This window comes from Bubalus kerabau, chromosome 3 (genome assembly GCF_029407905.1).
Source record: "Bubalus kerabau isolate K-KA32 ecotype Philippines breed swamp buffalo chromosome 3, PCC_UOA_SB_1v2, whole genome shotgun sequence".
Taxonomy (NCBI): domain Eukaryota; kingdom Metazoa; phylum Chordata; class Mammalia; order Artiodactyla; family Bovidae; genus Bubalus; species Bubalus kerabau.
Genome location: NC_073626.1, coordinates 124,558,123 through 124,702,301, shown reverse-complemented (window position 1 = coordinate 124,702,301; position 144,179 = coordinate 124,558,123). Strand labels below are relative to the sequence as shown.

Sequence of the window (144,179 nt, the reverse complement as noted above, 5' to 3'; positions counted from 1 at the left end):
AAGAAAGCAAGCCAGTCAGTGAGGGCTCATGAAGAAAGATATGCAAATAGAGGTGACTCTGTTTTAATAGGGTGAATCTGGTTGATCAGGGTGTCTGAACTTCAGCAAACCATTCTGTGTCTCTCTGGGTAGTCTGGTCTGCAAAGGAAGAGCATGTGGGCTACATGATAGTAAGAGGGTTTGTGGAGGGTTGAAGATGCATCCCAAAGAGTGTTGGTGAGTGGCAGGATTTCCTGTGGTCTATACATGGCACCCCACTCCAGTACTCTCGCCTGGAAAATCCCATGGATGGAGGAGCCTGGTGGGCTGCAGTCCATGGGGTCGCTAAGAGTCGGACATGACTGAGCGACTTCACTTTCACTTTTCCCTTTCATGCATTGGAGAAGGAAATGGCAACCCACTCCAATGTTCTTGCCTGGAGAATCTCAGGGACTGGGGAGCCTGGTGGGCTGCCGTCTGTGGGTTCGCACAGAGTCGGACACGACTGAAGCGCCTTAGCAGCATACAAGGATCTGCTTTCAGCCAGATTCTGCTTTATTTAATAGGAGGACAGGTAAGCACAGCAGTTGAAAGCAGTATTTGACTTGAATGGGCTATCCACACTTAAATTTTGGCTCAGTCACTTACCAGATGGGTGATCAAAAAAACTTACTTTATTTTTCTTGGCCTCAGTTTCCCCATTTGTAAAATGGAAGATAATTCTACCCCTACTTACAAAATTAAATACATATACACATACATATAGGCTTTCCTGGTGGATCAGTGGTAAAAAATCTGGTTGCTAATGTGGGAGACACAGGTTCTACACCTGGGTTGAGAAGATCCCCTGGAGGAGGAAATGGAAACCCAGTCCAGTATTCTTGCCTGGAGAATCCCATGGATAAAAGAGCCTGGCAGGCTACAATCCATGAGGTCACAAAAAAAGAGTTGGACATGATTTAGTGACTAAATAACAACACACACACATATGTTTGTCTACATATACATGAAAGTGTGAAAGTGTTTGTCACTAAGTTGTGTCTGACTTTTTGTGACCCCATGGATTGTAGCTGACCAGGCCCCTTTGTCCATGGACATACGCACACGCATACATATCTGTATTATGTATGTGCATGTATATATATATCATATATGCTCAGCACAAGTGTGGAATATCACTGAACAATGATCTTTGAGTAATGGGTGTTTATCCATGTGCATTATCATCTCTTCTTCCAGAAGGAGGAGCAGGAGCTCATGCTCTTGAAGGGCAGGTCTTGATGGCCCCCAGGGCATGAATGCAAGAGAACATCGAGGATTTTATGAAAGGAAAAAATTTAAAGTTGGAGTAAGTCTAAAAGAAAATAGTAAATCCTGAACAGATTTGCTAAATGAGAATGGATTGCGGCACTCTGGCCAGGGGGAAATTTAGGAGTTAGTGCGGCAATTACAGCCCTCCCAGAGTTATAGGGCACACTAGAGAGTCTTTAACCAATGCCCTGTAGCTGGAAGAGTAATTCACCAAGCTGGGCTGTACGTCTAAAGAGAAGCCTTGCTGGAGACCAAGCGGTTTTTTCCTTCCAAATTAAAAAGCAATTTACATTCTTAAATCACAAGCTGCTGAGTTCTCCCCCACACCACTATGCAAATCTTTTTCTATAGGCAGATAGATTGAGACAGCAGTAAAAAAAAAAAAAAAAAAAAAAGTAAAGCTCCATACATTTAAACCTCTCCTGCTCTTTACTTAGGACAAAGTAGAGCAAATGTCCCTATCCTTGCCCACATCACTTGAACAGCCCAGCTGTGTCTCCCCTGTTCCCTCAGTCCAGTCACTTGCTGAACATTTGCTCCTGCTGCTGTGTTCTGCACAGTCATGTCCGACTCTTTTGTGACCCTATGGACTGTAGCCTGCCAGGTTCCTCTGTCCATGGGATTCTCCGGGCAAGAATACTGGAGTGGGTAGCCATTCCCGTCTCCAGGGGATCTTCCTGACCCAGGTATCAAACCTGAGTCTCCTGCATTGCGGGTGGATTCTTTACCACTGAGCCATCAGAGAAGCCTGAACATCTGATAGGTGTGAGACAAAGTCTGGGCCTCCATCTGAACTGCCAGCTCAACATGGGAAGCAGAGAGCTAATCCAGTCCTAGGTGTCCAGCTGGATCCCCAGGAAGAGTTGTGTGTCGTGCTCAGTCGCTTCAGTCATGTCCAACTCTTTGCAATCCCATGTGGACGGCATCCCCCCAGGCTCCTCTGTCCATGGGACTCTCCAGGCAGGAATACTGATGTTGGTTGCCATGCCCTTCTCCAGAGGATCTTCCTGACCCATGGATTAAACCCATGTTTCCTGTGTCTCCTGCATTGTTAGGCAGATTCTTTACACTGGGAAGCCAAGAAAGAGCTAGATATAAAGCTAAAGAGCTAAAATAAAATGGAAGGAATTAATAGCTGTTGAGTATCTATTATGCAGCATGAGCTCTTTAGTGGCGATCCTCATAGAAGAAAGCCTGGTCAATATCATTATTCTCAGTTTACCACGGAGGAAGAACAATGAGCATCAGTGAGGTGAGAATTTTTCCAGGGTCCACTGAGAGAAACCCAACTCAAAGGAGATTCAGGGGCTTCCCTGGTGGCTCAGTGGTAAAGAATCCGCCTCCTTATGCAGGAGACAGAGGTTAGATCCCTGATCTGGGAAGATTCCACATGCTGTGGGGCTACTAAGCCCATGTGCCACAAGTACTGAGCCTGTGGTCGAGCCCAGGAACCACAACTGCTGGGCCTAGGTGCCGCAACCAGTGAAGCCCAGGTGCCCCAGAGCCACGCTCCACAACAAGAGAAGCCATCACAATGGGAAGGCTGAGCATGGCAACAAAGAGTAGACCCTGCTCACTACAGCTAGAGAAAAGCCAGTGTGGCAATGGAGACCCATCACAGCCAAAAATAAATAAACAAATAAAATTATTTTTTAAAAAAGCAGATTCAGCAGGAATGGGGGTTCAGGGGAAAGATGCTGGGGTGATAAGGAGGCACCCATCACAAGCCTTACTTTGGCACTCTGGGCTATATTATCAACAAAACACACTACCTGTTGAATAGGACATTTCATCCCCTTCCCCTCATTCACTTAAAGCCTATAATAGCTCATCACAAGGTAGCAGAGAGAGGGCTTATAAAGCCAAAGCATTTCATTACCCTCACTGTCCAAGGCAGGGACGTGATGGAACAAGCTGGGGAGGAGCAGATATGGCAGCTGTTTTTTCCAGAGCAGGGTGTGAGCCCCTGGAGGGTGGGACACAGTGTCTTCTCTTTTAGCTCTATACCCCAGGTGCCAGCTCCAGAAATGCAAGATCAGTGATGTGGCTGGTGGTCTTGATGGCTGACCCCTGAACAGGCAGCCAACCTGCTCAGCCACTCCAGCCCTGCAGCCTGGAGACAGACATCCCTGTCCCAGCCATGGGTGTCCTCCTTCCCCCTCTGTCCTCCAGTCACCCAGGCCCTTGTCGAGCTGCAGGAATCCACTGGGTCCTGGGTGAGAAGGTTGAAGAGCCCCAGGCTGTGGCTTCTCTCTTGGGTGGAACATTCCTCTATAGTACCCAGCTTCCTACTGCTTCTGAGCCTTTGGATTCGTAACCTAGTCTCCCAAGTTCTCCCCACTGATGGTGGATTCTCACAAATACCCAGTACCTGACGCCCCACTCGGGCCAGTCGCCTCCCACAGAAGGATGCAGTCTCTCAAGCAGCCTGGAGAATGCTGTCCAGCTCCAGTTGCATTGGGATCTTGCCTATTCTTTCCACAGCCTGATGAGCAGTCCATATATCCGTCATCAGCCAGGTGTTGCCTGTCCACCTGGGCTCCATCCATCCTTTGTCAGGGGCTACAGAGTCTCCAGAGAAGGAGAGGATGGAGGTTGGCCCTCGAGGGATCTCTGGGAGACAAAGTGTAGGCACAACCACACCCTAGGAGAACTGCATAGAGCAGTTTGGGTTGCAGGTGGGCTGGACATCCAGGAAGCTGGGAGCTGGAGCAGCTGGTCAGGAGGAACCTCGTGGGTGGCTGGGTGAGAGTTGGTGGGAGAGGATATTCCATGGGGAGGTGAGAAGGTGTAGGAGCTTGGAGGAGGGGAATCTGTAGGGGTGGAGTAGGTGGGTGGCATGTCACCCTCCACCTACGTCTTATGCTCAGATCACGTGTATGGCCCCTGGGACTACAGGCACTGCTTCCCACTCCAAAGCGTTTGCCCCTCCTGTCCAAATCCTTCTTTCCTCCTGGAATTCCTTCAGAACCCTGCTAAGGAGGCCTTCTCCCCAAAGCCCACAGACCAGGAGTGTGAATCACTTGGACTATACCTCCTCCTCCATTTGCAGCCTGGACTTCACATGGCCTCTCTCTCCCTCAGCTGGGCCCTCCCCCAGGACAGAGCACATCTTACCTTACTTGTCCTTGACTCCCAGTGCCCAACACGAGGCTCAGCATGCAGCAGGTTTGCCAGAAACACAGACTGGGTTAATCTGAGCTGCTGGCCAAGCCCAGCCCGAAGGCCTCTTTCCTCTAGGAGTGTGCCCATTCTGTTCAGATGCTGGTCCTCTCCCCTCGCTGCCCTGCATCTCCACTCCTCCCCTTCAGCTCTGCGAGTTACCCCCGGTGATACTTGGGCCACTTACTGTAAGTCTCGGGCCTCAGGCTCCTTCATGTCAGTCAGTTATAAAGGGATCTCCGCATGGAGAGGTTATGACACTTACAAGACCCTGAGCCTGGCACCTTGGGGGCCGTTTAAAAACAGTCATTCTCTCCCCCCATGCCTGGCTCCCCTCACTGTCTGGCTCCTCCCCCACCCATCTCATTTGTGGCCCAGGTGAACCTTTGGGGCTCACCCAGTCTCTGGAAGTTTTCCTAACAAGAGGTTTGCATGTTTGGTTAATAGGAGAAAACACAATCCCGGCAGAGGAAAGACCGGATGCAAAGGTAGGATGAAGGCCCAGGGAGCTGGACCCCAGTGAGAAAGACACCAGTTTAGCAAGCCCTTCACCTTGTTCCTATTCTTCGGTGCATCTGTCATGGTTGAAGGAGGAGGGTTTGCCCAGTTGCAGAAGCCCCAACCCCAATGAAACAAATGTGACTGTGGCCACACAGGCACTGGGGACCAGTTCTGCTTTGGCCACCTGGTGGGCTGTGTGACCTCTGGCAAGTTAATCTACCTCTCTTAGCCTTAGACCAGGTAGAAAATAAAAATGGAGCTAGAACCATCTTCGAAGAGGGTGACCTGAAGATGAATGCAATAATGCTAAAGCCGTGATTAGCATGGTGCTGGGGACGTGGGAAGCATGAAATAAATTGTATAAATTAGTGAATATGTGCATTTTTACAGCTTGACCAAGCCTAAAGAACAGGATTAATTTTAGGGTGTATGAGGCCCGAGGAAAGTATTTGATTAAAAATATGTTATAAAATCCATGTGGAGTGTAATGATTTATTGATGAAGATTTAGAATAATGGGTAGAGAAGAGAAACTTAATTGTTTATTTATTGTCCAATCAGAGCTCATGAAGACTCTTCAATGTCCCCAGGCTCTGTCTCTCCCTGTTCAGGCCCAGAACCATCTCTTTGTATTCTTCATTGTCATGTGCACATTCCTGGCTAATTTCTTATTTCCCACTGCAAGGAAAAAGTGGTAACACTATTTCAATTCTCAGTGCCATGGCTTTCTGGAACCAGTTCATAAACTTTTTCCGTCTGCAGGTCCCTAACGCTGTATAATTCATGCTGGTTTGCACTGTCACTCCCGAAGCTCCATGTGCCACTGTGCTGCTCATGACTACTGACTTCACTGACTTTAAGTTAACTTTGTGCTTTATTTACTGATGACGACATGGGCAAGTCCTGCCCAAAGATGGCAAGAAAATGGGAGCAATAATTCATTTTCCGGTCATGTTAAATTTGCCTCTTGGAATTTTGTAGCATAAACATAAAACAATATATATCTTTCACCCACGTCCTCTCTGGAATCATTAGGCTGTGATCCCTGTGTCCCCAGAATGTGATCGTTCTCACTGCAGCCCAAGCGCCAGCCTTTCACTCACCACCCCCAGCATGGAGGACAGGCAAGGGGGCGTGGCCGGAGCCCGCAGACTGGTGCATGCGCATACGAGTGTTGTTCCCTCTCCAGCACAGCTTAAGATGCGCCGGGGGACTGTGATGTCACCGCACCTGTTGGTCATAAGAGAATGCATCAGTTGGAAAGATCCTTTGGCATTTCTCCAAAGCCTTCAGAGGAGATAGGTGTGACCACCCGTGTGCTCAGTGCGCGTGCTCAGTTTCTCCTCTGTCCGTGGGATTTTCCAGGCAGGAATACTGGAGCGGGTTGCCATTTCCTCCTCCAGGGGAATCTTCCCAGCCCAGGGGTCGAACCTGGAAACCCGTGTCTCTTGTGTCGCCCTGCATAGAGGGTAGATTACTTAACACTGCACCATCTGGGAAGCCTCCTGGCCATCTGTAGAGGCTGCCTGACTTGGATCCTGGGGAAGAACTGTGGGTACCATCCTGTGTGCCAGTGGTGGGAGACACAAGGGATGAAGGAGGCCTGCCACCACTCCCACAGCCCTCAGGTGCCATGGACTGAGGAAGCGCTGTGGTGGAAACACACCCAGGAAGACAGCCCGTGGACCCACAGTGGCGGCTCAAGCCCGAAGCTCCACTGTGGACTGTAATAGCTCAGAGCCCCAAATTCACCCTCTGTCTGGCATGAATACGAGTTACCCCAAAGCAGCATGTCAACTCCACTTTAAGGGTGAAGGTCCAGGCCAGCCAGTGAAAGAAATACGCAATCACCCAGAAATTTGATCTACTCAGCTGTGATGCACTCCTGGAACCACACCCTGCTCATGGGGCCTTAGTAAGTCCTTGGGGGCTTCAGTTGTCTTGTAGATGCCCTGTATTGGGTAGAGGGAAAAACAGGGTTAGGGTCCTCACCAGTCTAAATCTGGTGTAGGGCTGCCCTGCTCAGACACTCTTCCAGCTCTGCAGATCTCAGGTACTAGAAAGGATCTAAGAAAATTTCAAGAAGGGTGTGGCTAGAACCTGGGAACACATGAGATCTGGGGATCTAGTCTGGACCTCGGGTACCCTGCTTGGGCTCCTAGCCAAGATTGGTCCCAAGTACCCAAGGGGGCCCAGAGAATTTCAAGGAAGGTAGCCTCTTTTAGGTACAGGGCCAGGGCAGGGGTCGGCTTGCCTAGGCCTAAGGGAGGTACTTCCAAAGAAAACACTGAATGAGATTTTAAGTCTAAGGTTCATGAAAGACTGAACTGCATAAGAATTTCTCTGCCCTGTCCAGCATTCAACCTAGTTGCTTCAGTGGGGCAGATAGACTTGGCCTGGGAAGTGATGGTTCAGGTCCCCTAGGGAGGCCACTGTTTGAAGAGAGTAACTCACTGGGCCAGTGCCTCTCCTCTGGCCCTGCCTTTCTGTGCCAGGGCAGAGGTGCTCAACCAGGATGGTCACTGAAGTTATCTGGTGATGTCCCAGTTCCATGCCAGACCAGTTACATTGAATCCCTGGGGGCTTCTGTGCCCAGAGAATGGATGAAGAGGGAAGGGTGTACAGCACTGGGTTTGGGGTCAGTAGAAAGAGAAAGTGTTGGTTTCTTAGTCGTGTCCAACTCTTTGCGACCCAATGGACCATAGCCCCACCAGGCTTCTCTGTCCATGGAATTCTCCAGGCATAAAAACTGGAATGGGTTGCCATTCCCTTCTCCAGAGGATCTTCCAGACCCAGGGATGGAACCCAGGTCTCCTGCACTGCAAGCAGATTCTTTACCATCTAAATCACTAGGGAAGCCCCTTGAAGATCAGCAAGCCTGAGTTTAAATCTTAGTTCCTCTACCTATAAGCTGTTTGACCTTGAACAAGTTAATTAACCTCTCTGAGATTCAGTTTCCACCTTTGTAGATGGAATAGGACTCTGCCTCTCAGAACTGTCACAAATGCAGTAATTGAGTCCTTGGACTTGGAGGTCAGGCACGTTCTCTGTTCTTTATTAGCTGTGTGACCTTGGGTGATTATCTAACCTCCTTTGAACCTTCATTTCTCCAGTTTTTAAGTGGGCATTATAATGTTACCTCCTAGAGCTGTGGAGATGGAGTAGGATAAAGTGTGTTAAATACCTAACATAGTACTTGGTTTGTTATTAGGAATTTTTAAAAAGGATGAGTCTCCTGCCTGCAGACCTGACTGTAAGAAGTGGATGACCCAGATCCCTCCGTGGTTTTCGGTTGTTTCCACTTTTGCTTTCCTGTCTGCCGCTCCCGCCCCTGGGCCTGACAGCACGCACCTCATCAATCCTTCTCCACCCTAACCGCTCCAGTCATATTAATCTTCCTTGTTCTTTCTTATCTCCCAGCCTTTGCTCCTGTCAGGTGCAACAGAGTGAGATCCCCTCTTCTCTCTGCCAAACTAGGCTGAGCACCTCATTCATGCCTGTGTCAAATTAAAATCTTCTCCATGGCAAAAAAAAATACCATGAGCAAAGTAAAAGGACAAACCACGGGAATCTATTTACATATTTATATCCACACAACATGAAGCGCTCTTCCAAATTAGTGAAAAAGAATGATCACTCAATTAAAAACTAGGGAACGGACACATAAGACAGCTTCTAAAAAGGGAAACAAATGGTCAATAAACATATGAAAAGCATCTCAGACTCATTCACGATTAACAAAAATGCACATCAGAACAATGAGATGCCATTTTCACAATTTTGTTGGCAAAATAATGATGACCACGTACGATCAGACAAGAGGATGGGGAGAAAGCCAGTTGGGTACTGTTAATGGGGATGTGAGCTGGTGCAGCCTCTTGGGACAATGGTTTGACAGATTTACCAGTATTTTTAAAGCTTATCCCCTTTGAGAGGGCAGTGCCACTGCTAGGAGCTCTTTTACAGTTGTAATTACATGTGCACCTCTGTTCATTCAACAAATCTGCCGTTAACCCCTACTGTAGATGCTGTTCCTGGCAATGAGGGGAGGGCAAAACACAGCTACATCCGGATTAGTTTCTTATGGCTGCCAGAACAGATTTCCATAAGCCGAGTGACTTACAACAACATGGATTTATCACCTCACAGATCTGGAGGTCAGATGTCCTACCATCAAGGTTTCAGCAGGGCTGAGCTCTGATGGAGGCTCTAGGGGATGATCCTTTTCCCTGATTTCCCAGATTCTAGAGGCTTCCTGCATTCCTTGGCTCATGGCCCCTCATCCTCTCTCTGACTCTGACCTTCCTGCCCTCCTCTTAGGAGGACACTGTGAGACATTTAGGGCCCACAGGAATAATCCAGGATGACCATCCCAACCCCAGATCTTTATTTTGATATTTTTATGTATTTACTTTTGGCTGGGCTGGGTCTTTGATGCTGTACAGCTTTATGTCTAATTATGGTGGGCAGAGGCTACTCTCTGGTTGTGGTGCGTGGGCTTCTCATTGCAGTGGCTTCTCCTGTTGTGGAGCACAGGCTCTAGGTGAGTGGGCTTCAGTAGTTATGGCTCATGGACTCAGACTCAGACTCGGAGCACAGACTCAGTATCTGTGGCACACGGGCTGAGTTGCTCCAAGGCATGTGGGATCTTCCCAGACCAGGGATCAAACCTGTGTTCCCTGCATTGGCAGGCAGATTCTTATCCACTGTGCTAGCAGGAAAGTGTCATAGCTTTAATCAAAGCTTTGACAAAGCTTTAATCAACTTCAAAGTCCCTTTGGCTACAGAAAGGAACATGGCCAAAAGTCCTGAGGATTAGGATGCGGCCATCTTCCCGGGTGGTGCTAGTGGTAAAGAATCTGCCTGCCAATGCAAGAGACATAAGGGATGTGGGTTCCATCCCTGGGTCAGAAAGATCCCCTAGAGGAAGGAATGGCAACCCACTCCTGGAGAATTCCATGGACATAGGAGACTGGTGGGCTACAGTCCATAGGACTGTAAAGAGTTGGATATGACTGAAGTATGTTCTGCCTGCAACACAGCCTTGTGGGGTTAATATTCTAGTGATATTCATACACAAAGATATTCATAACAGTATTACTTGTAACAGCAATAACTTAGCAAAGAAAAGCCTAACAATCAATAGTAGTGAACTAGTTAAACTCGTTATGATACACCCATTTAGTGGACTCCCAGGCTGCTTAGGATCTGAACAGTAGAGCTATATGTAGTCCCAGGGCTCCATCTCCTAGACACTTTGCCGGGTGAAGAAGTGACTCCAGAGCAGGATGAAGAGTAAGCTGGATAGAAAGAAAAGCACTTGTACTTCTACAGGTATAGACTATATATGAAACGATACACAGGAAATTACTAACAAAGACTTAGATGGGGAACTAGAGTTTGAGTCAGAGGCAAACTTACTCTTCATAATATATTCAGTCATAATTCTTTTCTTTTTTTTTAACCATTTGTGAAAATAACTTTTCAATTAAAAAGAAATCTAGCTAAAGAAAAGATAAAAATGATACCTTCAGTGTCTTACCTATCACCTCCATCACTTTTCCAAAGCTCTACCTCATCATCTTCCTCCATGACCTCCCCTCCCAGGTGCCCCAAAGGAAGAAGGAGTTGTCTACAAACTTGAAGCAGCAGATACCCCATCGTTGGACGACTGGCTAGAGGGCCAAGGGTGCTCAGAAACTCCAGGCTAAGGCAGCGACAGAGTGTGGAGGTGGGATCTGAAGGAGAAGGGAAGTAAAGGCAGGAAAGAGAACCCAGCTAGTCTTTATTCATTCATTCAACACAGAGATGTGGGAAAGCCCTCTGTGTAGGGTCTGAGTCAGGGCCTGGGAATGGGAGCTTGGAGACATCCCAGGGGGATGAGTTTGAGCCCCATCTCATAAGGTCCCCCATCTCATTTCAGACTCAAAAACATGTGTCAGTTGCCCGCCTTCTGCCAGGTACTGGGCTGGAATTCTGCCCCATGGAATAATGAAGTCAGACTTGAACATTAGAGACCCCTTTGGGCTGCATGGGGCCCAGAGATTGGATGGGCCAAAGATTAAGGCAGGAGATAAACTGGAGGCTGGTTCAGGGGAGAGGGGGCAAAGATCCAGATTGAGACAGTGGCTGCTGGGTTAAGAGGGAGAGGATCTGAAGGTGACTTGTGATAGAAATGAAAGGACTGGGAGAACTGGAGCACTTGCGCCAGGAACTATTGGCTCTCTGAGAGACTGCTTAGATGACAGCATCTTCAAGCGAGAGAAGCGATCTGTTGAGAAGGTCCTAGGTTGGGTCTGTGCAATGGAGGCACCCATGGGGCACTCAGAGGGTGGTGAGGCTGCAGCAGTGGAAAGCCAAGGTGGCCCAGGCAGCAGGGGTGACACCCAGGAGGGACAGAGCAGCAGCCCTGCTGGAGGGGAGAGGCTGTGTGCACATGTGCAGTGCTCTGGCTTAGGTTACATTGATAGAAACAGCAAGGTCTTCTAAGGTGTGTTCAGTCAAGCTCTACTGGAGAATGAGAAAACATGCACTCCATGTGAAGCACTTCACGTACTTTTTTTTCTCTCCTTTTTCTTCTTCCTCTGATTTAGAGGGTGCTTTGAGAGGAAGCAGGTGGAGTTGCGGGATAATCACCCCCAGCCACCCCTTGGCATAATCCCCACTAGGGAACATGTGGACAATGAAGAGAGAGTGAATGCCCATCTTTGAGTGACAGGCAAAGGGAAAGAAGCCAGGGAGGAAGGCTGAGGGAGAGTCAGGGAGACAAGTGGAGTGAGACTCCAAAAAAGATTGAGAAAATCAGGGGGAGAGAATGTTTCAAAAAGCTCTATGTGCTTTTTGAATTAAAAAAGTGTTTTTTTGAAAGGAAGTAATGATTAACACAAATATCTCCAATATCTATGTATCTATCTATCCATCCATCTACCTAGGCAGTAAATACTTAAGACGTGCTTGCCAAGAACAAGACATCATATTAGAATTTGTAGGTAACGCTATTAAGACACAGTATATGCTAGTCAGTTAAAAACTGAAACTAGCTATAAAATATTTAAATAACATTTTAACCCTGGAGCCACAATGGAAAATACTGACAAATTTGACTGCACAAAAATTAAAAGCTTTAATACAAGCGAAAAAATCTTCAGGACAAACTATAAAGGTATTTGTAATGCATATGACAGACAAAAGACTAATTTCCTTCATTTACATTGTAAGAATCATTCTGCGACAGACCCCACATGAGCAGATGTGAACAGGAAGTTCTCAAGAATGAAAGCTGATATGAAAGTAGTTTCAACATAACGCATAATTAAAGAAATGTAATTCAAAACTTCATTAACCACATCTCAGGCTGGCAAATATGAAAATGCTCATTACTATCCAGTGCCATGCAGAGTATGGGGAAACAGACAGCCTCTTACTACTGGTACCAGTTAACTGCTGCAGAGCTTTTATGGTAGGTAGTTGTGGACCAGGTCAACATTTGAAACACATATCTCATTTGACCTGGAAATCCCATCCCTAGGAATGAGTTTTACAGGTGTCTTGCATAGACACCCAGGTGGACCAGGAAGGGTGCTCCTGGTGGCAGAGACTGCGCACAACCTAACATCCATCAGCTGGTGAGTGGAGAGATGAGTTATGCTGTGCCTGGCTGTGGAATATCATGTAGCCATCAGGAAGCCATCGGCTCAGCAGAGAACAGTGTATCATCTCTCTATGACATGACACTGATAAAAATTATATACACTATATATGGTTTATATTTACATTTTGTTTTGGAAGAAGATTCGTGATGCTAATAACCATTTCTCTCTTGAGACACTATGTGAATGATTGTTCCATCAAGCAAGATAACAGATGCAGATGCAGGTCTTTGGGTGAGAATCATGTCTGTTGACTCTTGAGTTTAAAATACACTTGGGAGGAGGACTGAGCACGCTTCAATATAGAAAGGAAGGCTGCTAGTATCTAGTTTATGTTTACAAGTTCTATATGAACTTTTAAAATTATGTGCATGTACTATATTTCATAATATATAAAATATTTTATACTAGATTTTAAGTAAATTGCATATTAAGGCCATACTTGAGCTGTTGGCCCAGGGCCACATGTGAGAAACATCATTTAACTTTTCCCCCAACAAGGGCCAGGACGGGAATTCTTTGTGATCACCCTGCTGTACCACAAGTTGTTTCTCTACTTTGTGAAATCCTTTCATCACTTTTTGTTCATGGAGGTCCTTAGGAAAAACCCCTGAAAGATTCCTGAGATGCAACCCCCCCAACCTCCACAACCAACCCCACCATTTTGCCTCAAGATAACCATAACAGGATTTTGTTCTGGATCATTTCCATTTCCTTGTAATCCCCAAACATCAAAGTATGGTCTTAGGCAAAGATCTAAAGAATCATCCAAGCAGCGCTAGTGGTAAGGAATCCATCTTCCAATGCAGGAGATGCAAGAGACACATGTGACTCCTTGGATCAGGAAGATCCCCTGAGGTAGGAAATGGTAATCCACTCCAGTATTCTCGCCTGGAAAATTCCATGGACAGAGTAGCCTGATTGGTCATAGTCTACAGGGTCCGTAAAGAGTCGAACACAACTGAGAACGCATGTCGACACTGACATTTAACAAATCACTAATTTGGACAACTGTGTGTGCCTGTGTGTGTGTGTGTGTGTGTGTGTGTGCATCCCAAGGTGAGCAGCACAGTGTGACCAGTGGACAGAGCCCTGAATCAGGGACCAGAGGGCTTGAGTCCTAATCCAGCTCAGCAGTTGACCAGCTGTGTCCTGCAGCCATCACAATGCCACTTTGACCTTCATTATTTGTTTCTTAAAAGAAGAAATCCAACTTAGTCATGGTTTCTAATCATCCTCGCAGGTCAGATATTCTGTTTTTTCTACATTTCTTTCCTGGCCCCAACTCAAAGCTTGGTTATACATTTTTCCATTTCTCTACTTTACCTAGAACCTCCTGTAGGGCTGAGCCTGCAGAGGTCTGGTGTGCACGGCTTCCTGGGGTGGAGAGTTTGGCCTTAGAGGCAGATAACATTGGCTTTGAACTTCATTTCCACTCCTCAACAACCACGGAATCAGCCAGTTATCTTCTCTGAGCCTTGATTTCTCCATCTATAAAGTACAGTTAAGGTGGTGGTACAGATTAGAGAGTGCCACGTCCATTTCAGGGGCCTGGCACTAATGAAAGTGAGTCACTTCAGTCGTGTCTGACTCTTTGCGACCCATGGACTATTGCCCCCCAGGCTCCTCTTTCCATGGAATTCTCCAGGTAAGAAGACTGGAGTGGGTTGCCATGCCCTTCTTCAAGGGATCTTCCCAACTCGGTGATCGAACCCAGACCTCCCACATTGCAGGCAGATTCTTTATGGTCTGAGCCTAATAGGTGCTCAATAAAAAGGGAAATTCTTATAATGAAATCAGAAAGCAATGGCAGAAGGACACAGGATGCCTACTTCCTTACCTCCTTCAAGTCTTATCAAACACCCTTCCTCTGGGCATTTGTGTCCTCACTCTTCTGAAGTGTGTGTTGTGTTCTATTGAAATTGACTGTTGATGTCTCTATCTTACCCACTAGACTGTGAAGCCCTTGGGATCCTGAATCATGATCCCTAGTACCTGGCACAGTGCCTGCGCTGTGATATATAGAGGTCTATGTGTCTATCTTCTATGGGCTTCCCTGGGGGCTCAGATGGTAAAGAATCCACCTGCGGTGTGGGAGACCTGAGTTTGATCCCTGGGTTGGGAAGATCCCCTGGAGAAGGGAAGGGCTACCCACTCCAGCATTCTTGCCTGGAGAATTCCCATGGACAGAGAAGCCTGGTAGGTGACAGTCCATGGGGTAGCAAAGAGTCAGACATGACTGAACGACTTTAGATATATGGTCTTAGCCAAAGATAGAATGAATTACTAACTTGGACAACTGTGAGTGTCTGTGTGTGTGTCGAGTGACAGTACCCACCTGGTTACCTGCCACAGGTAGGTCTGGGAGGCCTGCAGACTTTGGGGGTGGTTTTGCCTCAGGCTCAAGCTATCCTCGGCCCACATGTTTCAGCTCTGATTGAGCTGACCTAGGAGGGTTCCTGTATGCAGTGGGGAGTGGGGGGCTCTCTGGGTAAACTGATATGAGAAGTGACCTCTCAGCCCAGTGCCTGGTGGAGATTCAGCTGTCAGCCAGCCAGGAGTCTCAGGGAGAAGCAAGTCCATTCATCCAGGAGATAAAGAGCCTTCAGGTGCACTGGAGAGCATCTGCAAGCGCCACTCACCGGAGAAGGAGGCTCATTTTTAATTAATTGCAGCCTCTTTCATCAATGACAGCAGGGGCCACAGTCAGCATCACAGAATCACTTTAATTGCCTCTGAGAACTCTCCACACTTCGGGTATACTGGGAGGGTCTCCTCAGCAGGCCCAGGCAGCCCTACGGGCTCTCCTGTTCATACCAATTGCACAACTCCTCGAGGGTTCCCACAGGTCAAACCCAAGCTTTTCTCTCCCTCAAAATGCCCTCTGCTTCGGTGACTAGCACGACTACACTCCCGGGCACCCCAGCCAGGAGCCCAGGAATAAGACTGGAGTCTACCCTCCTCTCCATGCATCTGGTTGGAGAGGGCCCATCCTGTGCCCCTTTCCCCTGTTCAAGGCCTTGATATCTCCTAGCTGGGCTGCTGTCTCCTCACCACTCTTGACCCCTAAAAGTCCAGCCTCCCCCCCCCAACCCCGAACCTCACCCAGCTCCCTCTTCCTAGAGCATCTTCCCTCTGCCCTCACTCCCCGAGCTGACTTTATCCACTCCCTGCTCTGGGGTGAACTCTTGCTGGAAGCTGCCCTGGATCTCCATCACCCCCCAGTGGTTCCGTCCTCCTCTGGGTCCCTGGGCCCTGTATTTAATGGCCTAGCTGTCTGTTGATGGTTCTGTTTCCTAGTTGGATGGAGAGTTTTGGAGGGTCAGGCTGCAGGTTGCCTCCATCCCCATACCCCCACACCTGACACATACAGTGTGTCAGGGCAGAATATGTTGGAACAGAGTTAAATCCAACATGTTTATAGTGGAAACAGCCAGAGGAGACAGACAGCTTCTGCCAAGAAAAAGATGAGCTGTCGAGTGCTGGGGGTACTGCCTGATGACAGAGTGCGTGAAGAGTAACCAGCAGATGCCTGGTAACTGAGGGGCTCACTGAGACCCTGGGTGTGCACCTATGGTGTGGGTCTCTGCTGCCCTGCTCCCCTACCTTCCCAGACCACTGGCCATCCTCAGGCAGGCCTGGGATGCGGCAACTTTTCAGAGGCTCTGGCCCTCTGGTACCCAGACCTTAATTCACAGATGGCATAGTCCTGAGACTATATGCATGAAGGCCCCCTCTTGGCTCTTTTTTGACCTCTCTGGCCAGTCCTTGGAGGAAGCCCCTAGTTGGGGAGTTCTCCATGTACAAACTGTTGGAGATGTTGGGGTGGGGGCGCTTGGGAAATGACCTAATCTCATCCCGCCTTGTCCAAATAAGGAAATGCGTGCCAAAGGGGAAGGACCTGACTGGAGGTCACCAGCTAATATCTGACAGAGCAGAGTTTGGGACTCAGGTCCCTGACTGTTTGATGCCTTTACATTGTAGAATTCTACCTCAGTCTCCTCCAAGCTTTTCAGAAGTTCTTCCATCAGACCTGCTGTGGTTGCCTCCTCCTCCTGCCCAGCTTCTTTTCCCTGGGCTGTGGGCACCAGCAGCGATGGCAAGAATGGGGAAGGACATGAGCTTTGGGTCAACCTTGGGATTTGGATTTCTAGCCCTGCTGCATATCATCTTGCTGGTCCCCCTGGGTAAAAAATCTAACCTCTCTGAGCTTCTTAGTAAAATGGGAGCTATAGAATCTCATGAGATTGTTCTGAAGAACTAATGTATGTAAAGAACCTCACACAGTACCCATTCACAGCGAGTACTTAATGAATGGGAGTTCTGTAACATCCTAAAATAAAGGTGCTGACCCCCTAAATGGTCCCTTTTGAATGGCTTCTGTCCAGGGCCAGCAGTAGATTGGTTACTACTGGGCATCAGGAAGAGAAACGGAGGAGAGAGTTTCGTAGATGCCCGAACCGGGCACAGATGAAGCGTATGTATTTCTTCTGAGCGGTGGGCTGCGTTCAGCCCTCGAGCCTTTGCGGGGATCCGCAGCCTCCCTAGTTCCGTTCCTGGCGGAGCCGGGCAGAGACTGAGGTCGGAGCCTGGCGGGCTGAGCACGGCCTGCAGCGCCCCCTAGTGCCCGCAGCGGGAAGGCGGCCTCCCCAGCGACAGTCTGCAGCCTTAATCTCTGAGTGGAAAACGGTCCAGTTGATCATGCGGAGTGGGAGGCAGCCAGGTTGTGTTTGTGGGGCAGACTTCCCCAGACTGTCCCCCGGTCGCAACCCTGCCACCGTCTGCAAAGGTCAGTCACTGCCCAGTGTTTACCGAGTTCTTGGAGTTCCCCAAGCCTGTGGTACCAAGTACCTTTGTGTTCCATGCAGTATTCTTCCCAGTCCCCACGAAAAGAGGGCCAGAGCAGAGCTCCCATCTGCTTATCGCAGGACTCCAATCAGAAAATCCAGAAAAATGTCGTTCTAACATGCATTTTAACAAGCATGCAAAATTTTTTTGATGGTTTGTATGATTTTGAGTAGGGCTTCCCAGGTGGATCACTGGTAAAGAATCTGCCTGCCAATACAGGAGACTCAAGAGACAGAGGTTTGATCCCTGGATGGGGAAGATCCCTTGGAGAAGAATTGGCAACCCACTTCAGTACTGTTGCCTGAGAAATCCATAGAGGAGGCTGGAAGGCTACAACCCATAGGATCGCAAAGAGTTAGACACGACTTAGCAATTAAACAACAACAATGATTTTGAGTGCAGGTAGTGAGGAGTTACCATACAGCTGTTTGGTTCTTTAAGATTTTATCATGCAGATTTGGGCTAGTGGTAGGGAAGGAATCCCACTGGTCCTGGGCCTGGAAGAGGGGGAGTTCAGAGCGGAGACCCCTCTGGCCCCCACATTTGTGGGCCAGACCAGCCTATTACTCTGTGCTGATGTGTTCACTTGTGGTTTCCCCCCTGAACCCTGACCTCAGAGGTCACGAACTGGGTTTTTAATCTTTGTGTCAGTGGCTCCCTGCGTAGCACCTCACACGGAGAAGGCACAGGTAAATGCCAGATTAGAGGGGCAAAGGCAAGCGTGAGAAGGTGAGGCTGGGAGCACAGTTGTGACAAGTGGAAGGGAAAGAGAGGTACAGTGCAGAATTAAGCACAGAGGTGCCCCGTTAAAAACACCCCAAACTCCCCTGGTAGGACATTAAACCACATTCATTCATGTACCAGAGCCCCCAAATTTGCCAATCCTGCAGGAAACAGGACTTGACCAGGTGAATACTGGGTTGAGGTGGTGCCCAGCGGGGTGGATGGAGTCCAACTATGCAGTCTTATCAAGGGCATGTCCAACAGGCGTGTGTGTGGAGGGCCACTCGTCTCTGTCATCAGAAACACCAGGTTCAAATCTGGCCTCTGCCTCTTGCTAACTGTGTGACCTTGAACCCATAGCTCTTTATCAGTGATCCTACCTTGCAGATTGTTCTGAAGTTTGAGAATATGTGCCTGGCAGAGGGAACCCTCAAGATAGTTGCCCCAGTACTCCTAATGTTTCCAGCAAAGGTGGCCATGCAGCCCTCCTGACCCCAGCTTCAGATCTTTCTCTCTCCATGTGCCCAGCACCCATTCCTCCCCAGACCCCACTCAGCTGTTGACTTTGGCTCCTGCCCTCTGAGAAGATAGAAACAATCAGATGAGAACTCCCTCATTCCTCATCTATCAAATCCACTGGCTTCTGCATCTTTATTCAGATTGCCACCTTCCTTCCTGCTATCCTAGAACTATTCCTGTCCCTGCCAATTGCTCAGAATCCTTTAGTCCTTCTAAGGACCTGGCTTCTGAAATCGTGCCCTCCCTTCTGAATTTTAATTGAGCCTATCTACTAGGTCATTCCCATCAGCATATAAACAGGACTTTATCTTGTTATAAAAAATAAAGTCTGCCCCTGCATCCCACCTGTCTCCCTCCAGCTGCAGCCCCATTTCTCTCCACAGCCACACAGCCAAAGTGTCTGCTGGGCCCTGTCCCCCCGTCCTCCCAGGGGCCTGTGCACCAGTGACACAATGCCACCCAGGGACACTGGGATGAAAAGTCTGAGCTCGGGAGGGGTGGACTCTGGTGGACTCTGTTGAGTCCATTTACTGTTTACATTAAATAATTTCTTTTTTCCTTTTTTAAAAATGTATGTTTACATTCTTAAATTGGGGGATAATTGCTTTACAATGTTGTGTTAATTTCTGCTGTTAAATGAAGCGAATCAGCTATAAGTATACAAATATCCCCTCCTTCTTGAACCTCCCTCCCACTCACCCCCTACATTCCTCTGCTCTAGGTCATCACAGAGCACAGATCTGAGCTTCCGGTGTTACACCGCAGCTTGCAACTAGCTACCTATTTACACATGGTACTGGAAAAGGTCAGTTTTCATTCCAATCCCAAAGAAAGGCAATGCCAAAGAATGCTCAAACTACCGCACAATTGCACTCATCTCACATGCTAGTAAAGTAATGCTCAAAATTCTCCAAGCTAGGCTTCAGCAATACGTGAACCATGAACTTCCAGATGTTCAAGCTGGTTTTAGAAAAGGCAGAGGAACCAGAGATCAAATTGCCAACATCCGCTGGATCATGGAAAAAGCAAGAGAGTTCCAGAAAAACATCTATTTCTGCTTTATTGACTATGCCAAAGCCTTTGACTGTGTGGATCATAATAAACTGTGGAAAATTCTGAAAGAGATGGGAATACCAGACCACCTGACCTGCCTCTTGAGAAATCTGTATGCAGGTCAGGAAGCAACAGTTAGAACTGGACATGGAACAACAGACTGGTTCCAAATAGGAAAAGGAGTACATGCTTATTTAACTTCTATGCAGAGTACATCATGAGAAATGCTGGACTGGAAGAAACACAAGCTGGAATCAAGATTGCCAGGAGAAATATCAATAACCTCAGATATGCAGATGATAGCACCCTTATGGCAGAAAGTGAAGAGGAACTAAAAAGCCTCTTGATGAAAGTGAAAGTGGAGAGTGAAAAAGTTGGCTTAAAGCTCAGCATTCAGAAAATGAAGATCATGGCATCCGGTCCCATCACTTCATGGGAAATAGATGGGGAAACAGTGGAAGCAGTGTCAGACTTTATTTTTTGGGGCTCCAAAATCACTGCAGATGGTGACTGCAGCCATGAAATTAAAAGACGCTTACTCCTTGGAAGCAAAGTTATGACCAACCTAGATAGCATATTCAAAAGCAGAAACATTACTTTGCCAACAAAGGTCTGTCTAGTCAAGGCTATGGATTTTCCTGTGGTCATGTATGGATGTGAGAGTTGGACTGTGAAGAAGGCTGAGTGCCGAAGAATTGATGCTTTTGACCTGTGGTGTTGGAGAAGACTCTTGAGGGTCCCTTGGACTGCAAGGAGATCCAACCAGTCCATTGTGAAGGAGATCAGCCCTGGGATTTCTTTGGAAGGAATGATGCTAAAGCTGAAACTCCAGTACTCTGGCCACCTCATGCGAAGAGCTGACTCATTGGAAAAGACTCTGATGCTGGGAGGGGCTGGGAGCAGGAGGAGAAGGGGATGACAGAGGATGAGATGGCTGGATGACATCACTGACTCAATGGACGTGAGTCTGAGTGAACTCTGGGAGTTGGTGATGGACAGGGAGGCCTGGCATGCTGCAATTCATGGGGTCGCAAAGAGTTGAACATGAGTGAGCGACTGAACTGAATGTATATGTGTCAATACTACTCTCTGAGCTTCTGTGAAGGGTCTTGAATAATCATAATAACCCAGACTGAGCATTTACCACATGCCAAGCAACAGTTAACATGCTTTTTTTTTTAACTTATCATTTCTTTTGGTTTTTCTAAACTTTATTTTGTATTTATTTATTTTTATTGGAGTACAGTTGCTCAACAATGTTGTATTAGTTTCTGCTGTACAACAAAGTGAACCAGTTACATGTATATTTATATTCACTCCTTTTTTAGATTTCCTTCCCATTTAGGTCACCACAGATCACTGAGGAGAGTTCCCTGTGCTATACAGAAGGTTCTCATTAGTTATCTGTTTTTTACATAGTAGTGTATATACGTCAATCTCAATCTCCCAATTCTTTCTCCTCCCACTACCCACCCCCACACCCCTGGTAACTGTAAATCTCTACTTCTGTGACTCTATTTCTGCTTTGCAGATAAGTTTATCTGTACCATTTTTCTAGATTCTACATATAAGTGATATTATACGAGATTTTTCTCTTTCTGAGTTACTTCACTCTGTATGACAATTTATAGGTCCATCCACATCTTTGCAAATGCCACTGTTTCATTCCTTTTTATGGCGGACATAGTATTTCATTGTATATATGTGCCACAGTTTCTTCATCCATTCCTCAGTTGATGGAATTTAGGTTGCTTCCATGATATTGTAAATACTGCTGCAATGAACACTGGGGTACATGCATCTTTTTAATTATGATTTTCTCCTGATACACGCATAAGAGTGGGTTTGCTGAATCATATGATAGCTCTATTTTTAGTTTTTTATGAAATCTCTGTACTGCTCTGCACAGTGGCTGTATTAATTTACATTCTCATCAATAGTTTAAGAGAGTTCCCTTTTTCTCCACACCCTCCCCAGAATTTATTCTTGGTAGATTTTTTGATGATGGACATTCTAACTGGTGTGAGGTGATACCTCCTTGTAGTTTTGATTTGCATTTCTCTAATAATTAGTAATGTTTAGCATCTTTTCATGGGTTTGTTGGCCATGTGTGTGTCTTCTTTGGAGAAAAGTCTGTTTAGGTCTTCCACCTTTTTTTTTTTTTTGATTTTTTTTTTTTTTTTATATCGAGTGCATGAACATGAGCTGCTTATGTATTTTGGAGATTAATCCATTGTCAGTTGTTTCATATGCAAATATTTTCCCCTATTCTGAGAGTTTTCTTCTCATTTTGTTTACAATTTCCTTTGCTGTGCGAAAGCTTTTAAGTTTAGTTAGGTCCCATTTTTTTAAAATTTGTTTTTATTTCCATTGGATCAAAAAACATCATATGGTAATTTATGTCAAAGATGTTCTGTCTCTATTTTCCTCTAAGAGTTTTATAGTATCTGCCTTTACATTTAGGTCTTTAATCCATTTTGAGTTTATTTTTGTGTACGGCATTTGGGAGTGTGCTATTTTGATTCTTTTACATGTAGCTGTCCAGTTTTCCCAGCATCACTTATTGAAGATACTTTTCTCCACTATATATTCTTACCTCCTTTGTCATAGATTAGGTGGCCACAGGTGATTGGGTTTATTGCTAGATTTTCTATTCTATCCTGTTCCATTGATCCATATTTCTGGGTTTTTTTTTTTTTTTTTTTTGGTGGGGAGAGGGGGGAGTACCATACTGTTTTGATTACTGTAGCTTTGTAGTATAGTCTGAAGCTAAGGTGCCTGATTCCTCTAGCTCCATTCTTCTTTCTTTAGGTTGCTTTAGCTATTTGGGATATTTTATGTTTCCATACAAAGGATACATTCTTTTGTTCTATTTCTGTGAAAAATGCCTTGTAATTTGATAGGGATTGGATTCAGCCTGGAGATTGCTTTGGGTAGTATAGTCATTTTAACAATATTGATTCATCTAATCCAAGAACATGGTATATCCCTCCATCTCTATCATCTTTGATTTCTTTCATCAGTATCTCATAGTTTTCTGAGTTTATGTCTTTTACCACCTTAGGTAGGTTTATTCCTATGTAGTTTATTCTTTTCAGTGTGAAGGGAAATGGGATTGTTTCCTTAATCTCTCTGTCTGATTTTTCATTGTTAGTGTATAAGGATGCAAGAGATTTCTGTGTATTAATTTCATATTTTGCAACTTTACCAAATTCATTGATGAGTTCCAGTAGTTTTCTAGTAGCATTTTTTTTTTTAAAGTTAATTTTTTTTTATTTTATTTTTAAACTTTACATAACTGTATTAGATTTGCCAAATATCAAAATGAATCCGCCACAGGTATACATGTGTTCCCCATCCTGAACCCTCTTCCCTCCTCCCTCCCCATTCCATCCCTCTGGGTTGTCCCAGTGCACCAGCCCCAAGCATCCAGTATCGTGCATCGAACCTGGACTGGCAATTCGTTTCATACATGATATTTTACATGTTTCAATGCCATTCTCCAAAATCTTCCCACCCTCTCCCTCTCCCACAGAGTCCATAAGACTGTTCTATACATCAGTGTCTCTTTTGCTGTCTCGTACACAGGGTTATTGTTACCATCTTTCTAAATTCCATATATATGCGTTAGTATACTGTATTGGTGTTTTTCTTTCTGGCTTACTTCACTCTGTATAATAGGCTCCAGTTTCATCCACCTCATTAGAACTGATTCAAATGTATTCTTTTTAATGGCTGAATAATACTCCATTGTGTATATGTACCACAGCTTTCTTATCCATTCATCTGCTGATGGACATCTAGGTTGCTTCCATGTCCTGGCTATTATAAACAGTGCTGCGATGAACATTGGGGTACTCGTGTCTCTTTCCCTTCTGGTTTTCTCAGTGTGTATGCCCAGCAGTGGGATTGCTGGATCATAAGGCATGTCTATTTCCAGTTTTTTAAGGAATCTCCACACTGTTCTCCATAGTGGCTGTACTAGTTTGCATTCCCACCAACAGTGTAAGAGGGTTCCCTTTTCTCCACACCCTCTCCAGCATTTATTACTTGTAGACTTTTGGATTGCAGCCATTCTGACTGGTGTGAAATGGTACCTCATAGTGGTTTTGATTTGCATTTCTCTGATAATGAGTGATGTTGAGCATCTTTTCATGTGTTTGTTAGCCATCTGTATGTCTTCTTTGGAGAAATGTCTATTTAGTTCTTTGGCCCATTTTTTGATTGGGTCATTTATTTTTCTGGAGTTGAGCTGTAGGAGTTGCTTGTATATTCTTGAGATTAGTTGTTTGTCAGTTGCTTCATTTGCTATTATCTTCTCCCATTCTGAAGGCTGTCTTTTCACCTTGCTAATAGTTTCCTTTGATGTGCAGAAGCTTTTAAGTTTAATTAGGTCCCATTTGTTTATTTTTGCTTTTATTTCCAATATTCTGGGAGGTGGGTCATAGAGGATCCTGCTGTGATGTATGTCAGAGAGTGTTTTGCCTATGTTCTCCTCTAGGAGTTTTATAGTTTCTGGTCTTACGTTGAGATCTTTAATCCATTTTGAGTTTATTTTTGTGTATGGTGTTAGAAAGTGTTCTAGTTTCATTCTTTTACAAGTGGTTGACCAGAGTTCCCAGCACCACTTGTTAAAGAGATTGTCTTTAATCCATTGTATATTCTTGCCTCCTTTGTCGAAGATAAGGTGTCCATATGTGCGTGGATTTATCTCCGGGCTTTCTATTTTGTTCCATTGATCTATATTTCTGTCTTTGTGCCAGTACCATACTGTCTTGATAACTGTGGCTTTGTAGTAGAGCCTGAAGTCAGGTAGGTTGATTCCTCCAGTTCCATTCTTCTTTCTCAAGATCGCTTTGGCTATTCGAGGTTTTTTGTATTTCCATACAAATTGTGAAATTATTTGTTCTAGCTCTGTGAAGAATGCTGTTGGTAGCTTGATAGGGATTGCATTGAATCTATAGATTGCTTTGGGTAGTATACTCATTTTCACTACATTGATTCTTCCAATCCATGAACATGGTATATTTCTCCATCTGTTAGTGTCCTCTTTGATTTCTTTCACCAGTGTTTTATAGTTTTCTATATATAAGTCTTTAGTTTCTTTAGGTAGATATATTCCTAAGTATTTTATTCTTTCTGTTGCAATGGTGAATGGAATTGTTTCCTTAATTTCTCTTTCTGTTTTCTCATTATTAGTGTATAGGAATGCAAGGGATTTCTGTGTGTTGATTTTATATCCTGCAACTTTACTATAGTCATTGATTAGTTCTAGTAATTTTCTGGTGGAGTCTTTAGGGTTTTCTATGTAGAGGATCATGTCATCTGCAAATAGTGAGAGCTTTACTTCTTCTTTTCCAATTTGGATTCCTTTTATTTCTTTTTCTGTTCTGATTGCTGTGGCCAAAACTTCCAAAACTATGTTGAATAGTAATGGTGAAAGTGGGCACCCTTGTCTTGTTCCTGACTTTAGAGGAAATGCTTTCAATTTTTCACCATTGAGGATAATGTTTGCTGTGGGTTTGTCATATATAGCTTTGATTATGTTGAGGTATGTTCCTTCTATTCCTGCTTTCTGGAGAGTTTTTATCATAAATGGATGTTGAATTTTGTCAAAGGCTTTCTCTGCATCTATTGAGATAATCATATGGTTTTTATTTTTCAATTTGTTAATGTGGTGTATTACATTGATTGATTTGCGGATATTGAAGAATCCTTGCATCCCTGGGATAAAGCCCACTTGGTCATGGTGTATGATCTTTTTAATGTGTTGTTGGATTCTGATTGCTAGAATTTTGTTAAGGATTTTTGCATCTATGTTCATCAGTGATATTGGCCTGTAGTTTTCTTTTTTTGTGGGATCTTTGTCAGGTTTTGGTATTAGGGTGATGGTGGCCTCATAGAATGAGTTTGGAAGTTTACCATCCTCTGCAATTTTCTGGAAGAGTTTGAGCAGGATAGGTGTTAGCTCTTCTCTAAATTTTTGGTAGAATTCAGCTGTGAAGCCGTCTGGACCTGGGCTTTTGTTTGCTGGAAGATTTTTGATTACAGTTTCAATTTCCGTGCTTGTGATGGGTCTGTTAAGATTTTCTATTTCTTCCTGATCGAGTTTTGGAAAGTTGTACTTTTCTAAGAATTTGTCCATTTCTTCCTCGTTGTCCATTTTATTGGCATATAATTGTTGATAGTAGTCTCTTATGATCCTTTGTATTTCTGTGTTGTCTGTTGTGATCTCTCCATTTTCATTTCTAATTTTATTGATTTGATTTTTCTCCCTTTGTTTCTTGATGAGTCTGGCTAATGGTTTGTCAATTTTATTTATCCTTTCAAAGAACCAGCTTTTGGTTTTGTTGATTTTTGCTATGGTCTCTTTTGTTTCTTTTGCATTTATTTCTGCTCTAATTTTTAAGATTTCTTTCCTTCTACTAACCCTGGGGTTCTTCATTTCTTCCTTTTCTAGTTGCTTTAGGTGTAGAGTTAGGTTATTTATTTGACTTTTTTCTTGTTTCTTGAGGTGTGCCTGTATTGCTATGAACTTTCCCCTTAGGACTGCTTTTACCGTGTCCCACAGGTTTTGGGTTGTTGTGTTTTCATTTTCATTCGTTTCTATGCAAATTTTGATTTCTTTTTTGATTTCTTCTGTGATTTGTTGGTTATTCAGCAGCGTGTTGTTCAGCCTCCATATGTTGGATTTTTTAATAGTTTTTCTCCTGTAATTGAGATCTAATCTTACTGCATTGTGGTCAGAAAAGATGCTTGGAATGATTTCTATTTTTTTGAATTTACCAAGGCTAGCTTTATGGCCCAGGATGTGATCTATCCTGGAGAAGGTTCCATGTGCGCTTGAGAAGAAGGTGAAATTCATTGTTTTGGGATGAAATGTCCTATAGATATCAATTAGGTCTAACTGGTCTATTGTATCGTTTAAAGTTTGTGTTTCCTTGTTAATTTTCTGTTTAGTTGATCTATCCATAGGTGTGAGTGGGGTATTAAAGTCTCCCACTATTATTGTGTTATTGTTAATTTCTTCTTTCATACTTGTTAGCATTTGTCTTACATACTGCGGTGCTCCCGTGTTGGGTGCATATATATTTATAATTGTTATATCTTCTTCTTGGATTGATCCTTTGATCATTATGTAGTGACCATCTTTGTCTCTTTTCACAGTCTTTGTTTTAAAGTCTATTTTATCTGATATGAGTATTGCTACTCCTGCTTTCTTTTGGTCCCTATTCGCATGGAAAATCTTTTTCCAGCCCTTCACTTTCAGTCTGTATGTGTCCCCTGTTTTGAGGTGGGTCTCTTGTAGACAACATATGCAGGGGTCTTGTTTTTGTATCCATTCAGCCAGTCTTTGTCTTTTGGTTGGGGCATTCAACCCATTTACGTTTAAGGTAATTACTGATAAGTATGACCCCGTTGCCATTTACTTTATTGTTTTGGGTTCGAATTTATACACCATTTTTGTGTTTCCTGTCTAGAGAATATCCTTTAGTATTTGTTGGAGAGCTGGTTTGGTGGTGCAGAATTCTCTCAGCTTTTGCTTGTCTGAAAAGCTTTTGATTTCTCCTTCATACTTGAATGAGATCCTTGCTGGGTACAATAATCTGGGCTGTAGGTTATTTTCTTTCATCATTTTAAGTATGTCTTGCCATTCCCTCCTGGCTTGAAGAGTTTCTATTGAAAGATCAGCTGTTATCCTTATGGGAATTCCCTTGTGTGTTATTTGTTGTTTTTTCCTTGCTGCTTTTAATATTTGTTCTTTGTGTTTGATCTTTGTTAATTTGATTACTATGTGTCTTGGGGTGTTTCGCCTTGGGTTTATCCTGTTTGGGACTCTCTGGGTTTCTTGGACTTGGGTGATTATTTCCTTCCCCATTTTAGGGAAGTTTTCAACTATTATCTCCTCAAGTATTTTCTCATGGTCTTTCTTTTTGTCTTCTTCTTCTGGGACCCCTATGATTCGAATGTTGTAGCGTTTAATATTGTCCTGGAGGTCTCTGAGATTGTCCTCATTTCTTTTAATTCGTTTTTCTTTTATCCTCTCTGATTCATTTATTTCTACCATTCTATCTTCTAATTCACTAATCCTATCTTCTGCCTCTGTTATTCTACTATTTGTTGCCTCCAGAGTGTTTTTAATTTCACTTATTGCATTATTCATTATATATTGACTCTTTTTTATTTCTTCTAAGTCCTTGTTAAACCTTTCTTGCATCTTCTCAATCCTTGCCTCCAGGCTATTTATCTGTGATTCCATTTTCATTTCAAGATTTTGGATCAATTTCACTATCATTATTCGGAATTCTTTATCAGGTAGATTCCCTATCTCTTCCTCTTTTGTTTGGTTTGGTGGGCATTTATCCTGTTCCTTTATCTGCTGGCTATTCCTCTGTCTCTTCATCTTGTTTAAATTGCTGAGTTTGGGGTGTCCTTTCTGTATTCTGGCAGTTTGTGGAGTTCTCTTTATTGTGGCGTTTCCTCGCTGTGTGTGGGTTTGTACAGGTGGCTTGTCAAGGTTTCCTGGTTAGGGAAGCTTGTGTCGATGTTCTGGTGGATGGAGCTGTATTTCTTCTCTCTGGAGTGTAATGAAATGTCCAGTAATGAGTTATGAGATGTCTATGGTTTTGGGGTGACTTTGGGCAGCCTGTATCTTGAAGCTCAGGGCTGTGTTCCTTTGTTGCTGGAGAATTTGCTTGTTATGTCTTTCCCTGGAACTTGTTGGCCCTTGTGTGGTGCTTGGTTTCAGTGTCGGTATGGAGGCGTTTGATGAGCTCCTGTCAATTAATGTTCCTTGGAGTCAGGAGTTCCCTGGAGTCAGGGATTGGACTTAAGCCTCCTACTTCCAGTTATCGGTCTTAATTTTACAGTAGTTTCAAAACTTCTCCTTCTATACAGCACCACTGATAAAACATCTACGTTAAAGATGAAAAGTTTCTCTACTGTGAGGGTCACTCAGAGGGGTTCACAGCGTTACATGGAGAAGAGAAGAGGGAGGAGGGAGTTAGAGGTGACCCAAATGAGATGAGGTGGAATCAATAGTGGAGAGAGTGGGCTAGCCAGTAGTCACTTCCTTATGTGCACTCCACAACTGGACCACTCAGAGATGTTCACGGAGTTATACAGGGAAGAGAAGAAGGAGGCAGGAGACAGAGGTGGCCAGAAGGATAAAAGGGGGAAATGAAAAGGAGGGAGACAGATCCAGCCAGTAATCAGTTCCTTAAGTGTTCTCCACCGTCTGGAACACACAGAAATTCACAGAGTTAGGTAGAGTAGAGAGGGGTTAGGGAGGAGATACAGGTGACCTGGTGGAGAAAATGGAGAGTCCAAAGGGAGAGAGAGCAGTCAAGCCAGTAATCTCGTACACTAGTGAAAAATGGGTCCTGAAGATTGGGTTCTTATAGGTACAAAATTGGTAACAAATACATAAAAACAAAAATTAGAAATCTAGAGTAGAGTTTGGAATTTCAAAAATGCGATGTTAATGAAAAGGAGAAGGAAAAGAAAGAGAGAAAAAACGAACAAAGAAAAACAAACAAGGTCGTGAAAGTAATAAAGAAACTACAGGTACAAAATTGATAACTAATACCAAACAGCAAAAATTAAAAATCTAGAGTAGAGTTTGGAATTTCAAAAATACAACGTTAAAAAAAAAAAAAAAAAAAGAAGAAGAAGAAAAATAAAGAGAGAAAACAAACAAACCAACAAAAACAATGTCGCAAAAATTATAAAGAAAATACAGGTACAAAATTGATATCAAATACCAAAAAGCATAAATTAAAAATCTTGAGTAGAGTTTGGAATTGCAGATATACGATGTTATATAAAAGAAGAAGAGAAAGAAACAGAGGGAAAAAAAAGTCACAGCAATTATGAAAAAAACTATAGGTACAAAATTGATAACATATATCAAAAGGCTAAAATTAGAAATCTAGAGTAGAGTTTGGAATTTCAAAAATACAATGTTAAAGAAAAGAAGAAAAAGAAAAAAGAAAAAAAAAAAAAAAACCACGGTCAAAAAATTATAAAATATATATATGAAGTTTGCTGAAGGAGAAAAGAAAAAAAAAAATAGGGTCTCTTTTTTTTTTTGAAAAGTAATAGTTATAAAAGTGAAAATTAAAGGACAATAGAGGACTTAAAAAAAATTTTTTTTTTAATTAAAAAAGAAAGAAAGAAAGAAAGAAAGAAAGAAAGATTGATCGTAAAAATAGTAAAAATATATCTAGGTCTTTCTCTGGTTTTGTTGTGAGTATTGTGGGTTCAGTTCATTTTTGGCAGTTCCTTAGTCCGACTTATATTTCTCAAGATCTATAGGCCCCTTCCTATGTAATCCGTAGTAACCACAGGGTTTTAATCTATGGCCTGTAGCTTCCAAGGCGTTTCCCTCTGTTATAGCTTCTTCTGTTTGCTGGTCTCTTCAGTGTCTGGTTCCCGCCCTGACACAAAGGGGATGGTTGAGGACACTATTTTTTTTTTTTTTTTTTTTAATTTAGGCTCACTTGTTCAGCCGCGCTGTGGGGAGGGAGGGAGGGATGCTGCAAACAGATAACACTGGCGTGCGCTCGCAGTGCCTCAGCCACACTGGGTCTGCCCCCGCTCACGGCGCGTGTAGCCTCCCTGCCCACAATGCTTGGGCTCTAGGTTGTTCCGCCGGGAACAATCAGAGGCCAGCCCTGGACTGAGCTCCCAGGTCCAAGCCGCTCAGGTTCAGGCACTCGGGTAGTCCTCAGAGGCGCAGACTCGGTTGGGTCTGCGTTTTGTGTTCTTCCCAGGTCGAGCAGCTCAGGTGATGAGGTGTTTGGCGGGCGCCAATGCTGCAACTTATCGCCTCCCTGCCACTCGGTTATCTGGGTGTAAAACCGGCGCACCTTCTCAGGCAGATGTTGACCGTCCAGACCCCCAAGAAGTTTTAGTTAGCAAAGAAGCCTGCTTACAGTTTTATAGATAGTGACTCTCTGGGGCTGCGATTGCCCCCTTCCGGCTCTGGCTGCCTGTCACCGGAGGGGGAAGGTCTGCAGCCGGCTATCTCTGTTCAGTCCTTTGTTCTGTGCGCGGGCCTGGCGGTGTCTTAGGTTAGGGCTGGCTTTTCGCGTGGTAGATATCCCACAGTCTGGTTTGCTAGCCCAGATTATTTCGCTCAGATAGCGCTCAGGACATTCGGCCCGATTCTTACTCTAAGGGACACAGCCCGTGCCGCACTTCCCTGCCCAGCCCCCGCTTGCTAATGCCCTGTGCAGGCGTCTGCGCTGCTTCTCCGCTGGGGGAGTTACCGTAGGGCTCACAATCCGCGATTTTTAATTGTTTATTTTTTTTTCCCCTCCCTTTTATGTTGCCCTCTGTGCTTCCAAAGCTCGGCACAGATTCGGCAGTGAGAGGGTTTCCTGGTGTTTGGAAACTTCTCTCTTTTTAAGACTCCCTTCCCAGGATGGAACTCCGTCCCTCCCTCTTTTGTCTCTTTTTTTGTCTTTTATATTTTTTCCTACCTCCTTTCGAAGAGTTGGGCTGCTTTTCTGGGTGCCTGATGTCCTCTGCCGGCATTCAGAAGTTGTTTTGTGGAATTTACTCGACGTTTAAATGCTCTTTTGATGAATTTGTGGGGGAGAAAGTGTTCTCCCCGTCCTACTCCTCCGCCATCTTGGCTCCTCCTCTCCTAGTAGCATTTTTAGGATTTTCTATGGATAATATCATGACATCTGCAAACAGTGATGATTTTACTTATTTTCCAATTTGGATTCCATATATATATTTTTTTCTTTGATATCCATGGCTAAGACTTCCAAGACTATGTTGAATGAAAGTGGTGAGAGCAGACAGCCATGTCTTGCTCCTGATCTTAGAGGAAATGCTTTCAGCCTTTCACCATTGAGTATGATGTTAGCTGTAGGTTTGTTGCATATGGCCTTTATTATGTTGAGGTAGTTTCCCTCTAGGCCCACTTTCTGGAGAGTTTTTATCCTAAATGGGTGTTCACTTGTCAACAGATTTGAGATGATCATATGTTTTTTACTGTTCAATTTGTTAATGTAGTATATCACAGTGATTGATTTGCATATATTGAAGAATTTTTGTATCCCTGGGATAAATCGTACTTGATCAGTGTGTATGATCCTTTTAATGTGTTGTTAGATTTGATTTGCTGGTATTTTGTTGAGGAGTTTTGCATCCATGTTCATCAGTGACATTTGTCTGTAATTTTCTATTTTTGCAAGATCTTTGTCTGGTTTTGTTATCAAGGTGATGGTGGCCTTGTAGAATGAGGTTGGGAGTGTTTCTTCCTCTGCAATATTTTGAAGAGCTTTAGATGGGTAGGTGTTAACTCTTAGAATTTGCCTGTGAAGCCATCTGACCCTGGGTGTTTATTTGTTGGAAGATTTTTAATCAGTTTCAATTTCAGTACTTCAATTAGTCTGTTTATGTTTTCTATATCTTCCTGGTTCAGTTTTGTGACATTATACCTTTCTAAGAATTTGTTCATTTCTTCTAGATTGTCCATTTTATTTGCATATAGTTGCTTGTAGTAATGTCTTATGATCCTTTGTGTTTCTGTGGTGTCCATTGTAACTTCTTTTTCATTTCTAATTTTATTGATTTGAACCCTCTCCTTTTTTCCCTGATGGGTCTGGCTAAACATATATCAATTCTGTATATCTTCTCAAAGAACGAGCTTTTAGTTTCATTGATCTTTGCTATTGTTTTATTTGTCTCTTTTTCATTTATTTCTACTCTGACCTTTATGATTTCTTTCCTCCTATTAACTTTGGGTTTTGTTTGTTCTTCTTTCTCTAGTTGTTTTAGGTTGTTTATTTGTGATTTTTCTTGTTTCTTGAGGTAAGATTTTATTGTTATAAATTTCCTTCTTAGAATAGTTTTTGCTGTATCCCATAGGTAGTTGTATTTTCATTGCCATTTGTCTCATTTGCCATTTTTTATTTCCTCTTTGATTCCTGAAGTGATCCACTGATTACTTATTAACATGCTGTTTAGCCTCCATTTTTTTAACTGTTTTTTTTTTCCCTGTGATTGATTGCTAATCTCATAGTGCTGTGGTCAGAAAAGATGTCTGATATTATTTCAATTTTCTTAAATTTACCAAGGATTGATTTGTGATCTGTTCTGGAGATTGATTTGTGATCTGTCCTGGAGAATGTTTCATTTTCATTTGGGAAGAAAGTGCATTCTGTTGTTTTTGGATGGAATGTCCTATAAGTATCAATTAAGCCTATTTGGTCTAATTTATGGACTGTGTTTTCCTATTAATTTTCTGTCTGGATGATCTATCCTTTGGTTACCATTGCTTTCCCCTTTTATGCCTGTTAGCATTTGCCTTATATGTTGAGATGCCTATATCTTATATACTGTGTGCATATATATTTCTAATTGTTATGGCTTCTTGGATTGATCCCTTGATCATTATGTAGTGTCCTTCTTTATTTCTTATAATGGTCTTTATTTTAAAGTCTGTTTTATCTGATATGAGTATTGCTACTCAAGCTTTCTTTTGATTTCCATTTGCATGGAATATCTTTTTCTGTCCCCTCACTTTCAGTCTATATGTGTCCTTAGGTCTGAAGTGGGTCTCTTGTAGACAGTGCATATGTGAGTTTGTTTCTGCATCCATTCAGCAACGTCTATACCTTTTTTTTTTTTTTGAGCACTTAATTCATTTATATTTAAGGTGATTATTATTTTTTAATATTTTTATTTATTTATTTTGCTGTGCCAGGTCTTAAGCTGAGGCATGTGGGATTTAGTTCCCTGACCAGAATCGAATACAGGCTCCCTGCTTTGGGAGCATGGAGTCTCAGCCACTGAACCACCAGAGAATTTCCCCAAAGGTGATTATTGATATGTATGTTTCTATTGCCATTTTCTTAATTGTTCTGGGTTTGTTTTTGTATGTCTTTTTCTTCTCTTGTGTTTCTCACCTAGAGAAATTTCTTTAGCAATTGTTCTAAAGCTGGTTGGGTAGTGTTGAATTCTCTTAGTTTTTCTTTGTCTGTAAAGCTTTTGCTTTCTCTGTTGAATCTGAATGAGATCCTTGCTGGGTGAAGTAATCTTGGTTGTAGGTTTTTCTCTTTCAATACTTTAAATATATCTTGCCACTCCCTTCTGGCCTGCAGAGTTTCTGCTGAAAAATCAGCTGATAATCTTATGGGGATTCCCTTGTATGTTATTTGCTGCTTTTCCTTGTTGCTTTTAATATTTTCTTTGTATTTAATTCCTGTTGATTTGATTAATATGTGTCTTGGCATGTTTCTCCTTAGGTTTATCCTGTCTGGGACTCTCTCTGCTTCCTGGACTTGGGTGACTATTTCCTTCCCCATGTTAGAGAAGCTTTTGAGCATATTCTCTTCAAATATTTTCTCAGATCCTTCTCTTCCTCTTCTTCTGAGACTCCTAATTCAAATGCTAGTGCATTTAATGTTGTCTCAGAGGTCTCTGAGACTGTCATGACGTTTTTTCTTTTTCCTTTCCTCTGTGGCAATTATTTCCACCATTCTATCCTCCAGTTCACTTATTTGTTCTCCTGCCTCAGTTATCCTGCTATTGATTCCTTCCAGTGTATTTTTCGTTTCAGTTATTGTACTGTTCATCACTGTTCATTTATTCTTTAGTTCTTCTAGTTTCTTGTTAAACATTTCTTGCATCTTCCTAATCCATGTCTCCATTCTTTTTCTGAGATCTTGGATCATCTTTACTATCATTACTCTGAATTATTTTTCAGGTATATATATTTTCTATATCTTCTTCATTTATTTGGTCTTGTAGGTTTTTACTTTACTCCTGTGTTTGCAACATATTTCCTCTGCTGTCTCATTTTATCTAACGTACTGTTTGTGGTCTCCTTTCCATGGGCTGTGGGGTTGTAGTTCCTCTTGCTTCTGGTGTCTGCTCCCTGGTGGGTCACCTTGATTCAGGGGCTTCTGTTGGTTCTTGGTGGGAGGGACTTGTGTCTACACTCTGGTGGATGAATCTGTGTCTTGTTTCTCTGATGGGTGGGGCTGCATTGGAGAGTGTGTTTTGGGGTGTCTGTGATTTAGTATGACTTTACACAGGCTGTCTGCTGATAAGTGGGGCTGTGTTTCTGTCTTGCTGGTTGTTTGAAAAGATTCCCTGAGGCCTCTTCTATCAGTGTCATTGTCCCCACGGTGAGCCACAGACAACCCCTTTCTTCCCAGAAGGCCCTCCAACACCTCTAGGTAGGTCTCTGTACCTGCTGTGGGCAATTTGCAGACAGCTCAAACTCTGACCTGGCCCAACACCTACATGTACTTGTCCCCAAAGTCCACAGCTGCTAAAGCTAGACCAGTCTCAGTTGTGGGGGCACTTATGTCCACATTCAAATAGTCTGCAGATGCTGGGTTTACCAAGCTGATTGCTGGGGTTTAATCAATAACCTGTGCAGTTTCTGGGAGAGATTTCAGTTCTTCTTCCTTAGCTGCAGAGCTCCGGGCTCAGTTTTGGTTTTGGGCCCACCTCTGCATGTGGGCGACCCTCAGGTGTCTGTCTCTTGCCCAGGTGAGAGGAGGAAAGGGAGTGGCTGACTATGGTGCACTTGCTTGCTTAGGTGGGAGGGGCAAGAGGCTGCTACAGATGGTGGTGCAGGCTCACTCAGACAAGAGAGTGATAAGGCAGCCCTGTATGGGGTGCGTGGGTTCACTTTGATGGGATTCCCCTCTAGTGCCTGTGGAGGCAGGGGCTGGTGTGGTGGGGAGAGAGTCTCCCTGTCGAGGATTCTTGATGGTGACCCCTCCACTTGTGCGCCACTCAACAATGGCACCTCGCTTCCCAGGCAGACCACGTTTCCTCCAGGAGCTTTCTGGGATGTGGAGCTCCTCACTCTTGTCTCCTTAAGCTGTCTCCATGCAGCCAACAGCAGTCTTCTCCCCAGGTCTGCTCTCCTAACCCCACCCTTCAGCACCCAGCCCCTGCCTGCATCGGCAGACAGCCGTCTCAAGCTGGGGCTCCCAGGCTATGACCAGTCTCCCTCTATTTCAGTGTACTTTGCTGCCAGAAAGGGCACCTCCCCAGGTGCAATGACCTCTCCTCTCCTTCAGCTCCCCTCTCCCAAGGGGTGTGGGCCCCATCCTGTTCCCTTTTTCCTTTTTCTTCCCTTTTTCTCCTTCATCCTACCTGGTCATGCTGGGATCTTTTCTTGTCCTTTTAGGTGTCTGGGGTCCTTTGCTAGGGATCAGCAGGTGCTTTGTGTGAACTTTTCAACTTGTAGATGTACTCCTGATATACTTGTGGGGAGAGGTGAACCCCAGGTCCTCCTATTTCATCATCTTGACCTTGACCTTAACTTATCATTTCAATGAATCCTCACAAAAAATCTAAGAGGGGGAACTGTTACTAGATTTTATTTTACAGATGAGGAAGCTGGGACCCAGAGAGTTTCAATAATTTAATTGTGCAGGTGATGGCCTGTTAAATGGCAACACTGGATTCTAACCCAGGACATCTCAGTCCTGAGTTGCATTTCTAGAGCTAGGTGCTGAGAAGCTCTCTGTGCTTGCCTTGCCAGGCCAGTCATGGGGGTCTTGCACACAGAGGGTCCTTCGAGGGCCCTGCCATCTCTGTCATACCCAGCCAGTGTGCTCAGTGCTGGTGTCTGTGCTGCTGGCCTCAGCCAGGGTCCAGCATCCCCAGGAAGGGGAAGCAGGAGGGAGGAGAGTGTTTTCAAGTGGACGGCAGTGTCACACAAAGGTCATGCCCAACGTACGGTGGCCCCAGGCCCCTAGCCTGCCCTCCAACGGTTGAGGATACTGTCCTACTAATTTTACCCAGTTCCTCTTCAGCCCCACAACTAGCCACCAGTCAGCCACAGCACCAGCAGCCACATGCTGCGGCCAAGTTCTGTGGTCACTGTGGTTCCAAAGGGGTTTCCTCAGCTTAGCTCGGCCAGAGAGTTTATCAGGGAACCGACTTGGCAGACGTGCAGGCCGCAACTCTCCTGCTGTGTGAATCCCCCTCTACTTCTTATTAGCTACATGTAGTTTTCTTAGGCCATTATTGTTATATAACAAACCACCCCTAAACCTAGTGGTTTCAACCACAACCATCTGTGATTACTCACGAATTTATGGGTTGGTCTTCTGATGTGGGCCAGGCTTGACCAGTCTCAGCTGGGCTCACTAACATGACTGTGGCCAGCTGTATACTGACTCATGGAGGAATACCTCAGAGGGGGGAGTTGGGTCATGCTTCACGCATTTCACACTCCTTCACACGCCTCCTCCATTAGGTTTAGCCTGAGCTTAGTTTCATATCATGGTGGGAATTCCGAGAGAGAGAGTGAAAGAGTAACAGCCCTGCTTCCTGTTGAGACGAGCAGCAGTCACGTTGCAAAGGCTATCAATAGAAAGATGGTGAGCTGGAGCCAACATACCACAGTGCCAAAGCTCTTAGAGACTCAGTTTGCATACTTGTTAGATGGGAATGGTATCCCTTGTATCATGTGCTGCTCTGGTGTGCTGTGTTCTTCGATGGGATGGTTGGTCAGGTGTGGCCTCAAGTGCGGACCCAGAAGAGTTGTGGGGATTACACTCACCAAAACAGAGTCCCTACAGGTTGAGAGGGGCCCCAGGGAGTGGGTCAGCCACTTAGATGGGGAGCCAGGAGAGGGTAAAGACTCATGGACAAGGGTCTTCACTGGGGGGTCGGGATGGGGGTACACAAGCAACCAGTGTGAGGGGATTTCATTGGTGCATTTGAATGTCACTAGGTCACAGTCACTGTGGGTAGAGGGAGGAAGGGGAATTTGTGGCAGGGGCCCAGCTTATCACACTGGTGCACCTGATTACCTGGGCTGGTGCTCACAGCCTGTTTGTGGTGATGCTGAGACAGGGAGTGGGAAGATAGGATCTTTTAAAATTTACAGTACACCTTGCAAAACTTGGACCCCATTTTGTTTCAAAAGCTAATCTCCTAAAGTGTGAAAGGCCCAGTGACTAGATTTGCCTTTGGAGAAAATCTTCATCTTGAGGAACCACTGCACCACAAGGATATGTCTCTTGTCAGAGGAAAGACTGTGAAGCAATACCAGTATTGAAAAGCTAAGTACTCTGTTTAGCATTCCTTCAGAGAGCCAGTCAGAAAATATTTATCACCAGTTCATTGTGTAAGAGACATTATGTAAGAGAAACTGAATGAACAAAGGGCTGGATGTAATAGAGGGGAAATGAACCATTAAGGTTGCAGGAGGACTTTGTGAGATTGTCAGGGGCACAACCTTGTAAGTCACGATGGTGAGTTTGCCCCACCGCCCAAGGGAATGGGGAGCCATTGAAAGATATAAGCATGGAGTGGCGTAGTGAGCTGTGTGATTTCTAAAGGTCTGTCAGGCTGCTGCTTGCAGAATGAATAGGTGGTTGGTGGAGCACGGTGGAGGAGAGACTGATTAGAAGCTCCAAGCATCCAGGCCACGGGGCAGTGGCCTGGACCATGATGGTAGTAGAGATGGAGAGACCTGAGTGGACTGGAGAGACGTTTGGCAGGTAGAATACTTGGTGCCTGGTGGAGGCATGGCATCTGACACCCAGTTTCTGTCTTGGACACTGGATGGAGGGAGCAGGTTTTAGCTGCCTGAACTTTGAGGCGCTAGTGTGGACATATATGTAGCCAGAGCTCAGGAGAGAGGTCTTCACTGGAAGTATAGATGGGGGATCAACACCTAAGAGATGAAAACCAAAGCCATGGAAGTGAAATTTTGGGTGTGTTGAACCATGTCTTTCAGCTTTCTTGCTTGAGGAGGGGAGGGATAGCGGGAGGTTGGTCCATTCTCTGTAAGGATTTTGTCTATTCTGCCTATAAACTATTATTTGTTCCTGTGGAAAGATGTGTGTGTGTGTGTGTGTGTGTGTGTGAGAGAGAGAGAGAGAGAGAGAGAAGAGCGCATGCATGTTCACACATCCCTAAGGGTGATTCAAGGGGTCCCCCAGGTAGGAACCAGTCCCACAGTTCCTCACTCTTGAAGGAGGCAGATCCTGGGAAAGGAGATAAAGATGGGAGAGTTGGGCCTGATACTGCAGGGAGAACCCTCCTCTATTTCTGTCTCCTCGTCTCCTTTCCCACCTTCCCCAGAGAAGGGCAGGGGGCTTTCACAGTACCCTTCCTTCCTGCTTGCTCTGCTCAGACCTGCTGCACTTAGAACACTGTGACCAAGTCAGCCAGGGTTGGCTTTTGATAAATTAAATGGAAAAAACTAGAAAACTGTTTCTGCTTTCAATTCTGCTTTCATGGTACTCCTGTTTCTAAAGAGGTTCAGGAAGTCACTTTGAGATTCAGATGGGAGAGATGACCCCTCCTCTCTGTTTCAGGTTGGACCTGCTCTTGACTTCCCATGTGGGTGGGTAGGTGGGGGACTTGTTAGGATAGAAGGAATGGGCAATAAGCTTTGAGAGATAAGGATGCTGATAAGACAGACAAGTTACATTTGTAAAGTATTACATCTTAGAACCCCTGACAGGGGCTCCTTCCTCCCTGACCTTCCATTCTTCCATCCTGAAGTGCCAAGAAAACCCGCATCATTATAGAGGTTTCTGCCAAATTAAAACAACCAGCTTTCAAATCCTGGCCCCATTCCCCTCTCTGTGCCCAGGTCCAGAGAGCTCTCCCATTGCCCTGCAGCTCTGACCCTTGTGCTGATTTCTGAATAGCTGCAGCCTCTGAAAGTGCAGACTGGGTCCTGGGTGGCTGGTTGAGCTCTTGAGGGAGGAAGCCCTGGGATGTCTGCTCTGTCTCCCAGTCCTTCCACTGCTCTTCCTGGGCTCTACCATTTACAAGTTCGTGCATGTGTGCTAAGTTGCATCAGTCCTGTCCAACTCTTTGCGACTCTATAGACTATAGCCCACCAGGCTCCTCTGTCCATGGAATTCTTCAGGCAAGAATACTGGAGTGGGTTACCATGCCCTCCTCCAGCCAGATCTTCCCAACCAGGGATCAAACCCACGTCTCCCGTGGGTGAATAAAATGGATGAAAGTTCCTGTATTTATGGAGCCCACATCCTAATGAGAACAAATTTTCATGCTTAAAGGTACAATTCCTATTTTCCATGCAACCTGGTGTCAACTACATGAGGTCTCTTCATTTGCTGGCGAGTAGCTCCAGTGCTGGGGGACCATCCACTGCTGTGCAAAGAGGCTACATCTGACTGACTGAAGGGCTGGTCATGACTAATTCTGACAACGGGTGAGCACCACTTTCACCATGGAATTTCAGCCCCCATGTGCCCCAGTTCTGAGCTAAGATTCCACTGTCCCTGTGCACTGGGTGGGAGTGCGAGGAGCATGAGGACTCAATGAAAGGCTGTGTGCATTGAGTGAACGCATCCCTAAGGGACAGGAGGGATGAGCTAGTAATTTCAGCCACAGCCAGGCAGTGTCAAGTAGCGCTTTGAGCTTTATTAGCTTTATTGAACCCGCTTCAGAGGCTGTTAGCCACCCCTGGGAGCCCCTCAGAGAGCACCGCCTCCCTTCGTGGGCTGAGTGTCTTGGCTATGGACACCTTGGGGGCAGAGTGGTGAGTGGGCTGTGGGGTCAGCTGCAGTTCACGCCCGCATCCTCATTGTGGTTGCAGTTGTGAGAGCCCCAGCTGCTCTTGTTGCAGTCCCACAGGGTCTGTTCTGACCCTGAACATGCAACATCATCCAGCCAGATGTTTCCAGAGCCTGGACACAGAGAAAGCAAGGGGAGAGAGGAGTGTGGGATTAGGGTTCAAGCTGTATGGTCCGTCTGTCTTCGGGGTCTTCCACAGGGAGCTAGACTGATCATTTCTCCTGCAACTGCCCAGGCCTACGGTGTGGACAACTGATCTGCTCTCTTCTGAGGACTCTGCCTCTCTTCTGCTTTCTACCCTTTGATAAAAGTCTCATCCAAGTATTTAATATGTAATCCAAGCATGATTTGAAATCTCCTAAGGATCTCTCAGGGTTTGTCTCTTCCTTAAATGCCTTTGTAACCAGATCATTCCCAGTTCCAAAGCATTCATACCTCCTTCAAACCCCGTGCCTTCTGATATAATCGATTTCAGATCAAGAGCTCAGAGAAATTACTGGCTTATTCGATTCCAGTAATTTACACTACAGTGTGACAATCTATATAGGCTTAATCTGTGGGAGGAAATGTGTATTTTTAAGGAGTTTTATAATCCTACTAGACTCATATTAAAACATAGGTATGCATTTTGGTAGGGTGGAGGGGGAGGGGAGAGGGCAGAGAAGATTTGGGGGCAGGAGCAGGAGAAACCAGCCTAGTGTCCTTGCCAGGTCAGCTCTTGGTGGTTGTTTAGTTGTTTAGTTGCCAAGTTGCTTTTGCAACCCAATAAATAGGCTGTAGCCCACCAGGCTCCTCTGTCTATGGAATTTTCCAGGCAAGAATACTGGAGTGGGTTGCAAGCCCTACTCCAGGGGACCTTCCTGACCAAGGGATCAAACGCACGTCTCCTGCATTGGCAGGCACGTCTCCTGCATTGGCAGGCAGATTCTTTACCCCTGAGCCACCAGGAAAGCACAGGTCTGCTTTTATGGACAAAGAAAATGACCTTTTGCTGCAAAACATAGTTGAGTCTCCAGCACTCCAGGACATCTTTCCAAAACTGATTTTAGGAAGTCCCTGCTCTGATTCACTGTCTCTTCCCTTCTCCTTGAAGATGATCAAGCTTGGGCTGCCCAGGCCTTTAGGCTTCAGAGAGCTGAGATAACCACTGTGCTTGCCTGCCTGGCATCTTTGTTCTCCTGGCTTCCACCCCTCAGCTGTCTTTCAGAGAGCACCCCTCACAAACACTGTCAGACACGTGGCATTCTGGCGTTAGGGCTGCATGGACAGTAACTTCTGTCCCTGTGGAGGAAGAGAGCCTTCTTTCTCCTGGGGCTGCCAGCCAGAAGGATGTAAGCTGGGGCCCTGAGCTGTGAAACTTTTCAGTTGCTTGAACCAATCCCTTTCTTTTAAGCCAACCACAATGAGTCACTTGCAACTGATGGGTGCCAATACCCTACCCAGGAGAGAAAGCTCACATCAACACCTCAAAAAAAAAAAGACTCCTGGTTGAGGACTGATTCACTCACCAGCTCCCACACTGTAGACAGGAGATCCAGAGGAGTAACCCAGCATGCGGCAGAAGACAGTGGCGTCTGAACTGTCCCAGCTGTCATCACAGATTGTCCCCCATGCTCCATTATAGAAGACTTCAGCTCGGCCTCGGTTCCTAGAGCCGATAATCCGGACTGATAATGAGGAGTCACCTGGATGACAAAACACATGTGGGAGAGGTGAGGGAAGCAGCACAGGGCTTTGGGCAGACGCAGGTTCTGCCTTTTAATTTTTGGAAGTCCTATTGTTGTTGTTCAGTCACTAAGTTGTGTATGACCCTTTGCGACCCATGGACTGCAGTATGCCAGGCTTGGAAGTCCTACAGTTAGGGAAGAAGTCTTCTGCTTGGCTGTCATCATAGCAGTAAGATCCCTCATTATGGCACCAGAACTACCAGCGGCCTCTGTGCACTGAGGCTTGTAGGCATGAGGCCATACAAGGAGGTGCCTCTGCAGCTGGCCTTGCAAATCCAGCCTGCCATGTTTTGCTTGCGTTGTGGAGGAAAAAAAGGGAGGAGGAAGAAGGGAGGAAGAGAGAGGGAATCGGGGGTGGGGAAGAAATGAGGAAAGAAGGGGAGAGAGAAACTGTTACTTGTGGCTCTGGACAAGGGCAGGCTTATTCAAGGGACAGCCTTTTAGCTTTCCCCCCAAATGAAGAATCTCTCTGAGAACCAAGGCCTCTCCCCCAGAACACATACAACTTTCAAGTACAGAGTAGCCTCTATAGCATACGTTAAACAGAACAGAAATAGCAATTACCTTTTTGACCTTTTTCTCCCTTGGCTCCTTGTGGTCCAGTAGCTCCTGTCATGAGTAGAAAAATGGCACAGTTTGAAGGAAACCAAGTCAGGAACCCCCTGCTCTCCTTTGCCAGCAGCGGGGAGGAATGGTGGGGGTCAGACTCGCTCCTCCATCTTTGCCGGCCCCCTGGCATCATGGGGACTGGATATGCCATGGATCTCCGTGGTTGAGCAAGAAGAAATGGGCCTGAGCTACAGCAGGAAGGACTTAAGCTAGATTAGAGAAGGGCATTCAAGAGGCACGGAGTGGGAGGTCTCTCCTGAGGTCAGTCACGGAGACTGCATGGTCCGGGGGCCTGGCTGGGCGTGGTCCAGCACATTGTCACCTGCTGTGCTGAGTGCCCAGCTGTGCCTTATTCACCTCTGTAAGCTCCGGGCCGAGGGCAACCCCAGCACAAGACTTCTCCACAGTACCACTAAGCCCCTAGCCTTCTGGTTCTGAAAACCACCCCCAACTCCTTATAACAGGCCTCTCTTTTGAACTCTTATATCAGAAGCCGAGACCTTACCTCTCGATCCGGGCTCTCCCTTTTGGCCAGTTGGTCCAGGTGCCCCCTTGAGGCCTTCCAGGCCTGGGCTTCCCTTCTCTCCCTTCACGCCTGAAAGGCCTGGGGAAGAGAGACCACCGCCATCAGATACTCTGCTCTACTTTCCAAGGGAAACTAACAGCTTTGGTGTTTAATGAATGAATTGTCCTGAAGGTCCCCCCCACCCCCCCAACCCCTATCAGTGGGCTATTTGGATGTTCAGCCTTGGGGCAGGGGCAGAGTGTTGCCCCTGCCCCAACCCCCCCACTTTCCAGGTAAACTCTGGTTGGGGACAAGAGGGTGAAAATAGCCGACAGGATTCCAAAGTTGTTGGTCCTCATTGGGCCATTATGTGGAAACCATTCTGGGAGAACTTGCTAGAACATTTACAGGCCTCAATTTCCCCATTAGTAAGTTAGAATAAGAAAAGGAAATCCACCTTAGGAATAATAAAGACTGCTCAGGAAATGTGACTGAGGAGTTTTGTTGTGGCTCCTTAGGGTGGGGCCGGCAAGAAGACTAGCAATGCCGCGTGTAAGGGTGGGGACCAACGAGGACTATAATGATAGTCCTGTGAGAAGTAGCAGGAGGAGGGGGTGCCTTGAGGGCCAGAGTGAACAGGGAGATGGACCAAAGAGATACAGGCCAGGCAACCACCTTGGGAACTGGAGAGAAAGTTGCTTAGCTCCACGGCGGCTGCGCAGCCTGAATTCACCACCATGCGGCAGCTTCCAGGGCTTCTTTACCGTTTTCTCTCTCAACTCCACCCCTTTAAACCCTTTCCCCTGGTTTATCACTGGAAGAGCCTGGGGCTTGAAAGACAGAGCCCTGGAGGCCTCATCACTCTGGTGGAAAGTTACTGCGGTTACAGCCCTGCTTTCAGGGTCAACAAAACCCGCCTCAGAGAGTCCTTCCAGTCATTATTGTGGAAAATTAAAATGAAGCCAGCGCTTTACCTGGAAATCCTGATTCTCCTTTTGTTCCTTTCTGTCCTTGAAGTCCTAAGATCAAAATACAGAAAAGGGAAGAAGATAATAAAACTTAGATATTAAACACTTTTAATCTTAGACAACCTCTACCTTCTGTCTGATTAATGCAGATGGAAAGGTACATTGGTTCTCCTCGATTGTTTAAAGACACTTTAGCAGAGCATAAAAGTAGACAGACTGCAGATAAATGGGTATGTGTATTGGGGTGAAATAGAAACGTGGTGGATGAAGGTCTGGATTAGGTGAACAGACCCCACACTCAGTAACTGGCCTTCTTTGTCCAGTAATAACCTGGCTTGATATCTATTCCTTCTTGTTGCAAAAGAAGGAAAAGATTGGAAAAAACATTTTCTGTTGGAAAAGAATTGAGAGATATTTTGAAAATAAAGTTATTTTTATTTCTAAAAGACTGTGGAGGGGACTCAGTGGCCACTAGAAGCTCTGGGAGTCTCTCACCCTCAGTAGATATTCCATAAGACTATTGGTTTATTTCATTGTGGCCCCCACTGTAGCTAAACAGTTAGGCAGCTAAAGGGTCTCGTGTCCAGAAAATGGAAAAATAACCACTGCAATTGTTTGGGACGATCCTATTTGTAGTTCTGATGTGAAAGTTCCTCCCTCCCTCCCTTCCTTCTTTCCTCCATTCATCACTTTATTCACTAACTTATGTAGAAGGCCCACTATTCCCAGCACCATGATGGGTCATTACTTATTGTGGGATAATAACCTATTGGTTTAGCAACTCCATGATCTCTCAATTTCAGGAAAACAGGATTCTCTAAGACAGTCACACAAACTTGGGGAAAGTAAAGCTCATTACTGATCATGAAGTAACAGTTTCTTGAGGGTAACAATGGGATTGTACTTCCACCATGATCTTGACTGGGGTCCCTTCCAACAAGCCAGTCGGCTTTAACCAAAACCCACTCATTGGATGATCACTAGGAACCAAGAGGAACTCAGTTACTCTCACTGCCAATCACCTGGGGGACGTTCCTGCCTCTCACTTTAAATTCCTGGCTTTCCTGAGCACCCACTGTGTGCTGGTCAGTGGAGAGCAGAGGTGGGGCCTGGCAGACCTCTTCAGGATCCCTTCTTGGAATAATGAACAAGGAGTCCTGGCTCCTGGCTGCCTTTCAGATGGCTAGTCTGAGGAGGAGGGTCAGAGGGCTGAAGAGCTAGGAGCTGCTGCTGCAGGCCTGGGCACTAAAGGAGGCTGGAAGGGCTGGAAAGATCTGAGAGAGCAACTAGTTTTGCCCCTCATTCTTGAGATGAGGACCAGTTCGAGTCTCAGAGAGCTTCTTCTAGAACCTTTGAGGTCAGCTGGCAGGCAGGCCACAGCTCACCCTGGGCCAGCTGTGCTTCTCCTGGACCCTCTGTTTGGAAAGTCTCACCCCTTTGGTCTCCTGGAGAACTGGATCAAGCCTGTGAAAGCTGCTATGATGCTAGATGTTGCCGACTATAAAACCTTCTCTGGCCTTGCCCATGGATGATGTGCTTCCTCCCAGGGCAGCACAGGGCCCAGATAGCCTGGGTTTGCATCTGCCTCTGTGACATTTAGTCCAGTTCCCGCTCCCTCAGCCTAACCTCTATCCTCTGAGCTTCTGGTTGCCTCAGGGATGGTTATGAGACTGAAATGAAGTCACCTGTGTCAAGCCCTAAGCCTCGTGTCTGGCAAGTGGCGCCGTGTGGACCCTGGGGACCCTTTTGGTACTTGTATGTACTCCTCCAGTGGGGAGCACCTGGGACCCTGGGGCTAAAGCCCCCACAGGAGCTCCAGCCTTGCAACCCAGGAAGCCCCTCAAAATGTTTGCTGTTGACTGTAAGTGCCCATCAGGGGCGGCAGATGTGTCCTCTCTACTTAGGTGTGTGCTTGGTTGTTCAGTTGTACCTGACTCTTTGTGACCCCATGGATTGTAGCCCTTCAGGCTCCTCTGTCCCTGGGATTTCCCAGGCAAGAATACTGGAATAGGTTTCCATTTCCTCCTCCAGGGGATCTTCCTGACCAGGGATCAAACCTGCCTCTCCTACATTGGAGGGCAGATTCTTTAGTACTGAGCCACCTGGGAAGCTTACCACTGTGCCATCTGGGAAATCATCCTCTGTGCTTACCTGCATCTGAATTGCAGGTGTCAAGATTAGGGAGGAGAAACCACATTCAGAAACCTGTCTTTGGTTGTTAAATAGGAAAATGGTTCATATCTAGACTCTTGATCCCCCATGTCTCATCCTAAAGGATGCCATACTGCACAATTTACCTTAAGAGCCTGTCCCTAGATGCAAGGTTGCAGCCACCTCACACTGTGATCCCTCCTGATTGCCTCCCCACTACCTAAGAAGCCTCCAAAGCACCAAACAACAAATGTCTTTTACAAACAGGAGCCCTAGGTAAGCCCTGGTTCACTAGGTCCATGGTCCCCGAGGCCTGACTCTCCCACCTCATTTCTCACACCCTCCCCCAGCCCCTCACCTCTTAGAGACTAAGCATCTGCTCCTGAATGTCCTATGCTGCACACTGTCAGGGGTTTCACATACATCTCTCACCTGCCCTGCTAGGTTGTGCCATTTCCCTCTTCATAGAGGAGGAAGTCTACACTCAGAGATGCTAGGTGATTTACCCAGGTCACACAGAGAGGGACTGGTAAAGTTAAATTTGGGAACCAGGGCTGGCCTCCCACTGGGCACTGTGGCTGCCTGTTCCACCAGTGTGCCAGCTTACCCCCGCCTGGAGTTTCACATGGGCTCTCCATGGGATTCCAAAGACTTTCAGTAGCCTTGGGCCATCCCTTACTCCTAAATGAGTAGTCAAACTACAGTGAACATCAGAGTCACATGTACAAGGTTTGTTTAAAACTTTCTGGGACTTTTCTGGTGGTCCAGTGACTAAGACTCTGAGCTCCCAATGCAGGGGCCCTGAGTTCAATCCCTGGTCAGGGAACTATATCCCACATGCCACACTGCGAGTTTGCATGCTACAACTAAGACCAAGCACAGCCAAATAAATAAATAAAAATATTTAAAAACTCTTCTCCTTTACATTTCTAAAAACAAACAAACAAACAAACAAAAAACAGATGCCCAAACCAGATGCACTGTATCGGAAACTCATGAAAATGCTCTTTGAGTTTTAGGACTCAAATCCTCCCAGGATGCAGAGTGCAGGCAAGATTCCCCACCTTTGGACAGTGGGAGATGCAGGCTGGGGACCTGGGAAGTGGATACAGTGCTGCCTGTGTGCAAAATCTTGTTTTATCACACATACTCTTGCTTAGTCAAGAATCACTAGTCTGGCAAAGGTGGGATGGGGTACAGGGGCTCTCCCCAAAATTTATAACTGAGGGAGAAAAGCCAGCATCTCCATGAAGCCAAGCAGAAAACTCAGGGGTAAGACATCTTTAGGCCTCAGAATCAGAAATCCTAAGATCTGGGGTCAGGGAAGAGAGAAGTATAAGACCAGAAAGAAGCAGCCAATAAATTGGGGTCGCCTGACCACTACACCCACATGGAGACTTTGCTGACAGCCTTCAGGTGGCATCCACATGGGAACGGGTAGCAGAGCCCCTGCCTGTCCTGACCCACCATCTGTGAAAAGGAAAGCAGCTTTGAAAATGGATGGGTTAAAAAAAAAAAAAAAAAAAAGAAAATGGATGGGTTAGAAGGACAATGTGTATAGGAGTCACCTGTGCCAGGGCTCCTGCCAACCTTCAGGGGAAACCCAAAGGTCAAAGGATCCGAGTCCTAGGCTCAGAAAGTGGCCTGCCCAGCTCTCTGGCCAGAGCTTCCTGAACCTCCACCACATCCCAGACCTGGACTCAAGGGATGCCAACCTACAGAGCCCTCCCTCACCTTCCAAGACTTCACCTGCTCTGTTCCCTTTCTCTAGACTTGCCTTCCTCTCTCCACCTGGACAAGCCCTATTCATCCTCTATGACTCAACTCCAGCTCTTCCATCACTCTTGCAAGATGCTATATTTTGCTACCCACACCAGGGGCCACTGTGAACTTGAAGAATTTGATAGAATCAAATCACATCTGTTTAAAAAAAATCAATCAATCCATCGACCGCTTGAATGAAAAATGAGAGGGCCTGTCCCTGGTGTGGGTTTCTAGCGTAGTTCTGGGATGAAGGCATCCAGGTTGTCTAACTCAAGTATGACCTTCTGCACCTGCAGTGACTGTCCACAGACATCCTTGGAAGATGCCCAGCCCTTTCTCAACCTTCACTGGCCACAACACCTCCTGGCCTGCACCTGGCTTCCTAAATGGCCCATGGCACTCCTCCACACAAAACCCTCAGCAGAGTGTGCCTGATGTCATCTGACAGTCTGTCTGTCTGTCTCCTGCATAAGCCTGCATGTCTGAGAGCAAGAACCAGGTCTTATGTGTCTTGGAGGCCCAACACTTTCTAGACTATCCAGTGAACCAGACTTTCTAGATCATCATGGGTGCCTGGACTTACTTAGTGACTAGCAAAAGTTAGCAGTTGTTTATAAAGCAGACCTGGAGAAGGCAATGGCACCCCACTCCAGTACTCTTGCCTGGAAAATCCTATGGACGGAGGAACCTGGTAGGCTGCAGTCCATGGGGTCGCACAGAGTCGGACACGACTGAAGTGACTTAGCAGCAGCATAAAGCAGACCACATTGGTAGGATGGTTTATAACCTCGACTAAATTGGCCTAATAGCTTATGACCTTGACTAAGTTGGTGTGATAGTTCATAAACTAATCTCTGTGAGTTGGATAACTGTGGGTCACTGCTTTCAGCTGGGGCCCCCCTGGGAGAATGTGCAAGCAGGGTTTTTTGACAAAGTGAAATTGCTCAGTTGTGTCTGATTCTTTGTGACCCCATGGACTGTAACCTACCAGGCTTCTCCATCCATGGGATTTCCCAGGCAAGAGTACTGGAGTGGGTTGCCATTTCCTTCTCCAGGGAATCTTCCCAATCCAGGGATTGAATCCAGGTCTCCCGCATTGCAGACCCACCAGGATTTTTGACAACTGCTGCCCAAATCCAGAGCCCTGACCCTTGGGGCCCCACCTCAGATCAGTGGGAGAGGGTGGGCTCTACATGCACAGCTGGAAGGCAGGCCAGGAGACAGTGCAAGCAAGGTGCCCACCCCCCTCCTGTTTGACAGTGGAGATTTGATTGTGGCATTCAAGGTCTCTCATGGACTCTGGGCAGAGAAAAACAGCCATAGGGCCTTGGATTCAAAGGGCTCTGGCAGAGGAAGGTGCCCTTCTTAATCCAGATGCTCAGGGGCCAGAGCTCAGGACACCCTCTGCTTCCTTCTGATGGCCCTGCTGGGAAGTAGTCCTCCTCCGTGTCCATCACTGACACCCAGCAATTCCACTTGCCCACCTACCCACAGCCTCTGTTACCTGTGTCCCCCTTGCTTCCTTTCACACCTTCGACTCCTGGTCTCCCGGGCATCCCTGGTGGTCCTGGACAATAGATAACACAGAGAGTGTAAGGGCTGGACTGGGTGGGTCTTCAGACATCATTCCCCACACCCACCACAGGACCCAGGACCTCACCTATTGGCCCAATGGGGCCAATGCTGCCAGTATCACCCTTGGCACCTGGGGATCCCACAGCTCCTGGAAAGCCTGGAAGACCCTTCATTCCAGGAGGTCCTGAAAGTAAAGTCATGAATAGAAGGCTGGGGGTGGTTGGTAGAGGGCCTGGCTGCCTATGCTTTCAACACACCTCTGTTCTCTGCAGTGGCACATGCATCTCTTAACACCTTAAATATTCCCTGGGCAGCTTAAAAGATCTCTCTTTAAAAGCCTTAAACTGGCCCTATGAGTGGGAGGAAAATTACAGTCTCCGCAATTTATTAATTTATTTCCTTTCACTGCTGCAGGGTTTGAAGCTTATGGACTCACTCAGAACTCTGGGTGTGAGCTTCTGGCTTCACAAGCCTGAGCAGCAGAGTGAAGAGAAGCTCTCAAAAAGAATATCAATTAGGGCTGCCCTCTGAATACTGCTCCGTTCCTCTTAAGGATGGGCCAGGTTTTACAAAATCTCAGAGGCTCTGGGTTAATATTACAGTCAAATACGAGACAGGGAGAGTGGTACCCGGAATGATGCCCATCCCTACAATTCTTACCTTGATCACCTTTGATTCCAGGAATTCCAGCCACTCCTAAAATACAGAAGGATTTTTAGGGATTGTATTTTTACCCTCTAGCTTCAGCCTGCGAGACAAAAGGGGAATACCCGCAGGACAACAGACCCAACAGTGAAAACTCTTACCTGGGAAACCTGGCTTTCCTGAGTCACCTTTATCCCCCGGAGCTCCGGGGGGTCCCATGTCTCCTTTCATGCCCATGTCTCCCTTTCTTCCTGAAAAACCAAGAAACTGTGGTCAGACATGGAGGGAGGGTGGGGCTTCCCTGGTGGCTCAGTAGTTGAAGAATCCGCCTGCAGTGCAGGAGACCCAGGTTTGATTCCTGGGTTAAAAAGATCCCTGGAGAAGGAAATGGCAACCCATGCCAGTATTCTTGCCTGGAGAATCCCATGGACAGAGGAGCCTGGCAGTTTACAGTCCATGGGGTCGCAAAGCGTCAGACACAACTTAGCAACTAAACCACCACCACCATGGGAGGAGGGCAAGCCAGGCCACTACATCCAACTCTGATACTTCCTGTCCCACTCAAATTCCAAACTCAGACTCCTTGAACTCCTTGGTGCCCAGAAGTGGAAGATACAATGACTGCCCTCAAAGAGCACACCATTTTGCCCAGAGACCAGGCATAAACTCATAAAAAATGGATGAGAGGACCTGGCCTGGCCGATGGGAAGTTGAAGGTCCCAGAAGCTGAGCTCTCTATCAGCATTGCCTAGCTTATTTCAGTGTCTGAATTTGGAGAACTGTTTTTTTAAACTTCCCAAACAGAATTCTGAATATTCCAGAAAGCAGATTTCATGTGCTGAGAGCAGAAGCTTTGAGGTGCTGATGGAGAGAAAAGCAACAGCACTTATCCCGCTAGTGGTTCAGACACAGGCTTGCCTGGTGGCCACGGTTTCACATTTTCCACTTGGCATCAGTATTCGGAGCTTGCCCCCATCCATCCTTTCCTCTGTCCTCCGTCACTCCCTCCTCCTTCCTGCCGCTGCTCAGAGCGTATCAATTGAGGGAGGCTCCTCACTGGGCAGGGCTCAGCAACCCCTTCCTGAACCTGCCAGCCACCCATAAAGGGCCTGCTCATTGGTACCCACTGGCGGAGGAAGGCTGGTGAGGTCCCACCATCAGCAGAGTCCCACTCCTAGCAACTCCCTCAGGGGGCAGGACTGCCTCGTTAATATGGAATTTGGTTAAAGGGCTCTATTCGATTATTTTCATGATTTCAGAGCTGGAGGGAGAAGGAAATGGCAACCCACTCCAGTATTCTTGCCTAGAGAATCCTATGGACAGAGGAGCCTGGTGGGCTGCTGTCCCTAGGGTTGCATAGAGTCGGACACGACTGAAGCGACTTAGCATGCATGCATGCGTTGGAAAAGGAAATAGCAATCCACTCCAGTATTTTTGTCTGGAGAATCCCAGGGATGAAGGAACCTGGTGGGCTGCCGTCTATGGGATCACACAGAGTTGGACACAACTGAAGCAACACAGCAGCAGCAGCAGAGCTGGAGAGAACACAGAAAGGCCCTGGCCTCCTCTCTAATGAATTAGAAAAGCAGGCAAAGTCGTCTTGAGTGGCGGCAAAGAAGCGACTGCCGTACAGAACTCTCTGGATCTAAGATTTGAGAGATGTTAGGTGTAAGTCTTGAGAATGAGATTCTTTGAGGTGGTTAGGATACTTAGAGAATGATTATTCCTTGATGGAAGACAAAACAACCATAGAGACCTTGATTACAATTGAAGTCCCTTACAACTGCCTCAGCTGCAAAGAGCAAACAAGTTTTCGGTCCTTCAGAGCATCCACTTGAGCAGAAGGGCCAAAAAGCTAGGACAATGCAAGGAATTATTTCCCTGAGGCATTTGTTGGTGCCCTGCTGCTCTGGGCCAGTCAGGGTCATCACATTAAGGCAATTATGTGACTCTATGAGGTTTCTTTTCTCTTTTTTTGCTCTCCCACGCAGTTTGAAAGATCTTAGTTCCCCAACCAGGGATTGGACCGCAAGAGAATGCAGTCCTCACCACTGAACTGCCAGGGAAGTTCCTGTATGAGGTTTCTTGAAACTGGTGTGGGCCTGAGTGTGTGTTGCTATGACTTCCATGTCTCCACAAAGAGGACCACCTTGGGAAGCAAAGTAGTACTGGTGAAAATAACAGAATCTGGGACCAACTGAGGAATGACAGCTACATCTGACTTCAGAACCTCCCCATCATCACAGCTAAAGGTGGAGTGAAGGAGATTGACACGATCCCCTGGAACCTCATCACAGTGACATTACCCATCTTCTGGGACAAAGAGAGGAAAACCTCAGTACTCAGTACTGCAGGGGTGGGTCCCACTTGGTCTGCTAACCCCGTCTGCAGGCAGTGGATTGGGCAAACAGTGGGTAATTTGGGAAGAGGAGCCCTGATTTCTGAAGACATGAAACTGATGCATTTCCCCTCACCAGCTGCAGTGCTCCCAGCTCTGAGCCTGGGTGTGGCAGTGGGTGAGTGTGAGGTGGGAAGCAGTGTGGTTCAGACTCTACAGGCAAAGGCTTGGCTCTCATTCATCCCCTCTCTGGGGCTGCCGGGGCCACCTTGAGAAAGTCTGGGCCACTGAGAATTGTGGAGGGCCACCTTTGGAATCATCCTCATAGGTCAACTGTCCGACCACCTACCCGGTGCAAGTATCTCCCTTCTGTTCCACCAAGAATTCTGCAGCAGCCCCGCATCTGCCTGTTTCATTGTAGGGCAGACCCCAGTCTTAACTGTTTGTTCCTCCCTTACCTCAGCACAACTGGTTCTCCAGAAACCTTTGCCCCTTGGCCTCCATTCTTCTGATGGGTACCACTGACAGCAAGTCTATTTTCTCCTCCACAAGGACCTTTCTAGTATTTAAGGATGGCCAACATGTCCCCTATAGGGGCTCACTTCATGAAGGCAAGTACCCTCAGTTTCTTCTGATGTAGATAATTCCCACATGCCAGCTACAGTATCACACATCTTTTGTCTTATATTCATGTTGTAATCAATCCTCACTGAAGGTTGCTATTACTATCCCCCTTTTATAGGTGAGTTAATTGAGGTTCAGAGAGGTTACACAGCTGGTGAGCCATGTTCCAACCCAGATCTGTCTGACCTAGGAACTGAAATCCCTTTCTGCATTACAGGATCACTCACACTACCTACAATGTAGCGGAGTTTGAAAACAATGATTTCCAACCCTTATAGCTGTCCTGGAAAGCACATAAAATTTAATTAGTATTATTTTAATGTAATTGCCATTCTTTGCTGAAATGAAGTTAAATCTCAGCAAGCCAAGTGATGGTTACCCCAGCAAGCCACCCCAAGGGTGGTCTCTGGGGAGGCCAGGAGCCCAGGAGTATGAGCTGCTCAGTCGTGGCCAGAGCAGTGGGCTGTGCTTCTCAAAGCCTGTCCCCCACACCTCCAGGATCTGAATCCTCCACAGCCTCTAAAGCATCTCAAATGGTTCTTATTCATGGGCATTAGCTTGAGAAGCACTGCTCTAGACCAAGCCCTGGCCATCAAGGGAAGATTCTAGGTGCCTTATCAGCCCCTTTGTCCTCACTATCAGCGGTCTCCCCTCCTGACCCAGGCCCACCTCAGGCCCCACTTGGATCTCCCACCTTTTTCTTTTCTGAGTTCCCAGCACTGCCATGTCTGCCCTTGCCACCAATTATACATGGCAGGAGATTCTTCCCCCTCTCACTCTGTTCTCAGCTTTCCCATCCTGTCCTTTGCTCGCCTGGACAGAAGGGACCACCGCTGTGCCCCTGGGATGCTTGGTGACCCACCACCCTCTGGGTGACCTTGCCCCTCCCTGGCCGTGAAGGCTGAGTGAGTGAGTGTGTATGAGTTTGTGGTAGGGGTGGTGAGTGCATGTGAGTGCATGTGTGGGTGTGTATGCATGTGAGTGTATGTGCACGTGTGAGCAGGTGCCCTAGTGTGACCGTGCATGTGTGATTGTGTGCCTGCGTGGGTCCCTGAACTCTCCTCCTACTGTTTGCCCATCCTCCATTCTGAAAACCTTCCCCAGTAAAACCCTGCTGGAGACTTAGAACACTAGGCCTGCTGGGATTTCCCCTTCTATTAAAATCCTTCCAAAAATTAGTTCCTGGAAAAAAAAAGTTTTCCCTCCTAACAAGTTTCCCTTCTGCAACTAGTGGTGTTTTTCTTTCTGTCTCAGTGTCCTGGAGACTTAGAGGCTCTCAGTCTATTTCCCCTTTTCTTGCAAATCCTCTCATTCTGCTCTTTCTTTAGTAACAGCTTTCCTGGCATCTTTACAACTCAGCAGCCTCCACCCCTCTGGGGATTGGAGGTTTGAGAGTCTAAGTGGAGGGCAGAGTGGACTGTAACAGTGACGAAGCCCCTCTTCCCCGGGGCCATCCGAGCCCCCACATCCGAGCCTCGCCGTGGCCACTGGAAAGGCACCTGAGCATATTAAGACCACAGCCTAAAACACAGAGCCAATCATAGGCTCTGAATTATAATTTTAACTTCCCAGTAATCGTCTGAAGCATTCTTATCCCCATTTTACAGGCATGGAAACTGAGACCCAGAGAGGTAAAGGGGTGCTCCCCAGGTCGTGCAACCAGTCTCTGGTGAAGGCAGTTGTGTCAGACTCTGGAGTCTGGACCAATGAGCTTGACTGTCTCCAGGGATGCTCATAGGCTTGTACTCTGAGCACCAAGTCTTGCAGTGTCCTCACCCTTCCATCCACACTTAGGTGTCTCCTCCGTGAAGCAGGTACTTCCCAGCATCCCAGGACATGTAGGGTCTCACCCCAGGTGACCTCCCTCACACACAGACCCCACTCGGAGTTCAGACTTTCAGGGTGGGGTGTGTGTGGCACTGCTCCGAGACAGGCTGCTGCCTGGCTGGCACACACGCCCAGCCCCTGCTCACCTGCCTCTCCCTTGATTCCTGGTGGGCCTCGGGGTCCTGGGGGTCCTGGAAAGGAAAAGGAATTCAGAATGTAGCCTGGATAAGGAGGAGAAAAAGGATTATGGGGCCAGGAGACAGAGGCGGTTTCTATGACTTCTCTGTGAGCGGTCCTGGCAGGTGGGGAAGGCGAAGTCCACCCTGAGCCCCTTTGGACCTGAAAGACCTAAGGAAAAGGAGCAGAGACACCATGCCCCAATGACCAAGGTGAGGACGACAGTGCCACTCACACCATCATTCACTCGACAAGTGTCATCGGGCACCACGGATCAGCCAAATGGCGTGGAAGGAACAAAAGATGGAGTGCCTTCCCACAAGAAGCTCATGGCCCAGCAGGCAAAATTCAGTTGTATAGATGATGACTCCAGAGGGAGGTTGAGCCGGACAGACCCGGGTTTGAACAGCAGCACTGCCCCTTTAGCTGAGTGATCCTGGGCCTGACCTTCCATCGTTTGGAGCATCAGCTTTCTCTTCAGTGAACTAGGGTTCATATACCAGTTAAGCAGGGCTGTTCTGAGGCTGCCACATGGAAACCCACATGGAAAGCATGCCCAGGCTCTGATAAATGGCACCCATCGCTGCTGTCACCCATATCAGATCTTTCCCTTTCCAGGACTGCTTTGGGGATGACAGCCTCCCAAAGACTTGGATGGATGTGACGGGGCTCCTTATCCTGTCTTAGTCCATTCTGGCCACTATAACAACACATTATGGACTGGGGAGGTGGGGCTTAGCCAAAGAAATTCACTTCTTACAGTTTTGGAGGCTGGAAGCCCAAGACAAGGGGCCTGAGGGGTCGAGTGCAGGGGACTTGTGTGTGGCAGTCTGCCACCTCTCTCTGCGTCCCCACATGTGGGAGGAGCCAGGGTGCATTCTGGGGTCTCTTCTATAAGGGCAGGTCCAATGTCCTCTCCCCTCCATGGTACCTGCTTTGGCTAGACTGGCTTGGTGCCCACCGTTCCTCTCTCCAGCCACAGACTAGTATCAGTTTGCCAGTTGGAAGTGGTCCTAGGAATCGCCCCAGGCTCTGCATTTTGCCTGCCCTCCTGAGCATTTTGGGCTGGTCTGAGGGCTTTGTGACTCAGACCTGACCTTGGGATGATTACTGAAGACCTTGGCTCTTGGATGTCATAATCATTTGGACAGGGTCCTTGGCTCCTAGCTTCCTGACCCCACTCTCTCCAGATCTGTCTGCAGCCACCCAGGGTGCCTGTAATTTCACGCCCTCCTCATTCAGCCTTTACCCCCTCTCTTGGCCTCCAGGGTCTCATGCCAGGCCAGGGTCTGGGAAGCCCCTCTGCCAAAGAAAGGAATTCAGGTCTAGAGACCCTCTTGTCCACACACAAGCAGATCCCCCACTCCCATTCTCTCTGGAAAGTCCCAACTCAGTGGGGAGGGACCAACCTGGGGTCTGAATCAAGTTGTCCATCCGCTGTTGTAGGGCCTCCAGCTTGGTGACGTCTTTGGGCTGGGCCTGCGTTTCATTGTTGTAGTGCATCTCCAGGATCCAGAGCCGCTCCTGCAGTTTTAGACCTGGACACCCCACACCCCAACCCTTCAGCATTCTTTTAGGGACTTCATTAAAGCCCAAGGCATTTGAACATAACCCTGACATTCTGTGTTATATGTGCATAATTCTGTGAGTTCTGACTACGTAAACACATGCTTTGTGTACTATGAGGACCTAGAGTGAGCACAGAGCTTTATCTGTATCTTGCACATGGGCACTTCACACTCACAGATGTTACATGTCCATAGAACACACTGGCACAGTCTGTGCAGCCACTGTATCCATGATCAACCTGCATGCAGTTAAGAACTTTGTGCATGCTTGGGCATGAGTGCATGGCCACTAATATGCAGACCTGGCCTAATCATGTGGGGCATTAATATGTGTGTGATGGGTGTTTATGACAACTGGGCACATGACACGCTTGAGCAACTTCACTGTCTGTATGATGGAATTGCTTCCTGACCTAATCATTTGGACTGGGAGCACTTTGAAAGTCAAATAATTTTGAAATGAAACACCAATCAACAAAGCTCCTTCCTAAACCAGAATTGAAAGAGACACGTGTACCCCAATGTTCATTACAGCACTGTTTATAATAGCCAGGACATGGAAGCAACCTAGATGTCCATCAGCAGACGAATGGATAAGAAAACTGTGGTACATATACACAATGGAATATTACTCAGCTATTAAAAAGAATACATTTTAATCAGTTCTAATGCGGTGGATGAAACTGGAGCCTATTATACAGAGTGAAGTAAGCCAGAAAGAAAAACACCAATACAGTATGCTGCTGCTACTGCTGCTAAGTCGCTTCAGTCGTGTCCGACTCTGTGCGACCCCATAGACAGCAGCCCACCAGGCTCTGCCGTCCCTGGGATTCTCCAGGCAAGAACACTGGAGTGGGTTGCCATTTCCTTCTCCATTGCGTGAAAGTGAAAAGTGAAAGTGAAGTCGCTCAGTCGCATCCGACTCGTAGCGACCCCATGGACTGCAGCCCACCAGGCTCCTCCAACCATGGGATTTTCTAGGCAAGAGTACTGGAGAGGCTTGCCATTGCATATATATGGAATTTAGAAAGATGGTAACGATAACCCTGTATGCGAGACAGCAAAAGAGACACAGATGTATAGAACAGTCTTTTGGACTCTGTGGGAGAAGGCAAGGGTGGGATGATTTGACAGAATAGCATTGAAACATGTATATTATCATATGTGAAACAGATTGCCAGTCCAGGTTTTGTGCATGAGACAGGATTCTCAGGGCTGGTGCACTGGCATGACCCAGAAGGATGGGAGGGGGAGGGAGGTGGGAGGGGGTTCAGGATGGGGAACACATGTACACCCATGGCTGATTCACGTCAGTGTATGGCAAAACTACTACGATATTGTAAAGTAACTAGCCTCCAATCAAAATAAATAAATTAAAACAAACAAACAAACAAACAAAGCTCCTTCCCACCCCGAGAGGGAATTCTTGATGTGAGATGCATAAGGCACACCTGTGTGAAATCACTGCCTCTTTCACTGCTTCAGACATACACATGTGTGGTCTATTTCTCCTTGCCTCCCTCTTCCCTGCCCCCCTCACACACACACATACACACACACATGTAACACGTAACACACATTCCCCTTTCTGCTTTCCCGTCCCGTCCCCTCACCACCCTGGCCTCCCAGGGCCTGAGAACTCTCTCCCAGCAGATGGGCAGCAGTGGCCCCAGGGCTCTCCCCTGAACCTGAGTCCTCTGTCATTTGGGGCCACATTGTTACCCAAGGAAGGACCAGACAGGACTCAGACGCTTTACCTTGTATCACCAAGAGCCCAGCGCCCGCAGTGAGCAGAACCAGGTACGTGATCACTAGGACCATGGTGCAGTTTATTCCATTTCTCCTCTTGGGCTTTGGATCTGAAGTAGAACACAGGCAGAAAGCAGGTGCTAGAGAGGGTGGAGAGCAGAGGTCCCTAGCCTGGGCCCAAATCCCCTCTGGGTGAGCAAGGGGCTCTCCATGAGGTTCCATGAGGGGAAAGACACAAAGACCAATGACACCCAAATCCTCCCCTTGATCCTCCTTCCACAAAGCAAGAAGACACTCATTTGTGTGGCTGGGTGAAAAACACCTCTGCATATATTCTTTGCTGAAAGAGCACGGTCCTTAAGCCAGATATTACATCAGCCTTGCTCACTGGGAAGCCCCAGTGTGCCACCTGCTACAGGAGGTGCTCAATAGATATACATCAGATTAACTGATGAATTAACATATTTCAATTTCAAAATTTTTGGAGGAAACGATTGTTCCCATTTTATAAGCAGTGAGTGAGGTTTGGAACAGTTGAAAAACTCATTAGGTTATAAGACAAGATCTGCAAATTTTGTCCAGGCCTTTGCGTTCTTTTTCTTTAGATTTTTAAATTATGAAAGTAAAACATGCATAATATAATTTATCAAATAATATGGAGAGCATTTCAAGGATTAATACTCTCATAATTAATCCCCTGAGGTCCTAGCCTGCTGAGGTAAGCTTCATTAGCTTTCTGGGATGCGGCCTTCCTCCCATTTCCCCTTCCGAACAAACCCATATCCTCCTAGATGGACTGTTTCTCCTTTTAGTTTAACACTAATGATATCATGTTACAAATACATACTACTATAGCACATGTGCTTATCTTGTTGTGCTTATCACATGTGCTTTAGTAGTATGTAATCAACTAAAGCACATGTTCCTTCTGCAATGAAGAATTTTTCCTTGGATTTCCTTCTAGTTTTCTCAGTAGACAGAGATTTAACTATTCTTTTTATTAGTTGCTTCATATTCCTTAAAGACGCAAGGCTAGTCTCTGTCTACCACAGGGTGTACTCTCTACCTGCATGCACCCCTGGAGTCCAGGCCCACATAGCAGCCTGAGTGAGTTTTCCAACACACATCCTGCCCCAGTTGCTCCCTTGTTTTCAGCCCTTGGGCTCACTGCCCTCAGGACAAACAACTCCCCTGTGGGTACATGTAGCCTGGTCTGCAGCCAGCTCTCCTGTGGCCATGCCTCTATACCTCACCTCCACCCCTGATACTGACCAATGGTGAGCCCAGACCACTGGGGTTACACCCTTCTGACTTCAGACAGAATATCTCCTCTGAATACCCAAGGAAGGAATATTCCTTCCTTCTTTGTGCATAACTAATTCTTACTCATCCTTTGGGAGCAGAGTAGAGACTTCCCTGCTCCAAGATAGATCCTCAGGCTCCCCTGGGATGGGTGGGACCTTGCTCTGCTTCCCCACATCACTGTGTTTTTATCTGCTGTGACCCTGAGCACCTTGAACTGTTTCTATATCTCAGTCTCCTCTATATGGCCTGGAAGTTCCTAAGGCTGCATTCCAGCATCAATATGATATGCTGGAAAAATGGCGACTGGCTAGTTGAATGAATGAATGAGTAGTCTGGGTGCCAAATATGTGCAGAGTTGAACACTGCCAGTTTAAAAGTGTTGGGAGAGCATCAGAAATGAAACTTAAAACCTCAGGTACCATATAGTCATAATAGTGAGAATGAATAAGTGTGATGGGAAGCCTCACATTTAATAGAGGATGGTGGACGGCAAATACAATCTCATTGACAGCACAAAACATGATGAAACTTAACATGTGATGGGAATAGAAAGATAAACTATGTTTCAGAGACACACATATCATAGATGCTAGAGGTAGGGGTGAGGGCCAGCATGGAAGATACAGATATTTTCAACTACATGGTAGGAACATGGTGTAAGGCATTTGAAAAAGGATAAGAAGAGGAAAAACAGACATGACAGGGAGGTGGGAATAGTTCAGGTCCAAAATGCAGAATGCTTTTTAATTCAGAGCTATAACTGGCATAAAGGCAAAGTATTTTAGACCTGGGAACTTTAAATCCGTAAGTTTTGTCTAACTTTCTCTGTACAAAGCAAAGGATATGATAAATTCTTTACCCCTATGTTGATCATTAACAGAAGCAGAAGATATTAAGAACAGGTGGCAAGAATACATAGAACTATACAAAAAAGATCTTAACGACCTAGATAACCATGATGGTATGATCACTCACATAGAGCCAAGTCAACTGGGCCTTAGGAAGCTTGTTATGAACAAAGCTAGTGAGGTGATGGAATTCCAGTTGAGCTATTTCAAATCCTAAAAGATGATGCTTTTAAAGTGCTGCACTCAATATGCCAGCAAATTTGCTGATCACAGGACTGGAAAAGGTCTGTTTTCATTCCAATCCCAAAGAAAGGCAATGACAAAGAGTGTTCAAACTACCACACAATTGCACTCATCTCACATTCTAGCAAAGTAATGCTCTAAATTCTCCAAGCTAGGCTTTAACAGTATGTGAACTGAGAGCTTCCAGATGTTCAAGCTGGATTTAGAAAGCAGAGGCACCAGAAATCAAATTAGCAACATCTGTTGGATCATCGAAAAAACAAGAGAGTTCCAGAAAATCATCTACTTCTGCTTCATTGACCATGCTAAAGCCTTTAATTGTGTGGATCACAACAAACAGTGGAAAATTCTTAAAGAGGTGGGAATACAAGAACACTTTATTTGCCTCCTGAGAAATCTGTATACAGGTCAAGAAACAAAAGTTAGAACCAGACATGGCACAATGGACTGGTTCCAAATTGGGAAAGGAGCACATCAAGGCTGTATATTGTCACCCTGTTTATTTAACTTATATGCAGAGTACATCGTGCAAAATGCCAGACTGGATGAAGCACAAGCTGGAGTCAAGATTGATGGGAGGAATATCAATAACCTCAGATATGCAGATGACACCATCCTTATGGCAGAAAGCGAAGAAAAACTAAAGAGCCTCTTGACGAAAGTGAAAGAGGAGAATGAAAAAGTTGCCTTAACATTCAACATTCAAAAAAACGAAGATCATGGCATCCAGTCCCATCACTTCATGGCAAATAGATGGAGAAACAATGGAAACAGTGACAGGTTTTATTTTTTGGGGCTCCAAAATCACTGCAGATGGTGACTGCAGCCATGAAATTAAAAGATGGTTGCTCCTTGGAAGCAAAGCTATGACCAACCTAGACAGCATATTAAAAAGCAGAGACATTATTCTGCCAAAAAAGGTCCATCTAGTCAAAGCTATGGTTTTTCCAGTAGTCATGTATGGATGTGAGAGTTGGACTATAAAGAAAGCTGAGTGTCGAAGAATTGATGCTTTTGAACTGTGGTGTTGGAGAAGACTTTTGAGAGTCCCTTGGACTGCAAAGAGATCAAACCAGTCAGTCCTAAAGGAAATCAGTCCTGAATATTCATCAGAAGGACTGGTGCTGAAGCTGAATCTCCAATACTTTGGCTACCTGATGTGAAGAGCTGACTCACTGGAAAAGACCCTGAGGTGGGAAAGATTGAAAATTTCTCAAATTTGATGAAAGACCCTACAGATCCAAGAAGTTGAGCAAATCCCAAACATGGGGGAGAAGGGGATGACAGAGGATGAGAAGGTTGGATGGCATCACCGACTCAATGGACATGAGTTTGAGCAAGCTCTGGGAGTGTGGCGTGCTTCAGTCCATTGGGGTTGCAAAGAGTTAGACACGACTGAGTAACTGAACTGACTGATGTCGATCATTTCATCTCTTAGTGGTTAGGAGAAACTGTCAAGAATGATACCCACAAAATTGGCCAGAATCTATCTAATAAACCTAAATAGTTTATGCAAGAAACTTAAACCTAAGATCATTGAGATGACACAAATGTTGGAATTATTGAATAAAATTTTAAAGCAGCCACCACAAAAATGCTTTAATGAGTACTTACAAACAAAACTTTAAAAAAAAAATCTGACAAAATAGAAGATATATAAAAGACTCAGGTGGAAATTATATAATTTCAAAATGCCAAAAATCTTTTTTAAACATCACCACATTGGCTCAATAGTGTAATAAATATGACAAAAGAATCACTCAACTAAATGATAGAACAATAGAGATTGCCCAATCTGAAAAACAGAAAATCAACAACAATAAAACGACAAACAAACAGAGCCTCAGGGATGTGTGAGTCAATAAAAAAAGGCACACGCACACAAAACACATAATACTCATCACTGAAGTTCCAGAAAGAGTGTGAAGCCAAAAAAAAAAAAAAAAAAAAAATCAAAGAAATAATGGTAGCTGAAAATTTCTCAAATTTGATGAAAGACCCTACAGATCCAAGAAGTTGAGCAAATCCCAAACATGGTAAATTCAAAGAAATCCATATCAAGATACATAGGCAAAAATCTGAAAAATTTAGAGATAAAGAAAATTAAAAATCAAAAGAAAAAGTCTTGAAAACAGCCAGAGGGAAAGGAGAAATTACTTATAAAGTAATATCTATTTGGAATGTCAGTAGATTTTTCATCTGAAACCACAGAGATCAGCTAGAAGTGGCACAATACTTTTTGTGTGCTGAAAGAAATTGTCAACCATGAATTCTATTTCTAGTGCATCCTTTAACAATGATTGAAAATAGAGGTTCTCAGATGAAGGAAAACTAATAAAAATTATTGCTCGTGAACTTACCTTTGAAGAATGGCTAAAGGAAATCTTCAAATAGAATGGCAATGATGTAGGAAAAGGTTTGACACCTCCAAAGGGAAGAACAAGAAAAGGGAAAGAAGAATGGGTAAAATACAAGGATATATATTAAATTATCCTTCTTCTCACAGCTTTTAAAGATCCCATTGATGGTTGAAACAAATATATGATACCAGCTAATGTGGCTCTCAGTTTATGTAGAGGAAATACCTCAGACAATTCATTTTAAAAAGTGAAGACAATAAAAAGACATAAATGTAAATAAGATTATTACACTTGACTCACAAAGTGGTAAAATGTTGATACCACAGACTGTGCTAAGTTATGTATGTATATTGTAATGCACAGAGAAACTGCTAAATAAACTATTCAAAGGAATGTACCACAAACAAACTACAATAAGTAAAAATGGAACTCTAAAAAGTGCTCAAGTAACCTATAGGAAGATAAGAAAAGAGAAACAGATGAATGGGAAATAGAAGAAACAAAGAGAAAACACAAACTAGGATGGCAGCTTTAAACCTAACATACCTGTAATTACTTTCATAAATAATCTAACTGTACCAAGTAGAGGGCAGAAATTGGCAAAGTGCATGAAAAACTATGACTCTTTATAAGATGTCTATAAGAAACCAAATAGTAGAACTTCTTTTCACATGAAACAGAATTGATATAGCTGAAAAGAGAAATGGACAAATCCTAGTTATCATTGGGGATATTAACACCCCATTCTCAGCAATTGATAGGAAATCAGCAAAAATATAGAACAACTTGAACACCAACAGGATCTAACTAACATTTATAAAATGCTCCATGCAACAACAGCAGAATATGCATTCTCTCCATGAATACATGGAATATTTACTAAGACCATATCTTGAGTCATAAAACAAACCTCAACAAACTGTAAAAGAAATTAAAATTTACAGATATTCTCTGACAATAATGGAATCAAAATAGAAGATAATAACAGAAAAATCTTCAAACAATTGTAATCTTTTTTTAACTTCTAAATAATGCATGGGTCATAGGAAAATTCTCAAAGAAAAAAATCTTAAAAAGAATTGAATGAAAGTGGAAATAAAAGATATCAAATTATGGAATGTTTCTAAAGCAGCACTGGAAAGGAAATTCACAGCACTAAAAGTTTAAAATACAAATGAGGAAAGTCCTCAAATCAATAAACTAAGTTATTACCTCAAGAAGACATAAAAGAAAAGTAAATCATAAACAATCAGAAAAAAAAAAAAAGAAATAATAAAGACCAGAGCAGAAATCAACGAGATTTAAAATAAGAATACAAGGGAGAAAATGAAAAACCGAAAATCTGGTTGTTTGAATAAAATCAATAAAAATTGATAAAGCGCTATCAAGACTGACAAAGATAAAAAGAAAGAAGACACAAATCACCAATATCAAGAGTAAAACAGGATGTATCACCACAGATGCTGCAGCCATTAAAAAGAAAACAAGAAAATACTACTAACTTTATGCTAACAACTTAGAAGGAATGAACCAATTCTTGAAAAATCACAAACTACAAAAACTCAACCAAGGTGAAAGAAATAATATAAATATCTATGCCTATTAAACAAGTTTAATTTGTAATTTAAAATCTCCTATAAAAGAAATATCCAGGTCCAATATCCTAACAAACCTTTAAGAAAAGAATTAACACTAAGTTCAGACAATCTCTTACAGTTTACAGAAGAGTAAAGAGCACTTCTTAACTCGTTTTGTATTATCGTAATATGAAAATCAAAGACAGTACAAAAAGAAAACTAAAGATCAGTATGTCTCATGAATGTTGACACAAAAATCCTCAACAAAATATCAGTAAACCATACCCAACAAAGCATTAAAAAGATTTATATACTAAATGGGATTTCCAGGTATGCATGACTGGTTCAATGTTAGAAAATCAATGTAATCTACATATCAATCGACTAAAGAAGAAAAATCATGTAACTGTATAGTTAGTTAATGCAGAAAAAAGTACTTAACAAAATCCAATTCATGATAAACGGTCATAATTATCACTCTCATAATAAATAACACCTTCATAATATAACTCTCAGCAAATTAGAAGAGAACATTCTCAAATTTTCTTTTTTTAAAAAGGGTATTAACAGCTATCTAAAGCTTATATCACTCTTTTTTCTTTTTTTGATGTGGACCATTTTTTAAAAGTCTTTGTTGAATTTGTTACAATATTCCTTCTGTTTTATGTTTTGGTTTTTCACTGGAGAAGCATGTAGGATCTCCATTCCCCAGCTAGGGATTGAACCCACACCCCCTGCACGGCAAGGCTAAGTCTATACACTGGACTGCCGGGGAAGCCCCCTGCCTATACCACTATTAATGGTGAGACAGAAAACTTTCCTCCTTAGACTGGGAACAAGACAAGGACGTGAGTTCTCACTCCTTTTTTCTATATACAACTGACAAACAAGTGGAAATCAAAATTTAAAACACACATTTATAAATAGTCTAAAGAAAATCAAATACTTTGATATAAATTTAACAAAATGTACGCAAGATCGGTATGCCCGAAAGTTACAAAATTTTCATTAAAAAAAAAAAAAAGCAACAAAGACCCAAAGAAATGTGGGAACATACCAAGTTCCTGAATTGTAAAACAACATAAAGATGTCAGTTTTTGAACTATGTAGATGGACAGGGAGGCCTGGCGTGCTGCAATTCATGGGGTTGCAAAGAGTCGGACATGACTGAGCGACTGAACTGAACTGAGAGGTATAATATAATTCCTACAAAATCCAGCAAGGTTTTTGATGGTATAAATTTACCCCAAAATTTATATGGAAAGGCACAAGCCCCAGAATAGTTAAAATCATCTTGAAAAAGAAGAATAAAATGTGAGAAATAACATTATGTTTAGAGTTACAACAAATCTACAGTATCAAGACAGTGTGGTATTAGTGCAGGGATAGACATGTAGATTAATGGACAGAATGAAGAACACAGAACTAGACTCATACAAGTAAGTAAGTGTAAGTGTTAGTTGCTCAGTCGTGTATCATTCTTTGCGACCCCATGGACTGCAGCCCACCAGGCTCCTCTATCCATGAGATTTTCCAGGCAAGGATAATGGAGTGGGTTGCCATTTCCTTCAAGTGTGCCCAACTGATTTTTGACAAAAGTGCAAAAGTAATTTACTTGAGGAAGGATAGTACTGATTGCTTCAATACCAGCAGATGGTATTAAGCAGTTGGACATCCATAGGCAAAATAAACAAACCTTGACTTAAACTTCACATCAACTCAAAATGAACCATGATATTATATTATAAAACTATAAAAGCTTTGGAATTACACCTAGGAGAAATCTTTAGGACCCAGTGATAGGTAAAAAGTTCTCAGACTTGACACCAAAAGCACAATCCGTAAAAGGAAATGTCAATAAATTGGACCCCAATAGAATTAAATACTTTGTTTAAAGTATTTAATTAAAGACTTTGTTAAGTGGATGAAATGACAAATTACAGACTGAGAAAGAATATTTGCAAACTGCATATCCAGCAAAGGATATATATTTTGAGTATATGAAGAATTCTCAAAAAGTTTAGCTTTAGTTTAGCTTAGTAAAAAAGAAAAATCCTATTAAAATATTGGCAAAAGACACAAAGAGACATTTCTCTGAGGAGGGTGTATAAGTGACAAATGAACACATAAAAGGATATTCAACATCATTCAGTTCAGTTCAGTTCATTCGCTCAGTCATGTCCAACTCTTTGCGACCCCATGAATCGCAGCATGCCAAGCCTCCCTGTCCATTACTCAAACTGATGTGCATTGAGTCAGTGATGCCATCCAGCCATCTCATCCTCTGTCGTCCCCTTCTCCTCCTGCCCCCGATCCCTCCCAGCATCAGGGTCTTTTCCAATGAGTCAACTCTTCGCATGAGGTGGCCAAAGTATTGGAGTTTCAGCCTCAGCATCAGTCCTTCCAATAAACACCCAGGACTGGTCTCCTTTAGGATGGACTGGTTGGATCTCCTTGCAGTCCAAGGGACTCTCAAGAGTCTTCTTCAACACCACAGTTCAAAAGCATCAATTCTTTGTTGCTCAGCTTTCCTCACAGTCCAACTCTCACATCCATACGTGACCACTGGAAAAACCATAGCCTTGACCAGATGGACCTTTGTTGGCAAAGTAATACCTCTGCTTTTGAATATGCTATCTAGGTTGGTCATAACTTTCCTTCCAAGGAGCAAGCGTCTTTTAATTTCATGGCTGCAATCACCATCTGCAGTGATTTTGGAGCCCAGAAAAATAAAGTCTGACACTGATTCCACTGTTTCCCCATCTATTTCCCATGAAGTGATGGGACCAGATACCTTGATCTTAGTTTTCTGAATGTTGAGCTTTAAGCCAACTATTTCACTCAACATCATTAGCTACTAGGAAAATACAAATTAAAATTACAGTAAAGTATTACTATCACATGCTTATCAAAATGGCTAAAGTAAAAATAGTGATAATACCAATTGCTGGCAAGGATGCAGAGACAGTGAATCAGTTGTACACTGCTGATGGGAATGTAAAATGGAACATCCACACTTGAAAAACAGATCGACTGCTTTTTATAATACTAAACATACCTGCTGCTGCTGCTGCTAAGTCACTTCAGTCATGTCCGACTCTGTGTGACCCCATAGACATCAGCCCATCAGGCTCTCCTTCCCCTGGGATTCTCCAGGCAAGAACACTGGAGTGGGTTGCCATTTCCTTCTCCAATGCATGAAAGTGAAAAAGTGAAAGTGAAGTTGCTCAGTCGTGTCCGATTCTTAGCGACCCCATGGACTGCAGCCTACCAGGCTCCTCCATCCATGGGATTTTCCAGGCAAGAGTACTGAAGTGGGGCGCCATTGCCTTCTCCGAAACATACCTAGAATCCAGCAATTAATTGCACTTTTTGGCATTTTTCCCAGAGAAATGAAAATCTGTGCTTGCACAAAAACTTTTCCATAAATAAGCATAGCAGCTTTATTTGTAATGGCCCCAAACTGGAAACAACCCGAAAGTCTTTCAGTGGGCGAATGGTTAAACCAATTGTGGTCCAGTCATATCACAAAATAATACTCAGTAAAACTCAGAACCAACTATTGATACATACAACAACTTGGATGGATCTCAAAGGGGAAAAAAAGCCAATCTTTAAAAAGTTACATACTTGTAGTTCATGTAACTTTCTTTAAATAGAAAAATTATAAAGAGGAGGAGCTGATTAGTGGTCACTGGGGATAGTGATTGTTGGATGGGAGAGAGGGCATGTGTGTCTCTAAAAAATACCATGAAGGAGATTCTGTGGTGATGAAATTGTTCTATATCTTGATTTTGGTAGTGGTTACGCAGGTATACACATCTGATAAAATTGTAGAGAACTACATTCACACACACAAATGAGTGCATGTAAAACTAAAGAAACCTACATACGCTCTGTGGATTGTATGGATATCAGTTCCCTGGTTGTCATATTGTACTAGAGTTATGTAAGATGTTATTACTGGAAGAAAATGGGTGAAGGTCACAAAGACTTCCCTGTACATTATTTGCAACTTTCTGTGAAATTACAAATATTTCACAATAAAAAGTGGAAAAACACCTCTGGGTAGTCAGATTTTTAAAAAATGTTGAGAAATAAGGACATGACAAAACACAAAAGTCAGAACAACAATGTGAAATGAAAGTAGTCCTTTCAGCAAGGCTGACCCTGCATAGACTCCAAAGTTAAAGTCTGTTCAGTTCAGTTCAGTTCAGTCGCTCAGTCGCGTCCGACTCTTTGTGACCCCGTGAATGACAGCATGCCAGGCCTCCCAGTCCATCACCAATCCTGGAGTTCATTCAAACTCATGTCCATTGAGTCGGTGATGCCATCCAGCCATCTCATCCTCTGTCGTCCCCTTCTCCTCCTGCCCTCTATCCCTCCCAGCATCAGGGTCTTTTTCAATGAGTCAACTCTTTGCATGAGGTGGCCAAAGTATTGGAGTTTCAGCCTCAGCATCAGTCCTTCCAATGAACACCCAGGACTGATCTCCTTTAGGATGGACTGGTTGGATCTCCTTGCAGTCCAAGGGACTCTCAAGAGTCTTCTCCAACACCACAGTTCAAAATCATCAATTCTTCGGCGCTCAGTCTTCTTCACAGTCCAACTCTCACATCCATACATGACCACAAGAAAAACCATAGCCTTGACTAGATGGACCTTTGTTGACAAAGTAATATCTCTGCTTTTCAATATACTATCTAGGTTGGTCATAACTTTCCTTCCAAGGAGTAAGTGTCTTTTAGTTTCATGTTAGCAGAATATTTAAAATTAACTTCAGAGCAGGAAGAAGGGACAGCTAGGTCCAGTGCTGGGGCCAATGCTCTATGTTAATTAAAACAAACAATGCCCCTCCCATAACTTCTCTATTTGTATTTTTTCTGGTCTTCTCTGTCAAGAAGGATGTTCTTCAGATGGAAATTGGTGGGAATAAATATGATCAAAGATACAAGACGTAAAATAATTGAGGGCTTTGCATGAGAGGGCTAGATTACATTCCACAGAAACCAGCAAGAGCATGCTGATCTGGTAACAGAAATTCAGATATCAGCCCCATCCTGTAAGGAGAGTGACAGCAAGATGTGAGCCAGAGAAATGCTCATATTTTCAAGAAGGTGAAAGAAGTACATTCCAGAAAGATATGGACCACAGAGGCAAGTGTGTATTCTGTCATTTGGGCTCAAATGCTCCATTGTTGAAGGGAAGAGGAACTGATATTTGTTCATAAAGGAAGACCTGGAGTTTCATTGCCTTAAGGGCAGCCAGAGCCTGCAGTCTGCGGAGCCTCTTCAGATAACTTAAGCAATCTTCAGTTGACAGAGAGATAGGTAGACAGATAGATGATGGATAGATAGATAGATGGACAGACAGATAAATGAGGATAGACAGATAGATGACGCTGGAGCCATTTAGTGCTGAAGCAAATAGTTTTTTTTAGTCTCAGTAAGCCCTGAGGGAGTACCGGTGTTACATAATCTCACAGTGAACATTATCCATAATGGTATTCATCTAGAAATTTCCATGCATTCCATGTTCTTTGTATGAGGAGATAGGAACTTGTGGATGCATTTAGGAAAATGTTCTCTCCAAACAGGAGTGATTGTGGTTAGATTTTTACATCATGGTATCTATAACCCCAGTTAGAAATCTAGGATTCACCTTTGACTTACGCATCATCCTCACTTGCCGTGACTCCCCTACTCTAGTCTTACTGATCTGACTTCTGTTTTTCCAGAGCATCCTCTCTTTTCCTTCCACACACCCACAGTCTCTCATCATCGCTGGCTGCCAAGCTCCTCTCTGTCCCCAGGGTGACTCTTTCCAACTCGTCCCCCATCTGTAAGGATAAGTAACTGAAGAGCAAATCACTGCCTCTCAGCCAACTTCAGTCTCTACAAAGCTCCCCACTGCCCTTGCCACCTACAAATTGGCACCTGCCATCTACCTCTAACAAGGATTAAATAATAAGCCTCTGAAGCCGTTTTCAACACCCTCTGAAAGGAGTTCAGTGTGGAGGTCAAGAATGAGGCATTTTGTACTCTGGGAAAAATGGTAGAATAGGTCTTCAGATAGATATTTATAGGATTAGATTTTATGAGCCCAATTCTTTCCTCTCCTCACATCTGAAAAAGCACTAAAATCATTAACAGTGACATCTGCTCTTTGTGATTGGGAGCAAGCCTCTGCCAAAATATGTACTTGACTGCAAGTACCCCCTTCACTAAAATCATATAATGCTCTGACCTTCCCCTTTGCCTCTTCGGAACATTTTCTCAGAGCTATTTGAAATGCTATCTCTGGGGCTATTGACCTTATTTTGTCCCAAACAGCATTGAAATATATACATTTGTTGTTGTTGTGTTAGTAGCTCAGTTGTGTCTAACTCTTTGTGACCTCATAGACTATATAGCCCACTAGAATCCTCTGTCCATGGAATTCTCCAGACAAGAATACTGGAGTGGGTAACCTTTCCCTTCTCCAGGGGATCTTCCTGACCCAGGGACTGAACCCTGGCCTCCTGCATTGCAGACAGATTATTTATTATTTGAGCCACCAGGGAAGCCCAAAATATACATTACCATGTGTAAAATAGATAGCTAGTGGAAAGTTGCTGTATAACACAGGAAACTCGACCTAGTGCTCTGTGACAACCTAGAGGGTTGGGATGAGGGTGGGAGAGAGGCTCTAGAGGGAGGGGATATACTTATGAACTAAGATGGCTCAGCAGGAAAGAACCCACCTGCAATGAAGGAGATGTGACAGGAGTTGCGGATTCAATCCCTGGTTGGGAAAATCCCTGGAGAAGGAACTGCCAACCCACTCCAGTATTCTTACCTGGAAAATCCCACGGATGCTCATGGGGTTGCAAAAGAGTGGAACACAGCATAATGACTAAACAACAACAATGGCTGATTCACATTGTTGTACAGCAGAGACCAATACATTATAAAGCAATTATCCCCCAATTAAAAAAAAAATTAACTCACCACTCTCACACTGTGCATTTTTTTTCAGTAGACGCTTTCAGGACAAGGTCAGGTTTAATTGGTCCTAATCTCAATCCCCACTGAGTTTATCCACCCAATTTTGAACCAAACAATATGGAGCTGTTTGTTTTTTCCTGAATATTCCTTGTGAAAATATCACAAGCGTGTGGTGCCCTACCCCTGTTCCAGATTCCATTTCCTTTCTCTAATGGATCCTCTTTATCCATTAAACTTTAGAAGAGAGCTCAGCTCTGCCCTCCAGGGTCCCACACCAGATTAGATCTGTCCATAAAGTCCTGTGCAAATCTCAGTGACAGTTGGTGACAAATTGTATAGCAATGAGTTATGGATAGGCTCACTCTGCCATCCTCCATCCATGTAGTCATGTACTATATCCTCCATCCTACATGAGGCCAGAGACTGGGTTGATTCTTGTCTATCATTTTGGAGCTGAGTACAGAGCTCAGCAGATAGTAGGTACTGAGTCTGTTTGATCACCTGACTTTGCTTGAACATTTTCAGTATCTTAAAAAGTCACATGTCCATAACGCTGCCTTCTCCAAAGTTCTGAATAGCCAACGATTACTAAAATCGTCTGTAATTCAGCCTTTATTGTTACCCCATTTGAACACCTAAAGGCAGAGCACCAGACCCTTCATCTTTGTTACCCTATCTTCCCAGCCACTGACTTGTACAACAGACCCTGGACAAGAGGGACAGTTAAGCCAGGGGACAGAACTGCAGTTGTTCCTACACATACAACTTCCAGAAAAGATGGAGAGTGGGAATGACTAATTGACTTGGAAGACAATTCCAAGAAGATATTCTGAAATAGGAAATCAGAGATCCCCTGTGGGAAGTACTCATTGGTGACTTTCAATGTTATGAGTTCTAGGAGATTTTTAAAAATATATCACCTGTGTAACATTGAGGGAGAAAATAAAACAACAGAGTTGGCTGAATTGTAAACTCTGCGTTTAAGACAGACTAGTTATGCCACTATAACGTACTCTTTGTTGTTTAGTTGCTAAATCGTGTCTTACTCTTTTGTGACCCCATGTAGCCCACTAGGGCTGTAGCTCTAGGCTACATCATTTTGCAACTGTAGCCCACTAGGCTCCTCTGTCCATGGAATTTCCCAGGCAAGAATACTGAAGTGGGTTTCCGTTTCCTTCTCCAGGGTATCTTCCTGACCCAGGGATCAAACCCGAGTCGCCTGCGTTACAGGAGGATTCTTTACCACTGAGCCACTGAGGAAGCCCACAAGTAGAGAATGCATTCCCTGAGCAACACATGAGTATTCACAGAAGCTATCTTAAAGAATTTTAACAGAATTACATTAAATAAATATGACACTTGGCCTCAGTTTTGTAAAACTTTTTCATCCCTCTTGTTTTGCATTTTCCTTTTATTACAAACATCACAGACATAATCTGTGTGTCAATGAGACATTAGTAAAAAGGAGGGACATACAAAAAGCATTAGTATTAATGAAAGGGAAAAATATTTAAATACAATTTAAACGAGCTGTGAAACTAAAAAAAAAGAAAACCCAACTGTATGCTAAAGACAAAGTTTCTATTACTAGCATTATACAAATCTCCAGTGGAAGCATTCCAGAAATGCATCATTGAATCTCTAAGGTGCAAACCTAGACTTTCAATGGACTTGTCTATTCCTATGTTGCCAAGAGAAAGACATCACAGGCAATGTCATTATTGGGGAGTAGTACTTTACCATTAACTTCGAATGTCTCCATCCTAGACAACATGGTTTGGTCGAGAGCCGTTCCGTCTTCAGTGCTAGCCAAGAGCTCTTTCTCCTTAAGAATTTCCTCATTTTCCATTGCTAAGGTTTATAGATGGCCAAAGTTCTGGAGCCAGCAGAAATGCTCTCCCCAAGAGGAACCACTTGGGGAGAGATTGTTCCCTTTTGACTACTGCTTCTACTTGTAGAGCACACAGGACTTCCTTTGACTCTGATTTCTGAATTTGCAAAATGTTTCCTGACATGGTCAGGACTAGGCTTTCTCAAAAATGGGCTATTCACACATGGAGTTCCTGCTTAGTGCAACTGCTTGTTAACGGGTATGGGGAGTTGGGGCACAAATCACAGGTCCCTGAAATCACTTGTTCTCAGTCCCTCAAGAGCAGAACCAATGACCCCCATCTCCTCTGCCTGTCCAGACCCTGCCTTCATCCCAGACCCAGCTTATTGTCATGGGACCTCTCCAACCCACAGTGAAACCTGACTCCTCTCATCCCAGACCCAGCTTATTGTCATGGGACCTCTCCAACCCACAGTGAAACCTGACTCCTCTGACCTATTTCAATCCTTTGAGCTCATCCTTGCTACAAAAAGTGTGGGCCATGGACCAGTATCGTTGGCATCACTTGGGAACTGTTATAAAGGCAGAGTCTCAGGTCCCACCCCATAGAGACTGAATCCAAATCTATAGTTTAACAAGGTCCCCAGGTAATGTATGTACACATTCAAGTTGAAGAAATAGTGCTCTACCCCATATGTTTTAGCATTTAATTATGTTTCCTCTCATTGCTTTTCCACGTTCTCTCTGTGTGTGAAAGCATGTGCTTTGTCTGGTCCCAATAAGATCTGAGCCCCTTAAGAGAAACCCCTTTGCTCTGTTCCCTACACCAGGTACTCTCTACCAGGGAGGTTATATAGCACAGTAGTTAACACATGGACCCTGAAAGCTTAAATGCCTGAGTTCCAATTTCACTTCCTGCAAGTGGTTGTGTGGCCATGGGAAAGTCATGCCAGCTTTGAAGATCTCACTTTTCTTGTTCGTAAAATAAGGAAGGTGGTAATAATTTGTGTGTGCATTAAATGACTTAAATGGTGTAAGGTGGCCAGGGTGGCATCTGATGGGCAACGAACACTAACATTGTGCTGCTGCTATTATCACTAGAGACATTGTGAACCCACTGGGTTTAGGGAGATGAAGGTAATAACAGCCTTTGCCTTAAGGGATATCAGTCCAGTATGCAGAATGGTTCTGGATACAACTGAATTCTAGAAAATTGATGTTGGTGATTGGAGCCCCTAGGAGGACAGGTGTGACCTGGAGGCAGAGAAGGCAAGCCTGGGAATGCCACAAAGAGCTTGTCCATTGGATCTGGGTTTGAAGGGGTGACTGGGGGTTAACTATAGAGGAGAATAAGGTGACGGCCTTGCAGGTGGGAAAAAATGGCAAGCATAGCATCACAGCAGCAGGACACTTGGAGGCAGAGGAATCATGGACCACTGGAATACTGGGGGCATGAGCTGTGATGTGGCAGGAGATAAAACTCAACTAGACTAAGTCTCTTTCTTCAGCCAGTGGCATAGCAAAAAGCAAACTCAGGAAAAGGAGTTACTGACAGTGTCCTTCAAGGTAGAGGTCCCCACCTTGCTCACAATTTCAACATTCAAGAGGTCACTGGTTTGGGCTGAGACTTAGAAGCAGAATCCAGGACAAGAAAGGTTAAAAGAGAGAACTGGCAGTGAGGAAATGAGGGCAGCTGGCAGCTCCAGTCACAAGTTTGGTAGTGGACTGTCCAAGAGGCCAGGGGCTATAAGGGCTTCCTCCATGGGCAGGAAATCTCCTGGCGAAAGGAACCCATTACTTGGGCTGCAGTGCCTCCCTTCTCTGCCTGGTTATCTCAGCTCTGGCCAAGGGCAGTCCTCACTCGTAGGGGTGCAGAACGGACTCTTTGGAAAATGCTTGTGTTAATTACGGAGTGTAGTCCTCTTTAGTGGGAACATTTAGTGGATATCAAGTATAGTCAACTAGCTCCAACTCTGGGGTCAGACAGACCTGGGACCCAAACTCTTTCACATACTTGCTGTGTGACCTCAGGTGATTGGCTTAGCTTCTCTGAACCTCAGCACAATGTAATAGCTCATAGAAGCATTACCTGTTATCCAAGATGTATCAGGTGTCAGGCACTGTGCTGGATACATATACATGACTCAACACTCACAATAACTTGTAACTTGCCTCAGATCTTGTGGTTAGAAAGTGATAACACCTGAATTCAAATCCAGGACATCTTACCTTTACAGTTTGGTTTAAATCTAGTTTAATCCAAGGGTTCTAATCCAGAAACTCATACCAGATGAGCTTTTGAAAATACTTGCTGCTCTTCTCCCACTCCAGCCTGAGATCCTGGTTTTAATCAGAAGCCTCATGGTTGATTCTAATGCACAGCCAGCCTGAGGACTGCTGTGCAGAATAATAAAGCAGTCACAGGCAACACAGAGACCCATGTGAGACCTCAGGACTCCATCCTAGGAGGACCCATGACGTTGAACCATAGGAAATTACTGATATTAATCCCATTTGATACTGGATAAATGGATACTTCATAAGATTCAAGCTAGTCTCTCTGCTTAGCAGGGCCAGATAAAGCAAACCAGGCACTAGCTTGGGGTGGAAAAGATTCAGTAACCAAGGTAAGTAATATTTTAACACAATCCTTAAAAATCAAAAGTAATGCAAAAGTTTCATCATGAAAACAAAGTCAACATTTTAAATAGACCACAGGATCCCATGCTGCTTTGTGCAATGACTCTGGTCACCCATTCAACCAGAACCCAGCACTGCTCCTTACTCTGTTTCAGTATCTTCATTTGCAAAATGGGATACCAACAGTTTCCCTGTTTTTCCATAGTGTGAGTTTGAGGATCAAACTAAATAATAGAAGTCTAAGTGTTTGTAAACAAAGGGCTTTCAGTGGAATAGCATCTTATACCAAGCTGGTACATAGTGTGAAACTTCTGGATTGTGCATGTTACCCTTAAAAATCCCTTAAGTCTTCCATAAGGTGCAAAAGACACGATTTGGAGAATCTTGTACAATTTCTTCCTAAGTCCCACTCAGACATTTTTATCTCTGAAACACAGATCTGGCTGTTACTTCCCTTGAGCACCAGATGAAGTGGTTGACTTGCATTTGAGGAGGACCATGCTGGGTTTGGAATGCAGGGTTTGGCTTTCCTTTTCATACAGAGTGCATATAATTGCACTGGAGAATTTAAACGTGTTTTCAGAAGGGTTCTCACATAGTTCTATCAAGGTTTGATGTTCTCCAAATTGCCTTTCTTACACAGGGGTTATGGTGTTTGAGTCCCAGGAAAGCATGACCCCAACTCATGGTACCCTCTGCAGAGCTTGACCCTCTGAACTAGTGGCTCCTTAACTACTACAGTCATTGGGCCACCTGGCAGATCATCAAGAACTCCTGAGTAACCCCATTCCAGCTTAAAACTGGGGCAACCATGATAACACATGATGTAAAATTCACCCGCACAAACCAAAGTATTCAAAACAAACAAACAAAACTTCTCAGCAAACAGACAAGCCAGGTCTCCAGGATGCTCTTTGAGTCCCTGTCACACCTCACTGACAGTTTGGCCCATTGTTCTGCTATCTCCTTAAGCTCACCAGCGGAGATGATAGAAAGAGGGACATGGGCTAAAGAAAATAGAAAGGAGACAAATATTAAACATTTCTATCTATTGACCTTATTTTTCTTGCTAGTCATGCATGACAGTGATGGTCGGTGTCCCCCATGACTAGCTCAGCACTTACTTAATAATTTCATTAATGGTACTTAATGAAGCATAATTCTTATGAATTCATTTTAAAAGTTAAAAAATCTCAACAACACAAATGAGCATTATTAGATTAACAGGTAAATAAATTTTGGTATATCCATTCAATGGGCTATAGCAATAAAGATAAAGAGGCACCAACATAGATGAATCTTAAAAGCCATTATGTTGAGTGAAATAAGCTAGACCCCAATAGGACATTGTATGACTTCATTCATGTAAGTGTCCAGAACAAGTCATACTCATCTATAGTGTCAGAAAACAGAACCATCAGGCTTCCTTGGTGGCTCATTGGTGAAGAATCCATCTGCCAATACAGAAGACATGGGTTTTATCCCTAGTTTGGGAAGATTCCACATACCATGGAGCAACTAAGCCCATGAACTGCAACCACTGAAGCCTGTACACCCTAGAGCCCATGTTCCACTGAAGCCTGTACACCCTAGAGCCCATGTTCCACTGAAGCCTGTACACCCTAGAGCCCATGTTCCACTGAAGCCTGTACACCCTAGAGCCCATGTTCCACTGAAGCCTGTACACCCTAGAGCCCATGTTCCACTGAAGCCTGTACACCCTAGAGCCCATGTTCCACTGAAGCCTGTACACCCTAGAGCCCATTTTCCAGTAGTAGGAGAAGCTACTGCAATGAGAAGCCTGCACACTGCAACAAGAGAGTAGCCCCTGCTTGCTGCAACTAGAGAAAGCCCACACAGCAATGAAGACCCAGCACAGCTAAAAATAAATAAATAAAATTACTGTTGACTAAAAAGATGCACAACGTTTGAGAGTGATGAGTTAAGTTTGGGCAGAGTGAGGACTGCAGCCTGGGAGACAGCACTCAGATAGCTGAGACACTGCTCCAAAAAGGCAGTGGGGAAAGGTCAGTATATAGGATTTTGGTGAAGGGTGAGTTCAATGTAATCAAGCACTTACTTTACAAAAGGTTTTCTCTTAGTTACGAGGAGATGACGTGACCATGAGGAGATTTAGTGCTTTCCTAGATATGAAGAGATGCAAGGATTGGGATCATGAAAACAGTTCCTGAAAATATCTAACTATCTAAAGACCTGTTCCACCAGTTTCCCTGGAGCATAGAGTGCCTCGCTCTCCACTCTGAATTCCCTTCAGGGAGTGTTGAAGGTCAGCAGCTGCAGCAGAGCAGGCAGGTGGCAAATGCCCTTGTTGTGGTCGTTCAGTTGCTCACAAATGCTCTTGGTAAGTGCCATTTGTAGTTGACAGGCAAGTGGCAATTTGTAGTTGACAACTTAAAAACAACACTAAAAAAAAAAAGAAAGAACAAAAACAGAACCATGGTTTCCTGAAGGTAGAGGTAGGGGAGAATTGACTGATCGGGAGCACCAGGGAAATTTCTGAGTTGATGGCAGTGTTCTGTGTCTTGATTGGGTGTTTGTTACAAAACTCACCAAATTTTACATTTGAAATACATATATAGCATGTAAATTATACTTCAATAAAGTTAATTAAAACAGAAGTTAAAGAAAAAAAGGTGACAAAATTATTATTGTTTGACCCTGGCCCAACTTGTAGAAGTTTGTCCTTTGGGAAACATTGGAGGGTGTAGATGAGGTGAAGTGTGTGTGAGACCTTGCTGAGCCACCCACATCTTCTCTTCCCTGTGAAGGGATGCTCACACACATTTTGGGATTGCTGCATCAGGACTGCAGCCTGTGTTCTAGAACAGAGGGTAGAAAAGGGAAGCAGACTGGCCTGTGGTACAACTTTCCCACTGAACCAGCACTCCCATTCAGGGCACACCCAGGGCAAAAGCAAGAGAGGCAGCTGTGAGTTTCTGGTCTGATTTTTTTTTTTTTTAAAGTTCTCCTGACCACAGACATCACCCTCTGCCTTCCTGACACATATAATGTTTTCACAGAAGCCAAAACTTTTTTCTGTTGTTGTTAATCACTAAGTCGTGACTGACTTTTTGTGACCACCATGGGCTGTAGCTGCCAGGCTCCTCTGTCCATGGGATTTCCCAGGCAAGAATACTGGAGTGGGCTGCCATTCCTTCCTCCAGGGGATCTTTCCGACCCAGGGATGGAACCAATGTCTCCTGCATTGGCAGGTGGATTCTTTACCACTGATCCATCAGGGAAACCCCAAACTTGTATTACCCTAATTTAAATGTATTCATTTTTGGGGGGATTACTTATACTGAAGAATAAATAAGCAATATTATTCCTTTCCCAGAGAGACTTTTGAGAGATGGAGGATATGCACGGTCAGGTGAGCGTAGAACAACTCTAGATCCTGGAAGCCTCTGAGCAAGAAAGTGTTAAATGTGCACTTAAAAAAGAGAGAGAGAGAGAGCCACTATTAGAAACTGTGCAGGCTTTGTGCCAAGGGTCACCTGTGCTAATTCTCACTGATCTACAACAATTTTGCCTGAGCAATTCTGGACTGAGAACAATGGGGATGAAACAGAAAAGATAGGAAATCAATCAGAATTGCCTAGAGTTGGTTGTCAGCCATTCCCCATTCATTAAACAGATGTTCATTGAGTGCAAACTCCAACCCAAGCCCTGCACTGGTAAGAAAAGGAAGCAGTCTCTGATGGTCTGATTCTTCACCCACCACTTGTCACATGCTATCAGGTCATACCCTACCTTGTCATTTTTACTGATAGTAAATCCTTCATAATGACTCCTCCATTCTACTCTCTGGCACACCTCTGATCTTTTCAGTTCTTCCTCCCAACAATCCTTTGCCTCCAGGACTCTAATCTGTTATTCTGCCACTCTTCCACTGTCCATTCCCCACTTCTTGTCCTTTCTCGTGTTTAAACTTACGGTCAGTCAACATCCTCAACTGTTGCTCCTGTTTTGCTTCATTGTACTCACTTGCCAAAAAACATAGCACAGGTTGGATCCAACTCTCTGGGCAACTGAATTTAACTGGAGTAAATGATGTGATTATGCTGGTGGTCTCATTGTGACCACCCATCTGGCAATAGGGTATAGGTCTTTATTCAAGTCTCTCTGCCAAACAACCAATTCGTTGTCACTTGATCTCCTGTCTTCACTCTGAGCTGATGATCTTGCCCTCTTCCTTATTATGAAAATTCAAGCAACCAGAAGTGAAACTCTGGATTCCCACCATTACTACCATCTCGGCCAAGATGCCATCCACCTGCTTTCTTATGACCTAGATGAACTGTTCAAGCTCCTGTGAAGAACCACTCTTTCGACCTGTGCACTGAATTTCACCACCTCTTTACTACTTCTGAGTATTTTCCCAGCAGCAGTCCTTCTCTCTCCTTCACAGCATCAATAATACAATTTCCATTGGATTATTACCAACTGCTGAACACACATATTGTTAGCTCTCCATTTTGAAACACTTAATCTTGGTACACTTCCTTCAACCTACTACCCAATTTTTTACCCTCCTTTGTGGAAAACTTCCTTAAAATTGTTGTTGATAGCCACTGTTGGTAATTCCTCTCCTTCTGTGCTCTTTAAATCCGCTCCAGTGGAATGTTCATCCCCATGGTTCAAGCAAAACTACTCTCATGTTATCACCAATGGATTGCTCATCCTCTCCTTAAAATAATCTCTTTTGTTGTCTTTTAAGACATAGTACTTTCTTGATAGTTTTCCTTTTTCACTGGTCACTCTTGGTTTATTTTGCTGATTCATTCTCTCTTTCCTCATCTCTTTTCATGTTATGGTGCCCCAGGATCTGATCCTTCATTGTCTTTCCCATTTATACTCACTTCTTTGGTGATGTTGTCTGGTCTCACAAATTTAAGTTCCACCTGTGGAATGACACCTATGTGTCATTATTCACAAATCTGCATTTCTAGATCAGACTTCACTCTTGAACTACAGATGCCTATTTCTACATACCTGTCACATAGACATCTCAAGTTCTAAGTGCTCCTGAGTTTGCTCTGTCTTAGTTGATGGCAACTTGTTCACTCCAGTTGTATTGATTTAAAAAAAAAAAAAACTGATACCAACCTTGACTCCTTTCTGTCTCACAGTCTTTTTCTCACCACACTTAATGCATTAAGAAATCTTTGCTTTTACCTTCAAAATATATCCAGAATTTGAAAGTTCTCACCATTTCCCCACTACCACTCTGGTATAAGTCACCACAGTCTAGTCTCTCACCTAAATACTTCATTAACTTTATTTTTGTAAAGAAATAGGATTTTAATATAATATTCAACCCTAGCATTTACTATTCTTTTCCTTTCAGTTTTATTGAGATATATAATTTAAGGTATACAGCATAATGATTTGACTTACATACATCATGAAATGATTATTGCAAAAGTTTTGGGAACATCCATCATCTCATAAAGATATAATATTAAATAAATAAAAAATAATTTTTTTCTCGGGATGAGAATGGTTAGGATTTACTCTTTTAACAACTTTCATATATAGCAGTCTGCAGTGTTAATTACATGTATCATGCTTTACATTGCATTCCTACTTCAGTAACTTTCTAACTGGTGTCCATACTACAATATGGTCCACATTCAATATAGCCACCAGAGTGATCCTTTCAAAACATAAGTCAGGCATGATGCCAGAGAAGATGATGGAGTAGAGAGCTAGCAGGTATCTATTTCTCCAGCCAAATAGCAGTTATACTGGCAGAAACAGTGTGAAGTGACCAAGTTGTAGTTCTGAAGTTTATTTGAGCATTTATGGCTTTTAGGAAACAACTTGGCTGATAAATCGCAGTTAATTTCTATCTATAATATTTCAGCCTTCAGCATGATGGCAGCTACCTATCTCCTACTTGCCCTCACTGGCCGACATTTGTAGGAATATAAACCCAATTTCTGGCATGACTTTCTAGAACCAGAGTGTGCAGTAAGGATCTTGTCCTCCAAATGTTGGGGTTCTGTGTTCTGACTTGATTGCTCCTTCATGTTACTAAGGAGAAGACATGGAGGATGTATGCTATTGTTTCAACCCTCATCAGCTGAATTAACTTCCAGGAGATTTACAGGAGCAGTACCTGCTGTTTGTGTGTTAAAAAATACCCCTATATATGGCAGAATTTGGATAGCATACCCAGACAAAGAGGCAGATTAAAAAAGAGCTGAGAAAAACCTTAGGTTTTCACTTTAGGAGACACACTCCAACAATTTTTTAAAAATTAAAAACAACAATAGCAACATTTACAAAAAAATATTAAAAGCCAGCAAACCAGAGGAAGATGCTGATTTACAGATTTAACACATTATAAAATTCAAATGTCCCAGCTTTCAGCCAAAAAATCACAAGCCATTCAAAGAAATAGGTAAGTATGGCCCATTCAAAGGAGTAAGATAAATAGACAGAAAATATACTTCAGGAAGCCCAGATGTCAGACTTAACCATACAAAGACTTTAAAACAATTGTCTTAAAGATGCTCAAAGAGCTAAGGGAATGCATGGACAAAGACAGAAAACAATGCATGGACAAAGCTAGACTATCAACAAAGAGATAGAAAACATAAAGATCAACCAAAAAGAAATTCTAGAGCTGAAGGGTATGAAAAGTGAAATGAAAAATATGCTCAGTTCAGTTGCTCAATCGTGTCCAACTCTTTGCTACCCCATGAACTGCAGCATGCCAGGCCTCCCTGTCCATCACCAACTCCCGGAGTCCACCCAAACCCATGTCCGTCGAGTTGGTGATGCCATCCAACCATCTCATCCTCTATCATCCCCTTCTCCTCCTGCCCTCAATCTTTCCCAGCATCAGGGTCTTTTCCAATGAGTCAGCTCTTCACATCAAGTGGCCAAAGTGTTGGAGTTTCAGCCTCAACATCAGTCCTTCCAATGAACACCCAGGACTGATCTCCTTTAGGATGGACTGGTTGGATCTCCTTGCAGTCCAAGGGACTCTCAAGATTCTTCTCCAACACCACAGTTCAAAAGCAGCAATTCTTCAGTGCTCAGCTTTCTTTATAGTCCAACTCTCACATCCATACATGACCACTGGAAAAACCATAGCCTTGACTAGACAGACCTTTGTTGGCAAAGTAATATCTCTGCTTTTTAATATGCTATCTAGGTTGGTCATAACTTTCCTTCCAAGGAGCAAGCGTCTTTTAATTTCATGGCTGCAATCGCCATGTGCAGTGATTTTGGAGCCCTGAAAAATAAAGTCAGCCACTGTTTCCACTGTTTCCCTATCTATCTGCCATGAAGTGATGGGACTGGATGCCATGATCTTAGTTTTCTGAATGTTGAGCTTTAAGCCAACTTTTTCATTCTCCTCTTTCACTTTCATCAAGAGGCTCTTTAGTTCTTCTTCACTTTCTGCCATAAGGGTGGTGTCATCTGCATATCTGGAGGGGTTCAAAAACATTTGAGCAAGCTGAAGAATCAGAAAACTTGAAGATACCATCATTGAGATTACTAAGTATGAACAAAAAGAAAAAAGAATGAAGAAAAGTAAACAGAGTTTGAGGAATCTGTGGGGCTTTCTGACCAACACATACATTGTGGGAAGAAGGAAAAGAGAAATGGGCAGGAAGACTATATGAAGAAATAATGGCTGACAGCTTCCCAAATGTGATGAAGTACATTCATCAGCAAATTAAAAAAAAAAATTCAATTAACAAGTAGGATAAATTCAAAGAGACCCACAGTGATACACATTATCGTCACATTGTCAAAAGACAAAGAGAATCTTGAAAGCAGCAAGACAGCAGTGACTTCAAAGAATCTTCAGTAAGGATCTCTGTGAGAGGTAACAGCGGAGAAGGCAATGGCAAGCCACTCCAGTACTCTTGCCTTGAAAATCCCACGGATGAAGGAGCCTGGTAGGCTGCAGTCCATGGGGTCGCTACGAGCTGGACGTGACTGAGCGACTTCACTTTCACTTTTCACCTTCACACAATGGAGAAGGCAATGGCAACCCACTCCAGTGTTCTTGCCTGGAGAATCCCAGGGACGGCAGAGCCTGGTGGGCTGCCGTCTATGGGGTCGCACAGAGTCGGACACGACTGAAGCGACTTAGCAGCAGCAGAGAGGTAACAGAATACTACAGCGGCAGAGTTTTTGTTTGCTACTGAAGTTGGTATAAATTCTGATTAGACTGTTGTAACTTTAGGATTTGAATTTAATAGTTACCTAAAATAAAATATTTATAGATTTCATATGTAAGAAAATGACAATAGAAATAAAAATGTTACACTAAAAAAATTCAACTGAACACAAATAAGGCATTAATGGAGGAAATGAGGGGGAAAGCTATAATTCATGTAGAAAACAAATAGCAAAATGGCAGCAGTAAGTTCCTCTTTTTCAGTAATTATTTTAAATGTAAATAAACTCTACAACCCAGAGAGTTTGGAAGAAAGTGGGATTTAAAAAACATAATTCAACTATATGTTGTCTACAGGAGATTCATTTTATGATTTATTTATTCTCCTTGTGATGTTTTACTTCATGAATTTTTATACCTTATGCTCAAATAATTTTATTTTACTGGAGTTGCTTTATTTTTTTAATTTAAATTTATTTATTTTAATTGGAGGCTAATTACTTTACAATATTGTATCGGTTTTGCCATACACCAACATGAATCCGCCAGTTCTAATGAGGTGGATAAAACTGGAGCCTATTATACAGAGTGAAGTAAGCCAGAAAGAAAAACACCAATACAGTATATTAATGCATATATATGGAATTTTTAAAGATGGTAATGATAACCCTGGGTGAGAGACAGCAAAAGAGACACAGGTGTACACAGCAGTCTTTTGGACTCTGTGGGAGAGGGAGAGGATGGGATGATTTGGGAGAATGGCGTTGAAACATGTATAAGAGCGTATAAGAAACTAATTGATGGAGTTGCTTTAAAATATTGTGTTCATTTCTGTTGTACAGCAAAGTGAATTGGTTATATGAGTACATATATCCACTCTTTTTAGATTTCCTTTCCATTTAGGTCACCACAGATTATTGAGTAGTTTCCTGTGCTATACAGTAGGCTCTCATCAGTTATCTGTGGTTTATATAGTAGTTATATATGTCAATCCCAACCTTCCAATTCATTCCACCCACCATTCCCCTCTTGGTAACCATGTTTGTTTTCTACATCTGTGATTCTAATTCCTCTTTGCAAGTAAGTTTATCTCTACCATTTTTTCTAGACTTCACATGAAAGTGATATTTTACGAGATTTGTTTTTTTCTTTCTGACTTACTTCACTCTTTATGACAATCTCTAGGTTCATCCATGTCCTTGCAAATGGCACTATTTCATTCCTTTTTATGGCTGAGTAATATTCCATTGCATGTATATACAACATCTTTATCCATTCCTCTGTTGGTGAACATTTAGGTTGCTTCCACATGTCCTGGATATTGCAAATAGAGATGCAATGAACACCAGGGTGCATGCATCTTTTCAAATTATGATTTTATCCAGATATATGTCTAGGAGTGGGATTGCTGGGTCATATGTTAACTGTGGTGTGCTGCAGTCCATAGGATCACAAAGAGTCAGGCACAACTGGGTGACTGAACAACAGCAACAATGGTAGCTCTGTTTTCAGTGTTTTAAGGAATGTCCATAGTGGCTGCAGCAATCTATATCCCCATCCACAGTGTAGTAGTGTTCTCATTTGCCCACACCCTCTCCAGCATTTATTCTTTGTAGATTTTTTAATGACCATTCTGAACAGTGTAAAATGATACTTCATTGTAGTTTTGATTTGCATTTCTCTAATTATTAGTGATGTTTAACATCTTTTCATGTGCTTGTTTGCCATGTGTATGTCTTCAGTGGTCAAATGTCTATTTAGGTCTTTTGCCCACTTTTTGATTGGGCTGCTTGTTTTTTTGATATAGAGTTACATGAGCTGCTTTTATATTTTGGAGATTAATTACTTGTCAGTTACTTCATTGCAAATATTTTCTCCCATTCTGAGGGTTGTCTTTTTGTTTTATGGTATTCTCTGTTGTGCAAATAGTTTTAAGTTTAAATAGGTCCCATTTGTTTGTTTTTGTTTTTATTTTCATTACTCTAGGTGGTAGATTAAAAAAGATTTTCCTGTGATTTTTGTCAAAGTGTGTTCTCCCTATATTTTCCTATAAGAGTTTTGTAGTGTCTGGCCTAACATTGAGGTCTTTAGTCCATTTTGAATTTATTTTTGTGTATGGTGTTAGGGAGTATTCTAATTTCATTCTTTTATATGTAGCTGTCCAGTTTTCCCAGCACTGCTCATTGAAGAAACTCTCTTTTCTCCATTGTATATTCTTCCCTCATTTGTCATAATTAGGTGGCCATAGGTACATGGATTTATCTTTGGATGTTCTGTCCTATTCCACTGGTCTATACATACTGTTTTGATTATTGTAGCTTTGTAATATAGTCTGAAGCCAGGGACCCTGATTCCTCCAGCTCCATTCTACTTCAAGATTGCTTTCTCTATTTGGGTTTTTTGTGTGTTTCCATAAAACATGTAAAATATTTGTTCCAACTCTGTGAAAAAATGCCTTTGGTAATTTATAGGGATTACACTGAATCTGTAGTTGCTTTGGGTATTATAGTCATTTCCACAGTATTGATTCTTCCAATCCAAGAAGATGGTATATCTATTTATTTGTGTCATCTTTGATTTTTTTCATCAGTATCTTACAGTTTTCTGAGTATAAGTCTTTTGCCTCTTTAGGTAGGTTTATTCTTAGGTATTTTATTATTTTTTTCTGCAATGGCAAATGGTATTATTTCTTTAATCTCTATTTCTGATCTTTCACTGTTAGTGTATAGGAATGCAAGGTTTTTGTGTATTAATTTTGTATCCTGCAACTTTACCAAATTCATTGATGAGCTCCAGTAGTTTTCTGGTAGCATCTTTAGGATTTTCTATGCATAATATCATGAAGTGAAGTGAAAGTCACTCAGTTGTGTCTGACTCTTTGCGACTCCATGCACTATACAGTCCATGGAATTCTCCAGGCCAGAATACTGGAGTGGGTAGCCTTTCCCTTCTCCAGGGGATCTTCCCAACCCACGGATCAAACCCAGGTCTCCCGCATTGTAGGAAGATCTTTACCAGCTGAACCACAAGGGAAGTCCAATATAGTATCATGTCAAACAGTGACAGTTTTACTTTTTTTCCAGTTTGGATTCCTTTTATTTCTTTTTCTTCTCTGATAGCTGTGACCAAGACTTCCAAATCTATGTTGAATAAGAGTGACGAGAGTGGACATCCTTGTCTTAGAGGAATGCTTTTAGATTTTCACCATTGAGTATGATGTTAGCTGTAGGTTCATTGTATATGGCTTTTATAATTGAGGTAGGTACCCTCCAGGCCCACTTTTTGGAGAGTTTTTATTCTAAATGGGTGTTCAACTTTGTCAAAAGATTTTTCTGCAACTACTGAGATGATCATATGCATTTTATTCTAGTTTGTTAATGTGGTGTATCACACTTGTGTGTGTTGAAGAATTCTCGCATCCCTGGGATAAATCCCACTTGATCAGCATGTGTGATCCTTTTACTGTGTTGCTGGATTTGGTATGCTAGTATTTTGTTGAGTTTTGCATATATGTTCATCAGTGATACTGCCCTGTATTCTTCTTTTTTGTGATATCTTTGTCTGGTTTTGGTATTAGGGTGATGGTGAATGACGTTGGGAGTGTTTTTAGCTCTGTGCTTTTTTTGGAAGGGTTTCAGAAGGGTAGGTGTTAACTTTTCTCTAAGTGTCTGTTAGAATTTGCCTGTGAAGCAAAAGTTAAAGTAAAGTCGCTCAGTCGTAGAAAATCTTGTTGGAAGATTCTTAATCACAGTTTGAATTTCAGTACTTATGATTGGTCCATTTATATTTTCTATATCTTCCTGATTCTGTCTTGTGAGATTGTACCTTTCTAAGAGGCTCTTTAATTCTTCTTTGTTTTCTGCCATAAGGGTGGTGTTATCTGCATATCTGAGGTTATTGATATTTCCCCTGGCAATCTTGATTCCAGCTTGTGCTTCATCCAGTCCAGCATTTCTCATGATACATGCTTCATATAAGTTAAATAAAGCAGGGTGACAATACACAGCCTTGATGTACTCCTTTCCCTATTTGGAACCTGTGTGTTGTTCCATGTCCAGTTCTAACTGTTGCTTCTTGACCAGCATACAGATTTCTCAGGAGGCAGGTAAGGTGGTCTGGTATTCCTATCTCTTAAGAATTTTCCACAATTTTTCGTGATCTACACAGTCAAATGCTTTGGCATAGTCAATAAAGCAGAAGTAGATGTTTTTCTGGAACTCTCTTGCTTTTTAGCTGATCCAACAGATGTTGGCAATTTGATCTCTGGTTCCTCTGCCTTCTAAATCCAGCTTGAACATCTGGAAGTTCTCCATTCATGTACTGTTGAAGCCTGGTTTGGAGAATTCTGAGCATTACTTTGCTAGCGTGTGAGGTGAGTACAATTGTGCAGTAGTTTGAACATTCTTTGGCATTTCCTTTCTTTGGAACTGGAAAAAAAAATGACCTTTTCCAGTCCTGTGGCCACTGCTGAGTTTTCCAAATTTGCTGGCATATTGAGTGTAGCACTTTCATGGCATCATCTTTTAGGATTTGAAATAGCTCAACTGGAATTCCATCACCTCCACTAGCTTTGTTCGTAGTGATGCTTCCAAAGGCCCATTCGACTTTCCACTTCAAGATGTCTGGCTCTAGGTGAATGATCACACCATTTATTTATTTATTTATTTTTTTGTATAGCAATGGCAAACCACTTCAATATTATTGCCATGAGAATCACCTTCAAAGGCCTTAGCCTAATACGGAAAGGGATCAGGCTCAAAGTTTAGAACTGATATGGTTGATTTACTCCTTGGTAACCCAATTCACACCCCAATTCAAATCCAATAATTTTTGATACTTTTTGGCAGTTCTCAATTTTACATATTTCTGAAATAAATAATTTTTTAATAGTAAAATAGCAAAAAAAACTTTTAAACCAAAACAACAACCCAGAAAAAACATCAACTGGTGGTGAGTAGGGTATCCCTTTCAAATAGTCCCGAGGAAATGACTCAGAAATGGCTCCCCTTCTTGTAACTCATGACTTGGTATCAAGTCATGAATGCACCAAAGACTGTGGATAAGGCATTTTTCTGTTTGGTTCATTATAATCTCCTTTTGGTGGTTGACATCTTTCCCTCCTTTGGAGAGTCAAGACACAGCAGAAACCATGTTCTAACAAAAGAGACTGATGAGTCTAGTTACTTGAATTCCCAGCCTTACCAGCAGCCAGGCATGGGTATGTGACCAACCAGGCACTCCTTCCATGTTATGATATGGATAACTAGAATGCTAGGATAACTGCACACAGAGAAGGGACAATAGCTATAGCAATGCCAAGGGTTTTATCTCAGCCCTCCCTGGTAGCATAGGCAGGAGGAGAGTGCTAACAGGAAATGGATCCTCACTGGATGGGTTCTGTAACATGATTTTGGCTTGCAACCTAGACCTTGACATTTTTCCCACATCTGGTTCTGCCATCTTATCAGCAATTCTGTGAGTTCCTAGTAGTTTTCTAGCAATTTCCTTCTCAGCTTTAATCAGTCAGCTTTCCATTTCTGTTCTTTGCAATGGACAGTGCAGACTGTTGCAGAGAGCAAGAGATGCAGTCAGCAATCCAGACTTCAGGAGGCCATAGTGTTTAGATTTTTTGAGAATAATAGGGTCTAAGTTCCTTATTTGCATGACAAATACGGACCTCTATAATTGTGCCAGTACCTCCCCCCTAGACTATTGTTGCCCTCTCCTCCCTTTATATATGTTCTCTGGTCATCCTCAATTACTACAGTTTTTTTTTTTTTTTTTTTTAACCAAGGCTGGTGGTTTAGCCTGAAGAGACTTCCCCACTCCTAAATCTCATCTGACAAAAGCGTGCATGTGTGCTCAGTTGCTTCAGTTGTGTCTGACTCTTTGCAACCCTCTGGACTGTAGCCCACTAGGCTTCTCTGTCCATGGGATTCTCCAGCCAAGAATACTGGAGTGGGTTGTCATTCCCTCCTCCAGGGGATATTCCCAGCCCAGGGATTGAACCCATGTCTCTTGGATCTCCTGCATTGGCAGCCAGGGTCTTTACCACCACGTCACTTGGAAAACCCCTGACAAATGACCATTATTCAACAAACAGCACCCGGTCTATGAAGTCCAATGAGTAGAACTGACCCTCTATACTCCCTACCCACCTTTTCAAGGTACATTCTGCACAGAGACTTGTGAGGAGTATAAATAATTGTGGTATTTGTGCTTATTGGTTTCCTCCCTAAGCTGTGAGCTCCCCGAGAGCAGGAACCACACATTCCTGTTGCTTTAACCCCAGTTCACACAGAGTGAAGAAATGAAGGATTGATTGGGAAACACAGATGATGAGAAGGAGTTACCGCACAGCATGTCAACAGCACTGGAATTGCATATTTTATCCCATCATATGAGGAAGGAGGCAGGAGAAAAGGACATGCCCAAGGTCTTTTTATTCTCTTATTAACTTGTTCAGTTCAGTTCAGTTCAGTCACTCAGTCATGTCCGACTCTTTGCAACCCCATGAACTGCAGCACACAAGGCCTCCCTGTCCATCATCAACTCTCGGAGTTTACCCAAACTCAGGTCCACTGAGTCGGTGATGCCATCCAGCCATCTCATCCTCTGTCGTCCCCTTCTCCTCCTGCCCTCAATCTTTCCCAGCATCAGGGCCTTTTCAAATGAGTCAGCTCTTCACATCAGGTGGCCAAAGTATTGGAGTTTCAGCTTCAACATCAGTCCTTCCAATGAATACCCAGGACTGATCTCCTTTAGGATGGACTAGTTGGATCTCTTTGCAGTCCAAGGGACTCTCAAGAGTTAGATTGGGTCAAAAGAATGATGATCCAAAAAGGCTTTGTGGGGATCTGTGGTTTGTTTGCATACAGCACAAAATATTATCCTGCAAAAACTAAAGAATTTTATGGTCAATTCCATCTGAGATTCATTCTTCAGAGTCCGCAACCTCAACCCCAGGATAATAACAGCTGGATAATCACCTTCCCAAGAACTGGACACCTTAATAGGGACCTTTCACTGTTAACTGACTACATTTCTGCAGAAGTGAGAGACTGGGTGCTGAAGGTCTTTGCTGAGGCTGTACTTTCTCACTTTCCTGCTCTTGTGGGTGAATTGAGTAAACACATAAGGACATTTCTAGTGATTTGAAGCCAAACTCTGCCTTTATCTCCATTTAAACTATTTTTTGGGTGCAATAAACAATACAACTTTGCCTCCATGATTTGGTCAGACTCTGTGCTTTTCACTAGATGAGGCCGAAATCTTGGGGCTCATGATTCTAAAATTTGTCCTGAGTATGGTGAAACCATGTAAAACATACATGTAAGAACTTATTAGTCTACAAAATTTCCAGACTATTACTGTCTTCCTTATGTCATTTCTGATCACAGAGAGGAGTTAACTAACAATGATTGTGCAAAGTATATACAAATAAGAAAAGAAGTGAAGTGCTGATGCAGAGTTTTTAAGACTGGGTGGAGGGATCTGAAGTAATTGCATTTCCCTAGACTCACTTTCAAAGTAGTCAATTTTATAGAATCACTTCCCCAGCAAAAGGAAGTGAGTGTTCACATTTTAGGACCTACTCTGAGCCTGGCATAGTTAGACATTTACACAGGTTCTTTCACAACAATTCTCTTTAAATGTTAATGTTCTCTTTAAATGTTAATGTTAATGTTTCTTTTTCACAGATGAAGAAACTAAGGTACCGGGCAATTAAAAATATGTGCCAAAGGTCACACAACAAGGTTCATCTGATTTCAGAGCCCAGATGTGGTCTACTACATGCCCACGGAATGTCACTGGGCCTAAAAGGGGCTAGTTATTTTAATGGTGCTGTTATAAGGGAATTTTTATCCCAAGCAATAAAGCTATCCATCATGAGAAATACAAAAAACTAGAAGCTAATGCACCCATGGGAAAATCATGATCTATGAAACATATGTCTGATTCTCTGCCCTGATGGACATCCTCTTTTGAAAGAGGCTGTGTATTCAGCATTTCCACTGCCAGAGTTAATTCTAAGGAGATACTCACAGAAGGCTCTGTCACCCAAAGACACTGCAGCACTTGTTTTGATCACAGCAAAAATCTGGAAGTAGTTGAATGGCCTTTAGTGGGAGATATATCAATAATACATCAGCCTTCCTTGGTGTCTCAGCTGGTAAAGAATCTGCCTGCGATGCAGGAGACCCCACTTCTATTCCTGGGTTGAGAAGATCCCATGGTGAAGGATAGGCTACCCACGCCAGTATTCTTGGACTTCCAGGTGGCTCAGATAGTAAAGAATCTGCCTGCAATGAGGGAGACATGGGTTTGATCCCTGGGTTGGGAAGATCCCTTGGAGAAGGGAATGGCTACCCACTCCACTATTCCTGCCTGGAGAATTTCATGGCCAGAAGAGTTTGGTGGGCTACAGTCCTTGGGGTCACAAAGAGTCAGACATGCCTGAGCGAATTTTACTCACATCAATAAATTGTGAAATATTGTTGTTGTTCAGCTGTTAAGTCGTGTTGGGCTCTCTGATCCCATGGACTGCAGCACACCATGCTTGCCTGTCCTTCACTATCTCCTGGAGTTTGCTTGAGTTCATATCCATTGAGTTGGTGATGCTATTGAACCATTGTATCCTCTGCTGCCCTCTTCTTTTGCCTTCAATCTTTCTCAGCATCAGGGTCTTTTCCAATGAGTTGGCTCTTCACATCATGTGGCCAAAGTATTGGAACTTCAGCATCCATCCTTCCATAATTTTCAGGGTTGATTTCCTTTAGGATTGACTGGTTTGATCTCCTTGAAGTCCAAAGGACTCTCAAGAATCTTCTCCAGCACCACAATTTGAAACCATCAATTCTTTGGTGCTCAGCCTTCTTTATGGTCCAACTCTCACATCTGTACGTAACTGCTGGTAAATCATAGCTTTGACTATATGGACCTTTGTCGGCAAAGTGATATCTCTGCTTTTTAATACACTGTCTAGATTTGTCATAGCGTTCCTTCCAAGCAGCAAGAACCTTCTAATTTCATGGCTGCAGTCACCACCTGCAGTGATTTTGGAGTCCAAGAAAATAAAATTTGTCACTGCTTCTACTTTTTCCCCTTCTATTTGCCATGAAGTGATGGGACCAGATCCATCTAGTCAAAGCTATGGTTTTCCCAGTAGTCATGTATGGATGTGAGAGTTGGACTATAAAGAAAGCTGAGAGCTGAAGAATATGCTTTTGAACTGTGGTGTTGGAGAAGACTTTTGAGAGTCCTTTGGATTACAAGGAGATCAAACCAATCAATCCTAAAGGAAATCAGTCCTGAATATTCATTGGAAGGACTGATGTTGAAGTTGAAACTCCAATATTTTGGCCACCTGATGAGAAGAGCTGACTCATTGGAAAAGACCCTGATGCTGGGAAAGATTGAGGGCAGGAGGAGAAAGGGATGACAGAAGATGAGATGGTTGGATGGTATCAAGGACTCAATGGACATGAGTTTGGGTAAACTCTGGGAGCTGGTGATGGACAGGGAGGCCTGGCATGCTGCAGTTCATGGGGTTGCAAAGAGTCAGACACAACTGAGTGACTGAACTGAACTGAACTTGCTTTCTCTATGATCCAATGGATATTGGCAATTTGATCTCTGGTTCCTCTGCCTTTTCTAAACCCAGCTTGTCATCTGCAAGTTCTTTGTACATGTACCACTGAAGCCTAGCGGGAAGGATTTTGAGCATAACTTTATTAGCATGGAAAATGAGAGCAACTGTCTGATAGTTGGAGCATTCTTTGGCACTGTCCTTCTTTGGGGTTGGAGTGAAAACTGACTTTTCCAGCCCTGTGGCCACTGCTGTGTTTTCCAAATTTGCTGAAATGTTGAGTGCAGCACTTTAACAGCATCATCTTTTTTTTTTTTTTCAGCATCATCTTTTAAGATCTGAAATAGCTCAGCTGGAATTCCATCACCTCCACTAGCTTTGTTGGTAGTACTGCTTCTCAAGACCTGATTGACTTCACACTCCAGGAACTTATGTGGAATATTACACAGCTGTTGCTAAGAGCAAGATAGATCTGATCATGTAAATTAAGAAATTATTGCAAAAGTTATTATTAAGGAGGAAAACAGGGGACAGAACAAATCAATAGTATGATCTCAGCAATACAAATTTAAAAGCATATGCATAATACCCACTATATGATATCATATAACCCACTATATGATAGGTTATTTTTAAAATTTCTTAAAAGTAAAATTGTATGCAAAGACATTTTAACAGTGGCTGTCTTTGAGATAAGAGACTGGGGGTGGGAGTGATATGACTTTAAAGTCATTTTAATCACATCACATAATAAGAATTGTTAAGCTTCATGTCATGTTTATATTATCCTTGCACTATTACAAGTGTTTTGTGTATTTGAATGTATTTAATCCACATGATATCCCTAGGAGATTGATATCACTTTTAGCTCTGTTGTGCAGATGAGGAAATCTGGTTTAAGGAATTTATGTAACTTGCTCAAAGCCTCATGGGTATTAACTGACAGAGCAGGGATTTGAGCTCAGACACTCAAGCTCCAGAATTTCGGCTCATAACCACTGCCCTTCACTGCCTCCTAGAACAGTGTAATATATACACATAAATTAAAAAGTAAAAATTGATGAAAGGCTGATAGCTAAAAAGGTGTAGTTTGCTGCCCCACATTTCTTCCCCAGGGGCAAAACTTTCAAACTCTTCTAGTTGTTTCTTCTGGTTATTATCTTCAAGTTTTTATGATAATGTATTTATGCAGCTATATTTGATTTACCAATTCTAGAACATAATCTGTTGGCTTCTTGTAATGGAAATTCAGGTTTTAGCTTTCTTCTACTGTCCTTTACTTCTCCCAACTATGCTCTGCCAAAATTTAACTAAATCAATAGTCCAAGGTTAAATCTCCATGACCATGTACATATGTTCATGGGTGAGCTAAATTATCAACTATAATTGCCTTCCCTTTATTTTACTTGTTTTTCTTGAATTAGTACTTGGCTTATTTCCACCCCCCCCCCCCATTGGCTTAGTTTCCTATATATCCATCCTTAAGTTTTTAAAATATTTCATCAAATTTGTTTAAAAACAATAAATATGTTTCCAAATGATCAAATATATCCCTGTGAATTCTGTTTTTCTGAAAACTCTCCTGAACTTCTTAATCAAATAATTTTCAATACTTCTTGAATTTTTTAATCATGTGGCTATATTACATTAAAATACTAAACAAGGGTTTATTGAAGTTTAATTGACATATATTAACTGCAAATGCACAAAGTGTACAATTAGACATGCTTGGCATATGTGTACATCTACAAAACCATCGCCACCATCAGAATACCCATCACCTCAAAAATGTTTTCCTGGGTCCCTGGTAATGCTTCCATTTTGTATCTTTCCACATCTCTCATCCCCAAGCAATCAAGGATTTACTTTCTATCATATTAGATTGCTTGTATTTTCTAGAGTTTATATACATGGAATGAATCATGCAGTATGTAGTCCATTTGTCTGACTTTTTTCATTTAAAAGATAATTATTTTGAAATTCATCCATGATTATCAATGGATGGGTTATTCTTTTCATTACTTAGTGGTTTTCCATTATATGTATATATCAAAATTTGTTTATTCACCTACTGATGAACATGTAGGTTGTTTTCAGTTTTGCACTATTACAAATAAAGCTGTTATAAACATTTGCATACAAGTCTTTTTATGGACATATATGTACCTAGGGGTGAATACCTAGGGGTGGGATGGCTGGATCATATGGTTAGATGTATGTTTAACTTTTTAAAAAACTGCCAAACTGTTTTCCAAAGTAGCTGTACCATTTTAAATTCCTTGTATGAGGTCAGATCTGTGATTATATACCTGAAAAACTCAAAATAATCAGATAAAATAATGAAAACATCAAGAAAATCTATTGAAGTGGACCAGCAGCAAAAAAAAAAAAAAAAATTTGGAGAAGGCAATGGCACCCCACTCCAGTACTCTTGCCTGGAAAATCCCATGGATGGAGGAGCCTGGTGGGCTGCAGTTCATGGGGTCGCTAAGAGTAGGACACGACTGAGCGACTTCACTTTCACTTTTCACTTTCATGCATTGGAGAAGGAAATGGGAACCCACTCCAGTGTTCTTGCCTGGAGACTCTCAGGGACGGGGGAGCCTGGTGGGCTGCCGTCTGTGGGTTCGCATAGAGTCGGACACAACTGAAGTGACTTAGCAGCAGCAGCAGTAGCAAAATTAACACGCAACCATAGCTTTCTTTGTATAAACAACCATCCATTAGAAAACATAATAAATATAAGAAAATATTTCATTCATAAGAGTGTTAAGCTCTATGTGAAGAACACTTTGAAATTCTACTGAAATACATTTTTTAAAGATTTGAATAAATGTCTTAAATAAGAAAATTCAATGTTATCACAATGCCAATTGTCCCTAAATGAATATACATATATAATGCAAGCTCAATCAAAATAGTAACAAGGTTTTCTGAGAGCAGGGAGTTAGACAAGCTTTTTTCTAAAGTTTATGTGGAAAATAAACATGCAAGAATGTCCAGAAGATGAAAATCAAGAGTTCTGAAGGAAGACTAATCCTACCAAATAGCACAAAATAGTATGAAGTTGCAGTAATTGAGTTTGTCCTTGTCTACCTATGACAAGGCAACAGCAACAGAAGAGAAGAGAGTCCACAAATATTGAAAACATACATTTGAAATTCAAGATACCAAAAGGCTATATTTTATACCAGAAAAGAAAAGAGGGACTATTTGATAAATTATGTTGAGACAACTGGTTAGTAAGTCCTTGCAGAAAAATTAAAAACTCTTAAGTCAGAGATATAAATGTACAAATTTTAAAGCTATTAGTGGCAGAAGGAAATGTGATCTATTTTAGTTTATTTTTAACATTCTTAAGTAAGTAAGAACTTTCTAAGCAAAGCCAAAACACAGGGGTTGTTTTGAACATATGAAAGTTACAGTTAGCAGTAGGGCAAGAAAATCCTGTAAAAAAAGTTTTTTCATTTTAATAGGCTAGGCCAAAATATATTTAAAACACATTTTACAAAGGGTTAATTTCCTTAAAATGTAAAGAATCTGTATATAAATGAAAAATACTAATAGAAGAACAGGCTTCCTAGGCGGCTCGAGTGGTAAAGAACACACCTGCCGATGCAGGTAGATATAAGAGACGCATGCTTGATCCCTGGGTCAGAAAGATCCCCTGGAGGAGGGCATGGCAACCCACTCCAGTACTCTTGCCTGGAGAATCCCATAGACAGAGGAACCCGGCGGGCTACAGTCCACAGAGTCAGACACGACTGAAGCAACTTAGCACGCATCCACAAGGGAACAAACAAAGCACACGAACCAGCAGTTTGCAGGGCAGGAAATGAGTCACAAACAAATAATAATACAAATCATATTTCCAGTTTTTAAATATCAGATTGGAAAATATTAGTAAGTTTGGCAAAACATTATTGTCAGACGTATAAGGAGGGTAGGCACTGCAGTGTAAAACTGATGGGGGAACAAATTGCTGTATCTTTTTTGAGGAGCAATTTCACACCATCTATTAAAATAGCTATTTTGAGGGAAACTAATTGACATGGCCACACTGCTATATTTATTTATTTATATTTAACTGCGCTGGGTCTTTGTTGCTCTCATGGGCTTTCTCTATTTGCAACGAGTAGGGGCTACTCTAGTTGTGGTCCACGGGCTTCACGTTGCGGGGCTTCTCTTACTGCAGAGCACAGGCTCTAGGCTCAGTAGTAGTGGTGCATGGTTGCCCCAACTACTGCCCAGCAGTGGTTGCCCCACAGCATGTGGGATCTTCCCAGACCAGGGATTGAAACTGTGTCCCTTGCATTGCTAGCCAGATTCTTAACCACCAGACCACCAGGGAAGCCCCTAAAGTAGCCAGCTTTTGACACGATAATTCCACTCCTGAGCATTTATTTACAGGTATTCTTGTACACATGTACAGGATATTCACGAAGGCTGTGTTTGTAAGGAAAGGACTGGGAACAACCTGAAGCCTTCTCAATGGGGAGCCAGTTAAGTAAATTATGATCCATTCATACAATGACATCCTGCTATGGCAAAATAGTGATTTTGAAACATCACCCAGTGTATCAGTCTTCTTGCTATTTCTTTTTCTTTTCCTTTTTCCTTCTCTGGTCTTGAGCCATCAAGGTGAGGCCCAGAGGGGCTCAGACTTGTGAGGTGCTCTTGCACTACCTCCAGGTAGAGAAGTTTGATACAGCCCAGGGCAGAGAAATCATTTCTCAGCTTTGATTTCTGGACCTCATAAGGTTCACAGTGAGGCTATAATCTTGAATGTTCGACATTTCTTGAAATAGAACTCTCAGACTTCTCAGAACTTCCAGAGCTAAATTTTTCATATTTCAAGAACCAAAGTTTAAAGTGAAAGTGAAAGTTGCTCAGTCATGTCCGACTCTTTGCAACCCCATGCACTATACATGGAATTCTCCAGGCCAGAATACTGGAGTAGGTAGCCTTTCCCTTCTCCAGGGGATCCTCCCAACCCAGGGATCGAACCCGGGTCTCCCGCATTGCAGGTGGATTCTTTATCAGCTGAGCAACAAGGGAAGCCCAAGAATACTGGAGTGGGTAGCCTATCCTTTCTCCAGCCGATCTTCCTGACCCAGGAGTAGAACTGAGGTCTCCTGCGCTGCAGGCAGATTCTTTACCAACTGAGCTATCAGGGAAGCCAATAAAAGACAATGAAACGACATCAAAGGAATGACTGGGATGACACCCTCCTAATGTCAGAGATGTCATCCAGCAAGGAGGTGCTAGGTGGAGAGAGGTGTGGTGAGGTGAGGAAGGTGACTGTTTGGAGGGGCAAGTCTGGCTCCCTTTTCAAGGTCACCCAGAACACCTCAGGGCTCTCGTGTTGATTTCTAGGACACTTCTAAGGAGATGACAAGCCTTTAGTGTAATGTCATGTCCCACCTGGCTTGGTGAACCGAGAAGGACCCTGTGTGGCTCTTCTGGGCACAAAAGCCCCTCTGTGCCCCCCATTTCTTGTTTGTAGTGTTGACAAAAAATGAATCAGTCAATATAAGAAAGAAATGGAAAATTTAATTTGAGCAAAATTGAGGATTATCACCTGGACACAAGATCTCAGAAAGCTCTGAGAACTGTTCTGTCCATTAGAAGTCAAGGCACAGTTATAAACATTTTGAGACAGAGGACTATACATCAAGTGATGTATTATTGACAGTTAGCACAATTCAGATCTAAGTGTTGTCATAGTAGGTCATGTGACCCCTTACAAGATCATGAAGGAATGCTGTCTTTTAAGGAGTTGTCTCATTGCTCTTTATAGTTAAGCAGGTGTTTCTATGGATGGGAGACGTTAGGTCAATGCATAATATATATACACAGTGCACAATGGAGGAGAGAGAGGAAGCCAAAGGGAAGAGATTTTTTACGTTTAAAGTTTTCTTATTTTGCCATAACATATGAATAATTTCACAATAGAAGAAAAAGGACTTTAGTCTCCAAGGCCTTCCCGAAGTTCCAAAGAGCAGTTTCAGTTAAGGATCAGGACAATAGAGTCACTGATCTCTGTAACTCGTTTCTTCCTACTAGAATGTAGGTAACAATCTGATGCATATCTTTGAGTTGTTTTGTAGAAACTAAGACCTCCACCCAGGTGGAAGATGGTCACTACATGCTGGCTACAAGCACATATCCCCAGACTGCTTGGAACCAGAAGGCTGAGATTCCTAAAACATCACCTGTTACCTCACCACCAATCAGTCAGAAGAAGGTCCAGGAGCTGATCATGCAGGTATCTTGTGAACCTCCCCCTAACCCTGTCTTTAACCATTGTCTGAAAGCCATCACGGGATTTGAGTCATGAGTACAAGCCACTCATTCTCCTTGCTTGGCCTGTGCAGTAAACCTTCCTCTGTTCCAAACTCTGACATTTCAATTCAGCCTCACTATGTCAGGCACATGGAATGAACTTGAGTTCCATAACATTGGGACTGACAGGGGCACCACATCTGAAGGCACTCCTCAAAGCCCACAAACCCCAGTGTGACGCAGGGAAAGTAACTAGGACAATGTAAGGAGCTATGAAAACACCAGTGGACCAGAACTGAACACATGGAAATGCTTGGGCTTAAGGCAAAAGACTCTTGATTCAGAAGGCATTGGCAATCTTTGAGCACAGTGACAGAGGTGCCAGCATTCTGTGGGGCCAGCCCATCTCAGTGGATACCAGTGGGGGTGCTCAGGGCCAGCGTTAATCACTCTGCAGGGGATGCCACCAAAAATGTGTAAAATTGGGTATCCTTCTATTTGCAATGCCTGCTTACAGAGAGAGGCATAATAAACTGATTCCAGTGATTATACCTGGGGAAGGGGCCTGTGGGATTGAGGGTCTGGCAGGGTCCAGGCAGGCTCAGAGCAGATGTGAGCTCCTCAAGGCCAGGGTCAGACTAGTCACTCACTAAGCTGAAGGTCACTGTCTCACTTATTAGAAGGGGGCTCTGCAAGGGCACACAGTGAGTCTCTCCCATCAGGAAGCTCCCATAAGCCTCTTATCCTTATTCATCAGAGGGCAGACAGAATTAAAACAACAATCACAGAAAACTAATCAAACTGATCACATGGATCCCAGCCTTATCCAACTCCATGAAACTATGAGCCATGCCATGTAGGGCCACCCAAGATGGACAGGTCATGGTGGAGAGTTCTGACAAAACGTGGTTCACAGGAGAAAGGAATGGCAAACCACTCAGTACTCCTGCCTTGAGAACCCCATGGCCATTATGAAAAGGCTAAAAGATATGACACTGAAAAATGAACTCCCCAGGTCAGTAGGTGTCCAATAATACTACTGGAGAAAAGTGGAGAAATATCTCCAGAAAGATTGAAGAGATGGAGCCAAAGTGAAAACAACGCCCAGTTGTGTATGTGACTGGGGATGGAAGTAAAGTCCGATGCTGTAAAGAACAATATTGCACAGGACTCTGGAATGTTTGGTCCATGAATCAAGGTAAATTGGAAGTGGTCAAACAGGAGATGGCGAGAGTGAACATCAACATTTTAGGAATCAGTGAACTAAAATGGACTGGAATGGGTGAATTTAACTCAGATGACCATTATCTCTACTACTGTGGGCAAGAACCCTTAGAAGAAGTGGAGTAGCCATCATAGCCAACAAAAGAGTTCGAAATGCAGTACTTGGATGCAATCTGAAAAAGGACAGAATGATCTCTGTTTGTTTCCAAGGCAAACCATTCAATATCATGGTAATCCAAGTCTATGCCCTGACCGGTAATGCTGAAGAAGCTGAAGTTGAACACTTCTATGAAGACCTACAAGACCTTCTAGAACTAACACTCATAAAAGATGTCCTTTTCATCATAGGGGACTGGAATGCAAAAGTAGGGAGTCAAGAGATACCTGGAGTAACAGGCAAATTTGGCCTTGGAGTACAGAATGAAGGAGGGCAAAGGCTAACAGAGTTTTGCCAAGAGAACGTTCTGGGCATAGCAACCACCCCCTTCCAAAAACACAAGAGAAGACTCTATATATAGACATCACCAGAGGGTCAATGCCAAAATCAGATTGATTATATTCTTTGCAGCTGAAAATGGAGAAGCTCTATACAGTCAGCAAAAACAAGACCGAGAGCTAACTGCAGCTCAGATCATGAACTCCTTATTGCCAAATTCAGACTTAAATGGCAGAAACTAGGGAAAACCACAAGACCATTCAGGTATCAGATCAGATCGTCGCTCAGTCGTGTCCAACTCTTTGTGACCCCATGAATCACAGCATGCCAGGCCTCCCTGTCCATCACCAACTCCCGGAGTTCACTCAGACTCACGTCCATCGAGTCAGTGATGCCATCCAGCCATCTCATCCTCTGTCGTCCCCTTCTCCTCTTGCCCCCAATCCCTCCCAGCATCAGAGTCTTTTCAAATGAGTCAACTCTTTGCATGAGGTGGCCAAAGTACTGGAGTTTAAGCTTTAGCATCATTCCTTCCAAAGAAATCCCAGGGCTGATCTCCTTCAGAATGGACTGGTTGGATCTCCTTGCAGTCCAAGGGACTCTCAAGAGTCTTCTCCAACACCACACTTCAAAAGCATCAATTCTTCAGCGCTCAGCCTTCTTCACAGTCCAACTCTCACATCCATACATGACCACAGGAAAAACCATAGCCTTGACTAGACGAACCTTTGTTGGCAAAGTAATGTCTCTGCTTTTCAATATGCTATCTAGGTTGGTCATAACTTTCCTTCCAAGGAGTAAGCATCTTTTAATTTCATGGCTGCAGTCACCATCTGTAGTGATTTTGGAGCCCAGAAAAATAAAGTCTGACACTGTTTTCACTGTTTCCCCATCTATTTCCCATGAAGTGGTGGGACCGGATGCCATGATCTTCATTTTCTGAATGTTGAGCTTTAAGCCAACTTTTTCACTCTCCTCTTTCACTTTCATCAAGAGGCTTTTGAGTTCCCCTTCACTTTCTGCCATAAGGGTGGTGTCATCTGCATACCTGAGGTTACTGATATTTCTCCCGGCAATCTTGATTCCAGCTTGTGTTTCTTCCAGTCCAGCGTTTCTCATGATGTACTCTGCATATAAGTTAAAAAAGCAGGGTGACAATATACAGCCTTGACGTACTCCTTTTCCTATTTGGAACCAGTCTGTTGTTCCATGTCCAGTTCTAACTGTTGCTTCCTGACCTGCATACAAATTTCTCAAGAGGCAGATCAGGTGGTCTGGTATTCCCATCTCTTTCAGAATTTTCCACAGTTTATTGTGATCTACACAGTCAAAGGCTTTGGCATAGTCAATAAAGTAGAAATATATGTTTTTCTGGAACTCTCTTGCTTTTTCCATGATCCAGCAGATGTTGGCAATTTGATCTCTGGTTCCTCTGCCTTTTCTAAAACCAGCTTGAACATCAGGAAGTTCACTGTTCACATATTGCTGAAGCCTGGCTTGGAGAATTTTGAGCATTACTTTACTAGCGTGTGAGATGAGTGCAATTGTGTGGTAGTTTGAGCATTCTTTGGCATTGCCTTTCTTTGGGATTGGAATGAAAACTGACCTTTTTCAGTCCTGTGGCCACTGCTGAGTTTTCCAAATTTGCTGGCATATTGAGTGCAGCACTTTCACAGCATCATCTTTCAGGATTTGGAATAGCTCAACTGGAATTCCATCACCTCCACTAGCTTTGTTCCTAGTGATGCTTTCTAAGGCCCACTTGACTTCACATTCCAGGATGTCTGGCTCTAGGTCAGTGATCACATCATCGTGATTATCTGGGTCGTGAAGATCTTTTTTGTACAGTTCTTCTGTGTATTCTTGCCATCACCTCTTAATATCTTCTGCTTCTGTTAGGTCCATACCATTTCTGTCCTTTATCGAGCTCAGCTTTGCATGAAATGTTCCTTTGGTATCTTTGATTTTCTTGAAGAGATCCCTAGTCTTTCCCATTCTGTTGTTTCCCTCTATTTCTTTGCATTGATCGCTGAAGAAGGCTTTCTTATCTCTTCTTTGGAAGAGATTCTTTGGAAGCTATTCTTTGGAACTCTGCATTCAGATGTTTATATCTTTCCTTTTCTCCTTTGCTTTTCACTTCTTTTCTTTTCACAGCTATTTGTGAGGCCTCCCCAGACAGCCATTTTGCTTTTTTGCATTTCTTTTCTATGGGAATGGTCTTGATCCCTGTCTCCTGTACAATGTCACGAACGTCATTCCATAGTTCATCAGGCACTCTATCTATCAGATCTAGGCCCTTAAATCTATTTCTCACTTCTACTGTATAATCATAAGGGATTTTATTTAGGTCATACCTGAATGGTCTAGTGGTTTTCCCTACTTTCTTCAATTTAAGTCTGAATTTGGCAATAAGGAGTTCATGTATAACCTAAATCAAATCCCTTACAATTATATGGTGGAAGTGAGAAATAGATTCAAGGGATTAGATCTGATAGACAGAGTGCCATGGAAAGAGGTTCCTGACATTGTACAGCAGGCACTGATCAAGACTATCCCCCAAAAAATGAAATGCAAAAAGGCAAAGTGGTTGTCCTAGGAGGCCTTACAAATAGCTGTGAAAAGAAGAGAAGTGAAAGGCAAAGGAGAAAAGGAAAGATATGCCCATTTAACTGCAGAGTTCCAAAGAATAGCAAGGAGAGACAAGAAAGCCTTCCTCAGTGATCAGTGCAAAGAAATGGAGGAAAACAATAGACTGAGAAAGACTAGAGATGTTTTCAAGAAAATTACAGATATCAAGGGAACATTTCATGCAAAGATGGGCACAATAAAGGACAGAAATGGTATGGACCTAACAGAAGCAGAATATATTAAGAAGAGGTGGCAAAAATACACAGAAGAACTATACAAAAAAGATCTTCACGACCCAAATAACCATGATGGTGTGATCAGTCATCTTGGAATGTGAAGTCAAGTGGGCCTTAGGAAGCATCGTTATAAACAAAGCTAGTGGAGGTGATGGAATTCCAGTTGAGTTACTTCAGATCCTAAAAGATGATGCTGTGAAAGTGCTGCACTCAATATACCAGCAAATTTACAAAATTCAGCAATGACCACAGGACTGGAAAAGGTCAGTTTTCATTCCAATCCCAAAGAAAGGCAATGCCAAAGAATGTTCAAACTACTGCACAATTGCACTCATCTCACAGACTAGCAAAGTAATGCTCAAAATTCTCCAAGCCAAGCTTCAACAGTTCATGAACTGAGAACTTCCAGATGTTCAAGCTGGATTTAGAAAAGGCAGAGGAACAAGAGATCAAATTGCCAACATTTGTTGGATCATCAAAACATCAAGAGAGTTCCAGATAAACATCTACTTCTGCTTTATTGACTATGGCAAAGCCTTTGACTGTGTGGGTCACAACAAACTATGGAAAATTCTTCAAGTGATGGGAATACCAGACCACCTTACCTGTCTCCTGAGAAATCTGTATGCAGGTCAATAAGCAACAGTTAGAACTGTAAATGGAACAATGGACTAATTAAAATAGGGAAAAAAGTACGTGAAGGCTGTATATTGTCACCCTGCTTATTTAACTTATACGCAGAGTATATCATGTGAAATGCCAGGCTGGATGAAGCACAAACTGGAATCAAGATTGCCAGGAGAAATATCAATAACCTCAGATATGCAGATGATACCACCCTTATGGCAGAAAGCAAAGAATTAAAGAGCCTCTTGATGAAAGTGAAGAGGAGAGTGAAAAAGTTGGCTTAAAACTAAGATCTTGGTATCCGGTCCCATTACATCATGGCAAATAGATGGGGAAACAGTGGAAACAGTGGCTGACTTTATTTTTCTGGGCTCCAAAATCACTGCAGATGGTGACTGCAGCCATGAAATTAAATGACGTTTTCTCCTTGGAAGCAAAGCTATGACCAATCTAGACAGCACATTAAAAAGCAAAGACATTACTTTGATGATAAAGGTTCATCTAGTCAAAGCTATGGTTTTTCTAGTAGTCTTGTATGGATGTGAGAGTTGGACTATAAAGAAAGCTGAGTGCCAAAGAATTGATGCTTTTGAACTGTGATGTTGGACTGCAAGGAGATCCAACTAGTCCATTCTAAAGGAAATCAGTCCTGAATATTCATTGGAAGGACTGATGCTAAAGCTGAAGCTGCAATATTTTGGCCACCTGATGCAAAGAACTGACTCATTGGAAAAGACTCTGATGCTGGGAAAGGTTAAAGGCAGGGGGATAAGAGGACAACAGAGGATTAGATGGTTAGAGTTGCCAGGAGTCGGACACAACTGAGCGACTGAACTGAACTGAACTGCAAAGACATGGAACATGCCTTCACCAGCAGGTGCTGAGTCAGTGGGTTTTCTGATTGTTTCTGTGAAGACCTCCTTGTGTCTGTCAAGACCTCCTTGAGTTCTGCACCTCCCAGACTCAGCAAAGTCCTGCTGAAGATGATGGTAAGTATTCAGTGATTTCTAATAATGTCCCCCTTTGCTCTTAAAATGCCCCAGTTTGTTGATAAATAGTATAGCTAATATTTCCTGCCAAATAATCTGCAAACAGAATGTCTCTTTTTTTGTTGTTGTTGTTGCAATTCTTCTTCTTATTTTTTTTTTTTTACTTTAGAATATTGTATTGGTTTTGCCATACATCAACATGAATCTGCCATGGGTGTACACGTGTTCCCCATCCTGAACCCCCCTCCCACCTCCCTCCCCATACCATCCTTCTGGGTCATCCCAGTGCACCAGCCCCAAGCATCCTCTATCCTGCATCAAACCTGGACTGGCGATTCATTTCTTATATGATATTATACTTGAAGCTCATGGAAGGGAGATTTAAGACTCTTCCTCTACCTATGGCTCCCAGATACTTCAGCTTGTCTTCTATTCACCATCCCCTGTGAGACAGGTGGGCTGTGTCAGACACAGTCCCTGGCCTTAGGGAACTTCTAGTCCACTGAAGGAGGCAGGAATACACACAGATAAGGAATAAACACTACCAGATGGGGCTTGCTGACCTTCACACATGTCATAAGAGCACTAGAGTTCCTATTTTGCTTCCTCCTGGAAGCAACAATGCAACCATGATAATAATACTAGCTATGATAATAACAATGAATGCATACGTTCTGAGTCCCTTCAGTCATGTCCGACCCTTGTGACCCCATGGACTGTAGCCTGAAAGGTTCCTCTGTCCATGGGATTCTCCAGGCAAGAATTCTGGAATGGGTTACCATGCCCTCCTCCAGGGGATCTTCCTGACCCAGGGACTGAACCAGCGTCTCTTATGTCTCCTGCATTGGCAGGCAGATTCTTTACCACTAGCGCCACCTGGGAAGCCTGATAATAACCATAACTACCCATTATGTGGGGCTCCCTTCCTTGGGGAGCTCCCAGACCAAGGTGGTGGACTGCCTGCCTCTGACCTGGGAGAGATCACTCTTCTGGGAATGCATAGCTACAATCTTTTGTAGTTCCCACACTGATGAGAGAAACTAGCCAGGTGCATCACCAAGAGGCTGGTCGAAATTCTTCATAAAACCCTTCAGGGGAACTGTCCTTATGCCCATTTTACAGATGAAATGGTTGAGGTTCAGAGAGGTGATATAACTTACCAAGGCCACACAGGAGTCTAGTGGCATTAGCTGGAATTCATGCTTCAAATCCTTACTGCAGCCTCCAAGTACAGGTGTAGTGCAGAAGCACAACCATCACATGCGCTGTATGTATGGGCTAGTGTTTCCTCAGAGACACCAAGTACCACCTCCCAAACCTTCTATTTGAAGCCTGAGCACAAGCCAGGCTGCCTGCAGCACCAGGAACTGGACTCCCTCCCAGCGACTCTGCCACCAGAACAAGGTTAACAATTTTAACATATAGCGACCTGAGTTCCCTTTTGTATGATAATGTGACTCCCTCATTATGTTAATTTTCAAATTTTAAGTTGCTGGGTATCTCTGCATACATGCTGCTACTGCTGTTGCTAAGTCGCTTCAGTCGTGTCTGACTCTGTGAGACCCCACAGACAGCAGCCCACCAGGCTCCCCCATCCCTGGGATTCTCCAGGCAAGAGTACTGGTGTGGGTTGCCATTTCCTTCTCCAATGCATGAAAGTGAAAAGTGAAAGTGAAGCCGCTCAGTCGTGTCCAACTCTTAGCGACCCCATGGATGTAACTCACCAGGCTCCTCCATCCATGGGATTCTCCAGGCAAGAGTGGGTTGCTATGCCCTCCTCCAGGGCACCTTCCTGACCCAGGGACCAAACCTGTATCTCTTATACAGGTGGGTTCTTTACCACTAGCATCACCTGGGAAGCTCTGTGTATCTCTATGAAAACTCAAATATTATTTGGAACAAGTTAAGAGAGAAAATGACCAAAAGAAATTGGTACCTGTGGTTGGGAAAGGGTCATAGACTCTCATGGGTCTGCCTATTTACAAAAGCCCCTCCTCACATCTCAGCATCCTTGACCAGCAGCCATGATGTGTGGTCCTGTAGGTCAATATCCCTATAGTGCTCTGAGCATGCGTGTGCATGCATCAGCACACAGCACCATCCTCAGTTGTTTGCTCAGCCCAGGTATTAGGTACAGAAAAACTAACACCGATTCCCACTACCCAAGAACTTTCAGAGAGAGAAGAATCTAGGCTCTGAAACAATCAAGGTCACTTAGGAGGGCCAACAAGAGATGACACAAGGGAGCAGATAAAATCCATTTCTCTTTTGAGAACTTTCTTTCCTCCAGAACACAGGGAAGTGGGCTTTGGCAATGATCCAGGCAGAAACCTCAGACCACAGCTCACTGGGAGAGCAAGAATATCGCTTTGGCTTCCTGGGGACATGAAGTCCACATTGATCTAATAACTCAGAGAAGTAGCTTGGAAACTTGAAGATACCCTCAGACGTTGAGTGTTGACTGGACAGAATGTGCTGGTGTCTGGCTGGACTCTTCCTTACTCCAGCTGATATTCTAGAGTCAGACAGTGGATGGGGGTACTCTGAATATGTGAAAGGCCCTCACTTTTTACAGGAGCTGGATCCTTTCCGGGTCAGGACTCACAAGTACCTGGTCTTCTCTGTTTTCAAGGCCCGTGGGGCATTTACTACTTAGTCCTGTTGATTTACATGGAGCCATAAGACTAGTTATGACTAATGGCCCACGAGTACAAATTACATGTAGTTAAAAGCTGATGTGAAGGTATAAGATGGCGGAGGAGTAGGTGGACGTGGAGTACATCTCTCTCCACAGATACATCAGAAATACACCTTAAGACACAGAAGCACATGCAGAACACCAGCTGAGAGCCGACAGGAGGACCTGAGCAGTGGAAAAGAATATATAGAACCAGACAAAACTCGGTAGAAAGAAGGAACTAGGGGGAAAAACAGGTGTATTAATAGGACTGGACCTACCCTTGGCAGGAAGGTAGCAGTGGTCTGATCCCCACAATGGGGCAATTGCCTGAGTTAGAGGAGAAACATTTAAGGCTGAGAGTGAAACAGCTGATTTGTGACAACCTTAATGGAATGAGAATCAGGCAGTCCTTGCCACAGCCATACATATGCCAGGCAGGAACGTGGGTATCCTGGAAGCGGCAGCAGCTGGGAGCTGGAGTTTAGGGATTGTGGAACAATCCCAGTGAGAGAGCTGCTGTTGACTGCAGAGAGACGGATCGAGGGGATGTGAGGGAGGAGATCATGGTGGGAAATGCCTGTGGTAGAAAGCCAGGCAGCCATGGAAGTAAGGTGATACTGCTGAGTCACGCGTAGTGAGTGGAGCCATCACCATAGCCTCTCTCTCTATATACACCAGCATTGGCAGCTGAATAAAGAGGCTGGCCCATCAAATGCCTGATGCACTGAACTACAGAGTAGGACCCCACCCAGGGTGCCCCTTTAAGTGCCTGATGCACTGATCTACAGAGTAGGACCCCAGTCAGGGGGGGCCCTCTATGTGCCTGACGTGCTGAACAACAGAGAAGAACCCCAGGCAAGGGATCCCTCTAAGTGCCCGAATGGGCAGATCTGTGGAGAAAGACTGGCCAAAGAGTCTTTCTGATCGCCAGCTACAAGAGACTCAAAAAAAGACTCTGATAGGGCCATAACTCCTGCCACGGAGGCAGTTGGTGTCCCTGAACACTTGGCGCCACCAGGGTCCCTGCAAGCCAAGCAGCTGCACCACCTTCATGCTCAACTCTCACTGGGGCAGAGTTGCCACAGGCAAAAAAACAAAAGTCTTGTGTTTATGAGCGCAGGGTTGCTTCAGTCCTGTCTGACTCTTTGCGACCCTGTAGACTGTGGCCTGCCAGGCTTCTCTGTCAGAGAGGGGGTTCTCCAGGCAAGAATACTGGAGCGTATTGGCCAATACTGGTTGTCATACCCTTCTAGAGCACTATATCTCCTGCTGCCCTAGCCACCAACCTCACTGAGTACCTGGTGCTGCCAGAACCCCTGCTACCCAAGAAGCCGCACCACTTCCACGCCTGGCCCTCACAGGGGGCAAACTCAAGCCCTCCAGGGCAGCCTCAGGAGCTAAACCCCAGTGGACAACCCACGTGTAGAGGTGGAAATAAAACCACAATTGAAACCCAGGGGCAGTGTGGCTAAGGAAGAAGACCCAAAACCTCCCCACCAGCTGTACAAGCTGCAGATTAAATCCACACGGTCAACTAAGCAGACTCTGTGTCTACAGAATATATAAAAGGCCATTGAGAGCTCCCCCCCCCTCCACACACACACAAAAACGCACTAGCTCTGATAGCTGTGGACATTGGAGGCAAGAACACACAGGAGTAGGACCCGATTAGAACTTGAGCAGCCCCCACAGCAGGGCCAGAGATCAGTACAGCGTTGGAGGGCATCCCAGGAAGGTAAGGTGAACTGTGATTCCCAGCGCAGGAAAGGACTCTGACAGCAGTGACTCAAGAAAAACATTTATTATTCTTATTTTTTTGACTTGTTCTGTAGATTGTTTTGGATTTCTTTTTCTTTTTTTCGCCTTCCCCCACTCTGTTGTACATGTTGATTTTATTGGCACTAAGAAATCCAATTATGCTTTTGAGCTTTTTTTTTTTCCTTTTCCTCAGTCACATTTTTTATTGTTGTCATAAAACTCTGCCTCTATGATGGGCTTTTTTATTTTTATTTTTTTCAGTTCTGTGGAGTTTTCCTCTTTTTTTAATTTTAATTTTTTAAACCTATTATTATTTTTTCTACATTTATTCCTTTGTTTGTTTTTCCTACGGTTCTTTTCCCTTTTCAGTTAATCTTTAATGTATACAAATCTTCTTTATCTACCTCTATTTAACTTTACATATCTATTCTTTCTTTCTTTTCTTTCTCTTCTTTCTTCTCAACATATTTGTTAGTTTTATTTTCATTGCTTTTTATCCAATTGGCACCTTGCTTTAGTTTTATTTTCCAGTTTGTGCTTTAATTAGTTTTGTTCTGGTAGATACAATTTTTGGATTCTTTTGTTTGCCGGGTCAATCTATTGTGCTTAATTTTTGTTGGACTGTTTTGATTTTGCTTATGGGTGTATATGTGTATATTCAGTCACACTTTCTATTGTTATAGACCTCTGCCTCTACATTGGGCTTTTGCAGTTCTTTGGAGTTTTCCTTTTTTTCTCCTTTTTTCTTTCTTCTTTCATTTTTTTCTTTTTGCTCTTTTTTATAATTTTAATTTTTAATTTTTTTAAATCTATTATATTTTTTGTACAGTTATTCCTTCATTTGCCTTTCCTACTGTTCCTTTTCTCCTTGAAGTTAATATTTAATATATATAAATTTAGACACACTGAAACCATACTCACAGAAAACTAGTCAATCTAATCACACTAGGACCACAGCCTTGTCTAAAACTCAATGAAACTAAGCCATGCCCGTGGGGCAACCCAAGATGGGCGGGTCATGGTGGAAACATCTGACAGAATGTGGTCCACTGGAGAAGGGAATGGCAAGCCACTTCAGTATTCTTACCTTGAGAACCCCATGAACAGTATGAAAAGGCAAAATGATAGGATACTGAAAGAAACTCCCCAGGTCGATAGCTGTCCAATATGCTACTGGAGATCAGTGGAGAAATAACTCCAGAAAGAATGAAGGGATGGAGCCAAAGCAAAAACAATACCCAGCTGTGGATGTGACTGGTGATAGAAGCAAAGTCCAATGCTGAAAAGAGCAATATTGCATAGGAACCTGGAATGTCAGGTCCATGAATCAAGGCAAATTGGAAGTGGTCAAACAAGAAATGGCAAAAGTGAACGTCGACATTCTAGGAATCAGCGAACTGAAATGGACTGGAATGGGTGAATTTAACTCAGATGACCATTATATCTACTACTGCAGGCAGGAATCCCTCAGAAGAAATGGAGTAGCCATTATGGTCAACAGAAGAGTCTGAAATGCAGTACTTGGATGCAATCTCAAAAACGACAGAATGATCTCTGTTCATTTCCAAGGCAAACCATTCAATATCACAGTAATCCAAGTCTATGCCCCAACCAGTAATGCTGAAGAAGCTGAAGTTTAACGGTTCTATGAAGACCTACAAGACCTTTTAGAACTAACACCCAAAAAAGATGTCCTTTTCATTATAGGGTACTTGAATGCAAAAGTAGGAAGTCAAGAAACACCTGAAGTAACAGGCAAATCTGGCCTTGGAATACGGAATGAAGCAGGGCAAAGTCTAATAGAGTTTTGCCAAGAAAATGCACTGGTCATAACAAACACCCTCTTTCAACAACACAAGAGAAGACTCTATACGTGGACATCACCAGATGGTCAACACCAAAATCAGATTGATTATATTCTTTGCAGCCAAAGATGAGAAGCTCTATACAGTCAGCAAAAACAAGACCATGAGCTGACTGTGGCTCAGACCATGAACTCCTTATTGCCAAATTCAGACTTAAATTGAAGAAAGCAGGGAAAACCACTAAACCATTCAGGTATGACCTAAATAAAATCCCTTATGATTATATAGTGGAAGTGAGAAATAGATTTAAGGGCCTAGATCTGATAGATAGAGTGCCTGATGAACTATGGAATGACGTTCGTGACATTGTACAGGAGACAGGGATCAAGACCATTCCCATAGAAAAGAAATGCAAAAAAGCAAAATGGCTGTCTGGGGAGGCCTCACAGATAGCTGTGAAAAGAAAAGAAGCGAAAAGCAAAGGAGAAAAGGAAGATATGAACATCTGAATGCAGAATTCCAAAGAATAGCTTCCAAAGAATCTCTTCCAAAGAAGAGATAAGAAAGCCTTCTTCAGCGATCAATGCAAAGAAATAGAGGGAAACAACAGTATGGGAAAGACTAGGGATCTCTTCAAGAAAATCAAAGATACCAAAGGAACATTTCATGTAAAGCTGAGCTCGATAAAGGACAGAAATGGTATGGACCTAACAGAAGCAGAAGATATTAAGAGGTGATGGCAAGAATACACAGAAGAACTGTACAAAAAAGATCTTCATGACCCAGATAATCACGGTGGTGTGATCACTGACCTAGAGCCACACATCCTGGAATGTGAAGTCAAGTGGGCTTTAGAAAACACCACTACGAACAAAGCTAGTGGAGGTGATGGAATTCCAGTTGAGCTATTCCAAATCCTGAAAGATGATGCTGTGAAAGCGCTGCACTCAATATGCCAGCAAATTTGGAAAACTCAGCAGTGGCCACAGGACTGAAAAAGGTCAGTTTTCATTCCAATCCCAAAGAAAGGCAATGCCAAAGAATGCTCAAACTACCGCACAATTGCACTCATCTCACACGCTAGTAAAGTAATGCTCAAAATTCTCCAAGCCAGGCTTCAGCAGTATGTGAACCGTGAACTTCCTGATGTTCAAGCTGGTTTTAGAAAAGGCAGAGGAACCAGAGAGCAAATTGCCAATATCTGCTGGATCATGGAAAAAGCAAGAGAGTTCCAGAAAAACATCTATTTCTGCTTTATTGACTATGCCAAAGCCTTTGACTGTGTAGATCACAATAAACTGTGGAAAATTCTGAAAGAGATGGGAATACCAGAACACCTGACCTGCCTCTTGAGAAATCTGTATGCAGGTCAGGAAGCAACAGTTAGAACTGGACATGGAACAACAGACTGGTTCCAAATAGGAAAAGGAGTACGTCAAGGCTGTATATTGTCACCCTGTTTATTTAACTTCTATGCAGAGTACATCATGGGAAATGCTGGACTGGAAGAAACACAAGCTGGAATCAAGATTGCTGGGAAAAATATCAATAACCTCAGATATGCAGATGACACCACCCTTATGGCAGAAAGTGAAGAGGAACTCAAAAGCCTCTTGATGAAAGTGAAAGTGGAGAGTGAAAAAGTTGGCTTAAAGCTCAACATTCAGAAAACGAAGATCATGGCATCCAGTCCCATCACTTCATGGGAAATAGATGGGGAAACAGTGTCAAACTTTATTTTTCTGGGCTCCAAAATCACTGCAGATGGTGATTGCAGCCATGAAATTAAAAGATGCTTACTCCTTGGAAGAAAGGTTATGACCAACCTAGATAGCATATTGAAAAGCAGAGACATTACTTTGCCAACAAAGGTTCGTCTAGTCAAGGCTATGGTTTTTCCTGTGGTCATGTATGGATGCGAGAGGTGGACTGTGAAGAAAGCTGAGCACCGAAGAATTGATGCTTTTGAAGTGTGGTGTTGGAGAAGACTCTTGAGAGTCCCTTGGACTGCAAAGAGATCCAACCAGTCCATTCTGAAGGAGATCAGCCCTGGGATTTCTTTGGAAGGAATGATGCTAAAGCTGAAACTCCAGTACTTTGGCCACCTCATGCGAAGAGTTGACTCATTGGAAAAGACTCTGATGCTGGGAGGGATTGGGGGAAAGAGGAGAAGGGGACGACAGAGGATGAGATGGCTGGATGGCATCACTGACTCGATGGACATGAGTCTGAGTGAACTCCAGGAGTTTGTGATGGACAGGGAGGCCTGGCGTGCTGCGATTCATGAGGTCACAAAGAGTCAGACATGACTGAGCGACTGATCTGATCTGATCTGATTTAACTTTGTATATCTATTCTTTCTTTTCTTTCTTTCCTTTCCTCTCAACATATTTGTTAGTTTTGTTTTCATTGCTTTATTCCCCACTTGGCACTTTGCTTTAGTTTTATTTTCCAGTTTGTGCTTAAGTTAGTTTTGTTCTTAACTGGTAAATATAATTTTTGATTTCCTTTGTTCACCAGATCAATTTACTGTACTTTATTTTTGTTGGACTTTTTTCACATTGCTCATGAGTGTATTCAGTTCAGTTCAGTCACTCAGTCGTGTCTGACTCTTTGCGACCCCATGAACCTCAGCACGCCTGGCCTCCCTGTCCATCACGAACTGCTGGAGTCCACCCCAAACCCATGTCCATCGAGTTAGTGATGCCATCCAGCCATCTCATCCTCTGTCGTCCCCTTCTCCTCCTGCCCTCAATCTTTCCCAGCATCAAGGTCTTTTCAAATGAGTCAGCTCTTCACATCAGGTGGCCAAAGTATTGGAGTTTCAGCTTCAACATCAGTCCTTCCAATGAACACCCAGGACTGATCTCCTTTAGGATGGACTGGTTGGATCTCCTTGCAGTCCAAGGGACTCTCAAGAGTCTTCTCCAACACCACAGTTCAAAAGCATCAATTCTTCAGCACTCAGCTTTCTTTATAGTCCAACTCTCACATCCATACGTGGCCACTGGAAAAACCATAGCCTTGACTAGACGGACCTTTGTTGGCAAAGTAATGTCTCTGCTTTTGAATATGCTCTCTAGGTTGGTCATAACTTTCCTTCCAAGGAGTAAGCATCTTTTAATTTCATGGCTGCAATCACCATCTACAGTGATTTTGGAGCCCAGAAAAATAAAGTCAGCCATTGTTTCCACTGTTTTCCCATCTATTTATGTATATGTATATATACATATTCCATTATTTTAGTTATTATTTGCCTGGTTTTGTAACTGCCATTTGTCTGGGGTTCATCTTTGGTTTCTCATTTTTGGATATTTGTTTTACTCTCCCTTGATGCCATAGCAAACCATTTGTGGAATCTTTGTTCCTGACCAGAGATCAAACCCTGAGCCTTTGGAATGGGAGCACTGACTCCAAGATCCTAGACTACCACAGAACTAACTCTAGGGAGTATCAAATAGTGAGAACTCACACAAAGGATACCACTTGAATACAAGACCTGGCATCACCCAACCACCAGTAGCACCCTGTGCAGGATGCCTCATCTAAACAACAAACAAAACAAAAACACTAACCCAATTATCAGCAGACAGGAGTACCACCTCACTCACTCTTCCCATCAGAGGGAAAACAAACTCAGCACAAATCTCACCCTATATGAAGCTCACACAAACCACTGGACCAATCTTAGAAGGGCAGAAACCAAAAGCAAGAAAGAATTCAAGCTTCTTCAAGGAAAGAATTTAACTTTCCTTTAAGTCTGGGAAAAGGAGACCGCAAACAATAAATTGGAAAAAAAAAAAAAAAAAGAAAAGGCAGAGAAATACTGCACAAATAAAAGAACAAACTAGGAACACATAAGTCCAAATAAATGAAGAAGAAATAGGAAAATTACCTGAAAAAGAATTCAGAATAATGATAGTAAAGATGATCAAAAACCTTGAAAACAAAATGGAGAAAATGCAAGAATCAATTAACAAAGACCTAGAAGAATTAAAGAATAAACATATAGAGACATACAACACAATTACCGAAATTAAAAATACTCTAGAAGGAATTAATAGCAGAATATCTGAAGCAGAAGAATGAATCAGTGAGCTGGAAGATAAAATGGTGGAAATAACTTTTGAAGTGCAGAATAAAGAAAAAGAATGAAAAGACCTGATGACAGTCTCAGAGACCTCTGGGACCATATAAAACACACCAACATTAGAATTATGGGGGTCCCAGAAGAAGAAGAAAAAAAGAAAAGATATGAGAAAACTTTTGAAGAGATTATAGTTGAAAATTTCCCCAAAACAGAAAAGAAAATAAGAGTCCCACACAGGATAAACCCAAGGAGAAACATGCCAAGACACATACTAATTGAACTAAGAAAGACTAAACACAAAGAAAGAATATGAAAAGTAGCAAGGGAGAAGCAACAAGTAACATACAAGGGAAACCCCATATGCTTAACAGCTGATCTTTCCGCAGAAACTCTTCAGGCCAGAAGGAAAAGGCAGGGTATATTTAAAGTACTGAAAGGGAAAAATCTACAATCAAGATTACAGTACTCAGCAAGGATCTCATCCAAAGTTGATGGAGAAATAAAAAGTTTTTCATACAAGCAAAAGTTAAGAAAACTCAGTACCACCAAACCTGCTTTACGATAAATGTTAGACAGACTTAAATAGTCAAGAAATACAACATAAGGGAAAAAAAAAATCTACAAAATCAACCCCAAACAATTAGAAAATGGCAATAGGAACATATATATCAATAATTACTTTAAATGTAAATGGATTTAAAAGCTCCAACCAAAAGACACAGACTGGCTGAATGGATTGAAAAACAAGACCCATATATATGCTGTCTACAAGAAACTCATTTCAGACCTCAAGACACATATAGACTGAAAGTGAGAGGATAGAAAAATATATTCCATGCAAATGGGAAGCAAAAGAAAGCTGGAGTAGCAATCCTCATATCAGACAAAATAGACCTTAAAATATATAATATTACAAGAGATAAGGAAGGACACTACATAATGATTAAAGGCTCAATCCAAGAGGATGATATAACAATTATAAATATCTATGCACCAAACATAGAAACCCCTCAATACATAAGACAAACACTAACAGATATAAAAGGAGAAATTGACAGTAACTCAATAATAGTAGGAGACTTGAACGCCCCACTCACACCAATGGACAGATCATCAAAACAGGAAATTAATAAGGAAACACAAGTCTTAAATGATACATTAGATAAAATGGATCTCATTGATATCTTCAGGACATTCCACCCAAATGCAGAAGAGGACACCTTCTTCTCAAGTGCACATGGAACATTCTCTAGGATAGACCACATCTTGGGTCACAAATCAAACCTCAGTAAATTTAAGAAAATTGAAATTGTATCAAGCATCTTCTCCAACCACAATATTATGAGACTAGATATCAATTGCAAGAAAAAAATTGTAAGAAACACAAACACATGGAGATTAAGCAACACATTTCTAAATAATCAATAGGTTATTGATGAATCAAAATGGAAATAAAAATTTTTCTAGAAACAAATGACAATGAAAACACGACAACTCAAAACCTATGGGATGCAGCAAAAGCAGTCCTAAGAGGGAAGTTTATAGCAATACAATCCTACCTCAAGAAACAAGAAAAACATCAAATAGACAACCTAACTTTACACCTAAAGCAACTGGAAAAAGTTGAAGAAAAAAGCCCCAAAATTAGTACAAGGAAAGAAATCATAAAGATCTGAGCAGAAATAAATGAAAAAGAAATGAAAGAAACAATAGTAAAGATTAATAAAACTAAAAGCTGGTTCTTTGAGAAGATAAAAATTGGCAAATCCTTAGCCAGACTCATCAAGAAAAAAAGAGAGAAGAATCAAATCAACAAAATTAGAAATGAAAAAAGAGAGGTTACAACAGACAACACAGAAATACAAAGGTTTATGAACAACTATATGGCAATAAAATAGATAACCTGGAAGAAATGGACAGATTCTTAGAAAAGTTCAATATTCCAAGACTGAACCAGGAAACAACCTAATTACAAGCACTGAAATTGAAGCTGTGATCAAAAATCTTCCAAAAAACAAAATTACAGGACCAGATGGCTTCACAGGAGAATTCTATCAAACATTTCAGTTCAGTTCAGTTCAGTCACTCAGTCGTGTCTGACTCTTTGCGACCTCATGAATCACAGCACTCCAGGCCTCCCTGTCCATCACAAACTCCCAGAGTTCACTCAGACTCATGTCCATCAAGTCAGTGATGCCATCCAGCCATCTCATCCTCTGTCGTCCCCTTCTCCTCTTTCCCCCAATCCCTCCCAGCATCAAAGTCTTTTCCAATGAGTCAACTCTTCGCATGAGGTGGCCAAAGTACTGGAGTTTCAGCTTTAGCATCATTCCTTCCAAAGAAATCTCAGAGCTGATCTCCTTCAGAATGGACTGGTTGGATCTCTTTGCAGTCCAAGGGACTCTCAAGAGTCTTCTCCAACACCACACTTCAAAAGCATCAATTCTTCAGTGCTCAGCCTTCTTCACAGTCCACCTCTCACATCCATACATGACCACAGGAAAAACCATAGCCTTGACTAGACAGACCTTTGTTGGCAAAGTAATGTCTCTGCTTTTCAATATGCTATCTAGGTTGGTCATAACTTTCCTTCCAAGGAGTAAGTGTCTTTTAATTTCATGGCTGCAGTCACCATCTGCAGTGATTTTGGAGCCCCAAAAAATAAAGTCTGACACTGTTTCCACTGTTTCCCCATCTATTTCCCATGAAGTGATGGGACCGGATGCCATGATCTTTGTTTTCTGAATGTTGAGCTTTAAGCCAACTTTTTCACTCTCCTCTTTCACTTTCATCAAGAGGCTTTTGAGTTCCTCTTCACTTTCTGCCATAAGGGTGGTGTCATCTGCATATCTGAGGTTATTGATATTTCTTCCTGCAATCTTGATTCCAGCTTGTGTTTCTTCCAGTCCAGTGTTTCTCATGATGTACTCTGCATAGAAGTTAAATAAACAGGGTGACAATATACAGCCTTGATGGACTCCTTTTCCTATTTGGAACCAGTCTGTTGTTCCATATCCAGTTCTAACTGTTGCTTCCTGACCTGCATATAGGTTTCTCAAGAGGCAGGTCAGGTGATTTGGTATTGTAAAATAGCTGTATGGCTCAGGAAACTCAAACAGGAGCTCTGTATCAACCTAGAGGTGTGGGATGGGGAGGGAGATGGGACAGAGTTTCAAAAGGGAGGGGATATATGTATACCTGTATCATGGCTGATTCATGTTGAGTTTGACAGAAAACAGCAAAATTCCTTGTAAAGCAATAATCCTTCAATTAAAAAAAATTAATTAATTAAAAAAAATATTGGTGTGAATGTTTCATGCACTCTTTGGCTCCACCACAGTGACTCAGGGTACTCCATAAAGCTATAACAGCTATACCCATAGCCCTAGAAATATAGAACAGAACAAGTGTGAACTGCTCAGTCATCACAGGGAGGTCAGCTGCCCACCAGAATTCCATGAGCAAAAAATAAATTTTGGTTGGGTTAAGGCATAGAGATTTCACTATCAGTTTATTACTGCATGACCTGTCCTCTCCTGACACTTGGACACCCCAGAGTACTGATGGGGAGCAGAGGCTGCAAGAAGGTGAGAGGCTAGAGGGAAATCCTTTAAACTGTCTCTTTGCTCTTTCTCTTCAGTGCTCTTGTGCACCCTCTCCCCACATCCCTTCACCCACTCACCACTGCTCTTCAGTTATCCGAAGATCTACCATGGTGCTTCCTCACAACAGACAAGGGGACTTCCCTGATTGCTTCATAATCTGTTGTGATTCAGAAAATCAGGACTGAAGGGGTCCCTGGAGTCTAGGCAGTTCAACATGCCATTGAACAGAGACAGAAGTCACGGCTTGGAGGTGATGCAACTTGCCCAAGGTCATACAAAGACTGATGATAAGACCGGTACCCAGATCTGACGTGTAGGCCCAAACTTTCTCCTCCATCTCTTCCCATTCATGTTGAGTCCTAGTTTCAATAGAGGGTGATAGGCTAGGCATGCTATTCTGTATCTCTTGTGTTGAGAAAGTTTTATCAACATCTTAAAAATCAAAAGGAAGCAAAGCGCGTCCTTTAATGTTGTACCAGGGCCTTATTTAACAAGCCCACTAAAGGGTTATTAATTCCCTGGGAAATTATACTTGTGCTTCATGCTATTTGACGGGAGTGTGGATATTCCATGGGGTTGCAAAAGAGCTGGACGTGACTTAGCGACTAAACAACAGCAGTGAAATTGCAAGTTTAGCTGTAGATTTCTGTCTGGCCAAGGAATATAACTCCAATGGTTATGTTTTTATTGCCATATTTATTGTCATACTGGTATGACATTAACCTGTTTTTATCTAACTTGACAGTCTTTTCCTTTTCTTCTCTCCTCCCCTTCCTTCCTCCCTCCTTTCTTTCAAAAAATACCTTTCTTGATGGACTATATTCATCTAAGTTCTTAAAGTCCTCTTGGAACTAGTTTCACCGTCTTACCAGTTTTCTCATTTATTGATACATTGAATAAAATCTGTGACACATGTACATTCTATATTTGGATTGAAAGCCATGTTTTTAACAATTATATTTTGACACTTGAGAGAAATATTCACTATCTTACAGCACTTAGCATAGTGTCTGACTTAGAACTAAAAATTGTAAATGCCCACTGAATGTGTGACTGAATTAAGGTCTATCCATCAAGATCATAGACCATAGATCTGCTTTTATCAGCATCTTTAAAGTTCTAACTCAAAGGTAAAGCTCTAATGTAGGAACCTTAGGCACCAGGAGAATCTGGTAGGGAAATGCTTGGGATTTTATGAGCCTTGCCTGATCTTCCTTCATAAACTAACTCCATCTTCACAAAGAAACAAAGCCCTTCTGTCCTGGTGCCCCTGGGGACACACCATCTACCTCAGTGGGAGAAGCTGGGATAGGAATAATCCTCTAAGATATTCCACACTGATCCTACTGTGACCTGTACATTGCCCCAGAAGTTAAGAGGGACAGTCAGTCTGTAATTCCACCCTATCCTTCTCCCATATTCCATCAGCTTAGCTGGTCATCTCTGATATCCAGTAAAACTCCAATAGGCAGGCAGAAGCCAGAGGAACTCACCCTGTCACTCTCCTACCTGCTGTAACGATAGCCCTTGTACCAAGAACCCCATCCTTCATAAAGATGTGGCTTTAATGGTGTTGTTCCCCAGAAACTTCTACAGGAGCTTCTTAATAATTTTTCCTTGCACTTAAAGGCACTGTCAGATCCTCAAAAACATAGGACAAGTTAGCCTTGCATGATCCCCTAAGCAGACCCGACACCCAGACAGAGGAAGGTCTTCTTGCGTGTGGCTGAACAGTGTCCCTTTGTCCAGGAACTTCACTTGAGCTGAAGGAAACAATTCACTTTGCCTGTCATGATTTATCCTTACTGACAGTATTTATCATTCAGCACAAGGCTTGGATGGGACTGAGTGGATAGGAACTAAAGCAGATGATTTACATTCAGAGCGGAGTTTAAATTAACTGCGCCGAAGTCAAATCTCGCATTGCTCGTGTTTGCTTTTTCTGAGCAGTGCTGAGGACTTATGCTTTGGTCCATCCAAATTCCTAATGGGCCAAGTGCTCCAATTACAGATGATTTTGTGAATATCTGTACCTCTTGAGAGCTGATGCAGGGATGACTCAGGAGTAGCTTTGGTGTCCTTCAGCTGGTTTAGGCAAATGACACCGTGAAAAGCATGACTGCTCTGAGCCCAGAAGAGCTTTGGCTGGAGTAACTGTCTTGGGTCTCTATGGCTCTCTCATGGCTAGATCTCAGGACACATTCAAAGGGACTGTGTGCTGGTTGTGTTTTTAATGGAATGGATACTGGTTGGGGGAGTGACAGGTGCTATAAATGACATAGGAATGAATTGCTGGGAGATAAGTACCTGGGAGTCATCATCTCATTCTCCCTACTTTGAATATGCTTGACATTTCCAGAGTTAAAAGAGTTTCATTTTTCTTTTAAAGGAAGAAACTTTTTTTGTGTGTGTGGACCAGAGACCTGAAAGAAAAGTCCAGAAAGAGGGACCTTGAAAATTCATCTTTAAAAAAAACCCCAGGAAGCCCTGACAGACTGCACTGCTTCCTGCTGTGGGTTAATAACCTGTTGGAGGAGCCAGGTGACTAGGACAGACTCTGCCACTGATATCAAGGGCTAACTCCTGAATGGGAAGTCTCTATGTGGCTGGCACTCTTGTTTCCCACCCAACAGTCACCCTGGCTTTGTCCTTGCTGGCAGAACTCCATTGTGTTCAGCAGCACCTTGCAGGAGGTAGGCTCAGACCCTGGGAATGAGTCATGCCAGTGCTTGGTTTAGGAGTGGCCATGTCACCCACTTCTGCACAGTGAAATGCAAGGGAAAGTCTATGGGGTGGGGCTAGCCTGCTGGGAAATATTTTCCTTTCTGATTCACAAAACAGTTGTGCAAGGAGAAGCTTTTCTTTCCTTGGTGTTGACACAGGCTGTTGTGTTCTCTCAAAGACCTGAGGCCTCTTTTTTTCTCTCTGACCCCATCTGCTGTGCTGATCCCCCTTATCACACTCCTCCAACCACTGACCTCCTGCTTTCTTAGAACAAACTAATCCCATTTCTGCCTCAGGGACTTTACACTCTCTGTTTCCTTCTAGAGTGCTCTTCCTTCAGATCTTCACGGGCTCCTTGTTCATATCCTTCGGGGTTTGGCTCAGATGTCAGTTTCTCAGATCTTCCCTTGCCATCATTAAAAAATATCTCTATCCTTCTTCTCTTTATCCTTATTCTCCCTTATTCTATTCCCCACAGAACATCCCACTAACACACTATGTATCTTTAAAATTTATTTTGCTCAGTGTCTCCCTTTTCCCCATTAGAATGGAATCTAGAGCAGGGGTTTCTGTCAGTCTTATTCACTGTTGTGTCCCCAATACCAAGAAAAACACCCAATATGTAGTAGCACTATTAAATATTTGCTGAATGAATGAATGAACTGATGCCATATAACAAGCTTTGGCGGCTATCTTGCGATCATGAGGGGACTGAAGAAAATCACAGAGGAACAGATCTACTGCCTCATCATTGTGGAGCCACTCACTCAACAACTCTGCCTGTGAAGTACTGTTATTGAGGTAATAATATCCTAATAATTTAAGTTGTTGCTAATTGGGAAATATTTCCCTTGCGACTGATATCCTAAATGATACACCCTTCAAGCTGCTGGGATGAGAGTCTAAGAAGACTTTGTTGTCCCATCCCAGGAGGATTTAGGCAGGAGAAGGATGGGGAATCAGGCCCTAGAGTGTCAGGAGTGCTATCAGTTAAGGAGGTGTGCAGCCTGACCTCTACCTGCCCTCTGGTCCACCCAGGGTCTCTGTGTTTCCACCAATGCAATGGGCATTCTACTACCAATTTTCACTATAGGTCCCAGATCCAGAAATCCCAAAGGAGTTTCAGGCCTTGGTATTCAAGAAATAACCTGTCAGCATGTTCTTTTTGTAAATGAAGTAACACAAGTTGGTGGCATTCTAGTGGGTCCCTTTTAGCCACCCAGTTCTTGAAACAGGGCTGAAACAAAGGGTGAAAACTCTTGCCTTCTCCATTGGTTTTATTTCTCCCTCTTATAGTAGTTCTGGAATTCACCATCATTCCTGGGAGGCTGAGAATTCTCATACTACCTCCATCTTCAATATGGGGAAATGGGATGATGACAATTATCTGGTCATCTGACCTTGTCTAGACAGGTAAGCCAGACACTAGCAGGGACGCTGGGACAACCACAATACAGGTTATGAAGATAGGGCTCAATCTGGTTTCCACGGAGAATCAGGGCTCTCTTACAATGTAAATCACATCATGTCACTCTCCTGCTCAAGAACCTTGCATAGACTTTCCTTGCTCTGAAATTGAAATCCAAACTCCTTGGCAGACTTGTTGAATCTGCCCCCACTTCCCCAGTCCCATCCCACCAAACTCCAGGCACAGGCCTTTCCCTGTTCCTGCCCCTGAGTCTTTGCAATCATTGTTTTCTCCCTTGAGGTGGACTTCCAACACTTTGCATGGCTGACTTATTCTCAACATCAAGGTCTATATTTTCCTCTTTAGAGAAATATTCTCTGACCTCCCTCCCTCCCTGATGTGGGAGCACCCCAGTCCCTCTGCAGCATCACTCTGTTTATTTCATTCATAGCACTTATCATCATCTGTAACTGTCTTAGCTGAATGTCTTCCCAACTGGACTGTCCAGAGGACAAGGACTGTTCTCTCTTCTTAACTGCATCTACAGGGCCTCCTTGCTCAATATCCAGCATGTGACAATGCTCTATAATTATGCTGAGTGAATAAACGAAAGGATAGATGAATGCTCTGCTCACCTCCACCACAGCACCAGATGTTAAGGCCCCAACAGGACACTGGCCTAAAGATCCCTGATGGCCCTGGACAAACCAGAAGTGTTGCAACCACCGCAAGATAGTGATGCTTCAACTCAGCCAAAAGAGGACTGCACAAGGCACTGGGCTCCAAGGTGTGGAAGTGCTTCAACCCATCAACCCAGGTCCTGCCTTGAACAATCCTCAACTTCTGAGCACAGATGGGCTGTCTTGCCAAGTTTCCCCCAGTCTCCCCTGCCACTGTTTGGGAAGGCTTGGCTTTCTTACAGCCAACCGGGCAGTCCATCAATGACTGAGGGTTAACCAGTGGGATGCTGGGGCTACAGGGAACAGCAGTCCTTCCAGGAGCCTCTCTGGGTCTTTCCTATGTTGATGTGATTCATGAGAACATAGTCAGAGGAGGATCCCACAGATCAAGTATGTTTGGGGAATTCCAAGGATGAGGGAATGGAAGCCCTCCTTTTATATAAGGGGTGGGATTTGCAGTGTTAGAAAGATAACTAGTAAGGCCATGTGTACCCTTTCTCCTCATATCCACTCCTAGCAAAGAAATGGATTCACATATACATATATACACACACAATACACACACGTACATACATACACTCCCCCAACACACACAAATGTACAACTACTTCTGCAAAAAGATTTATTTCCCTTTCTTCAAAAATATTTAATGTTTCAGCAAAAGTTATTCTGGGATCAGAAACTCTCTGGTCTGTTACTGGCCATTAAGGAAGTCAGGATATCACATGGGGTTGGCTCCTTCACTTACACAGGCCACCATAATCTCTCTGCTGGAGATTCTGCAGAAATGGTTAATGAAATGAGGGGGATGTTTTTCTGCATATCAAATTCTGAGAGTTTCTGATGTCCCCAAACATCCAGTTTCCCTTAATACTTTCCAATCTGGGTCTGTCATCCTTGTCTTAAATCTAGTTATAATTTCAGCTGTCAGTTTATTTCCCAAAGTGAGAGTAGTAAACAGGACTTTAATGAATCTATCAGCAAGTACTGTTGTGCAAACAGGAGCTGGTGAAGAAATGGATATTGCACTAGGAAGCAAAAGTGCTGGATGTCGGGCATCTTGCACCACACCTGGCTGAGAACTCAGGAAGTCACCACCTTGGGAGGTCTTAGTGTCCATATTGCACATGCAAGAAATATTAGCACCTCCCTGTCTGAAGATGGACACAAGGTTTTCTCTCGTGCTGAACTGTCTGACTAGCACTCTGTCTGACTCTGAGGAGCATGAACAACGCACATCTACTTCCCTCGGGAAATTTGCTGGTGTGTAGGAGAAAGTTCTGAATCTTTCTGTGCTTATTTATAAAGCATCAGGGTTGAGCACGGTCTGTTCTGCTCTCCAGCTCTTAAAACGATTGGTACATGAGATTCAGGTTCCTGCGTGATCAATCACTCAGTCGTGTCTGACTCTTTGTGACACCATGGACTATAGCCCGCCATGCTCTTCTGTCCGTGGGATTTTCCCAGCAAGAATACTGGAGTGGGTTGCCATTTCCTCCTTCAGGGGATCTTTCCAACCCAGGGATCAAACCGCTTCTCCTGCTTTGCAGGTGGATTCTTTACAGCTGAGCCACCGGGGAAACGCAGGTTCCTGAATCCCTTTATAATAAACACAGTTGGGTGATCTCACAACCATATATTCCTCTTATCTTGTGAACAAAATTAAGTGGTCTTGTGCTTCAGGGGAGAATGGGCCCATCATCTACCTCTGGGTAAGGAGCTAGTCCAGCAAATCAACATTGATTCCTTTCCCTCTTGAGAGTTTGGTGGAGATCTGACACAGTTCTGGCCAAGGTGGCTTGAAGGAGACTCCAAACTCCACTGGGGGAAGGAGGAGGGTTTCTGGAGAGGTTATTTGTTATTCAGTCGCTCAGTCATGTCTGACTCTTTGCAACCCCATGGACTGCAGCACGGCAGGCTTCCCTGTCTTTCACTATCTCCCAGAGTTTGCTCAAACTCAAGTCCATCGAGTCAGTGATGCCATCCAACCATTTTGTCCTCTGTCATCCCATTCTCCTCCTACTTTCAATCTTCCCCAGCATCAGGGTCTTTACCAATGAGTCAGTTCTTCGCATCAGGTGCCCAAAGTATTGGCGCTTCAGCTTCAGCATCAGTCCTTCCAATGAATATTCAGGATTGATTTCTGCTAGGATTGACTGGTTGGATCTCCTTGCAGTCCAAGGGACTCTCAAGAGTCTTCTCCAACACCACAGTTCCTAAAAAGAATAGGCACCATACCTAAAAGAACAAAATTTCTAAAAAGAATAGGCAATAATCTATCAGCACATCTCTCTGACTCTGTATATTTTTGTGTGAGAGTGTGATATCTAGAGCTGCTGACACTATGTTGCTCCACTGAGGGGAGAAGTTAAAGTGCTGAGGGTGGCAGGTGGATAAATACCACTGATATCCTGAGGATATCCTTGAATCTCAGAATTGCCCAAACTTGCACTACTATATTTGCATACTTTGTGTTTCAGGAGATAATAAATGTACTTGTGATGAGCCATTTTCCAATGGATTTTCTATTTCCTGCAGCTGAAAGCCTCTTAACTCTATAAGGATAAGTTAAAATATGTATAACAAACGACACTCACATCACAGCTTGATACAAGTTAACTTCTCACTCAGGCCATCTGTCCCTTGGGGTTAGCAGGGAAATCTGCTCATGATAGTCTCTTAGGGTCATAGCTATTGGAGGTTGGGAAACTAAAAGTTTCTGCCCTGAGGTGACATCTATCACTTTCCCACACATTAAAAGCAGGTTATGTGAATATGATTGCCTTCAAAAAGTATTGGGAAGTACAATCCTACCCTCTGCCCAGAAGGTAGAAGTGTGAAACTATTTGGGGTCAGCACTAACGTTGTTCAGTCGCTAAGCTGTGTTCAACTATTTGCGACCCTGTGGACTGCAGCACACCAGGCTCCTCTGTCCTCCACTATCTCCTGGAGTTTGCTCAAATTCATGTCCATTTAGTGAATGATGCTACCTAAACTATCTCATCCTCTGCTGCCCCCTTATTCTTTTGCCTCCCATTTTCCAGCATCATAGTCTTTTCCAATGAGTTGGCTCTTTGCATCCAGTGGCCAAAGTAGCAGAGCTTCCACTTCAGCATCAGCCCTTCCAATGAATATTCTGGGTTGATTTCCTTTAGGATTGACTAGTTTGATCTCCTTGCGGTCCAAGGGACTCTCAGGAGTCTTTTCCAGCACCTCAGTTCCACCACATTAACTGATATAAACTCTAGGAACATCGAGTTGTATGACCTTGGATCAACAATGTAACTTCTTTAAACCTTGGTTTCCTCATTTGTAAATTTATTTTTTTGAATGTTTTCTCCCTTTCCTTCTATTGAAAGGATACAATGGGTAATAAAGATGAAAGTATTTTTAAAAGCATAACAATGCCTATTTGTGGGGGTCGTTGAGGACTATTCTTGCTTTCTCGGCAAAGATCACAAGCTAGTTCCTGCAACTGCTTTATGTATGTGACTTACTCATCTCCGCCATGTGTCTGCAACCAGAACACCGGGTAGTGAAGACACTGACTGTTTACTGTTTTCAGCATAAAACAGAGAAACAATGTCTGTTTTAGAGGTAGCTGTGGAGGATGGTGGAGGAAACGGGATGAGTATGGGAGTAATTTTCCTTATGGGACTTCTGGGAGGCTGTCTTATTAATAATAAGTCCAGGCTGCCATAACAAAGGGTTTCCCAGGTGGTGCTAGTGGTAAAGAACCCGCCTGCCAATGCAGGAGACTTAAGAGGTACAGGTTTGAGCCCTGGATTGGGAAGATCCCCTGGTGGAGGGCATGGCAACCCACTTCAGTGTTCTTGCCTGGAGAATCCAATGGACAGAGGAGATTGGTGGGCTATGGTCCATAGGGTCACCAAGAGTCGGACACAACTGTGTCGACTTAACACACATGCCATAACAAAAATGCCACAGACTGACTGGCATAAACAGAAGAAACTTATTTCCTCACAGTTCTGGAGGTTGGAAGTCCAAGATCAAGGTGTCAGCAGGGCTGGTTTCTCTCAGGGCCTCTCTCCTTGGCTTACAGACGGCCATCTCCCCCTGTGTCTTCATATGGTTGTCTCTCGTATGTGTCAGTGTTTCCTTTTCTTTTAAGGACAAGGATTTAGGGCCCAACCAACAAGTCTCGTTTTGACTTAATTACCTCTTTAAAGACTATTTCTTCAAATGCAGTCACACAGTTAGGGCTTCCACATATGAATTTTGAGGGGACAAAATTTGGCCCACAACAGAAGCCTTTCTTTTCTTCCCAATGAGAAGGAAAAACCATAGGAGAATCACATACTAATTTCCTCTGCACGTAAGAGGGAAAGGAGAAGACAAAGGCATAAGATGGAGAAAGAAAATGAAAAAGAAGAGGAACAGAGAGAACTTGAAAACCCCTCAAGCAAAGGCTGAAAAAGCTCTGGAAAGAGATGCAGGTGCAGAGATGTTTGCAGAGGGTCAGCATGCAGACATCACTCAGCTCTGAGCATCTACCCCCTGAGCAAGTCTGCATATGACAATAAACACAAGGAGCAAGGAGAGCCAGCTCAAGCCACTTCTAGCCAGTGAACTGTTGCCAGCTTGCTGTGTGCAGAGGGATTGGTGGTCTAAATGAAGCCCAGTGCTGCAGAGTTTACTTACAGATATAGTTGTATAAGCTATTCATAATTAATTGTGTAGGTTTAAATGCTTATGAAAGTTTATTTATCATCTTAACTGGAGTCTGCATTAAGTTCATTTTAAACAGAAGCCTGATTTAGAGAACTCAGCAAGACATGAATCATGGCTAACATATTGAAACCTGGGTGAATTCTGTTCTTCACCCGGACACTTAACAGCCAGGACCTATTGGGCAAAGAAAAGAATAGGAAAGGAACCATGCAAATATAAAACATGAACATATTGAGAGCATTTGCTCTGTAGTCTCTGTTATGGGCTCAATTCCAAGACCTTAAAGAGACGACAGTAGGCAGCCAAAGAAATAGGAACAGTGCATTGGGAATGGCCCTCACTTCACATGGCACTCAGGCCACTCCTGAAGGACGCCATAAGCAGACAAAGCACAGGCTTAGGCAAAAACAAAGTAAATTAAAAAATTCGTTTGAAAGCATTTGATTTTCAATCTTTTCCCCCCGCAAGTAATTCAAGTAGCCATCAAGGAGAAAGGAGGTTCACTGAACGTTCTTGTAGTTATTAAGTTTGGGGGCAGTGGTAGCTGAATCATCAGTAAGGCTTCCAAGAAGAGCTCTCCTCCTAAATGAGACAGGTGAGTCGATACATAACTCGTGACGTGAAGAATCGGATGGGATGATTCAGTCAAAGTCAGGCCTCAAATATTCAATTGTGCAAATCATCCAAATGATATAGGTATAAATATTTCCTGCATGGCCCCAGCATTTCACTCTCTCTGAGTCACAAAGGGCAGCTTCAACCTGGCATTGACTCACAAAGTACTTTGTCCAACTGCAGATACAAAGTGAGGATGAAGCGATTTTTATTGTTATTGTCATCATTAATCCTTTAATTAAGGTCTCCTTTATTCATGTCAATATCCTGCCCCTTTCCCCCCTCCCTCTCTTCTAAACCTCATTCATTGGGCTGGTTGCTTCAAGCTCTCCCAGCTCAAATTTTAATTAAAGTGAGTTACAAGCCTTGAATCTCTAATGAGCCCCTCTTCCAGATTCCACTAGAAATCAAAGTTGCCACACTCTCTGTGGTCTTGCTCATTAGCATGGTATTATTTTTTGAATATAGAGAGCCCCTATGCTGAGACTTCTTGCTTTATGTTGATATTCAGGAACATTTCTCACATTTCACATCGACATCAGCAGCATATGTCATTGAAGGTAAAATGAAATAAGCAAATGATGTATGAGTGGAGACTACCTCATTCTACATTTATCCTGCATCATTGGAGACTAGAGGTGTGGGAGGTTCCATAATGGGGGGCTTTTCAGATGACTGAGACCTCTTCTGATATCAAACCTTTTTTGTTTTAGCCTATTAATGTAAGTTTTCTAAAATGCAGTCTCTGTGGCTCTGCAGGTAAAGAATCCGCCAGCAATGTGGGAGACCTGGGCTTGATCCATGGGTTGGGAAGACACCCTGGAGAAGGGAAAGGCTTCTTCCAGGCCAGAATACTGGAGAAGTCCATGGGCTGTATAGTCCATGGGGTCGCAAAGAGTCAGACATGACTGAGCAACTTTTACTTTCACTCTTAAACAGAGGTCATGCTTTCTTGATGCTTCCAACCCATCATTATGATGAGCGGTCAGCTAAGGTTTGGTATAGAGCATGCTGCAATCACACAGCAGGCTACAGTCCTGCTCTGGAAAGTTGAAGTTTCCAAAGGTTGGGCTTCTAAGAAAGTCTGAAAAGTCAAAGGGTTAGTTGCTCAGTCATGTCCGACTCTTTGTGACCCCATTGACTGTAGCCCGCCAGGCTCCTCTGCCCATAGGATTGGCCAGGCAAGAATACTAGAGTGGGTTGCTGTGCCCTCCTCCAGGGAATCTTCTCCACTCAGGGATTTGAACCCAGGTCTCCTGTATTGCAGGCATATTCTTTATCATCTGGGCCACTGGGGGAGCCCAAAAAAGTCTGAAGGGGGAAGTATTAGCCAGGAGAGGGTGGGTTGCTGCATTTGCTAACTTGTCCTTTTCGGACTGTGAGATGTCCTTTTTGGAATGTGAGAGCTAGAGAGGAATTCAGCAGTCATCTAGTCCAATGCCATAAGCTTACAGGTTAGGAAAGGCAAGAAGATGTTTGCCCAAGGTCACGATGCAGTGGTCAAGGTGAGCACTGACCTGGTTCTGATCCAGAGCTTGGGCTTTTCTCACCCAGAGCAGGTAGGACTCTGCACACGCATCTGTCCACTATCCTTGCCAGTCTTTTTTTTTTTTTTTGAAAAGGTGCAAGGAAATGGGTGATCATCTGGGGTCCACAACAAAGAGACAGGTGACTGGACCAGATAATCACTGTCCCTACAGGAGAGTCACATTCTTGTGACTTGTCTAAATTAGTTCTCTTGTCTAAATGCATTTCCTCATCTCCAACTCCTCTCTACACACTCATCTCTATGATTATTAGTTAATGTTTACACATTTATTATTCACAGAGCCCTTTAATCCAAGTTCACTTAAGTTATTTTTAGCTTTTTATAATATAAATGATCAAGCTTGGAAATGAACAAAATGGTGTAATGAGTTCCCTTGCACCAGCACTCATTTTTTTAATGGCAAACCTTCTTCCATTTCCGGACCCAGACCCACTTCCTGACCCATTTCCCGGCCCAGACATCCCATCACTTCATCTGAAAATATTTTAGTAAGTATCTCTAAAATTCTACTGTTGTTACTTTTGTTTTACTTGCTGACAATAATTTTTTTTTTAAGATAAATACAGTAATCTTTTCATCTGCTTTCCTTTGGTTTAGTTTTTTTCACTTTTCTAGTTTTGGGAGTTGGTCTTCAATATATTTTTATGGTTTCATTTTTATCAATGAAGATATGTAATGGCATAAATTTCCTTCTGATAACTGCTTTACCTGGTTCTATACAATCTGATATGTATATAGCATTTTCATTATCATTATTTTAAATAAATTCTATAATTTTATATTTCTTCTTTGACTCAACAATTATTTAAGCGCAAGTTGTTTTTCTTTTCAGATTTCCAAGTGTAAAGGCCTTTATGTGCTATCAGTTTCTAGTTTTATTGAATTATGATCAAAGAATATTGGTTTTATATAGTTTTTATTTCCTGGAATATATTGAGGTTTTCTTTGATTCCCAATACATGGTCAATTATTGTGAAGGTTAGATGTGTAGTTTCTATTATCAGGCGTCAGACTTTGATATTGATCTTTAGATTCATCTCATTGGTTATGTTGTATAATTCTTCTGTATCCTTAACAATCTTTTGTCCACTTGATCTTTCTCATACCAAAAGTGATAGATTAAAGTCCTTATGGTATTACATAATATACATATATGCTTTTCCTTTTATCTCCAGGGGCTTCTGCTTTGTAAACACGGCTGAGGTATAATTGGGTATCAGCATTATGAACTTTGCCTTCCCTGGTGGTTCAGTGGTAAAGAATCTGCCTGCAATGCTGGAGTCTCAGGTTTGATTCCTGGGTTGGGAAAATCCCCTGGAGAAGGAAATGGCAACACGCTCGGATTTTCTTGCCTGGGAAACCCTATAGATAGAGGAGCCTGGCGGGCTATAGTCCATGGTCACAAGAGTCGTACAGGACTTAGCAACTGAGTAACAAAAACAATTATGAACTTTAACATAATAAAGAGTCCTCTGTTTCTTTTTAAAAATTTATTTATTTTTTAATTGATTTTGGATTTAATTGATTGATTTATTGGATTTTTTTCCCAATAAAGTTCAGTCATTTTATTAGACTATGTCTCAGTGTGCCATTTTGGGTCAGTTTTCCTAGGTATGTGCTGTACCCTTTCAACATGTTTCAAACTTTTGGTTTTTCTTTAAATTCAAGAATGTCCTTTATTTTATATAATAGATTACAATATTTGTTCTGTTCTATTGCTTTGGTCTTCTTTGTGAACGCCTCTTATACATAGGTTGGATCTTCTTTCCATATCTTCTATAGCTATAATTTTTTCCCTGAATATTCTTTAAAAAAATATTTCTTTGTTTCTCCTTTATATTTAAAATGTCTAAGTTCCATCTTCTGTTTGTCTCCAGGCACTGTCCATTGTCATTGATCGTGTCTGTGTTCATTTTGGTTCAGTTTTCATTTATAATGTTTTTCATTTTAGTTCTAATTCTTTTCTGAATGTTAACCTCTCTTTTCAAAACTTCCTTTTCTTTAGTGACCTCATTGCTGAGCTTTCTCAATTCATTTTTATGTGTTCTTTTATCGTTTTAAAAATGACTTTAGCTCACTTGGAATCCTAGGGTATAATCTCACACAGTTTATGAGCGTGCCTTTCTGCCCTGCTTTTATCATTTGTGTAGGGACATTATTCTGTTCCATTTTTCCCTCTTCTTATATTGACTTTGTTTATTTTCTTTGGCAAGCCAATTTTCTGTTGTTCATTTTTAGGGGAGATAATACTTCTTATACTTGTAGGAGTGTGAGTGGGACAGCTTTTCACAATGTTAGCTTCCTTAAGAATGTAAGATGTTTTTATGAAGTAATCACAAATGTAGTTTCTACCGTGTGATATCTGCCTCCTGTACTTCCTTCCCGATGGATCTTTTCTTTCCCATGCCTCCGATGTCTCTGTCTTGCCCAGTTTCAACTCCACCCTCAGCAGTTTCTCCTCAGGGTAGGGAGTCTCTCCTGGAAGCCGTTTTGTATTTACTTTTCATAAGTTCACAGGACCCACACTACTCCAGTACTTTCAGGGCTCATGAGGTCTCTGTGCTTTTCCATATAATGGATTCTGCAGAACCCCTTCCAGTAGAAGAAGCTGCTATTCTCAGATTGGTCCACTGTGTTTTCCAGTGAGCATCTGTGGTGATTCTGGAGTTCTGTCCTTAGGGCCATCAGAGATCCCTTTTCTTCATTTTGCATAGATGCTGATATCAGACAGATCTTAGAGCTATCAGTGACTCCCACTCATATTTCCAAGTTTATAAGTGTATCTTTTCACTCAGTTTTGTTATAGATATGTCCACAGATTTTTAATTTTGCTATCCTGATGGCCATGTATACCATGAGGGACTTACATAAATTTTAAAACTATGCTTTTACAATTATCTTGCCAGAATCCATCCCAAGTCATTTTGATCATGGCTATGTGGCTGTTTTTTAATTTATTTTTAAATTAGAGTATAGTTGATTTACAATGCTGTGTTAGTTTCTGCTGTACAACAACATGAATCAGCTATAAGTGTACATATATCCAGGCTTTCCTGATGGCTCAGTAGTAAAGAATCCACCTACCAATGCAGTAGACGGGTTTGATCCCTGGGTCAGGAAGGTCACCTAGAGGAGGAAATGGCAACCCACTCCAGGATTCTTGCCTGAGAGATCCCATGAACAGAGGAGCCTGGTGGGCTACAGTCCATGTGGTCACAAAAGAGTTGGACACAACTTAGCTACTAAACAACAACGACAATACATATAAACCCTCCCTCTTGAGTCTCCCTCCCACCTTCTCCATCCCACCACACCTCTAGGTCATCACAGAGCACCTAGCTGAGCTTCCTGTGCTATACAGCAGTTCCCATTGACTATCTGTTTTACATGTGAAAGTGAAAGTCACTCAGTTGTGTCTGACTCTTTGCAACCCCATGGACTATACAGTCCATGGAATTCTCTAGGGCAGAATAGAGAGTAGGTAGCCTTTGCCTAGGAGTGGGTAGCCTTTGCTGTCTCTAGGGGATCTTCCCAACTCAGGGTCAAACCCAGGTCTCCCACATTGCAGGTAGATTCTTTACCAGCTGAGCCATGGTAAAGTATATATGTTAATGCTGTGGCTGCTTTTTGATCGTCGATTCCTTGAAGACAAAGAGACTGATAATCTGTGTCCCAGAGCAAGGACACAGAGTTCCATATGTAGTTAGGTTTACAGTTTTGTTAACAGATTATAAAAGTAATACACACATTCCCCAAATTTGTAAACTATGTAATAGCATATAACAAGAAATTAATATTGCCAGTTATACTACCACCATAGAAATACCCGCTGTTAACAGCCTGGTGTTTCTCTTCTGGTCTTTTACCCAACCAAATTTTAAAAATACGTGTTTCAATTGAAGGGGCTTCCCTGGTAGCTCAGTGGTGAAGAATTCACCTGTCAATGCAGGAAACACAGGTTTGATCCTTGTCCAGGAAGATACTACATGCCATGGAGCAACTAAGCCTGTATGCCACAACTATTGAGCCGGTGTTCTAGAGCCCACGAGCCACAGCTACTGAGTGCATGTGCTGCAGCTACTGAAGCCTGCATGCCCTAGAGCCTGTGCTCCTCAACAAGGGAAGCCACTGCAAGGAGAAACTCACGCACTGCAACTGGAGAGTAGCCCCTACTTGCCACAACTAGAGAAAAGCCAACACAGCAATGAAGACTCAGCACAGCCAAATAAATAAATTTTAAAAATACGTGTCTTAATTGAGATCATAGTATACATGAAATCTCTGTGTTACAACTATCAGAGACTCACTTAATTTACCCTAGGGAAGAGGGAGATTATTGCTAAGTTATTTACAAAGTGAAAATAGAAACTTAATGGAGCGCTACCAGCAACTGTGGCTGCTGAGGAACTGGTGATCCCCATAGTCTCCCTCCTGGGTCACATGCTCTTCTCGATGTCTCACATGTTTGCTCTATTATAGTTCAGATTGTGGTAGATCTTGAATTCTTTCTACATTACAGTCTTTCAGCCATAGCTCCTACTGATAATGAACTCATGTAAACTGATACAGCCATTGTCAAGAACAGTATGGAGATTTCTTTAAAAACTAAGAATAAAACTACTGTAAGACCCAGCAATCCCACTATTGGGTATATATCCTGAGAAAATCACAATTCAAAAGGACATATGTACCACAAATTTCACTGCAGCAGTACTTATAATAGCAAGTACATGGAAGTAACCTAGATGTACATTCACAGATGAATAGATAAAGAAGTTGTGGTACATATATACAATGGAATATTACTCAGCCATAAAAAGGAATGAATTTGAGTCAGTTCCAGTGAGGTGGATGAACCTAGAGCATGTTATACAGAGTGAAGTAAGTCAGAAAAAGAAAAACAAATATCATATATTAACACATGTATATGGAATCTAGATAAACGAACTGAGAGAGTGGCATTGAAATACATACATTGCCATACATAAAATAGATAGCCAGTGGGAATGTGATATATGATGCAGGGAGCTCAAGCTGATGCTCTGACAACCTAGAGGGGAGAGATGGGGTGGGTGATGGGAGGAAGGTTCAAGAGGAAAGGGACAAGTGTATACCTATGAGCTTATTCAGCTCCACATTGTAATGCAATTATCCTCCAATTAAAAATAAACATATTTAAAAAAGAAAAGAACAAATCACAAATTTGCATTTGAAAAAAGAAAAAAACCATAAAATAGTAATGGGTCCCCTATAAAAAAAAAAAGCAATAGACAAAAATCAGTGAAACTGAGTTTGTTCTTTGAAAAGATCAACAAAATTGAGAAAATTTCAGCTAGATTGGCTAAGAAAAAGAGAGAAAATTCATCTCAATTGATGCAGAAAAAATATTTCACAATATTCAACACCCTTCCATGATAAGAAAAAAAAAGTTCAACAAACTAAGAATGGAAGAAAATATCTCAACATAATAATGACCATATACAAAAAGCCCACAACTCACATCAGACTCAGTGGCAAAAGACTGAAAACTCTTCCTCTAAACACCAGTGTTAAGAGAAGAATGCTTGCTTCTGTCACTTCTATTTAACATAGAAATGAAAGTTCTAGCCAGAGAATTAGACAAGGGGGAAAAAAAAGAAATAAAATGCATCCAAATAGGAGAAGAAGAACTATTCCTGGTGGCAGATGATATGACTTTATATGTAGAAAAAACTTAAAATTCCACACACAAAAAATCTGTTAGAACTAATAAATGAATTCAGCAAAGTTATAGAATACAAAATTAATATGCAGAAATCAGTTGCATTTCTGTACACTAACAATGAACAATCTGAAAAGGAAATAAAATAACTTAATTTACAATAGCATCAAGAAAGAGTAAAATACTCAGGAGTAAACTTAATCATGGAGGTGAAAGACATATACACTGAACACTAAAAAATACTCATCAAAGGAACTGAAGAAGACACAAATAAACAGAAAAACATTCTGTGTTCATGGATTTGAAGACTTAATATTGTTAAAATGTCCAAAGTACTCAAAGCCATCCACTGAATCAATGCAATCCTTTAAAAAATCCTAATGGCATTTTTGGCAGAAATACAAAAATTCATCCTAAAATTCATCTAGAATCTCAAAGGACCTCAAGTAGCTAAAATAACTTTGAAAAAGAAAAATAAATTTGGAGGTGTCATACTCCCTAATTTCAAAACTCTTTATAAAGCTACAATAATCAAAACAGTATTTTACCAGCAGAAACAAGGGCATATAGACATCAGAATAGATGAGAGATTCCTAAAATAAATCCTCACATATATGGTCAAATGATTTTCAACAAGGTGCCATGACTATTCAATAGGGAAAGGAGAGTCTTTTTAATAATTGGAGCTGGGAATACTGTGTTCACATGCAGAAGAATGAAGCTGCACTTTTAGCTTATACCACATATTAATACAATAATTAACTCAAAATGGATCAAAGACCTAAGTAAGAGCTAAAGCTACAACACTCTGAGAAAAAAAGCAGAGGAAAGACTTCATGACATTGAATTTAACAATGACCAAAAGAACAGGCAAATAGATGGGGATAAAATGGAAACAGTGACAGATTTTATTTTCTTGGGCTCCAAAATCACTTTGGACGGTAACTGCAGCTACGAAATTAAAAGATGTTTGCTTCTTGGAAGAAAAGCTTTGACAAACCTAGACAGTATATTGAAAAGCAGAGACTTCACTTTGCCAACAAAGGTCCATATAGTCAAAGCTATGGTTTTTCCAGTAGTCATGTACGGATGTGAGAACTGGACCATAAAGAAGGTTGAGCACCAAAGAATTGATGCTTTCAAACTGTGGTGCTGGAGAAGACTCTTGAGAGTCCCAGCAAGGAGATCAAACCAGTCAATCCTAAAGGAAATCAACCCTGAATATTCATTAGAAGGACCGATGCTGAAGCTGAAGCTCCAATCTTTTGGCCACCTGATGTGAAGAGTTGACTCATGGGAAAAGACTCTGATGGTGGGAAAGACTGAAGACAGGAAGAGAAGGGGATGACAGAGGATGAGATGGTTGGATGGCATCACCAACTCAATGGACATGAGTCTGAGCAAACCCTGAGAGACGGTGAAGGACAGGGAAGCCTGGTGTGCTGCAGTCCATGGGACTGCAAAGAGTTGGACATGACTGAGTGACTGAACAACAACAACACGACAATAAAAAACTGTGCATTAAAGGACACAATTAACTGGGTGAAAAGGCAACGTATAAGCTGGAAGAAAATGTCTGCAAATCATATATCTGGTAAGGACTTAATATCCAGAATACATAAAGAACAAAACCAAAAATAAGCTAACAGCCTGATTTAAAAGTGGGCAAAAGGACTTCAACAGACATTTCTCCAGAGAATCTATACAAATGGCCAAGAAGCATCTGAAAAAATGTTTGCCATCACTAATCATTAGGAGAATGTAAATGAAAACCACAATGAGATACTATCTCACAGACATTAGCACTGTCTATCAGCACTGTGAATCAACGTTGTTAAGAAACATGTTTGAGCAGATCCAGATTTCTCAGCCTTGGCACTATTAACATTTTGGATCTGGTAATTCTTTGTTATGGGAGCTGTCCTGTGCATTTGGGGATATTTAGCAGAGTCCCAGGGATGGGGGAGCCTGGTGGGCTGCTGTCTATGGGGTCGCACAGAGTTGGACACGACTGAAGCGACTTAGCAGCAGCAGCAGCAGCAGCAGCATCCTTGTCCTCTGCCCACTAAATTCCAGTACTATTCCCTGTCGCTAGTCTTGACAATAAAAAATGTCTCCAGACATTGTTACATGTCCATTGGGAAGCCAAGGTGACTTTAGATGAAAACCACTGGATTCAATCACACAAATAAATGAAGAGCCTGCTTACTCCATGAAGTTGATGAGAGATTTGACCTTAATAAAAGCATCCTTAAAATATGTTGGTTTAAGGAACTGTTTTATAGTTTACCAACAGCTAGAGGCAAACTTTGACTTCAGAATTCCCTTACCCTCCACTTCAGTATCCCCTTTTATTTTTCTCCTATAAATGACTGCCACCCCTCACTTCTAATCACAGGAATACAGTAGCTTGTCTTCCTATTGCCATCCAAACATAATCTCAAGAGAAGAGCTAGTAAGGAATTTAAAAGATGGTACAGGAACAGGCTATATTAGATGAAATTAGTTGGACTAATTTATAGGGAATGGGCTTCCCAGGTGGCTCAGTGGTAAAGAATCCTCCTGCCAATGAAGGAGACACAGGAGATGTAGGTTTGATCCCTGGGTCAGGAAGATCCCTTGGAGAAGGAAATGGTAACCCACTCCAGTATTCTTGCCTGGGAAATCCCATGGACAGAGGAGCCTGGAGGGCTTCAGCCCATGATGTTGCAAAGGTGTTGGACATGACTTAGCGACTAAACAACAACAGGAGCAATATGATGCAAGGAACTGAACTGGAACCCAAGCAACCTGGGAACTGGTTCTAGCTTTGTTACACCGATTGTGTAGCCCTAGGAAAGTCAATTAATCATCTGGACCTATATAATCTCCTCCACAAAGCTGAGGATTGGGTCAGATGATTTTTCTGCACTCATTCTCACTAATGGGTAAATAGATAACAAAGAAAGTTTTGTTGGTTGCATATTTGTTGCAATAATATGCAATAGGGCAATGGTGTACAACAAAGTGGTCACACCTTTACTGGAAATGCTGCTTTCACTAGGCAAAGAAACATTTAGCCTTAGTGCCAGACTCTACATCTATGTAAGATAAGAAAGCGTAGAAGATTTTGTAGCATGCATTCAGTCATGGAATGTAAGACCCTGACAGCTGCACGGTATAGAGAACACTTTGTTCTACTCTCAAGGAAATCCTGAAGCCTAGAGAGGGGAAGAGCAACTTGTCCACCTCTTACTTAAAAGTGGCATAATCTATGGTGTTTTAAATGCAGGGGACTTGAAAGCATAAGAAGAATTGCTGTTTGGAGGTGCTACACCTTATTCAGTTCTGTGCACTCTCAGGGTCACTTATCTGAAACCACTCGGCACACTCACTCATGGTTCCTGTCCTTGGTGGAGTGACATAATTTATTTCCTGTATTTTTACAAACAAGTCCACTGATAATCAGGACAAAGACACAAAAAATATCAAGAGCAGATAGATGCTGAAAGACAAAGAACCCTTCACTGGCATAGACAGGAGACCCAAACTACACAGGATATTAAATAGGGAATATGTTAAGTAAAGAATTATTGACTAGTAACAGGGGGATGTAGTAACGGGGCATCGACTACTAAGGGTGAGGAGAGCTATAAAGAATCTGGGAACGGCAGATATAGACAGGGAGCAGGTACTGCCCTAGGGCTGAAGCAGAGCCCGCCAGAAAAAACTAACCCGGAACACACTACTCTGAGATTCAGGTCTTGCTGGAGAGGGTGGGGGCTTGGCCCACTGGATGGTGAAGTTTGCCGAGGTGACAGTCAAGTAGGAAGCTGTCACCTGGAGTGACAATAAAGCTTTCCAGAAGGGGCCTGAAAGGAAAGTGGTTAAACTTTTTGGAAAACCGACTGTGGCACTAGAGGGACTTGCAAGGAAGCTTCCAGGAAGCCACCCCACCACCCCAACGAAGTGCTCTTGAAGTCACTGGAAGTCGGATGAGTTGCCTGCAGAACTCACCAGAAAGTCAGGCACAGGGTTGAAGGAGGCTCCATGGGAATCCTGCACACCAACACCGCAAGAGCAAGAAACAAGCACCGCGCCCGCAACCAGGAAGCCCTTCGTCCAGCAGCGCTCCTCCATCGCCCTCTACTGGCGAATCTTTGACATTTGCAAAGAATCAGTTCCAGTATCATATTCTGGCCGAACGGATAAGCAGCACTTTCACAATCAGCAACTCGATCGTGGTTGTTATATACACACACAACACACACGTATCAAAATAACACAGGTAAGAACTGTTCATGTAAGAACTATCAAAACAAGAACTCCTTTCTTTTAGCTCAGTCTGTCCTGGATGCACACACTTTCTTCCTGCCGGCACTCACTGAGGAAGGCAACCTGCCCCACCTTGGCCGCAGGCAGAATCCCAAGGCCCGAGTTTTCTGACCCACTTTCTTCCCTCAGCTTTTCCACTGAGACTGCACTGTGTACTGAATGGTCGCACAAATGTCATGAAAGCTTTAAAAAAGAGTCCTGCTTGGACTCAGAAGCTTGGGGGCATTAGAGAGGAAAGTAATTTAGCTACAGTGATCTCATGTCAGGTTAGCATCTGTGGTCCCAGCTACTGTCCACCTGCTGTCCGAGTTTACTCTCCAAAGTGTCCTGCTTTAGGCAGTGAATTATGTAGTCCCCCAAATGTAGTGTGAAGGTTGTTAATCACTCAGTTATGTCTGATTCTCTGTGACCAGCAGTCAATCCGCTTCCCTAGGTTACAGGTGAGGAACTCCCCCATGTTGATGGTAAACAAGAGACCCTTCTTGGGTGGTGGGGAAGATGGGACTCAGGTCTGCGGTGTAACATTGTCTGGTTACCGAGTCTCTCTCTAAAGGCCCCCAGGTTGGGGCGTTGAGACGATAAAAGGAGCTAATGTGTGGAGGGTATCAGGCATGAGTTCTGGCAGCTCCATCAAGTAGCTCCTCCATCTGCCCACCTCCTCATTTCCCATCACATGTTCTCAGTCTTTAAGGATGCATTTTTCTAATGGTGGAGTACAATAACCCTTCAGGATAATCACTGCTAACAGGGAGGATGAAGCAGGTGAATCTCAGTTTATTTGAGAAGGATCAGGGCTGTAAGTGTCCCATACTTGCTAAGCAAGCAGTAGATATTGAACCCTTTCTCCAGTTGGTGCCTCCCTCCACTAAATTCCTGCTTCCTAAAGGCTATCGGCACTTAGAGCAGTGGACAAAGGCCACCCTCTGGGAAGATTGGTCCACCCAGGTACAAGTCCTCCTTGGAAAGTTCAGTTCAGCTCAGTCGCTCAGTCATGTCTGGCTCTTTGCGACCCCATGGACTGCAGCACACCAGGCTTCCCTGTCCATCGCCAGCTCCCGGAGCTTACGCAAACTCATGTCCATTGAGTCAGTGATGCCATCCAATCATCTCATCCTCTGTCGTCCCCTTCTCCTCCTGCCTTCAATCTTTCCCAGCATCAGTGTCTTTTCAAATGAGTCAGCTCTTTGCAACAGGTGGCAAAAGTATTGGAGTTTCAGTTTCAACATCAGTCCTTGCAATGAATATTCAGGACTGATTTCCTTTAGGATGGACTGGTTGGATCTCCTTGCAGTCCAAGGGACTCTCAAGAATCTTCTCCAACACCACAGTTCAAAAGCATCAATTCTTTGGTGCTCAGCCTTCTTTATAGTCCAACTGTCACATCTATACATGACTACTGGAAAGACTATTGCTTTGACTAGACAAACTTTTGTTGGCAAAGTAATGTCTCTGTTTTTTAATATGTTGTCTATGTTGGTCATAACTTTTCTTCCAAGGAGTAAACATCTTTTAATTTCATGGCTGCAGTCGCCATCTGCAGTGGTTTTAGAGCCCCCAAAATAAAGTCTCTTACTGTTTCCATTGTTTACCCATCTATTTGCTAAGAAGTGATGGGACCAGATGCCATGATCTTAGATTTCTGAATGTTGAGTTTTAAGCCAACTTTTTCACTCTCTTCTTTCACTTTCATCAAGAGGCTCTTTAGTTCTTCTTAGCTTTCTTTCATAAGTGTGGTGTCATCTGCATATCTGAGGTTATTGATATTTCTCCTGGCAATCTTGATTCCAGCTTATGCTTCATCCTGCCCAGCATTTCTCATGATGTACTCTGTATATAAGTTAAATAAGTAAAGTGACAATATACAGCCTTGATGTACTCCTTTAACAATTTGGAACCAGTCTGTTGTTCAATGTCCAGTTCTTTTTTTTTTTTTTTCAATGTCCAGTTCTAACTGTTGCTTCTTGACCTGCATACAAATTTCGCAAGAGGCAGGTCAGGTGGTCTGGTATTCCCATCTCTTGAAGAATTTTCCACAGTTTGTTGTGATCCACACAGTG

At 43.1% G+C, this 144,179-nt stretch overlaps 1 protein-coding gene across 1 annotated transcript; it reads right to left on the bottom strand.

The window, feature by feature from the left end:
- Nucleotides 1-40,140: 40,140 nt before the first annotated feature.
- Nucleotides 40,141-141,927, bottom strand: MARCO (macrophage receptor with collagenous structure). The gene is made up of 14 exons (XM_055574444.1): nt 141,805-141,927; nt 141,537-141,627; nt 58,539-58,640; nt 56,623-56,751; nt 55,183-55,227; nt 50,409-50,498; nt 50,263-50,298; nt 49,688-49,786; nt 49,532-49,594; nt 44,119-44,163; nt 43,145-43,243; nt 42,595-42,639; nt 41,812-41,988; nt 40,141-40,416 (listed from the first exon to the last, which is right to left on the bottom strand). The coding sequence occupies exons 1-14, from the start codon at nt 141,925-141,927 to the stop codon at nt 40,286-40,288; spliced, it is 1,275 nt and encodes a 424-aa protein (XP_055430419.1). The 3' UTR covers nt 40,141-40,285.
- Nucleotides 141,928-144,179: the final 2,252 nt, after the last annotated feature.

Bases quoted from the DNA above. Each gene is read 5' to 3' on its own strand.
- MARCO (XM_055574444.1), bottom strand. From the start codon at position 141,927: ATGGAGGAGCGCTGCTGGACGAAGGGCTTCCTGGTTGCGGGCGCGGTG. The intron at 50,299-50,408 runs GTAAGAGTTTTC...TCTGTATTTTAG, and splicing joins AGGAAAGCCAGGTTTCCCAG to GAGTGGCTGGAATTCCTGGA. The intron at 43,244-44,118 runs GTAAAGCGCTGG...TCTCTTCCCCAG, and splicing joins AGGAGAATCAGGATTTCCAG to GCCTTTCAGGCGTGAAGGGA.